This window comes from Ciconia boyciana, chromosome 8, assembly GCF_034638445.1.
Source record: "Ciconia boyciana chromosome 8, ASM3463844v1, whole genome shotgun sequence".
NCBI classification, from domain to species: Eukaryota; Metazoa; Chordata; class Aves; order Ciconiiformes; family Ciconiidae; genus Ciconia; species Ciconia boyciana.
This window is the reverse complement of record NC_132941.1, coordinates 23,961,277-24,071,762: the sequence shown is the minus strand read 5'-3', so window position 1 is coordinate 24,071,762 and position 110,486 is coordinate 23,961,277. Positions and strand designations below refer to the sequence as shown.

Below are 110,486 nucleotides of genomic sequence, written 5' to 3'. Positions count from 1 at the left end.
GATTTTTCAAAATTAACCCGTGGCTTATTCTTGGCAGGGGCCACATGCTGATAAGCTGTGACACGCGCATGGCTGGTTAACAAGATTGCCCACAGGCTCGGGGGCCGGAGAGCCACATACCGGGGATGAAGCTTTTCCTCACAGTGTTTTTGAACCATTTTCAAGGTGTATTGCAATTTAAAACATTCATCTGGAAAACATCAAGTTCTTCTTCACCAGAAGCAGCCTGGGAGCGCTCAGGTGACAACCCCCAGTGGGTTTCTGTTCCTGTCCTGCCATGTTTCCTCAGCGGCTACTAAAAGCTGGGATATTACAAGCTTTTAGCGGGACGTGAGGTATTTCAGGAGCTGCATCCTCCCTCCAAAAGCACTTTGTGGCCCTTGTTACAAACAGCTCTTTGAGGTGCTGCTGGCGGAGGAGATTTGAGGCCACGATGAATTCATCGCCAAGTTTAAGATATCTATTTTATTACCTAGCTTTCTGTGGATATTTTTCTCTTTTTATAGCCAGGTTTTCCCCCTCACAGACGCGGTGGCTTTTTGCAGGACGGGGAGCAGCGGGAGGAACCGGGACTGCGGTGAGGTGGGCTGCTGAGCCCCAGGCACAGCCCCACTCGCTTACCTCCCACCTCAGCCCCGGCGGGGCCCGCTCCGCAGTCGCAGGGTCCCCTCAGCTGCCGGCCCCGCCGCGACCTGCCCGCAGCCGCGCCGGGCGTTACTTCCGCCTAGCAACGAAACGCGGTTGCTAGGGTGAACCCGCCGCCGCGGCGTCCCGGAAGCGGTTGCGGGCGACGCGGGCGCGCTGCTGCCATAGGGCGGTGCTCGCTGCGGGGCGGGGCAAGGCGGTGAGCGCTTCCGGGTTGGGGCTCTCCCTGTCGAGCGCGGCGGAGGGAGGAGCCGCGGCGGGGCGCGGGGAGAGCAGCGGCGGGGTTCGGCCCAGCCCAGCCCAGCCCAGCCCAGCCCAGCCCAGCCCGGCCCGGCCCAGCCCAGCCCAGCCCAGCTCACCTCACCCGCCCGCCCGCCCGGGGAGCTCAGCGCCGCCGGAGCCAGGTATGAGCGCAGGGGGCAGTGGGGCCGCCGTCGCTGCGGGGCCTGGGCGGGGGCGGTCGCTTCGCTCCGCGGCGCGGCCCGGCCGCCTTCCCGGGGCCGTGCCTCCTGCGGTGGCGGAGGAGGCTCCGTGGGGCTTGTCGCTTCAGCCCTCCCCAGCGGGAGAGGGAGCGGCCGCGGTTTTCCTGGCGTGAACGGCTCCTGCCGGGCGGAGGAGCCGCGCGGGGTCGGGAGATAGACCGGCCGTCCCCGGCGGCGGGGGAGGGCAGGGGCCGGCTCTGGGGCTTGCTTAAAATCTCCCGAGAGACCCCTGAGGGAGTCTAGCTGTTGGCTGAGCTGTGCTCTGGGAGGCGCCCGGGGGGGGTCCCACCTCGCCCCGGGGCGTGGGTGAGGGGAACCGGCCTGGTGAGGGGTGCAGTGAACCCGCACCGCCTCCGTCACCGGTGGCTTTTTCCTGTGGTCTGTTATCAGCTAATGGGTCAGAAAGGCGGGATTTAGAAGGGGTGGGCGCACCTCAAGGGGTACCTATTGACAAACGTCTCTCGTGTACTGTGGTTCCGACCATCGCTGGGAGCGTGGGGCAGGGCACCGGCCAAAGAAGGAGTTGTAGGTGGCTTGGGAACTCTTTCTAAACCTGATCGTGTTCCTAGGTCGAAGGGAGACAAAGCACTATATGTAACTGTAAGCGTATTTACAATTTCTTTGCATGAAGAAGTCGTATATTCCCCCGGTATCTGGGAAACTTGTATATTTGTGCTGTTTGGCGCGGTATGAAACTTTAAGGGTTGGGGTTCATTGTCTTGTCCAAATTGCTCATGGGGTTGTTGTCTTCCCTTCCCAATCTGTTTCACTGCTGGTGACTGTCCTCTTTGACCTTTCTCAACAGTGACTTGACTTTTCAGTTCATAGAAAGTGTCGCGTACCAAGTCCAAGCTTGCGGTCAGTCATTAATACCTGCTGCCTCCTATCTCCTGACTTGATATGAGGTTTTCCACCTTCCCCCTTTCTTGTTATCGGGCTCACAGCGGCCTGGTTGAAGTCACACTGTCATGGGTGTGATCTCAGACTTGATTTTTTTTTTTTTTTATCGGTGACCTAATGCATATATGTAACCAGCTTATGCTGCCACTCCCCAAGTTCTTCAGGGCTTGCCTTTTCCTTCTCCCAGCTCCCCAGCTACTGGCTGTGATTCACCTAAATAAACCATCTTCTCTATATCCCTGGTTTAATGCTGCGTTGGTAACTTGGTCCCTGCCAGCCTGCTGGGAGAGGATGATGGGTGAACTGAGAAGCATGAGCTTTGTTCCTGTTGAGAAGCTCTTATCAAATATTAGCAGTGCTTTCCCACAGACGCATTCCAAAAAATACAAAGAGCGCATTTGAGTTATGAGCTTGGGGAGATTGCTTTCTTCAGGCTGCAAAAGCCATGGAGGATTCCTCACTGCTTGCCAGTTGCTGAAATTTTGGAAGTGTTGCCTAGGCGGTGAAACGCTACTGATAGGATAATTGGGTTTTATTACATTGGTGTTGTAGAGAGATGCACAGAGTTGTCTTCTCCATGTGAAGCTGGGCTGACACTAGAGCTCTTTGAGTCAGGGATGAGCTGGAGATGCTGGCAGTGATAAATATCAGCAAGAGTTCTTGTACAGGGAGGGTGACCGCCAGCAAGGTGTGACCAGATAAGAAAGGATCTAGAATTTAAATATCGTGGTGTGTAGAAAAACAAAAAATTCTTATTAAAAAAACCTGATGTACATAGAAAGCATGGGGGATCATGGTGCAAACTGGCCAGGCAAATCTCTCTTCTCCATATTGAAGTTCTGGCTGCCGGTGTAGTGGTACCCCGGTACAGCAGATATTGCAACCTTTTGGCAAAAATATTGCTGACTCTAATGAAATTTTAGACTATCAGCTTGATAAAATCAGTGCTTTACACTTACACCTTGCATAAGTACTTAAACTTTGTTTAGATACAAGTATTTTTTCAAATGTTGGTTGTCCTGAAATTGCTTTTTCTGAACTCAGCAAAGTGTCCAGCTGGTGCCTTTTTTATTTTTTAAGAGTTGTTGGGCTGTGAGGAAGATAAGGCACAGTGCTCTGCTTTACTGTGCAAGACTATAGCAGCATATTTTCTACTGCTGACCTGAAGTCCATGCTGGTTTAGGCCAATCTGGGCTTCTTGCTGCGTTTTTTGTGTGGAAAGCTCTTCTGTTATCCTCTGGCCACAGTGGTTGGAAACTTGCACCTAAATTTATTTGTGGCTGGTATGTACCTATCTGTGTTTGTGCCAGTGTTGCCTCTTATAAAAACAGCTCTTTTCTCCTTCTGTGCTTTCAGAAAGCACTCAACTCTTGGCTTCTTATTTTCAAACCACGCATACCAACCTTGTGGTTGCTCTTTTCCAGGTTCTCTGTCGATCTCTTCTGTGCACGTGTTTGCTTAAAGCTAATCCCTGAACGCCCCTGATGAACAGGGCACAGAATGGCAAGGGAAGTCTCTCTGGGATGCTGTGCGGTGTCGCAGGTAATTTCTTTGCACCAGTGTCCTTCATGGCTGAATCAGGCTGGTGGTTCACAGGTCACAGTGACAAGCTAATACCCTGTGTGTCTCTTCTCCTTGGATTAAAGAGCTTTCCAGTTCATAGTAGCATTTCTTGCGAAGTCTGAAGTGTATGACCGTGCCTAATTCCAGTCCGTCTATCTTACTCTTCCATAGGAGTTTTTATGCTGTTCCAGTTCTCTGTATTGACAACGATTTGACTTCCTATGCCAAAGTTGCTGATGGAAAATATTCTGGTGGGAGTGATCAAGCAGGCAGGTTCACAGAGTTCCATTGCGAGGGGAGTTATGAGCTGGGTGAGATCATAAGTGCAACCTAGTCCACAACCGCTTGCAGCCTTCCTTACAATGAGATTTCCCCCTTTTTTGTGGTTTTTAAAATAATTTTCAGCTCTTCTGAAGCAATCAGCTGCTGTGTATTTTCAGGTTAACAGATGAAATCCTGTATAATGCCTTAAAAGTGCTACCAGATGAGACCAGGAATCCATCTGGCCCAGTATCCTGCTTAGTAACCAGTAGCAGATGCCTGAAGAAGGGAGTACACAAATACAGCAGATCTAATCTGGGGAAATACTGCTTTATTTTTTCTCTCTCCAGCAGTTTATGACCTCCCTGAGCCAGGTGTTTGAATTTAGTAACCTTCATGCTTCTCTTCCATGGATTTGTCCTCTCACTTTGAACCATCTTGATACTCGCTGCCTTGCACAGAGAGACACAAAGGTGAACACTAAGTGTGTAGGCTACTTCTTACATGGTCTACACATGAGGAAGAGACAGAAAACAAGTACTGGGGGTGTAAAAAAAAAAAAGGCAAGGAACACATTCAGAACAAATTACTTCTTCACTTTCTCCATGACATTCACGATTTTAGGGAACTACTTTTTCAATTCCTGGTGGTTTTTTGGCTGGGCTGAGTTGTCCTCATCTGTTTAGACTTTCCTTTCCATGTCTCTTCTCCTTGCTCCTCATGTCATTGCCAGCTCTGCTCCAGCCTCCATGAGAGACGGATGGCAGGAGAGGCGGCACAAGCAAATGGGGGAGGTTGGCAGAGGTGCTGATCAGATCAGCAGGTGATATTTATGGTGTGGGTGCCTCTTTAGAAAACACTGTATGCTGTGGATTTGTATTTTGTTCTATATTATTGTCTGTGTAATTACAGACATTCTGCTTGTTTGTTAGTGATCAAAAACCCATGGAGCTACTGTTTTTGTGAAACACTCCGCTGTAGCCCTGGTGTCCTGTTACCCAGTGTTGGCTTGAGTTCAGTCATATTTTTTTAAGTTGAAGTTAGGGTGGTTGTTCCTGACGTGCTGCGCTTTGAATTGTATCACCCACTTGTATCATGAGATTTTACTGCAGTTCCTTAGAGTCATTGCTCTTATTTACTGATCATGTTGAATTATTCACAGTAGCAAATGTTGTCATCTTAGTACTGCCTTCTCTTGAATGGCTCAATATAGTTGAGCAGAGCAGAATCCTTTGGCAAGTCCCCTCCGCTACAAAACTGACCAGTGATGCCTTTCCTCCCCCTTCCTTATCTGTTTTCAACCAGTTATTTGCGTATGTGAAGGATTTTTCCTTTTATTGTATAGAGTTTTGTTCTCCAAAGAGCTTTGAAGGATCTTGTCACATTGTATGTTTGGTTTCTTCAATGAAGTCTATCGGCTGCCTTTTCCTTGCTCATGTGCTCTGCCTCCTGCAAAAGAAAACAAGACAGACAACAACCTCCAGCTGACTCCTGAGACATGGCTAATTATATTTTATAAATGAAGTCCTGCATCCATTTAGTCCATTCTTTAGGACAACTGTGATTTGCCTGGTGTGTCTGCCTGGTTTGTGGTTGCTCAGATGCCTCTGAATAGCGCTGTGAAAGCTGGTGCAAGTGTCTTTCAGGTACTCTGGTGCAGCTTTAGCCAAGAAACTATGTGGGGAGCTTCCCCATCCTCCTCCTGGGTGACTGTATGTAAAGTAAGGTTGTTGCTGTTGCCTTGTCTTCTGAGTGGTCCTTTGCCACCTGAAGCCTTATTTGCTTGGCTTGCTTTACTGGGGTCAAGCAGGGAGAGTGGAGGTGGCCAAGCTGTTTTACAGATTGAGTGTAAAACACAATTTTAACTTTTGGGAGACATTGTCTATTATGATTATTTAACCCAGTAATAAATCATGGGACCTTTTCCCTTTTTTTTTTAATAATAAAACCTTACTAATTTGTATTTAGGTTCCTTGTTGGACTTTTAGCCTTGCTGTACTGTCTGGATTGGCTTCTATTACTCATACAGCACAGTCAGATCACACAGTAGGGGCTCACACCAATACTCCAGCCACTGTTCCAGGTGAAGGCAAGAATTGCTGTTTCTGTCATCTGCTGCTGGGGAGAAGTTGCTCTATGCTGTTTAAGAACGTAGTCTTGGCTTTACATATTGACCTGATACTTGCGCAGTTTACACGGAGACATTTGAAGTCTCTGCTTAGTGCCATGTTTCCTGCTTGTAAGACCCCCTGGTGACAGCGTGACAGCTGCTATCATTTCTTGGGTGGCTGAGACTATATTTTTCTGGTTTAAGGTTGGAATTCTGATTTACAGGGTATTTCTTGCTGACACAGTAAACTTAGATTGCAAGAATGGTGGTGTATGCTAAAGAAAGTTTAGATCCTCTAAAAGCTTGCTTAGTCCTTGTATACTTTGAACGTCCCATTGACTTGTCTGCCCACCACTGTGTTTTGAATGAACCTGCTACATCCATATTATCACTTTAAAAACAGGCTTTTGAGTTTCTCCATCTTCTAGACATCCAGCATTTGCGTAGAAACACGCTTGTGCCTTGGTTTTGTCTTTCCATCTTATTTTACTTGTACTGTATTGATTTTTCTAGCTTCTGATTTTTACATGGCTAACTCTTGTTCCACCTGTAGGGGTTTTTGAGGAGATTAAGTTCTTATGAATTGGCTTCTTTCCCCCAAAAGCTGCATCATCCTCAGATACATGCTCCTCTGTATCTCCTGGCTTTCTCTGTTCTTCTTCTGAAGTGTCAGAGGAGCCTTCCATTTTGATTGCAAGTGCCAGTATCCGGGTGCTATTTTGGTTAATTCAGTCCTTATTCTTTTACAGGCTTCCAGTTGTCCAAAAACCTTCTTGATTCCTAATGAATCCAAGCCTGAGTGTGGGAGCAATTCTTTGAGATGCTGTCACACAACTCTTGGTCATTGCCTTCCTATTCTCAGCCTGAATTTTACTCCAGAAACTTCCCTCCATCATATGCTAGCTGTATCTTTGTGGACCACAGGCAGCAGCTCCTTCCCGACATTATTTAGTAGTGTGTTCCTGCACAAACAGGTAGTCACTGAAGATACAACCTTTGGAGTCCTGCAAAGTTCCTGGTTTTGATGAAATTATGGTAGTGGTCACCTTGACTTGCAGAGAGCTGGGACAACTGACGGCTTCAGTCTACGGTGGCAGAAGTGCCAGTGTGGAAAGCATGGTCTGCAGGATGTAAAGGAATTGCCTCAAAGGAGGTGAGTCTCCCCCTGTACTCTGCTCTTGCAAGACCACACCTGGAAGCACTGCATCCAGCTCTGGGGTCCCTGGTGCAAGAAAGACGTGGACCTGTTAGAGTGGGTCCAGAGGAGGCTGTGGAAATGGTCAGAGGGTTGGAACACCTGTGCTATAGAGAAGGGCTGAGAAAGTTGAGGTTGTACAGCCTGGAGAAGAGAAGGCTCCAGGGAGACCTTCTTGCCACCTTTCAATATATAAAGGGGGCTTATAAGAAAGATGGAGAGACACTTTTTACCAGAGCCTGCAGTGACAGGGTAAGAGGCAATGGCTTTAAACTGAAAGAGGGTAGGTTTAGATTGGACATAGGAAACTTTTTATGATGAGTGGTGAGACACTGGAAGAGGTTGCCCAGAGAACTTGTGGGTGCTCCATCACTGGAAAAGTTCAAAGTCAGGTTGAATGGGGCTTTGAGCACCCTGATCTAGTGAAAGATGTCCCTGCCCACAGCAGGTGGGTTGGACTAGGTGATCTTTACTGGTCCCTTCCAACCCAAACCATTCTGTGATTTTAGGGAGACATAAAATCTCAGACTTGTTGTGCCTGCTTCATCACTATATTCCCTTTTAAATCCTGCTGGACCTTTCTTTTTTTTTTTTATAGAGGGAGGAGTTATTTTAACTCCTTGCTAAAATACCTGTATGATTTCTGGTTCTTCAGACACTACGTACCTTTTAAAAGACCACTTATTTCTAGAAGTTGGCAAAACCAACAATGAAACATGATCAGTGTGAGATTACCACCATTTTCTCCTGGCTTTTCGTACATTATTCCTTTCCGTAAGATCTATTTAAAGCAGCTCATCTTCTGAAATGGATAGATGTCTCTTACCTGTTTGAATCTTCTGTTTTGGTTTGCTTGTCTGTGAGCAAATCTCTTCTGGATAATAACTTAATAGCCTGAAGAACTGACAGCAGTTCTGCCCTGAAGATTAGCCTGACAGTTTCTGTTTTGTGGAAGACAATTGAGTAGCTTGGATTTGCTATTCCTAGCATTTAATGCAGAAATTGTGGATATTCAGTGAGATGGGAAAACTGTTTTCCTGTCTACCTCTGCTATCCTGCTCCCCCCCCCCCTTATGATTATATTATGACATTCCTTTAGGCTGGGAAAATTGTGGCTGTTTACAAAGAAGTGAAGATTTCTTTGCAGTCCTGAATCTGCTGTAATTTTTTCTGGAGCTGTCACGTTTCTGTAGTCTTCTAAGATGAACTGGCCATACTGCGTGTGGTACATTAGAGGAGGCCACATAATTTATTAAATATCCTGAGTAGTTGCTGTCCTATATACGTGTTTTAATGTGTATCAATAAAGTTTGGTGAATTCATGCAGTTTGTGGTGATGCTAAGAAAACTCTGGAATACCTGCTTTCTATAGAGCTACTGCTTTTTTCCAACCCACAAGGAATCGCTGTACTTAAGTGCTGCAGCTAGGTTAATTAAGTTGTAGGAGAAACCTGCTTGAACTCTGTGATGCCAACCAGTCTGAAGTATGTGTTTCTTGAGGCTATTTATTTTATGTTGCAAAATATGATCACTTCCATGTTAGTGATTTGCTATGGAACTCAGTTCATAATTTAACTCATCTAATGTAGCAGAAAATCTTGTGTGCTTAGGAGGTTCAAATCTGCATGTGTGTTTTCTTAAATACTTATCTTTGTTGCACCTGTAAGTTGGGTTACGTCTTGTTTGTAGAAGTAACAAACCAAACTCGGTGTTCCTTTGCTAGCTGCTGCATGTTCACTCTTGAGTTATAAATCAGAGGGTAGATTCAGATGCGGTCATTTTTCTTCCTTCATGTTAATGGAGAGCACGCTACAGGAAAAACTGACTTGAAATAAATCTATCTGCATCTGTTTAGTCTTCCTCATAGCAAGGAGGGGCATATGAATTGAGTTATTACCACTCTTGGATAAAATTCTTTAGGGGGGTTTCTGAAGTGTAGCAGTCTCAAGCATCTCAGGCTTACTGGGTCTTCAAGCTTTCATTTCTCGTGACTCAAAATTCCTTGTAGATCTGACTTCTGCTTATTTAGATCTATTGAAAACAAATAAGAGGAAGTCCTCTAAAATACGGCTTAATATTGTTCTATTGACAGAGCCCATTCTGGCAAGTGTAGTGAAACAATTCAGCTTTTATGAAGTTTAAGTCCTGTAGCAACCCTCTTTTTGGCTAGGCTGGCTGTCCTTAGGTACCTTGTAACTGTCTTCCTTTGTAATGTGCAAGGCTAGTTTCTATGTTGTTTTTATTTCCTAGATCTTAAAAGAACAAGTTTCAATGAACAAATGAAACTTAAGAACCTGTAACATCTTATTTTAATGAAGCAGAGACCACATACTTTGTAGTTGTCTCTTTTCAAGTCCAAGTTAGACTTCAAAGGTCTCACCTTTAAGGAGGCTCATGAAGACTCATTCTTGCTGTCGCTTTCTGTCAGGGCTGCAGTAGCAGGTGGTAACACACTGGTTTGCACTGGGAGGGAGTGATTGTGGCCACACATGCATGAAGTAACTTCTTAGGTGGAAATAAATGTTTCCAAAATATGTGCTATGTGTGCAGCCACCAGGTAGTGAGGTTCTTCCACACCCTGAAAAATGTTTGCTCTGTGGTTGTCCCATTTTGCTAGCCATGGACTACCTCAGCTCGCTTAGCATCAGTGCCAGGTTAGACGGTTTGGAGGTCCTTGGGTTCTCTGGATGATTATCCTGCAACTGAGATCAGGCCTGCAGCCACTTCGGCATCTGATATTGCTTCCCAGCTGTCCTCTGTTTGGAAAGGTTTTGACAGATTTCTAATTCTGAAAAAGCTCTGTGCAGTGTTGGCAGTGCTAAGGCTTCAGTTTTACTGGTGATAGATGCAACACCAGTGATGGTAAATCATAGTTAGGCTGTGCTCCACTTCTGTGGGGAGAATATCTCTGCTGAAATTTGTTATTCAGTGGTTAAGATCCAAAACTAATACTAGGCTCCAAACCAATATGCGATCCTTTATTTTTGTCTAAATTTACTGGATACAGCACTGGTACTCAGTGTTTTTTATCACTTCTAAATGTTAGTAGTTATTGTGTGTGCCAGAGTGCCTTCACTTGTCAAGATCTATGATTGGGAGCGTGGTGTTTTGGAACCACTTGTTCTGTTCTTTCTGGTCTCCACAGAAAACCGAGTGCTTTGATGTTAAGGAGGCAATGTGATCAAAGACAGGGTTTGGGGGGTAACTTGTTGGCTGCTGTGGCAATAGCTCAGGGTTTTGGCTTGCAGCATATAGGCTGGGGGACTTGAGGGTCTTGGCATCCTCCTGGCTCGGGATGCTGCAGGGACAGGTTCGGTTGTAAGAACAGCTATTTGTGGGGTGAACATCCCATGTTCAGGTAGCCTTCTATGTTACCATCTGTTTGCAGAGACTCGAGGAGATAGAGTGTGACTTACAGGTGTCTAGTTGGGCCATATATACTTAACATCTACTGTAAGAAACCTTGTGCTCATTTGGACTTGGTGCAGTCATCTCAGTAATCCTGGTTTTGTTTGTGTGATTGAGCTAATACTCCTCTTTGGGTTTCTTGCACCAAAATAGGTTCTTCGGGGTCTCTGAAGGCCTGCAGGGCTGAGGCAGATAGTGTAGATATTCCCCAGTGGTGTCTTGAAACCAAATTCTTTAACTTTTTTTTTTCTGTGGGTAGATTCTGTTGAATGCTTGCAGCGATCCTGGACATCGAACCTCAGTTGGGTGCTGTGGTCCTTCTGTGGGCTCGTGGCTGATACTGATCCTAAGACCCAATGCAGCTGATGAATCTGAGTCATCACCATCTTTTTGGCTTGGCAAATTATTAAATGTTTGACGAAGCTGTTCACTGTGACACCTTTTGGTAAACTGGGGCTTGTCTTCACAAACTGTTCAATCAGTCTCTGCTAACATTTACAAAAGCTTGGAATAATCCCTGTGTTCTCGTTGATCCGCTGTTCTATAGCATGTTATAACTGTAGTGCGAGGTGTGTTAGAGTAGGAAATATGCTTGCTAAGGAAGTGTTCTAAAATACATTTGTGCTGAAACCCCATCTGTTCTTGAGCTCCTCTCTTACTGACTCTAACATTGAATGTAGTAATAGTTTACACCACTTGAGCAAACCAACTTTAAAACAGTATTGCAACGTTCTGATGCTAGTTTTGTGTGGTATTCAAATACGTCTCCTCTTTGACGAATTGAGATCGGGCTCCCTGTTAATAGCTTTGAGATCACTTGCAATTAAATGGAGTCAAGTCTTCCAAGGGATTTGCCCTTGGACCAGTGCTCAACACCAGTATCTGAGCTTCCCCTAACTAATAGACTTGCCTGAGGCACAGGTGGCTAAATTTAGTCTTCTAGTAAGCTTGGTATGACCTTGTGTTACAAGGACTTTTTCTACTTGTATCTATATCAAAAGGTAAAGGCTGATTTTTCTGTGGTGAATGGAGCTTTGGGGCTCAGTGATGCCGAAAAGCTTTTTGTGTTGGATCATTGGCTGACGCTTTCAGTGCCGCTGTTGGCAGCAATTAACTCCGTACCTGGATGCAGTTCAAAGGGTCTACAAGTGATCTACTGGTACAAAGCGGTCCTCACCAGTCAGTTTTAAGGCTTCAAAGAAGACAGATGCCACTTGGCGCGTGGAGCAGATTACTTGGTAGTGAACATTTCTAATTGACAGCTACACTGAAGATTAGGGATTGAAAGCGGGAGCTGAATCAAAGTGGCTTCATACAGATGCAATTTCCTAACTGTGAATGGTAATGTTTGCCTTCGAGGTTAAGGTTAAGTTTATCTGTACAAAATAGTGCTTTACTCCAGCTTCTACGAGAAGTTTTTAGAGTGTGTGAGACGGTGCACAGAGCTGGACGGTTCTGGCATCTGCTTTATTGTGTGGGTTTGCCTCTTTGTGTGAAGTGAGACTTATGTTCCGTGTTCAACTTCAGCAGCTTTTAGTTAAGGCTGCTTCTAATTAAATACATAATTCATCCTATGAGCGTAATGAAGAAGATGCCTTCAGTGTGTAATCAGGCTTCCGGAGCTCTTCTGCCATCCTCGAAAAATGCCAGACTTCTCTGAAGTTGGTAGCACGCTGCCAGCTGAATGGGAAAAGTTGTTGCTGGGAAGTCAAACAGGATTTTCAGGTGTCTGTCGTGCTTGCTTATGTTTAGGAGTGCAGTGAGTAGTGTGGTTTCTTTGGCTTGTGAAAGAAACTCTTTTGCAGGTGAGTGGGCAAACCCCTTATTGTTTGGCACGGGCACAGCTTGCCAGTTGGGACCATCAGGATTTATCTCCCTGGCATTGATTTGGTTATTGTTGGCACACTGGTCTCTTGCTTGCTACAGGTAGTTCTCATTGTTTTATTTTTTGGAGGGCTGAAATATTAATCTGACTAAGGATTAGGGTCGTTGAGTAGTATGCTGAGTGAATTTCAATAGGTGAGTGTGTGACTACATCTATTGCGTTGTACGTTTCTGGTCATTGCATCTTCAGTGGAGCTGTAAAACATATAGAGAAAGGGCAGTTGAGTTGAAGGCAGAGGAGCAGCTGCCTATCCTGGGGAGTCTAAAATGTCTGAGACTCTTAGGATTAGAAGCATTTATTTAAAAAGCAGGCAACAAACTTCTGGATCTTGTTCTAGGAGTTTGTGGAAGCTGATGGCTTAGATGCATTCAAAAAGTAATTAGACAAACCAGTGGTCAGCAGGCCCATAAAATGAATGCTGGTAGGACTGGGCAGCCATGTCCATGATAACATCTGTAATCCAGCAGTTGTGGATGCTGGAGCAGACTGCAGAAGGTTACTGGTCCCTGTAGCATCTGCAATCATCATGGATGGAGGCAGAATGCAGGAGGGCATTTCTCCTTTCAATTATTCCAACTTTATGAACCCCTTGCCTCTTCAGAATATTGGGACAGGATGGGGAGGCATTATTTCTGAAGAGCTCTGGAAGATGGCTTACGGATACTTACTGGAAGGAAAATCTCAGTGTTTCTTAGCATACTGTACACACCTACAGGTCTCCCATGCTGCACGTATTCAAAGGAGATTTGCTGTACTGTGGCTTACATGTAAAAGTGTTTCAAAGTGTGATAAATAGGAACTGAAACCAGGCAAAAAAAAATTAGAAATAAGGGATGAAGAAAGTAATTGAACATGAAGTTCTTGGTCCCTTTAAAAGGGAAAAAGTTCTTGAAATTCCGCCTTTTTGCAGAAAGTGGGAAGAGGTATTCATAATGCTTCTCTTCAGCTTTCCTACTGTGGAATCATTACCAGCAGGCAGCCAGGCATTCCTTGCAGGCGGTGATCAGCTGATAGCCCAGAACGGGGCAAGAACAGCAATGCGTGAAGCATGCACGTATTAATGTCCTGCTCTGTGCCATACTAATTATATGAAGTATATATAGTGATGATAGCAATGCTTCCCCGGTGCTGTTTTGCTTGTGTTCATGTCGTGGCTGACCAACCGTCGACTGCTTTTTTTAGTTTCTTAGCTTGCTGACCCATGCCTGCTAAAAATCTAGTTTTAATCAGAAATTGGACTATTAAACCAGTAGTCTTTTTAGCACATTTGAGGAGCTGTTGATGTAGTTTTGGATCTAAACATGAAACTTGGTGTTTCAATACCTTGCTTGGTATTGAAATGTCCTGTTGCAGAGTGTTAAAAGCTTGCAAGGCTGTGGTGGTAAGTGCTGTGCCCAAAGGGGAGTTTTTGGTCATGCCTTTCCCATGTACTGCTGCTGGTGCTTGTCAAACCTGTTCCTGAGCTGCCTGAACTCTCTAACCTGGCACAAAGCTCTCCACGTATTGTTGGGTTGGTTTTCTCTTGTTGCTATAATGAGTTAGACTTGTTCACAAATGGGTCTGTTAAGCACAGGTAGGGGAGAAATTGGCAGGAATTCCTGCTGGGGGTTGCTGCAGCTCTTTGTTTTCCATAAGGTGCAGCAACCATACTTGGGTTTTCTGTCAAAGATCTTTTTCATCCTGGTGCAAGTTCCAGACTGCAAGCAGCTTCCCAACTTTTGGGGCGTGTGTGGATTGTTGGTTGCTCCTAAACGAGGTTCACACATGGAGGAGGAGAACCATGAGGGATAACCGGAAGCTGCAAAGAAGCTAAAGTCTACAAAAACTCTTGAGGAGCAGCAGAGGCCTTGATGAATGGACATGAGTGGGCTGCTCTTGGAAAGTGTCGCCTCCTCTCTTTAGAGGGCCAGTGGTGTCACCTGAGTATGTGGCAAGCTTTCTGAATCTGTCAGGTAAGGAAAAAGGATCTCAAATATCTGCATTTAGGTTACTGGCTTGTGCTTAGGCTTGAGAAGGAGTATCAGCTGAGCAGGCTATTCTAAAAAGCATTAAATTAAGAGTCTGTTAATGATTTAGTAAACCAATGCAGTAAGTGGGGGAATGTTGAGCAAATCATCTTTGCTGTGAAGGCTGGGAGAGGTGAGTGCTGGGTTACCCTTTTCTTCAAAAGCGTAGGAAGAACTGAAGAAACTCATCTTCAGATGCAAATCAAAGGGAGCTTGCAAGAAAACTCCTTGGACTAGATGGGAAATTTTTTTTTTTAAAGTGTTATTGTATTGTAAAGTGGTATTGAAACCTGGGAGTGTGAACTTGACCGTGCCTAATAAGACAAATGCCATTTGGGACGACTTCTTTTAGACTTGACTTAGGAGGGGTTTACCTCTACTCCCAGAGGGACTGGGAGTGGAAACATTCCTTGTGCAGATGCTAGAAGAATATCAACTGTGTGACTCATAACCCATAAAGGGATCCTTGGAAAAGAAGAAAAAAATCCAAAATATGAACAAAGTGCACTGTGATAATAGTAATACTCAGCGTGTGATCCAGGTACTGTGTGTTTTGGAGGAAGATGTAAGGTGAGCAAGTGCTGTGTAGAGGCACTTAAGACAGATTGTGATCAGAGTGTTCCTTAAAGCCTCTTTCAATAAGATAGTGAGAGTTCAAAATCCCACTTCTAAATATTTATCATAACTCAGTGTTTAATCAAGGTGGATGCTCTGTTTCAGTCCTCTCTGAACTCACAGCAGCCAGACCGTTACTTGGTGCTGTTTCATTGGGTACCCTCTGCTCTTGTTTCAGGGGAGGCCAAAGGGGAAGCTCTCTTTCTTTGCTCTGCGGTAAAAAACAATAAAAAGCAGATGTTTCATGTTAAGATGTGTGCTTGTTTTTCCCAGCACCACACGCTATCTTTCTTCCAGGCTACTGTTTCTTGTACAGTATTTGCAGCTGTTGGGAGGCAGGAAAGGTTATATCATCTGGAAGTGAAAAGTAAAATACTCCTTGGGTGGGCTTTCCCAGTTTGAGTTTCAAGCTTTGGAGGCTGTATCAAACAGGTTAGGAGTGGAGGCTAATATCGAAAGGATAAAATATAGTTATCTTGGTGAGCATCCTTGGTGGGGCCGTAACACCTCTGTGCACTCAGGCTGAGATGTCATTGAACCACGTAATACCGAATGATTGCTTACCACTGGAAAAATGTAGTCTAGCTCCCTGTCAGGAATATCTCAAGTTAGTGAAAACTTTGCATAATAAAATTTTAAGTAGGCAGGACTCTGTTCTGGATGAGTCAAAAGAGTTGAAGAATTTCATTTTGTGATATTAATGTGTTGCGAGTAGACTCTATCTGATCTTGCCTGCATGTTTTCTTTAAATTTTGTAGTCTCCTTGTCTTATTTGAGGCACCGTTCTGTTCCCTTTCATCACAAAGACCGTTGGCGTCAGTTTTGAAGTCTTCAATATTTTGCTGTTAACAAAATGTAGACTTCCTGTTATACATTAGAAGTACATGCGGGTTTCAGCAGCTTGCTGGCAATATTGAACCTTTACACATGCAGAGATTGCAGTTAGGCGTGCCACTAGATAACTCAGTTTTGTTTGCTGTTCTGCTTTTGTCAAGGCAAAATTGAGATCTAGACCTGCTTGCAGCATTCTCTTGCTACATTTGAAATGTGTGGGCTACTCATGACTTAAGGGAATTGAGAGAGAAAGATGTCAAATTGTTTTTGCAAGCAGCAGTATTTTATTTTTTTTCCCTAGGTGTCAGACAATAAATACCGTTCTGAGCAGTGCCCAAGTACAGTGCCAGAATAAAAGCTGACTCTCTCTTTTTCTGCAGTTGAGCAGAATGAATGTAGATGTCAGCTTTGGGGTGTATTCAGGGAGGAGTTTGCATATTACTGAGTCCAAGCAGGAGCTTTGCTTCAAGTGCAGTTGTTAAGGCATTCAGCTTTCTGTCCAGCTCTTTTCCAGGTGTTGAATGTATTTGGTTTTGGTGAAAAGGCAGCAAAATCTACCCAACAAGGTGTGACTTTTCCCCATTTGACACTGCTACTTTCCATGTTTTGAGGGCAGACAGCCTTAGTGTGTAGTTTGGGTCCTTTCTGCTTCACTGCTGCTCTGCTGTCCACTAGGCATAGGTTTTAATATCTACTGATAATTAGCAAATAATACTGCTTATTTATTCACAGCTAGTTGGCATAGAATGCTGCTTATTTAGTCTCTGCAATCAAAGTTAGTATCTTACTCTTTCCCTTCTGACAAGAAGAGGTTATTTATATCTAGCTAACATTAAAGGGTTGGCAGTGGGTTAGGTCAGGTCAGCAAAATCAGCAGTGGTGGATGTGGGAGGACGGTCCACTTCTGCCATGAGATTCGGGGAGGATCAGATGGAGCTAACAGGAGGCGGGTTCAGAAGAAGGAGGACGTTGTTTTTCAGGCAGTTAATAGTAGACTTGTTGAACTAGCCAAAGGCTATTGTGGCTACAAAAAGTTTGGGTGAGTTCAGAGAGGAACTGGACATGCTCATGAAGAGGCTGCACTGAATGTTTCTGAACACCCAGAAGCCCAAACTGACTTGGGAAGGACTGGAAATAAAAACTACTGGAGGTGGAAGAGTGCATGGAGAAGTTATGTATGCTTACCCTCTTTCCCTTTTCCAGACATCTGCTTATGGCTGCTGTTTCAGGTTGGAGGTTAAGCTACATAGGCCGTATTCTTCGGTTCACCTCTTTGGCTCTCGGAGGACATGGCTTTAGGTGTTTAGCTACTGTCCTCTGAGCTGTGCCCGTTCATAATTTCTGTAACTGTTCAGCAATGAGAGAAGTATATGGATGGAGGTGCAGGTGATACATTCTAGCTGCTCTTGTCTAACTAACTTAAAAACGGGGACTCACTCCTTCCTTTTACTTTCATGCAACATGCAGCTTAAATTTGCTGGACTTCCTGAATTGTCATCCTCATATCTTTATTACTCCTGAAGAGCTGTTCCTTATGCATTGGCAGAATAGGAGAGGGATGTTTCATGCTACAAACTCATCTATTTAATGGTTTTAACCATTAGGCAGACCTTTCTTTGGGAGGTCGCTTGTTTGAGGTGAGGCTTTAATACATAAAGATGCTCTTGTAGTTTTCCCCCAGCCACTGAAGGTATTACCTGTGGGGTCTCTAAAAATGTTAGTGCCTCTTGAAATATTGAAACTGTCTTAATATTTTGGGGTTTGTTTTTGCTGTTTTAAGTGTTCCAGGTTTTCTTTTAATAGCTCAGGCTAAAGGTGTGTATTAGAGGAGAACAAAATACTGAGCTGTGAAATGAAACTGAAGAACATGGTGTTTACCCTGAGATAGTTTGCATGTGTTTTATCATTTAGAAAAATTATGCCCCCTAAGAGGAAAGGCAAGCCATTTTCTAGACAAGGCTTTTGAATGCTTACATATTTGACTTGGAACAGAAACTGTCTGGCAGTGTTGAGGTCTCCTGAAAAGGCTTTCCTACGCACCAGAAATGGTCTACAGAGACCTTATTTTTCCATATGGGTGTGGAACTCTTTGGCTGAAAATCTGCTCACCTGAACATACATTGATCCAGGTCTGATGGGTTGCTTTTCAAAACAGGCACTTGTTTCTGGAGAACTACACATTCTGTGCACTGCGAAGCAAAGTTCTCATTGTTTGAGCTCAACGTGAGTGCTGGAGCATCATGTTTGCTCTTGAGGTTTTGTTCCATCATCTAATCCCATTGGAAGCCATCTTATCTTTTTTATTGTACTGGATGGCGTGAAGACTTTGGAGTAGGGCAGTGTCTATTAGCTTGGAATTTTAATATTGTTCCCATGCTTTAATTTCATAACGCTATAAATGCCTCGAGCCTAAAGATGACAGGCTTTTTTAAAGTATTACCCAGAGTTTTGTGCTGCTAACTTGTAATAAAATCATAAAGAGCTGAAGTACAAAAGATCCAAAAACTGTCTGTGTACCAGCTTCCCAAGAGAACTAATGAGGAACATGTTTGTAGAGTCATCTTCCTCACTGCAGCAGAAGCGATGTCCTCCTCTGGGAGACAAAAGGTGTCTGTGGTATACCCCGAACTTTCAAGCGCTGTGCCTCAGAAAGCATGTCTCTTGGTTCAGCCTGGCACAGATTTCCCCAGCCCCCGGAGGAGATGAAAGACCTGGTTGTGTACTCTAAGGTAGCAAAAAAAGGTACTCTTCACGAGCTGCCTCCAGGGACATAAGTTTTTACTGTGAAACTGAAACAAGCTTCTCATCTGCTCCTTGCTTTGAAAAGTAATGGGGGAAAAACATCTAGTGAGGCTTAAAGCTTCTCATGTAGCCTTGTTCTCTCTCACTGGCAGCTGGAAGAGGTTTTGGGGGTCTGTGGGGCTTCTCCAGCCAATGTGATGGTGTTTATCTGAATATCGTGGCCTTTGAGGGTTGAACAGAAATGCTGCTTGTTGGCAGTGTGCTGAGACGAGGCAGATTTGTTGCAGTTATGTCGAGCGATGCAGAGGAGCATGTCTGCAATGCAGGTGTGTGGGACCCATCTGTGCCCAGCTCCACACCCCCGAATGCTTCATATCCTTCTGGTTTTGGCACTCTGTAAGGTAAATAACTCTTCTTCCTGAAGCAAGTTGCCTGGCGGGAAGCAGAGCATCCTCATCAAAGGATTCTGCCTTACGTCTGTGTGGTTGTATAAAGCCAAGGTCTATTGAGTTCAAGCTGAGATGTGTGTCTCCAAGCCTAAGGCCTAGCTAGTGCCATCAAGGAGATGTCACAAGAAATGGGTTTGGTGTCTGGAGGTACTAATTAAACACAAAAAAAGTTTCATTATCTGTCAAAAGCTAGAAAGGGTCCCTCTTGCTGTTTGTTGCTTCGGAGTGCCTCTTTCATTGTCATTGTTCTCTCCATAGTGGCTCTTTCAGCTGCCTTAGTCTTCCCTTCAAGAAGGGACATGATCCCTTTGGTTCTGCATAATGTTAGGCTTTGGGCAGTGAGGCTTCCTGGAAAAGGAAAGGAGCTCATTACCATGATAAACTAGTGCTCCAACCAGGTTGTCCACATGTTCCCACTTAGTTAACCATGCTTTTTCTTGCTGCAAGGGGTAGCTTTCTGTATCATGCCATGCTTGCAGCTAAATGAGGTTCCTGGCTTCTCGGACAGGTTTAACATGTGCTGCAGTCATGAGCTGAATCCTCTTGTTACTCTGGGCTCCTCTGTGCTGTGCTTGAGCCATCTTGCTACCAGGCTGGATTTCTGGGTAAGCCCAGCACCATCAGTGTACGGCCAGGGGAAGGATGGAATATGACCTCTGCCTTTTGAACCTCAGGTGTTCTCAAGATGCTGGTGTCCCATCCACGTGAACATGGGAGGAGTCATATTTGCTGTGCTGCAGGTCGAAAGGTCTGTTAGTAAATGTCTTGTACGAGGTGACCTGGCCTTGCCAGTAGGAAGTGGCAGAGGCTGACTGGCACAGGAGGTTTTCTCACATTACACTTTGAGTCCTCTGTAACGTGCCTGTCATTTTGTTCTTTGAGCAGAACGTGAATAATATCTAAACCCTGGTTCGAACCTGAACCTTAAGATAGTGTGAGATGATTTATTTACTTTCATTCCTAAAGTAAATCATTGTACCATGGAGTGGGTTATAAATAGTCTTCCATTTAGCTTCCTTGTTTGGAGATGCCACTTCTTAGTAGAGGTTGGTATTTATGTAAAGAAACTGAGGCAGTTTCTGGCCAATGAACCCTACTTGGAATTTTTATGCACAACTTTTGTTTTTCCTTCTAAGTTTAACGGATGTGTTCAAGGTGGCAAAAGAGCAAACTTCACCAGGTTAAAGGGTATTCAGCATTTAAATATGTGGAGTGTCATGTTAATGGGATACTCCTCTTTGCCCAAGAGTGGTGTTAGGATTCCAGTGTCAATAAATAAAGCTGCAGTCTCTCTTTTCCTGTGAATATAAGTGCTTGCATTTTCCCTTTCTTGTAGGGCTTAGTTTGGTAAGAGTTTGGCTGGTTCTTTCTTGCCTCAGCCTTTGACCTGGCCAAATAACTTGGAACAACTTTAATGTCAAGTAGAACAAAAGCTTGCCTTAAATGCTTTGCAATAAACTTAATATTAGGGGATATATTCAACTACCTAATGCCTTTTCATTTTAGATGAATGGGTGTCACTCACTGCTTGTACAGTGGAGTGGTGGCGTGTGTTCCTCATCCCGGGGGTTGGCTTCATTCAGGAGTTGGTGCTGGGTAATTGTAGACGAGGATTAATGAATGACAACTGTTGTGAGCTCGTGGAGACTTTTGAAGTCTCGTATAACACCATTGAGCAATCCTTGTAGCTTCTTGAGGACAGAAATAATGAATGACATTGAAAGGGCACGTATGTGAATTGGACTAGACTGACAACAAGCTTATGAAAGTACAGGGCAGAGGTAGACCAAATTCCTGCATGCTTCAGTCAGTGGCGTCTCTTGACAGTGTGATGATGGTGACTTCGGTCTATCTTGGACTTTATGTTGGAGAAAGCAAAAATACTCTCTGGTACAGGGTTTCCTTCTGCTGTAGTCAGGTTAAAGAGTGACCATTTTTTCCCCTGTCCGTTTATAGAACAAGCGGTTTGAGAGGTTAGTATGGACCCTTAAACTTCTACCCTTGCTGTAATAGTTAGGAAAATAAGGATAAAAGTGCTAGCTTAGGCATAGACTTGAATGCCTGTTAGGCACTGGGGAGCCTGGTTGCTTGTAGCCCATTGCGGAGCTTCATGTGTAAAGGAGTCTGATGTGGTTCTTCAGCATGTCAGAAGAACCTGTCTTCTAGATGATGGTCAGAGCTTCTTAGAACTTAAAGTTGCTTTTTAAAGCTTTAATTTTTGTTAGAACAATCCATGTGTTTTCTTCTGAAGAAAGTTAAAGGCCCAAGTTTTGAATGCAGAACAGAACAGTGTGTCTCTGGTCATCCTTTTCCAGAGTTTTCCAGAAATATTTTCATTTTGGTTCAACCTTCACATCCCTGTTACAGCACACTCCCCCTTGGAAACTGATGTTTTGGCCCTGTTCTGCTGTGTGGGCTGTGTGCTCTGGAGGGTGTTATTTAAGGGGAAAAAGGCACAAACAAAAAAACTCCTTGTGCTTCCTTCTGACCAAAGTGCCCGGAGCATCTCAAGGAGATGGAGCCAGCCCAGGGATGCTATGTCATGGGAGTTCAGGTTCGGGAACCTGTTTCCCAAGGTGGGGAACACAGTTTACCAAAAACAAAACCCCAAATTACTGAAGAGCCAGAAACATCTATATTTTAAGAAAATGGTGTCATCTTCTGAACTAAATTTGTGTTGTTGCATGGAAACCTATTAGTTTGCCCTGACATGGGGTAAGGAGAAATACTGGATTTTCCTGTAAGAAGTGGTGTTTGGCTCTGTTTCATCCACAGTATATGTGGAAGCCAGTATATTAAAGTGAAAACTGCAAACAATGCTTCCCCCTGCCCCCCCCCCCCCCCCAAAAAAAAGCAAGATTGGAAGTTGTTTGTATGAACTGTTGCATTAAGACTTTCTAAAAAATTCCCTTCTTCTTTTCCAGATTCACTACAGATATGACTGGCTGGCTGCTCTGCTGCTCCTGTGCCCCAGCACTTGCTACCCCGTGATTTCAGACAACAAACATAAGAAGTGAGTTGCAAAAGGTGTGGTGAGTATCATGTGCCTTTGATATTCTGGAGCATCTTAGCATGCAACTCAAATATTCTTTCCTAAAAAAACCCCCAAACAACCATATATAAGGGAAGACACTACAAAATCCAGTAACTTATAACCAGGATATGTGAAATAACTGTCAAGCTTGTGGAAGGATGCTTAGAGACCTGAATGAAGGTTGTTCAATTCTATTCCTTATTTCCATTTTAATATTTTTTTCCTCTCAGTTTTGTCAGCATTTTGCACCTGAAGTAACTTCTCTGGGAACTTGCATCCCTGATCTACTTTCCATGGCTTTATTTTTAGAAACATATGTGTTGAGCTGAGAAGTAGGTAGCTGTAATGCTGCTTGTCAGTGATGAATATCTCCAACAAGGAAATTGGACTCTCCCTGACTTTAATCCTACCCAAAGTGTTTCATGGTGAACTGAAGCTTCTCTAAAAGTGCTTTAACTTTGTTACTGGGAGGAGAGTTGATGTGCTCTGTGTATAAGCGTTTGTTCCAGTGTGACAAGTAAAATATGGGCTAGGTTGCCTATTCTGTTACAACTGACCTATGAAACGAGCAGAAAACACAAAACCGAAGGTGTTGGGAAAATTTTCCTTTCCAGAACAGAGAAACCAAGGGAATAACATTTGTAGGTGAGAGTGTTTGACTGACTCCAGTGTGGATAGATACCTTTATTTCATGAAACAGGCAATAGTGATGAAAGTAAACAAAGGCAAGTGTTTTGATTTGATAAAAGTGATGACCTTGAGAGCAATGCAAGTCTCTGCTTGGCAGGATTTTTTTTTTTGAGTGTACATAATGAGTACTGCAGGAGTGAAACTGGCACTAGATTTCCCTTTCTGGACTTCTGAAAATAAATATATATATATATATGTAGACAAACTATATTTCTGTTCAAACATAAGCCAGTGCAGACTAAGTGATAGTGATTACGTAGTTGGGGCATTTTGTTTGGGGCCATAATAGCGTATCATCCTTTGGGAATATTGTTTCTAGTTTCGGACAAAATGATGTGACAAAACAAATTCTTTCTAAATTATAATTTCCATTTTGCATTTTGTATATAGAAAGCTTAATGAGGTCTTGCCTTTTGGTAGTTTCAGCTGGGGGGGCAGATAGATGGACAATGGTTTCATGCTTTTGGTAGCTTCCAGCCTGGAGGAGAAATCTGTTTTCAATTTTGCTTGATACAGTATCTCGAATTATTTTGCAGTTTCATCCCCTAAAACCAATTTATCTTTTTTTTGGTGCCAGTAGTAGGAGTGCCATTAATTGTTTGAAAAGTCTTTAGTTTGAGCAATTCACACTGGTGTAGTATAGTGCTTTTAATATTTTTCTATGAGTCCAACGGAGACTGTAGTCATCTGACTATGCTTCATTTTATATTGTTTTGTCTTAAAGATAAGCCCCTGAAGTCTAAAGCTTTGTTGATGTAATATTGTGGAGGGTTTCTTTTGTAGCTGAAGTCACTAACTTGTTTTTCTTCGTCCTGCCTGTAAGATGTCTGGGATCTTGGTTACTTTTTTTTTTAATCACATCAACCTATTTCCATGGGGTTTGGTTCTGTTCAGCCACTTACACCCGAGGATGTGGATTCTTAGCACAGACTGCTAGGCAGCGTGAATGCTAAATGATACAATGAGGAGACCCATCTTGTCTTTTTTTTTTAAGACAATAGAAGTTGATAATGCATTACTGAAAATCTTTACCAATTCCAAGACACTGAAAAGTGCTGCTGTCTCAGCCATGGATCTTGCTCCCAAGCTGCCTACACTTGTATCCTGTTCCTGCCTGCTTTTATCTTTCTGTATATTTAAATTTACTATTTAAAGAAGCTCTGGTTTTCCCATTTCATGACTTCTACTTGCCCATACTCCTCTCTAAGCTAGCACCCCAACTCATGTTGTTACTCGTTCAAGGAGCATTTGTGTCTTTGTCTGTGTGTTCCCTGCCTCAGGATCCCCAAGCAGAGGTGTGCTGGCCTGACTTTTTCCCAGCTCTGGTGAAACCAGTGCCAGGTGCTTCCACTCCTGTGTTTGTGCTGTGGAAACAGGCTTTGTCCATGTGAGTGAGGAGTTAGCTCTTGACTCGGCTGTGTTGTCCTCCAGTGTGCTTGGTGAACCATGTCCAGCTTGAAGAATTTGACTTTAGGAGCAAATTTGTTTTTCCTGGATGGCATAAATGAACAAGAGCAGCAGCAGCTGCTGGTTAAATGGTTAAAATTCCTGGCTTAAACAGTTGCTCATGTGGTACATCTCTGCTCTGCTCACTAAGTGGTGTGTTGGAGTGGCTTTCTGCATAGTAGTAGATACAGTACATAGTTGTATGGGATAGACCTGGACCAGTGGTGGCTTGCACAGGAGAATACTGTACCATCTAAGTGATTGGGGTTGACTGCAGAGTGGACTTCTCCAGGTGGTGCTGGAGAAAGCTAGCTGGAATCAAAGTCTTGGAGCCTATGTCAAAAAGAGGGAAACAGCAGTGAAAGCCATAGGTGCCTCCGCTGTTCTTTGGCCGCGTATTGAGCGTGGTTCTAATGATGTGTGGTAGCTAAAATATCCTTCTGTATGCAAAGCTTTCTAGTTATATTAGTCATCCATCAGGCTTCTGGATTATTTAAGTGCTGAAGCTCTCCTCAAAGAACAGCAATATCTATTTGTAGAAAGGTACATAATGTGAAGTGCAATTCCAGTATATTAGAATTACGCTGCTTAAGACGCTTCTCGGGAATGCTGCATCTCCTGTTGTGGGACTTCATAATCTGTAAAGCCCATATCAAAAATCTGTAGTCTTACAGGGCTTCTAGTTGGTCTTAGGGTCTCGAATGGTGATGCCATTAGAGCTTGTTCTCAACTTTTGCTACAAAATCATGCCCCCTGTTTAGTGTAGCGTAGCTTCAACTGTTGGGTGTTGGTCTCCAAACACTGATAAACCCCGAGGAAAAAGGGACAGAGCCAAAAAGGTACTCAGCAGTGTTAAGGAAAAATATTCTTCCACTAGGCATGGGGGAGCCCCTAACTCAAATAGTTAATGACCAAAACATCTTCTGTAACTCTTCAACTTGTACTGACTTGATCTAAGTCTGAAAATGCCTAGAGCTGAACTGGTCCATTTTTAAGCTGTAATTCATCTGTCTCTGCTGTTTACGGAAAATCCTTAGGACAGTTGCTAGCTAGAAGGTTAATTACAGTACAGCATGATTATATTCTCATAAATTTAGAGAACTCGAATCTTCATGGCTTTTGTAGTGCATATGGGTTCACTTCATTGTATTCTAACCCAAAAATTAAATGTGGGGTTTCATGTAACATTTGAGATTCATAGACTGGCAAAACGCTTGTTCTTGCTTATGCAGTCTGGCTTTTATGTAACTCATTATTGTTGCTCAGATGTTGCAGATAGTCTGTTTCCTCTAGCAACAGCCACCAGATGTTTAGCTGAACAAGACTTAATTCTTTAAAATTGACCTGTAAGAAATGTGTGAAGGCGAACGTGGGGGTGGAACAATTGTATGTCAGCATGATTTCCATTTCCTTGCTAAAAACCCAGTGCAAGCCTTGCAGTTTCATTCAAGCAACGATGGATCCTTATTTTTTGTGGTACACTATGAGGCCTTTCCATGGCTTTTAATGTTTCCATAAATGTACTGTTGGGGGAGGGATGGGATCAAGCTGTCATATGAGAATTAGCATTACTTGGGCAATTAGCATTGTATGGGCTAAGTCTATCTGGCAGATATGCCATTGTGCTGATCCTGCTGTGGATTCTGGTTGTCAGCTAGGCTTCTTACCTACCTGTGGGTCTTCTGTGATCAACCCATGTGCTTTGCTAGACTGACTCTATTTTATATTTCCATGGGAAACCAACTCCTCTCTCGGTTTTTCAGCTGGGTGAAAAGAGTGCCCCAATGTTTTACTGGGGGACATGAGGTGAGTAGTCCTGATGGTGACTGTTAGGAGGTCCAAGCAGCTCTTATCTCTGAAGCATCCCCATTCTAGGTCTTCAGGTAGCACTGTCCTTCGAAGACTGCTCTGCATGGGAGAAGACTGTACAGGGACTGTTCTGCTGGGAGTGAATGATCTGGTACCAGGATTTTTGAGTCTGTTTTCTCCTCTGGGTGTGCAGAGACTAGATAAATCAAAGCAGAGCTGTGCCATTTCCCTTCCCTTCCCCACAAGGATATCTTGCTCCAGATCCCGTTGTGCTTCCCCTTGTTGTGCAGTTTGGACATGAAGGTGTGTGTACTGGACAGCCAAGGTGGCTGTAATGGTGGTCTCCTGGCTGGACCTTCAGTCAGTCTCTGAACAGCGTGGTTGGTGCGAGTATGATGCAGCTTCTAAGAATCTGAATGCATGAAAAGCTGCACAGATAATCTTCAAGAATAAATTTATTGATCTTTAACTGGGAGTATTGGTGACAGGTCCGTACCCAAGAAGTATGGATTGGGTAGAGAAGTATGGCTCTGCAAATGGCTTCAAGGTTTCAGAGGTCAAAGTATCTGCTGGTTTAGGTTAGAGATGCTTCTGCTGGAAATAATACTTGCCTAGTGCTGGAAATGCTTAAAGACACAGTGCGGATGCTCCCACCTTCACAATTGGGGATTTTGGTACGTTAGTCTTTGTTTTGGTGCTTTTTCAGAAATTCTAGATGCCTTCCCACAAAATTTTGACATTTCTTAAGCAGGAAGTAACTTGCATGTCCTTTTCTTCTAGTAAGAAGTGAGACTGGTACTCGAAGTAGTACCTCAAGCTCCTTCCCCTTGTGCTGATTGCATCAGGTTTGCGTTTCCAATAATTTTCAAAACTAGTGCGTGGGGATACTTACAGTAAGACCTTGCTGAAATGAGCTCATGGGCCATGTGCTAGCTGGCCACTAGCTGGGTTTTACTGTGTTTACTGGCTGTTGTCATCCTTGCACAACAAGTTGCATTTGTTTCTCCTTTATGTACATGGTAGGTAACTCCTTTTCAAATTGCTTCTAAATTATTTTGCTTACTAAATATCTGCCAGTTTTGAAATTCAGTGTTTCCTATCCTGTTTTCTCCTGGTGGCATGGGGGAGGGAGGCTCTGCTGTATCCCAGTGTTTCAAAAACATGTGAGGGTGGAAGATGTGGCTGCAGTTTCAGTGAAAGCTGTTGCTACTGCAGTTAACACAAATGAAAGCTTTTATGTTCTTGGCATTCTGTTATACAGAATGTGAAAAGAGCTACTGAAAACTACCAAACAACAGGAGAAGCAGTACTCCTTGAGTGCATGCATTTATTTTGAGGTGTTAGAAGAATCATAAATGTCCAGTTGTCAGCAAGTTCCTTAGCTGTCCATTTAATGGAACACCAGTGTGTGACAACCTGCTGCTGCTGAAAAGGATGATACCATCTACCTGTACCTTTCCTCAGGCTGTCTCTGAGGCTTTTTTTAACCTCTCAGTAGGGATTCAGCTCAGGAACCTGATAGAAAGCTGTGCAGTTCTAGAGTTAGCTCTGTAAGAGGTCAAACGAGTGCTGGAGCTGGAGAGACTTGAGGGCATTTGATGGATGGAGGAGCAGGAAGATGCCTTTTAGGGTAGCTAGATGTTAAACAGGATAAGCCATCTGATATACCAGGTATGGCTGTTGAGTAGGGGCTACTCAACTCTTCTAACCAGCTCATCTCTGTCTCCTTCAGCCCCCAGGAGACACTTAAAGCCTGGCTTTGACTCCCACTCTGTCCTTCCTTGTACCTAGGACATGGGCAGATTAGGAAGCTGGGACCAGGCAAGGTCAGGATGAGGTGTGTGGGAGCAGGGAGGTGGTGGTATGCTTGGGCACTGTTCTGATCTGCCTGGCCCGTCTGTGGGGGTACAGGGTATAAATCTCTCCCTCCTACCCAGCACCAGGCTTAGGAGTACTTGGACTCAGTGCTTCCCATTGCTTGTCTGTCCTGTGCTCCCTTGGTTGTAGCATGCCAGTGTGCTGCTGATACTGTTTGTGAAGCTGTCTTGTACCTTACGGGCAGGGTGTTGCCCTGTAGTTGAAGAGCCATGACCCTGACCTACAGCTGCCATCTCTGGGAGGCTCCTTTGGGCTGGAGTTGCCTCCATCTTTGCTTAATTTCAGTTTTTAGCCTGGCTGCTAAACTACTAAAGCTGCTCTAGTCTAGACTAATCTTGGTCTGTTACATCACTGGGGATGGGGTAGAGGAGTCTGAACCGCTCTGTGATGTGGAAGCAGTGTTTCAGACTCGTGGGGTGCTGTAGAGGACTTGTGGAACCACTTGGGGATTCACCTGAAGGTAGCCGCTAGGAAGAGCGTGGAAAGTGGATAACAAATGTTACTGGGATAAACCGATGGCTGTTTGAGAAACATTTGCCTGTTTACTTTCCTTGGGTTATGAGAAATCCGGAGGTAAATGCTTAATTGTTTCACTTCTAAGGTTTTGGAAGCTTTTCCCAACACCTTGAACCTTCTTACTGTGCTTCAGCACTTGCAGTTGATGGAATATTAAACATGTCACCATGTATCTGAGCTACTGTAAGATCAAAACCAGAAGCAGAGTACATATGGAGCTTTGACTCGCACCCAAACTCTGTGGCTGTGCTGTTGTAAATAGATCTGTGAAAGCTGTTTTTGAGCGGTGCACGGATGCTTAGTCTCGCTGATTGCTTTCCTGGAAAAAACCCACCACCAGGAAAACTAAAGCTTATTAATTGATATGATATGTATCTGATCACCACATAGATCAGGTATAAGCTGCTTTCTTATATGTATACATGAATTGGAAAAATTGTCATACAGTATAACTGACCTTTCCTTAAAACAACCAAAACCTCACCACTAACATGTACCTACCACAGTAATCCAGAAAATAATTCCTGTAAAAGACTGTAAAATCTTAATCCTTTTATTTTCTCAGCATGCATGTGTGTAAGAGAGGTCAGAGGATATGCGGGCATTGTCACCTATATTTGGTACCATTTCAGGGGAACCAAAAGAATCCAAGCAGGAATAAAGCTAACTCCGATGCAGTTGAATCGGTGATGAACAGCCCCACTAACGAGCACTGGTTTGCTGGCGGCTGTAACTCAGCTGTGCTCAGATAAACTGTGCCTGGAAGTGGCATCTTCTGTTTCCTTTCAGAAATCCTCTTTGGTGTGAGAGGTCCCAGGTTGTACTCTGCAGCATTTGCATGTGTGTCCCACGTGGAAGAAGAGCAGATAAACTTCAGATAGGGGCTGTCCTACTTGCTTCCTAGCCAGCTGACCAGGTAATGGTAAGCGATTTCTAAAGGCAAATACATGGTTGCTGTCGTCTTCTCTTCCTCAAGCAGCAGCAGAGGTTTGCAGTGTTGTAGTAAGTCACGTAGTGCAGGTAACGAAGCAAAGTCTTCTGGGGAGGTTGTGGCAGCTGTTGGACATCTGACTGGTACTTTATAGATGTGGTCAAGCAATGATCCATTACAAACAAGGGTTTGACTATATTTAAGTAGGCTGTCCCCTTTGCCATGTGCAGCTTCACCTTGTCCTGAGACACTTCCTGCAGAGGAATGACAGCCAGACCACCGTGGTTAAGAGTTTATTTTCCATTTTAATGTTGAGTCTCCAGATGCTGGGAAGTCCAATTTTTAGCATTTCCTTTAAAAGGCAGCAGATGTCAGATTGTCCTCAGTGTTCTCTCCTAAACTTTCTTCTCCATCTGAATGAGAATCAAATCAGTGTGGTTTTGTGACAAAGCAGTATTCTTCCAGTTCTTGTTCTTGCATATCAGTGCAGAAGTCACTTACATCAGAAAGGTCTTTTCTTTTTCTAGATGTCTAAGGTGGCCACGCTGAAAATGTATTGAGTTTCACTGTTTTTGGGATGCTCTCTTTGGTGAGATAATGCTGGTCCTGTGAACAAGGATGCTGGTTCGCCTCAAATGAGCTCTGGAGGCTGCAGGTTCAGGAAGAAGAGGAGATACCTCACTTGATGCAAGCCGCAGAGCACTGTTCTGCGAGCTGTGCGTACCAGAAGGCTACATAAATTCTGAAAGAAGCAGGACAAATTCATTCATCAGTCCAGCATCGTTGCAGTATTATCACTGCATGTTGTGAAACGGTCTTCAAGTCTTTAGCTCCGCTATAGATCGCTGTGTATTTCCCGTGCTCCTGTGGTCTTGGCTAGATGTTGCTACCGGCCACCTAAGATGGGATATTGTGCCAAATGCACCCTTTGTGTGTCTTGGTGTGTTTGCTCATGCTCTGATTGCACCTGCATTTTCATGGCATGAATTTCTTCTGAAAAATACCAAATGTCCTTGTGCCACCTGCCGGTTTTCACGATCTGAGAAGACTAAGCTGTAAATGGCATGAATTTTCTTTCTCATGTGGTAATTCAAAGGGATATTTTGTAGCTCAGTATGGAGCCATTTTCAGGTTTCCAACCACAAAAGATGACTTTTGAAAAGTGCCTGATGTACAGGCAAATACTGGGTGTTGTATATAGATGCTATCAAGAGGTGCTGTCTTTCCTTGTGGAAGAACTGCCTTGTAGGCTAAAGAACTGGGCTTGTTTTTCAGCTTTCTTGAGGTTATATTGTTTGCATGAAGGGGGAACAGGCACTGTAATGAAGTAATTAATCTTGAAAATATGGTTTAAAGATAGTGCCTAAAGGTGATCTGTAGTTGCGGGAGGCAAGGTTTCAGCAACGAATTCTTAGAGGCTCAGCTGTTTCTTTATTTAACTGAAGATCTGGTGGTGGGGATGGATTTGGATGGGAGATTGGTGCCTTTCAGAGGGCACAAAGACACTTGGTAGCATAAGTACTCTGACTTCTCCCATGATTAGGAGGTAAGTCTCTGCATGGGACAAAAAAACCCCCCACTTCTTGTTTTAGATCATATTATTAAAGCTAATAGGGTGGAATAAGGTGTCATTTCTCTGCTCAACAAGATTGGTGCTTGTGAAATAAATGCTAAAGCTCAATGTGAAAAAATCTGCCAGCCGTAACTAGTCTAAGGCCATGTATTGCAGGGCAAAGGAATGTTATCATCAGGATGTGCTTTCCTTGGCTACAAACGTCTGAGTACCTGTGTTGCATCTCTACTTCATTTTAAAAGATAAACTTAAGTCTTAAGTCTACATGAGTGTGAAAGGGTAGAACAAATAGCTTTCTCATCCAACTTCAGGAACCAAGGACTTGCTCTGATAGTCACTCCTTGCTTACTGTTTATTTCTTTGCTGGGTGTTGGCTTCAGTTTCTCCCTGTTGCTAATCCAAGGGAAGCCATAAGGTGTCTTCTAATCTCTTTGCACCAAACTCATCTGAGTTGCCTTAATCTTATCACAGGGACTGGTTTTGGTTCTTGAGAAATCTTTAGGCTTCCCTCTGCAGTGTCACTAATTTTTAAGTCATTATAGGATGGGGAAATACAGTAGCATGGAGCTGCACTTACTATATCTTCTTCTGTTTCTGTGTGTCCTTAAACTTTCATTTATGTGCTTGCTAGCCAGCTTCAGTTTGAAATATCTGCCAAGTGCTCACTCTCACTTGTTGAATAGCATGCAAGCTTATATGGTTACCAGTGTGTTTATTTTATATATGAAAAACAACAGCAAAGCTAGCTGGTACTGTGTCCTTTGGAAGGAAGGTTGAACCCATCAGGACATCTTAGCTGAGACATAAACACCTGTGCTTTGCCCCAGTGTCTCTTGAATGCTGATCCTGTAACAGAGGTAGTAAATGACTTCAAGAGCTGTTTAGGAAATGTGGTTTCAGTGTTTGGATAATCCAGTATCTAATAAGACCCAAGTTGTGAAGCTTTTCTTGTGGACAGGGATGAGCAACTCCTCTCTCATGTGCATTCCTTTGTGTTACACTGCATAACTGAGCTTGTGCTTCATTATTTTCCTTGGTGAAGGAACACATGTGGATCACTGTCCTCTGGCTTTATCAAATAGCTGGAGAAATTTTTAAGGTCTTTGAATTCTTTGTCAAATGGGATTGAAACATGAATGGTTTAGAAGCTTGCAAAACAAGGGTACTGGCATGTCTAAAACATGTAAATCTAATTCCTTGAGGAATGGAGCAAAATATTTCTTTTTGTTAACTGCGAGACTTTACTCTTGTTCATACTAGGTGGTATTTATAGTTTTTAATGGTATGTGCCTTGCCTTTCCTTCCTAATAGATTGCCGGACCACAAGTGGATGAAAGACTTGTTTGTTTTGGCACGCTATTCACTTTACATAGGCATGTCTCAAGTTTACAGCAAACAGAGCAGCCAGGCCGTGAACTGTGCGAAGTCCATAATGAGGAAAGGAGAGAGCTAGGAAAAGTTGTGTAAAATTACCTCTCCAAAACTGAAACATCTCTTAGCTTATTTCACCTACGAACTTGCATGCCGTTTCCTTAAGCTGACATTGCTCCGTCAAGTGCAACATGAACTTGAACGCTTGGGCCAGTGCTGCTTGTTCCTGCTGCTTGCAGCCGAACCAAAACGTGCTATAGGTGGGCATCCAGTATCCTTGTTTTGGGTGTTGAATAGCTTCAGCGGTGATCCTCTTCTGGCACTGGAGAGTCCAAATCTGGATGGAAGCAACCAAAACAGCAAGATGACCTGGAAAAAAGGTAGCTGAGGTGTCCACTTACTACCTAAGTACTGTTTCTTGATCTGAAAAATAAGTATCAGGTGGTGGGACAGTGCTGAGATGCAGATAGAGGGTTATCGGTAGCAGCAGCAGAGGTTGGCATGAATTAAATCCACTGCCATGACCTTAGCACAGTGGCATCGCCAAATACATCTGGCTTTGATAATGAAAATAAACACACTGCAGAAGCTGGATGTTGCTTTGAACTATTGTTTGCAGCTGAAAAATGGGGCTGCTTCGCATGTGCAGGGTCACTAAATGACCCCGCTGTGTGGGACTGCGTCTGGGCTCTTGGTGGGGGGACACTGTCACTGTTCACATTCAGACTGCCTTTTTGTGGAGGAGTAGGACTATTGGTTTTTTCCTTGATATGCAGGGTTTTGTGGATTGCCAGATATCCTTGCTGGCATTAACACCCTCTTGCATCTTGGGCACATTCTCCATCACCTGGCACAAAGGCGGGGTGATGTCTGGCCACCTGTATTTGTGAACGTGCATTCAGTGTAAGAGTGTGAACGAGGAAGGGATGGTGATGTCTCATAACCAGGCTGATCCTTTGCAAATTTAAATTTGTCCGATTACTGTGTACTTAAAGGGGGAAATTTGATGGGCTTGATGGTGCGTGAAGGCAAACACTGTCAGCTGGATGGGTGCAGTCAAAAGAAACCACCGGAGCTTATCTCAAGACTGTCACCATGAGAAACCGGAGAGTGTTTGTTGTAATTTCTTATGCTGCTTGTGCCGTCCCAGTGCTGGATGGTTTTACATGGGATGCCAATGTGGAGAGGTTGCCTCTCCTGATGCTGATGTAGCACATGGACCTCATCTCAGCAAGCTGTGCAGGTGACTTTTACAAAAAAACCTGCATCTTGTGAAGCACAGGTAGAAAAATGACGGGCGTGGAATGGTGCTTGCTAATAAATCTGGAAGAAGCTAAAACACCCATCCAGCACATGAAGACTTTTAAGCCACTGTCAGCTTGCTACCTTCAGATTTGAGGAAGCAAAAAAACCCACAAAACCAACTAACAACAGAAACCTTTCAAGTATTAAAATTTTTTAAAGCCATGTAGCTTGCTCTCTGGAGTATCGACAGCTTCTGCTTGGCTTTCCACTGTGGGCTGGTGATACAGGCTACTTATTTGCCATATCAAGGAAATAACTAGGCACAAAAATTTACTTTCTGTGAACAAACACGACTGTCTAACCATGTATCTTGGGATTATTATGCCTAATTGCTCTACCGAGGAAGTGCAGGTTTTTATGGAGCTTATGATGTTTGTGGAGGTGTAGCCTATCTTGCCACTTGCGGGCACAGGACGAAACCGGTAACCAAGCCTGTACCTTGCACCGAGGAGGAGGCAGCTCATAGCTGCCAGCAAAAGGAGTGACCTCTGCTTTGTTTAGAAATAAATAAAAATAATTAAATAAAAATTTAAAAAGGCAAGAGACAGGATTATTTCACAAAACTATCACAGAGCTCCTAAGCATCTTTTGGCCCTCCTGCAAGGGGGCTGCACTTCTCCAACGGGTGTTTTGCTTGGTCTGTGTATAATTCTTAGCCTACACAACTGAAAGATGCCATTTGGATCAATCTCTTCTGACAGCTGAACTGCTTCATAAGGATATGCAGTTGGGAGCTCTGAAAAAGGAGAATCTGAAATCTTAGAGAGAAAGGAAACGGTTGTTCTTTATATGCTGTAAGGATGCTACCCTGTAGGATAGGTGGGGTTTTTCTGACAGCTTGTTTTGGGTCTGTAGCACAGCTGCAGTGCTGACTTCATGGAGTTTTTATAATCCCATAATGGGAAGGGAAGACAAATCGCTGCAGCAGGTTTCAGTCTTTGAGTAACAGTGCCTTAAATATTAAGCTCTGTCAGTTTTTAACGGAAGTGAGCTATGCCAGTAAAAACCTTACCCCACAAAAAACAGTGGGGTGGGAGAGAATGAGGCAATGGCAGGGAATTGGGGTGCTGGCAGCTGCTGCCCCTTCTTGGTAGCAGCTTTGAGATTTGTTTGCTTAGGCTGAAGCAATGCATTTATTAAGCCCAAATGAGCAGGATGTATTATCCAGGAGTCTTGGTTCTTACCTTTTCAGCTACCTTGTGCTCTAACTTCTGCATGTGGTTGCAAGGCTTGTCACCCCTGTTTGACAGCAATTTGCCTCCAAATAAACAGCACGTTAAAGGCTGGAGGAGATTTCTCTCTGTGTATAGGTCTCAAGTACATAGTTTCCTCTTCGAGACATAGTTTAGTTGCAAGCAAAATATGTAGGTAGTGTCAGCTGAATTCCTGCCAAACATCTAATTATATGAAGTGACAGCATGGTCTGATCCTCTGTCCCGTGACTGCTGGAAAAGGCAGTATCTTCAAGCAAGGAGAAGGGGAAGTTCAGGCATTAAAACTAAACGACATATACATTAAATCATTAAGTATCAAGTTTTCTTGTGTTTCCTCTTAATAGACTACTTGTCTCTCCTTTTGGCATCACCATTACTATTTTTTTTTTTTGAGATGCTGGTATTCCGGCTCACTGTCTCTTACATCACTGTGTTTCCAATTTATTAACCAGCTCTTACGAGGAGTTTCTGGTGATGAGTGAGCTGGAGACAGGGGCCAAGTCAAGTCTGTTGGGCAATGGCGAGAGGCTGTGGGATGGAGCCAACTTGGCAGGGATGTCTGCTTCCACATTTTCCATGGGGTGTATGGGCTTTGCCTGCTAGTCCAGGTCTTAAAGTTTAGCTACACAGGCTGCACAGAGTATACTTGTGACTTTTACCCACCTAAACTGTTGGCTTTGGTCATGTCCCCTTATAGGTTTTTCTTTTCATCCTCTCTTTATATGAGGCTGTATGGTGGTGAAGAACAAATTGTTCAGTTTCTGTTATGCTGAATATTGCCCCACAGTAGGACGTGAAAGCATGTATTTTCTCTTACAGCCAAATTTGCTTTGGCTGCTGGTATTCATCCCTGGAGGACACACCTAAGCTGAGATAAATCTTGCCTGATTTATGGTGTGTGTTGGCACTCAGAGCCTATATCCTTGTAGCTCAGTGCCTAAATCCTTGCACTGAATTAGGTACTTGCACAACGCTCCCTTTCTGAAGGCACCTATTTCTGATGCACCTTCATAACTTCATTCTGTTTGCGTGGAAGTGTTATTTTCTCTAAGGCTTTGTTGCTTTGTGTAGTGGACACTTGGACACTGAGAGAGCCCTTACACCCCTATTTAGGTCTCAGTGCTGCGAGAGGCCATGACTAGCCTCTGTCTCCTAAGCCATCAGGTGCAAATGCTCAACAGCATCACTGTGATGTTTTACACTGACAAGACACAGCACATGCAGTCTTTTGATCTTTGCAGCTATGCTTTGGACATAATATTAATGTACATGCTAATTAATACCAAGCAGAGGGTGCACTGCTGCTTCAGACTACTAGCAAGCATCATCCTAGGTCTCTACTTAACCTGGTTTCAGGGGCTGAGATCCTGAATCTGACCAGCCATGTCTGAAGCTCTTTTTAGGAGCTGATATGAGCCTTGGCAGAGGTTTTGTGTCCTTCGGATCTGAGGCAACCAAGAAACTGTTCTGCTTATTTGTCCTCAGCTTTTTGAGGCATCCTGGGTATTGGTGGGACAGAGGAGAGGCAACCTGTTCCCATCAGGCAGTCAGAAGCCAAGTTTGGGGACCTGGAGCTCTCCTCTCAAGTTGGGGTACAGAGAGCCTACAGTTGAAGCCACTTCATTACTGTTTTGTAATGACACTGTTTTGATGGATACTGGGTGGCACTCAACATGAATGTGTTCTTCCACAGGGGAAATAGGAACCTGATGAGTGCTTGTGTTAATCTTGATGCGTGGCCAAATGCTTCTTAGAACCTCTTTGAATTAGTCAGGGCTGCTTGTTGGCTTGAGATGGGTTTCTCTAATGCAGCTTCTACCTACCCTTTGCTATCAAGGGGTCTTCAGTTTTCTTTGACCCTGTCTGTTCAAGTTCATGAGGACTTTTCTTCTAGTAAGAGGCTTTTACGCTGCCCCCCACACACACCGTGAAAGCTGTGTTGGCTCTGAACTTGATACTTGTATTCCCTTCTGAAAGCAGAAAAAAGCACTTCATGGTTTGGATAGTGCAAAGGGATTTTTTTTTTGTTTAACCGCCAAATTTACTGGTCTTTTCAAGCTTTCTGAGCCTGTCTGCAATTCATTCTCCAGGCTTCTTTTCCTTGCCAGGCTGTGCACAGATAAAACAGTCATAGACTATTGAGGTGCATGTGTGTTAAATTATGCTATAAATCTGCAAAAGTGATGTTGCTTCCAGTGATCCAAGCCTGCTCCAGAGCCCAAGCTGTAGTGGTGGTCTTGTCAAGGGCTTTGCTTGTCATTGATACCAGTAACTGCAGACTACATCCATCAACCACCATGGAAGCACCTGAATCTGCCTGATGTGGGTTATTCCTTGAAGATGCATGTGGCTGTCTAGAAGTAATCTCTTCTCTGGTAGGCTTTGCCTCTTTCTTCTTCAAATCCATCACCTGAAAGGCAGGGGGTGGTGTAAGAATATCTGAGGCTCTCTTTTTGCTGTTAAGCAACCTGGTATTTTAAGATGAAAAAATACAGGTATATGTGATGCCTGGATATCAGAGAAGAGAACATCTGCAGGGTGCTTATCCTGCCCTGGGTCTGTTGCAGACCCTTTGCTACTGCCAGGTTTTTTCTCATTTCCTCTGTAGCATCCTCAGATACCTATTTCTGCTGGAACCTGATCTTACATGGCCTTATGCAGCCTATTTTTGCAAGCAGAGATGGTATCCTAAGCGTCACGCTTTTTGCCAGTCTTTAAGAAGCCTTTCAAATACTGGATTTTAAAGCTGGGGTTGGTTACTGTAATATCAAGAGGTAGATCTTAAAAACTTTGTCAATGTGATGGTTCCCTCCCAGGGCAGCAGCACAGCAGGGGCTGCGTGACTTCTGGGGCTGCTGAGGATGCAGCATTGGGGCTGGTGGTGTGCAGACAGCTATGTGTGGGCTGAACACCTGCATTGTTTGGAGGTGCTTGCTGTTGACAAATGGGGATTTGGCATTCTGTCAGGCTTTTATGCAGAGGGATGTGTGTCTGACTTCTGCAGCAAGCCTCAGAAGATAGAGGGGAGCTGATCTGGCAGTTGTGCTTCAGTCTTTTCTTTTCTCTTCCCAGCCTAAAAAAATTAAAATATGCAGAGCTCAGGCTTCATTAGGGGATTTTCTAATTTTATTTAAGCGTTCAACTGTTCATTTAGCTGTTCCAGCATAATGCAACTCTTCATAAAGAGCACTAACCCTCTTTTTCTGGCAGATTATGGTCTGTAGTGCTTTGTTAAACATATAGGATTATGTGTACATGGCTGCTGGCATATGTTTGGCTTGAACTCGAGTGGGGAAGAGAGGTCAATAAATCTAGCTTGCATTGCACAAACCATTTCCCTGAAAAATGGCCTATTTTTTGTTTTGACTCTCTTTGTGTGGAAGAACTAAATTACTTTTTCCCTCCCTATCATTGCTGGCTTTCATGCTGAGCTTGTGTAGAGGGTATTGAGAACAAAGTTCGGGAATGAGCTTACAGAATGGGTGCTTGAATTGCTCTTGGTGAAACAATCAATTGAGACTTATTTGGAAAAGTAACTTGCCAACACATTTAGTTGAGGATTATACAATTAATGTGTTTTAGCAGGTTCACAAGGTCTTTGAGGAAAAGACTTCATGGAAGTTCACTTCCCTAGGATGGAAAATGGTATGAGTGAGTTTGGGTTCACCCCTTTCTGTAAAAACTGTGTAATTGTAGGATGTTAACTTGACAGTCCTGTGCATTCATGAGTAACAAATGAGTGTAGTGATCCACAGTTGTCCGTCCTTCTCCCTTCCCAGCAATTTAGACTTAAATACTGTTTGTATGCCTCATCTTGTAAGGCATTTTTTCCGCCTGTGAAGCACTGAACAAAACTAACTGCACAAGCTGAAGATTAAATTGTTGGGTCAAATGATTCAACAGAAGCAACTCATAATGTTTAAAAGGCATCTGTAGTCTTCAAAGTTGGAAAGAACCTCCCGAGTGTGGGACATCTGAAGTGACGTGCACCTGCTTGCCATAGTCTGCAGCCAGGTTTGTCGATGCTGTTGCCAGCTGTAAACTGCAGCAGAGAAATTTGACCTACTTTTTCAGTTTTTCTGCTGTTTTGCGCAACATTGAGAGCACTGAAACCAGGTCAGTCTGGTGCTGTTTGGGTAAGCACAGATAAATGCTGATCTCCTCTGTGTGGAGGTGCTACTGGGATACAGGCAGGTAGTTGAAATACACTCCCATAATAGGAAGCTTATTGGGGGAGTATCTCCTGGTAGAAGACCCTCTAGGTAACCAGAAAGCTGTTGAGTGGGAGAGAAAAAGGCAAAAAAAGTATATTTCTCATGGCTGAGTGGAGAGAGCATTCAGCCTCTGCATCCTCCCTTCCTACTAGCTTGCGTAGATAGCCAAGCATCAGAGCAGGATCCTCTTCCAGGTCGGACCAAGATAGGATATTTTGTTATCTGTTGATTTTTCTCCTTAGGAACAGAGCAGATTTCATAACTCTTCTATTTTCTTGCTAGTAGAACAGCAGCTTTACCAGAAGTGAGTAATGGGGTGACTTTGGAAAAAGAAATTTTTGTTGGGGCCAGTTGGAAAGTAGCATTGGGCAGAAGCAGGACAAGAAGTGGAATGTCATGGAAGGGAAGAGATGATGTGGTGGGATGAGAAGGCATGAAGGGACCTGAAGCCAATGGACATGTGTGTCCACGTAGAAGAGAGCAAAGCTGCAAGTGAAAGGTTTGCTAATCACGTTTTAATATAGGAAGAGCATTGACACCTAGGAAGCTGTTAATGTATGCAGTGAAGCAGAGGACGCAAAGCCAGCTTGTTCCTCTAAACTTAAGGGTGTAAGCTAGTAAAATGAGTTGTCAGATGCTGAGAACGTGAGTGAACACATCACATGTTGTGGTTTCAAAATATTCCTCATTACCTGCATCCAGGCTGTTGCACCTTTTCCAGAGGGTGAAGCATTTGTCCCAATCTGTGGCAAAGCAAGCAAAGTTTTCTGCTGCTGAAAGCTCTACGTTTTACAGAGAATGAGGGTAGAAGCTGGTGATCTTATATTGGTATGCTTATAACATGTCAGTTGAGAGCCCGGGGGATTTTATAGTCTTTGAAGTCATGTGGGATGTAGCAGATCTTGTCTGGAAAGCAATCCCCAGATCAATAAACTTACCAAAAGTATTACACAGGCACCTGGGGTGGATGTTGGAAAATACAGTGAGAAGGCATGTGCCTTGTCCTAAAGCAACGATCTTGGAGTTGCTTTAAGAAATTGAGTTCCTGTTTCTGTAGATAGCGGGATGAGATCACCCATCTCAAAAGAAAAGGGGACTTTCTTGAAGGTCTCTTCTTAAAAGAAGGAAAAAGGAATTGTAGGGCTGAACTACTACTGCTTGTTAGGGTGGTGATCCATCTGCCAAGTATTTGCAGTTTGATTTCTAGCACGTTTTGACTCCTTCATGAATCAGAAATGCACACAGACCTGGATCAGGTCTGCTTGATTCGACTTGAAGAAAGGGGCATTAATTTGCAATTTGTTTGGACAGATTTTCTGAAATTGTGCCACAAACCAAGACTTTGACAGCTCTTGTTCTTATCTTGGAAGGGTCTCCAGAGTATCTCAAGTAGGTCAAAGAAATTTTCGGTGCAAGGGAAGTAAGCTTTTCTTTTGAAGGGTGGGAATAAAGATTGCTCTGGCTTCTTCACACTAGTCTCTTGTTTGTGTTGTCCTTTACTACTGCTGCTTTCAAACTGAAGGACTTAACTGAGAAAACTGGATGTCTGTGAGCAATGTCTCTGTGCTGTAACAAGTGCTCAGTAAGCGATAAACCTTCCTTCATGCTGGACTGTGCTATGGATCACAAGGTGAACAGCAGCTGCCTTCAGTGCTGCCTAGAAGCTGGTTTGTAGCTTTAGCGCTGCAGTTTTATTGATGGAGGTGAGGTTGTGATTTAGATATTGGGTCCTAAGTGTTTTAAGTGTGTAGGATACAAGGTTGGTTTTTTTTATTTAGCTATCTGTGCTTTAATTTCCTTTCAAGCCTGTATCTTCCATTAAATAACTGTTCCTGTGTCTCCAACTATATTGTAGTGAAACAAATACTGGAATTGAACTGAGTCACCATTAGGGAAATATCATCTTTGTTTAAATGCAAGTAACTTTCAAGAGCAATTTTGCTGAGTGGGTGGAAAGGTAAGAAGAAAAATCGTTATGAAAAAGTTTGAATTGTGGCAGGAAATAGTCCTGGTGTTCTGAGTAGTCTTTAAATATTAATGTGACTGAATTCAAATTACAGTCTAGTCTTCATTCTTCTGCCACTCCTCTTCCAAAGCCAAGTGCTTTGTTAGTCCTCAAAAGCCATATTTGATGCCATATTTACTACAGTTGTTTTTAGCATGTAGTAACAATAGTGAAAGATCTTTGTGCAATTTGGTGTACCGACACCTGGGACCTGTTCATAGGGTTGGCCATAATAAAGAGGTTATCAAATGCTTGGTTCACTCATTCGTTGCTGATCCAAATTCCTGTTTGCAGGAGGTTTTCAGCTGAGAGAGGGGATGTTTAGTGTTTGCAGACTGTCAGGCATGACCTTTCCATCCTTCTCCCTGGGGAACCCTTATACAGATGGGGAACGGGGGAAGGATGGAGGCGTAGTAGCTTATAACCGTTAACATCTTATTTCACTAGCCAGAAAATGTGTGGTGGAGCTCTGTACTTAGTCTGCCTGAGACGAATGGAGTTGCTTGTCCCATCTGAGATGCAGTGAGCAAGATGGTGTAAGTGTCAAACCAAGCAGTATATTTCTGATGTCAGATATGAAACTTGGCACACGGGGCTTGAACCTAGTTCAGACTTTAATCTGGAGGAGGGAGAAGCTGTATCGAGGCTTAGGAGGGCTTATGCTCACAAGAGGCTTGAGCAGCACTTAGAGGAATGATGTACTTGCATCGTCAAGCACTGATAGAGCACTGCCTGCCCTGCAACTGCTGAAGATCAAGGCCAACTCATATCAACCATTTGAAACATGTTAAATTGTGCACCTTTACCTTTTGGTGGCTTTCAGCCCCATTTTATCATAGCTGGTAAAACGCTTATCTGTAACGATGCTGTCTTGTGCTGGCAGGTAGCCAAACAACTTTGAAAAGGTCTGCACCTAGATATCAGGTTCTGCTGCAGAACAACCTTGCTATCTGGATCCATCTACTCTGCAGGTCGAAAGCTGGTAGTACTTCATGGCAGAAGGAAGGCTAAACAGCTTCTGGCATCACGCAGGAAAACGTTGTAGTGTGTTCTTAAACAGCCTGTCTCTTCCCAGTCCACCTCATGTTCATCAGGGTTGTTTAGAAACCCCTTCTGGTGGTTTTAGCTTATATTGACTTTTCCTATGCGCTCCACTGGCCAGTTACATACTGTTAGCTGTTACATAAGTTACATACTGTTAGCTTAATGAGCAAGGAAAAAACCCCAACTGTTTGCAACTTTATAAAAAACTGTATAATTCCTCCTTCTTGTGTTGTAATCAGTCCCCATCATGCAGATTTTGCCCTTTCTTTCAGGGTTTTTAGCCCCTCCTCCATGTAGTCCTTCATAGTAGTATCTCAGTCTACAGAGCTGTGCTGGCCTTCATGTATCACACAATGCTGTGCATTTTTTCCAAGCGTAAACTGGGCAGGATTTGTGCTCTTGGTAGAGACTTCTTTCTGTTACCCTTTTGTGAGGTCTGTAGCTGTTGCTCATGGATTATCCAACACTGAAAATAATTACTTTGGTCTCCAGGGGAAACAAATCCTCCTCTCTGGCTCTGGTGGGATCAAGTGTGTTTTCCAAAGTTCTACTTTTTTTGTTCATAGAATTCCTCTGTTCTGCTTATCTTTCTTAGTGATCCAGCCCTAGAAGCACTCCATCATCATCCTCACATTTGATTTCTGTTCAGCAATATACTTCCTTAGTTTCAATGACTCCTTTTTTTGTTGTCTGTTTTGAAGCAAGTCTCTCCTCCCAGGACAGGCTGGGGTGGGGTCCAATCAAAGTGCTTTTCTGATACCTGGTAGAGCACCGTTGTTGCTTCTGCAAGCTGGTTTCACAAAGCAAATACAACTGTGCTTGTGTCTATGCAAACAGCTTTGAGAAGCAGTGCTAACTCACCTCCTCAAAATGAACGTTGCAGCTGGAAGTATGTTGGGATGTCTATGATGAAAAACCAGTTCATCCTGTTTGCCTGTAACGGATACTTCCTGCTTATCCATATTCAGTTTTAAGTATTAAATCTTGAATTAATTTGAGGTACAAGTAAAGCTTGGTAATACTAAATATTGAATTTCTTGTGTGTGAACATTTCCAACTCTTCTGTCTTTAGCTAGGCCAGTGGTGCTTAATCATGAATGGCGTTTCACGCATTACTTAGTACCATGCTGGGAGCTTGATGCTGCAGCTTCTGGGTTAGTATGGCCAAACTGGTAGTATGGCTGTGATACAGTGCTTCTCAGATGACCTGATGATTTTCAGACCTCCTGGGTTTGCTGCAAACATGCTGTATGACGTTTTCTGCAGAGGTCCACCTTTGTGCAGAGTGACAATGAGAATTCATCTGCTTTTCACTCTAGAAGAGGGCTGCTGAATCACAGGCTAGATGAAATATCCTGTGGGTTGTAACCTGTGCAACCTGAGCTAGGTTCTAAGCATTAGCATAAACTGTTAAAGATGGGTGGTTTTGTGGGATTGTTATGTTGCATGAAGCATCCATTCACGTATATGGATGTTTCTTTACTATATTGTTAGTTCCTCAAGGTCTTCCTAATGCACTGTGGACGGACACAGCATCCTTCCTATGAAGATGGAGTCTGTTTAGAATCCTGCAAACTCCCTGTCTGATATAGAAGCCTGCAATAATATATGAACAAAAGCAGTGGAAAGTAATTGCAAAGTCATGTTAAAGTTGTGCATTCTCTGTATTTAATCTTTACTTTTTTTGTGGAAGTATTTAAAAAAAAAATCTAGTGAAGAAGCTCAGGCTGGGGGGAACTGTTCCCTCTTTTGTGTAAACACACAGAACTGCAAATGGAAATGAACAGAAAAGGTCAGAATTGTGCTAAAGACTAGTTCAATATTCAGAAACTGGAATTTCCATCTGGTAGCTACCTGCATTTTCTGGATCTAGTGTGAATGACTTCTGCTTTGTATACAGATGCCTTAGATCAAAACAAGTTTCCAGAAATAAAAGTATGCCACAGTTGAAGGCTGGGGAAAGCATACTCATATTTCAAAAGGGCTAATGCTTTTGTTCCGTGCCACTGGTTTGTGGATGGGTAATACTTCTCATCTTTTATTTTTGGATAACTGGAAGTAGGTAGGTTAGCTTCATCTCATGTAACAAACAGAAGAAACCCTTGCTAAATCCTCTACAAATGTATTGCTACAGGAGGACTGAGCCAATTGCCTTAGTAACTTTTGAACCCTCATAAATATGGTGGTGTTTCTGGGTGTATATGATAGTGTTTGGTTGCTGATGTCCTTCCACATTGACTTTTGTTTAGGTGGTTTCATTTAGCACTTTTCTGCTGACTTTGGAGGTATTTGCTAACTTCCATGCAAACATTGAAACTTCTGCGTGTGGATGCCTACAGCTGTAGTAGGACACAAACCTTGTTTCTAAAATTATTCAGGGGCTCTTCCATTCACATCTGGAAAATCGTGGATGCAATAGTGTCCCCTAAAGGACTACAATCCAGTACGTATAGGACCTGGGATGTGGGGGATAGCTCCAGGTATGTTTATTCTAGTTCTCGCTTAAGAACTGCACCACAAGCATCTCCAGTGTCCACATCTGTGGCCTAATACCGGCTCCTGATGCAGCATCTGTACAGACAAAGCATGCTGCAACCTTTCCTTCGTTCTGCTGATTGCTTGGGAAATGAGGGGAAGCTCACCCACCACTACTGGTACCTCTGGACTGTCCCATCAGGCCGCAATGGTCTGTTGCTACAGAGGCATCAGTTTCATGTCTGAGTGGTAGAAATTTCTTCTGACCACAGTGGGGCCGAGTTGAATCATTTGGCTGCACTAACAATCCAGTGTGAGCTCACGTCCTAGGAAAGGTCTCATGGTGAGATGTCAATCTTCCCTGCGCTCCCTGGACTGCACCCGTGGAGCAGGACCTCCTGGGTCTGTACAGCTCCTGCCTGTCTTTTTTAGGCTGGTCCATGGGCACAGAGGAACCACTTGGCCTGCATGGGTTGAGAAGCAGCTATTTTTTGTCCTCTTCTGACAGAGTTAGCAGACTGCTCATGAGATGCATCAGTGTACTGTCTGGAGTATTGCAGAGTTGCCTGCCCTTGGGGTTATGGTGGTGACAAGTTTGGACACGTGGGAGGAAGGTGTACTTCAGTTTCTCTGGGAGAACTGTCAGGCTTTCATTTGCTAGTCATGAATGCAGGCTGCTGGAGAAGATCTTGGCCCTTGAGTCCCTCACCTAATTCTACTAGAACGTCTGTTTTTTCCTAAACATAAATTTTTTTGGCAACTAAATCATGTTAGTAACATGAACTGTATGTTGATACAGCTTTCAGGAAATTTCTAGCTATTTTTAAATAATAAAGCTTGCTTTGGCTACTGATTTTGGTCATCTTTGTAAGACAACAGTTTCAACTAGCAAATATATCTGAGGTTAACTTCAAAAGATGTAAAATTAAGGAGAATTTGACTTCCTAAGTGCTTCAATATTTTCTTCTCTTGGCACCTTTCATTTGCCACTTTTTTTTGTCTGGCTTTTGTTTAATACTTTATAGATATATGAAGTGAGAAGAAAATGAACTTTACACTTCACAGTTGCTTTAAAGATGGGATGTCATCTCCATGCAGTTTCCACCTGATGTGCTGATGTGACTGAAATTGCTTTTGTTAGCATGTGCGGCGTGAGTCCTGGTAACTCCAGGAGCAAGCATTGGATGGGCAGCACTTATATCTCTTTGTGACATTGGGGCTTTTTGTCACAAAATTGTTAAGAAAATGGTAAAGTTCCTGTATAGCTGTTAATTTACTTGAGGCCGGGAAAGTTCTGGACATTGGTCCTGTTGTACATTTCTTGCTTGCTGTTTTAAAATAATGATTTTTATTTCATATATCCTTTTTCTTTTCCACAGGTAAGAAACCAAAAGCAACCTGCCTTTACTGAGTTCTCAAGAACATAATCAACCCCTTGGTACATTATCAAGATGCATTAGGAAACTGGATACAGTGCCAAAGGAACTCCATGCGTTTCCATGACTCTCTTGGACCCTGACTCAGACACTTTTGGATATATATTTCTATTCTAAGGAGAAGAGTGAGAGCTCCAGTTCCTTTCTGCCAGTTTGCTGGCAGAGATATTTCACTAAGATCATGGACCATCCTAATAGGGAAAAGGATGAAAGGCAACGGACAACGAAAGGAATGCCGGGAAGGAGCGGGCACAGTTCTCGACCAAGCTCATCAGTGTCTTCTGGCGTTCTTATGGTGGGACCCAACTTCAGAGTGGGCAAGAAGATTGGGTGTGGGAACTTTGGAGAACTCAGACTAGGTAAGAAGTAACCATTTTAGTGGCCTGTGTTATCCAGATTAGCGTTTCACCACTGGAATATAAATACATAAAAACTTACCCTGGCTTGAGAAATGCGTGTGCTTGTCTTGTTTCCCAAGTGTTGAGCTGCCTTACCTGAAGCTTCTGACTCAGAAGATGTAACTGTTAGCATTATTTTTATTTGCATAAAGTCAAAGTGAATACACTGGAGAGGCCAAAGATGCAAATTTTGAACAATCCCAACAATGAAGACTGTTCTCAGCACTGAATGTCTTGCCTAAGGTGAAAAAATCTTAACTGCCTGGATTGCTAAATCTTGCTCTCAATTTCTTGTTCATAAACTAGGGCGCCCTATTAAAGTAATGGGTGAGACTCTTTCCCAGCACTTGGCCATGTCTTCTCTATTCCATGGCCCTCACTAACCTCAGTTGCCCTAGTTTCAGCCCTGTCACCCACTCCCTGATCTGTCCCATGTGTTTGACTCACTGGCTGGCAAAGAGTGGGGTGTGCCGACTGGCCATCTGGTTGCTGCCTTTCAGCTGCTGAACTGGCCCAGCAGCCTGTGATTTTTTTTTTGTGGTCTGTTGGTCTTCTAACCATATGTCTTGCAGCTGGTCACCTAAACAGATGGCTATGCTAATGCATTTTTTGTTTAGGATGACTTAAGAGCCCACTGCACTGCAAACAATGGTGGTTTTTTAAATGAGGTGGGGGAAGCAGCTAGTGTTTTTAATTACATGCCCCTGAGCTCCCACTACATGGTTTTGGGGTAGTTGCTGTAGATCAGAAGCAGCACCTTGTGATGGTCTTGATCCTGACTTATTTAAAACAGTTGCATTTCTCCTCTTCTGCTGAATGAATTGGATTGCTGTGGTAGTGAACTTGAGGGTGCTCAATACAAGTTGGCTGACATAAATAGCATTTGCCCAAAATTTGGTATGTATTTAGAATTGAAATTAAAATAATTTGTGCATCAGGCACAAGGGATGATAAGTAAATCAATCAGGAAATCACTTCAGGTAACCAAAGGGTTATAACACATAACTACTGATAGTATCTCTGTAGATTTATGCTCAGAATCTAAGTAATCTTAGATTAATCTATGTAATCTTCCATTCTAAAATTTGGTTATTGCATCTATATGATGTGCCACTTCTCCACAGTGTGAAGATTAACCAGCTTTCTTATGATCTGTCTCAGTAAACAGGTAGTTTGGTTTCAGCATGACATCAGAGAAGTTTTATTGATTTGCAGGAACAGAGATAATGCTCCAAAGGTGGAGAGAAACCAAGGGCAGGGACAAAAACTCCTACCTTCATAAATGTGAGCACATGAGCATAATTGGCAGCTGAAGATAAGTTTGGATCCTTACATTAACATAACATGAATAGCTGTATTGAATTTTCAAAGTAACTGTCCCCCCTTCCCCGCCCCCCGAACAGCAAATGTCATGGTAGCAGGATCCCCATGGAGATGTTGAATTGCTTTTGTAATCCAAGCTCTGCTTTGAGGTTCAGCAGCTGTAGTGGATCCCTCCAGGTAGATGGCTCTTGGCATTCATTCAGCTGGTGCCCAAATGTTGATCTGGTTTCCATGGTGGTTCTTTTTCATGTTTCTTAAAATTTTAGCAGTATTGGATTTCTGAGTAATGTATTGTTTCAAAGCACAGATGCTACACAAGAGATTTCACTTCTGAAAAAGTCAGTTTACAGAGAAATTCAGTTTTAACTACTGAAAAAGCAACACCTGTTAATTGAGTGGCTCTGTTTTTCAGTACACTGGTAAATGTTTTGCTAATACTGGTTAACTAAGTACCATGCTGTATTTGGACAATGGGCCATATGGACTGCTGACAGCAATTAGATGTAAGGTCCTTACAGAAGTTGTATTACTTTTTTTTTAAATGCTGTTGCTTTTTGCCAGTCACTATAGCTTTAAGAACTCCTGTTTGCTCAAATGTCAGGTATTTCTATTGCACAGATGCGATGCTAATTATCACTGAATTGTGCTGGGGGGAAGGAGAAGCAGTGCATCAAATATGAGCAAACAAGTCTCTGAACAGTTTTGTCCTGCAAAAATGAATAGCGTGCCCTCTGCTTTTTGGCTTTTTTTACATGGTTTTGGAGAAGTTAAGCACCAGTGAATGCTTTTAGTAACACAGGAAGAAGAAAGTCACACACTGATAAACAAGGGGAGAATATATTTTTCCAATTCCCCAAAGAATTTCTTTTTCAGATGTTGTATTTTCATTCTAAGCTGCTCTTGTATCACGCTCAAGTGCCAGACAGAGGACTGATTGTTCAGGGAGGAAATGGCATGTATGTACAGAAACTGTTTTCTGCAAATATCAAGCTCGCTGCTTAGGGTTGATCTTCCTTGCTGCAAATACAGATAGCCCTGGGGATTTTTTTTTTTTTTTGAAGCATGTGGGAGCAGCACAGTTGGATTCCAGCCCACAGATGAGCTGAAATGGGAAGATGAATGCAAAACTCAGTGTCTGGCCCAGAGTAATAAGATGAAATGGAGTTGACTGCATGCTCTTTCTTCAGACAGGCTGCAGATTAGGTGGTCTGTAAGAGCTTTGGTTTCCAAAACGGCTCAACCTACTAGCAGGGGTACGGTGCCAGCAAAGAGCAGGGGATATTGCTTGCTGTTCCTGGGCTGGACTCTGCATGCTTATGGGGATTCATTGCCTTTTGTGCAATGCCAAGCCCTGTTGTGCAGCTCCTGGTTGACTGCCAAGCTAATTCTTGTGCTGCCTTGGGAGCTGGAGCACGCCTGAAGTTTTATAATGCAACTTCTGCCATTACGAGGTCCTGCATTTCCACCCTAAGCTGATAGGAGAAGTGGTATTATGTAAAACAGCCTGAGAACAGGCTCACTGGGCTGTAAAATCATGTGATGTCAGTAGGTGCTCACTGCTCAGGAAAAATGGGATTTAACATGTTAAAATCTAGTGCTGTGATAAGCCACAGCTGTAAACTTCACCATAGAAAAAGATATTGCCAGCTGAGCCTACAAACTGCTTCCTTATATTGACTCATGGACTTACCCAGTGGGTATTTCTTGTATTTACCTGAAATCCTGAACCATGAGCCATATTAGGGATAAATAAGCCTCTTCAAATGCCTCATTTTTCCCAGTGTTTGGCACCCTTATTTAGTAATGCAATTAAATAGGTACTAATGTAAAATTATTCCAGTTTTGGTAGGTTAGAGGGTTTTCTAAAATAAGCATTAAGTTCTGGATAGACCAGGGGCTTATTTTAATGCAGAGCTGTAAAAAAAAAAAAATGATAATAGCATCTGATATTGAGGTTGGTTTTGTCTCTTCATCCCAAATAACAAAATCATGTTGTGAATATAGGGCTAGAATAATGCTAGGTATGGAGAACATGGGTAAGAGTAGATCTGGTGTAGGATCCACACTAGGACCTGTTACTCGGAGGCACGTGCTCTACAAGGGACAGCGAATCTGGCACTATAAAATCAATGTGAACTCATGTTTCAGCTGCCCATGGGATCTGGTCTCTCTGCAGATGCCATGCTGGATGGGGTGAACTCCTCTTGGTCTTTAGGATGCTGGGTTGGATGTTTGCTCCATTACTCAGCCCTGATCTGTCATCAGAATGTATTGTCCAAATAGGAATAAGCTAGAAGAAAGGGTCAAAGCATTTCTGATACATGTAATTCATGAGAGGTTTGTACTTGTGGCCCTCAACTTTGACCTGTAGGAATGGTGCACATGAGAGATTGATCACTTAGGGCTCTTCAACTGGTCTACAATCTGTCCGTATATTCAACGCATCTTACTGCCAGGGCTTGAGAAATCCACCCTGTTAAGTTTCCCATGTGAATGCCAGTGACTTAATGCATCACTTCTCATTTAGAATATGTAGTTTATAATTGTCAGTGGAACTACCCAAAACTGTGGCATGAACTTAATCACTGCTCCATCAAAAGCTTTGTCTGAACTTGAAAGGCTTTTGTTAGCACAGTTATATCATCTCAGCTGTATTACGGATCTTTTGTCTTACTGAGATAAGATGCAGCTTCTATTCATGGCTTATTTTAATGTGCAGATTCACTTTCTCCTGTGAGCAGTACTGCCTTTACTCTTCCATTTTAATACCAGTGCTGCCTTGTTAGAAGGAGGAAGAAAAAGCCATTACACCTTGGACAGTGTGACAGCAAAACTGAGGAGTAGATCTCAGCCTGGAGCAAGCCAAAGAGGAGATTTTGGGGATTTGCTTTGCCATCGTAGCTGGCAAAGCAAGCATCTCGTGCTGCAGCTTTAGGAAGGGTTTGGAGTTCAGAAGCTGGACCCATTTGCATCCCCTCATGTTCAGAGTCTCCCCATAGTGCGTTCTGTGAAGGGGACGAACTGGAGGATTAATTAGTTCATTTACCTTTGGCTGCTGGCCTGACATCTCAGGCTAGTGTTTTGCTAATCCCAGTTTAACAGGAATTTCATTACCAAAATTATCTTCTGTTTAGTCCTCAGCCGTATGAACTAGATCATAATAGGCTGGATTATGTCTCCACAAATGTGGAGGGTGTTGGCAATGTCCCTGTCTGCCTTGAAACGAGCTTGGAAGAGCACTGTTTCCCCAATATCATTATCCTATGTGAGTGGGAGAGCACAAGTGTTGCTAGAAGGTCTGTGGGTCATCACTCCCTGTGTGGACGTATACCCCTGCACATTGAGCACCAAACCTACCTTGAAATGGTGCATCTCCAAGATTGTGATGGAAGTCATGGGATCTGTAGGGGGTGGCATTCCCATGCCTCCCTCCTTGGGTTTTTTGCTGTTTAAAGCATCTAACTCTCATGTATTTGGGCTGGAGCTTCCTTTAGTCTGGCTCAGTGTCCTCAAACTGAGCATCTTGATAGGAGTTCAATCCCTATCAAGAGGAGGGGAGAAGAAAATGTCAGTGGACAAGCTACAGCTGGAGCTGCTGATATGACTCATTTGCTGGTAGCTAATATGGAGCAGATAATTTAAGTGTATTCAGGCTGCCTTCTCTTAATGTCCTTGCATGTTCTCCCCCCACCAGCTGTCAGATAGCATCAGGCTGGAGCCCTCGCCTGTCTCAAAGGGTGAAGCAGTTTATCCTGCCACCTCCTTTTCCACTGATTTGGCCTTCCAGCTCTTTCAGCGCTTTGAAGCCACTTTCCAATGTCTGAGTGTTCCTGATGCGACTGCAAAACCTACTTTCTACCCTTCATTTCCAGCCTGGACATAATAGCTTTTAATAAAAGATCTAAAGAAGTAGACTCAAACAACCCTGTGTTGCAAGGGTTAATGCTGGAGCTCACCTTACACATCTGCTTGCATGAAACACTTCCTCTAAGGATATTTAACCTCCCATTTAAATGTCTGCCCTGTGTTAAACAGCATTGCCAGTTACCATAACAGGTTGGAGCTTTCCATACATTTTTTTTGGCTTCCCAATGAATGTTAAAGCAATCTGCTTGGTGCAGGACCTGGACTGGGACTGCCTGATCTGAAATTTGGAGGCCAGAACTACACTGACAGTATAGCAGGAATGGTATCAAAAGAAGTTGAATGCAGAAAATATGAAGCTGTTATAAAGTTAAAAAAAAAAGGGAGTATTTCCCCTGATAAATATTTCAGGATTTAAAGATGACTGTTTGTCTTCTCTCATGTTCATAGTGTCTTTGATTTTACTGAGTCTTCCAGTGCTATTGCTGCATGCAAAGAGTATCTGTATACAACAGATGACATGGCATGTTTTTTAATGGTGTCCTGTAGATATGCTAGAGCTGCCCAAACTCCTACCTACACCTCTGAAGTATGTCACTCCCCGTCCTGGACTTTCTCAATTGATGTTCTAAGCATCACTATCTATTACAGGAATTGGAAAATAAATGTGTAATAGAGCTGGGCAAAGCTGATGCTACAAATAAGCACTGATAACTTCCAGTGTAGATTGCTACTGAATTTTGGAGTTACAGTCAGTCAATGAAAGCATGACTTGTGCTGTAGCAGTGCTAGCAATGATGAGCAAAGAAGGTCAATGCTTCCCTGTATAAAACCGTGGGGAGCTTTTTGCAGTGGAGGCTGCCCTCCTCAAAGGATATGGTGGAACTAGAGGAGGTCAGAAAGGTAGCAGAGATGTCAAGATGGTGGGACAGATCAGGTGCAAGGACTGCCTGAGCATCCTTCCCCAGTGATATCTCTTCCAGGAGAGTTTGCTGTCAATCATGAGCAATGTGGAGAAGGTGAAGGGGGAGTGATTGCTCAAATTACTTAGCAGAGGAACTGGAGGACGTTGAATGATATGGTAACTGACAGCTTCAGAACACACAGAGAGATGCTCCTTGACACATGTAGTTGTGCATCTCTGTCACAGATCGCTAAGGAGGCCAAGGGCTTGTTCAAACACCAGACAGGTTCCTGGAAGAAAAATTCACCTCCAGCTACAGCACACACGGGTACCAACTCTGGCTTAGAGCCGTGGACCTGCAATATACTGGTAGCTGGCTGCATGCTTGCCTGGTTCTACTCGTCCTAGGTTCTTGCCCTTTGTGCTTGCCAGAGCTAGTATCAGACTAGACACTGCTCCGTGTTTTGGGGTTCTGGGAATGGGTTTTGTTCTTTTAGTGTATTTTTTAATATAGAATCATAAAATTGTTTAGGTTGGAAAAGACCTTTAAGATCATCAAGGCCACTACTAAACCACATCTACATGTCTTAAATACCTTCAGGGATGGTGACTCAACCACTTCCCTGGGCAGCCTGTTCCAATGCTTGACAACCTTTTCAGTGAAGAAATTTTTCCTAATATCCAATCTAAACCTCCCCTGGTGCAACTTGAGGCTATTTCCTCTTGTCCTATCGCTTGTTACTTGGAAGAAGAGGCTGACCCCTACCTCGCAACAACCTCCTTTCAGGTAGTTGTAGAGAGCGATAAGGTCTCCCCTCAGCCTCCTTTTCTCCAGGCTAAAAACCCCAGTTCCCTCAGCCGCTGCTCATAAGACTTCTGCTCTAGACTCTTCGCCAGCTTTGTTGCCCTTCTCTGGACACGTTCCAGCACCTCAATGTCTTCCTTGTAGTGAGGGGCCCAAAACTGAACACAGTATTCAAGGTGTGGCCTCAGAAGTGCTGAGTACAGGGGGACAATCCCGCTGGACTAGTGTGGCCTAGTCCTGCTGGCCACACTATTTCTTATACAAGGCAGGATGTTATTGGCCTTCTTGGCCACCTGGGCACACTGCTGGCTCATATTCAGCCAGCTGTCAACCAACACTCCCAGGTCCTTTTCCACTGGGCAGCTTTCCAGCCACTCTTCCCCAAGCCTGTAGCGTTGCATGGGGTTGCGACCCACGTGCAGGACCCGGTGCTGAGCCTTGTTGAATCTCATACAATTGGCCTTGGCCCATTGATCCAGCCTGTCCAGGTCCCTCCGCAGAGCCTTCCTACCCTCAAGCAGATCAACACAACTTGGTGTTGTCTGCAAACTTACTGAGGGTGCACTCGATCCCCTCATCCAGATCGTTGGTAAAGATAAAGAGAACTGGCCCCAACACAGAGCCCTGGGGAACACCACTTGTGACTGGCCACCAACTGGATTCAGCTCCATTCACCACAACTGTCTGGGCTCAGCCATCCAGCCTGTTTTTTACCCAGCGAAGCGTACGCCCATCCAAGCCATGAGCAGCCAGTTTCTCCAGGAGAATGCTGTGGGAAATGGTGTCAAAGGCTTTACTAAAGTCTAGGTAGACAACATCCACAGCCTTTCCCTCATCCACTTGTCATAGAAGGTGATCAGGTTGGTCAAGCAGGATCTGCCTTTCATAAACCCATGCTGACTGGGCCTGATAGCCCTGTTGTCCTGTACATGCTGTGTGATGGCACTCACAATGATCTGCTCCATAACCTTCCCCGGCACCGAGGTCAGGCTGACAGGCCTGTAGTTCCCTGGATCCTCTTTCTGGCCCTTCTTGTAGATGTGCATCACATTCACTAACCTCCAGTCAACTGGGACCTCCCTGGTTAGTCAGAACTGCTGATAAAGGATTGAAAGTGGCTTGGTGAGCACTTCTGCCAGCTCCCTCAGTACCCTTGGGTGGACCCCATCTGGCCCCATAGACTTGTGTGTGTCTAAGTGGTGTAACCAGTCGCTAACCATTTCCCCTTGGATTATAGGGGCTTCATTCTGCTCCCCGTCCCTGTCTTCCAGCTCAGGGGGCTGGGTACCCAGAGAACAATTGGCCTTACTATTAAAGACTGAAGCAAAGAAGGCGTTAAGTACCGCGGCCTTTTCCTCATCCTTTGTCACTGTGTTTCCCCCCACGTCCAATAAAGGATGGAGGTTCTCCTTAGCCCTCCTTTTGTTGCTAATGTATTTATAGAAACATTTTTTATTGTCTTTTATGGCAGTAGCCTTTTACGGGAGTAGCTAGATTAAGTTCTAGTTGGGCTTTGGCCCTTCTAATTTTCTCCCTGCATAACCTCACAATATCTTTGTAGTCCTCCTGAGTTGCTTGCCCCTTCTTCCAAAGGTCATAAACTCTCCTGTTTTTCCTGAGTTCCAGCCAAAGCTCTCTGTTCAGCCAGGCCAGTCTTCCTCCCCACCGGCTCGTCTTTTGGCACATGGGGACAGCCTGCTCCTCTGCCTTTAAGATTTCCTTCTTGAAGACCGTCCAGCCTTCCTGGACTCCTTTGCCCTTCAGGACTGTCTCCCAAGGGACTCTGTCAACCAGTCTCCTAAAGAGGCCAAAGTCTGCCCTCCAACATCATTGGTACCATATTGCAACAGAGAGTTACTAGATTACAAGGATTGTCTTTGTGCCGCTAGCATACAGAAGGCGTTTTATACACGCTGCCTGCCCATTCGTAGAAGAAGAAATAAAAGCTGTGTGTTGGTACAAAGGTTATTTTCATATGCCTCCTTGCAGTAGTCGCTTTGATGTGTAGCACGATTAAGCTAGTGAAACTCCCTATAGATCATAGGATAAAATTGTTAAGTGTCCAGCAGATTCAAGACATTTCTAAAAGAAATGATGCTCTGACTCTTCATTTTTTGTTCCTCAGACTTTTTTGGCATGATGTGGATAATAAAACCTAATGTGTCTGGGATACCTCCTCTAAACGCTTGCATCGAACATAAGTGCTACCATAAAACATGATTACCTTATGATGAATGGCAGATAGTGTTTTCCTGCCCTGGTGAACTGCTGCAACTTACTGTTTTGAGGCTTACACTTTGTTAAAGGCATGAACTTCAGCAGGGAATTGAGAAAAGACAGCTCTTTGCCATCAGTGACACTCTTCTGCGTTGTCTCTCTAGCTGGAAGTGTTGAGTGTGGAACTAAAAGATTTTTTTCTTTTTCCTTCACAGGTAAAAATCTCTACACCAATGAATATGTAGCGATCAAACTGGTAAGTAGAAGCTTCAGGTGTTCTTAAATGACTTGTACCTAGTGTTAAAAATTCAGGCAAAAAGCAAATTTCTTACTTTGGGCTTAATGCTGCTCTCACCCTCAGCTAGAATAACTTACTTAAACTAAGATAAATTCTTGAGAACACTAAAGACGACGAAAGAAACCATCTCTCAACCTGCTGAACTTTTTGGTACATAAACGGTCTGTAGCTGTCCTATACCAGTGAGAGCCTTGTTCCTCTTTCCAAGCTGGCTGCCAGGTCCCAGAGAACGGCACTGATTGCGGGTTTGCCACCTCTTCCCACTCCCTGGGTTGAGCCTTTCTGTTCAGGACTCCATCGATTCTCCAGACCTTTATCTCTCTCTAGATGGGCATTTGGTTAGGAGCGTAGCACTGTGCAGCCTGCTGCTCCACATTTTTGGAGTCAAGAGGCAGGAAAGGGGGTGTTTCAATGGTTAAAATCCCTTGGAGGAGAACAGCACAACTCAGTGTGGTACGATGCTGAGAGACTGCAGATGCAACAGGCAAAACAAGATCTAATTCAGCGAAGGTCAGTCTTTCCTCTGGCTGATTTGGGTGGCCGAGGATATATAGTGACAGCATCTTCAGAATTATTTTTTCCTTTTACATCATAGGATGGTAAAAATGAATCAAACTGGTTCACCAAAGCATTGCAGGAGTTGCGTTAAAAAACCCAAACACCAACAGCAGCAAACTTCAGAACTTGTGAAAACAGTTTCGTTCACAGTTCTCTTCTCATCCAGTATTAAAAGCCTCAGTACCAGTTATCAAGTTATTTTTTGCCCTGCAGTCAATATAGCCCTCCCCAGGTGCATGCAATGACAGCAAGTGGTCCAGGTAAAAAGTCTTTTTCTGAAGACTGCTTCAGGGCATGAAGGGACTGTGGTCAATGGTGGTTTGAAGTAGGAGTCTAGGGGATGGGGAAACTCTCTAACTCGTAGCTCTGCCAGATTTATAAAATCATAGCCCAGTAGTTAGTGTTTATGCCTTAACTTTTATTATCTGTAAACTAAGACTTTCATTAGTCTCTTGGGGTTTTCAAATTTGATGTCTTCATCTGATGTGCTCTTTTCTCGTCCGTATGCTCTTTAATCACAGATCCAAACCCTAGAATCTGAAGTTAAAGTTGTAATGCTAATTTAATATTAGCAGCAAACATGCCTGTTTGCCCAGCCGATGTTGTCTGGCAAAATTACAGGAGTCATTCAGATTGCAGAAGATCAAGATGGACTTGGTGCATTAATTCTGATCATGTTCAACTGCCACAGATTTTATATCTCTAGCATTCTCCTTACATGATGCATAGTAGATGAAAAATAATTAGGGCTTTGCAGGAGGGACTTGTTTTCAAGCCTGTTGGCAAATGCCAGAAGATACTCCCTAAAATAAATAAATAAATAAATACCTGTAGTGAAGCTTAGGATGTCCTTGGTATGGATCCACATCAGGAAGGAAGACTGGTGCTTGTTGAGTAGCTCGCTTTTTAGGCAAATCTGACAATAGAAAATGCACTGTGTACACAGAGAAGATGTTTTATTGAACTAATAATGCTTCTAATTTGCTTTCAAAGATAATCCCACAAAGTTATAGCATTGGAAGGCATAAGGAAGTAATAATACAAGAAAAACACAGCTGTATTAGTCCAAAGGATGGTTGTTTCTCTTAAAACAGTGCCTGCAGTGACACCTCCCAGTAACCTGAAACCTTTGAATAGCCATATGGCAGAGCTGAATGGCATTACCTTTATTGCTACCTTCATCTTACCTATTTTTTCCAGTAGCATTCTCCCCCCCCCCCCCCCCGAGTGTTAAAGCAGTTACTCTGCAACACAGTCCAGTTTTATTTGCCTTGTTGTGATTCATGCTTAAAAATCTCTGGTCCTTCACATTTGAAGGACTGGAATTGCCATCCGGTGGCCATCCAGGCATTCGCATACCTGCTCCGTTTTTGAGAAGATTAATGAGGGAACAGTAGAACAGATGGGGTTTTTTTAGTCTCCTAATCTTAGACCATATTCCCCAGGAGTAAGAATTACTCAGCCTCCTCAGCAGCAAATATGCTTCTCTTACATGTGTACTTAACTGTAATTTTCTTTATCCTTCGAATAATTTGCAGACTAGTGGTAGAGTAACTGCTTTCAGTGTGCTTGAAGGCAACATTTTCTTTTATCTGCATTGCTGGACCAAGTCAAAACTCGGCTCCAAGTCCTTCTAGCTGTGTGAGATCGTCTTCTGCAACTGCAACCCTGCTGTCTCAGCTATTCGTGCCTCCTGTCATGATGTTAAAGCTGTAAAATTAGAGAATTGTGTGATGAATGCCAAAGAGCTGATCAGAAAGTGCTGTGAAATTCAGTGCTAATGTCTCATGGTTTCTCTTTGAGGGTGAGGATTGTGCTGCATCTCGAAAAATTGCTGGTGGTGGAGAATAGTGCCTGTGTTCTGACTTGTGTGGTGTCACCATATAGTTCCTCATCCTGCTCTTCAGCTGAACATTATTTGGTTAAGGGCATCTAGTTCACAGAGGAGTTTGTCTTCTGAAATGCCTTACCTGTATTTACTGGTTTAATCTTCTGAGGGTTTTTAATGCTGAATTGCACATAGTAGGAATTTCCTCCCTGCATGAAACCAGCCCATTAACATACAGATGTAGTCTGAGCACAGGTACAAAGCTGTACCCTCTCGTAGTGATCATGATGCCGTTGGTTCGAGTTGTAGATTTTGTACATTAGGCAGTAGCAATTCAGTTATTTTCGCTACAAATGCAACATCTGCCAGCATCCTTAAGCCCTTGGCCTACAGGACAACTATCTGTGCTGGTATGATCTTCTCGGAAGCTGCCACGACTCTGGCAAGCATCCAGAGCTCAGGCTCCAGCGGCTCCTGATGCAGAAGTGGCTTGGGCTTACTTTTCCTGATTTTGTCATGAGCAGCCTCGCATCCTGATACATTAATCCTTCTACCTTTATCCAAATAGTTTATTTGGATAAATAGACTATTCACTGAACAGGCTGAGTTTCTGTTGCCCTAAATCCCTTTGCTGTGCGGGTGTCTATAGACTCTCCCTCAAGCCACCATCAACAATTATCTTAATGTAAATGCAATTTATATAACAAACTTGTTTTTGCATTGCTTGATATTTGCCTTCAGTAGAGGTTCAGTTTTGCCTCCAGAATATTTTTCACTGTTGTTTTCTAAGTATTTGGTCATATTTGACTTCTGAAGCTTTTAATCATCAGAAAGTTGAGAAGCAACCAGGAGCATTTTTTCCCCTTGCTGGCAAATGGAGGGGCTGACTTGAGCTGGTGATGAACAGCTTGGCTGGAAGTCGAATTGCCTGAATTCCTGTACAAAAACCGTTCTTCTGACTTAAAAAGAAGTCTTTAACATGGAGTTCACACCAAATGTGGACATTAGTCTTACAGTACAGACCACAGGTGAAACAAGACGAAGTGGATCAGCTAAAGCCTTCGTGTCCTCCCATGCAGACAGAAGAGTTATTCCACTATGTTGAAGATGTTGGCTCAAACTCTTACCTATGTCTAAGATACTCTTGCTCTGACTCATAGGAGCTGATGTGAAACACAAAGGACTTTTTTTGTGTTGGTCTTAGGGGGGTCCTTTATAGGCAAACTTCTAGATGATGAGTTCATCAAATAGAGGGCTATTTAACAGGTTTTTCTAATTCAGACTAATTTTGGTGCTGGGCTACGAATTTTACGTAGTTTTGAGCATGGAGCATTTCTTTTCTCAAAAGCAAGGAAATAAGAAACATGCAAACAAAAATTGAGGCCAGTATTAACTTCCATTTCAAAGATGTCTGGGCAGTAGGTGAATCCACATTACTGTTTATCCCAAGTGCACAGTTTATTGAAAATGTAATTACTCAAGTCTCTTAATCCTCTCCATGTTAACTTTATATTTTTAGAAGCTTTGTAATCTTGCATGTTAATGCCTTTATGGATCATAGGCATTAAGTTTTATGCATAAAGTGCAGATGAGTAACAGTTGAGAAATGTAATGTTTTGGGTGTGTTGCAGACTTATCCTTTTTTTTAATTCTGTGTATAAAAACAGAATACTCTTGAGTGCTTTGAGATGTTTGACTGACACCTGCTACTGGAGGGGGAGACTTCTTCCTGTGTTTTTACCAGGTATCTGACTGTGCTGTAGCGCTTGCTGCAAGCAAGATTGTAGTTGTATACAACTGTGGTCTGACTTAAAACACAGATGTATGACTCAACATTTTTCAAAAATATAGGCTAGTGACCAACAAAAATACTGTGGACAACCACAGTCCACAAACTGAACTTGGGACTTGATCTTTTGCAGCTTTGACTTTCCTCCTGCCAGTGTCCAGGGTCATTCTTTAAGGACCAGGAACTTTGTTGAACGATTCTTGAATTTCACTGCCACAAATGAGCTTTGTATTTAAATGAGGAAGTTATTTCTCCTTCAGAGTGCATATTGCAAGTCTCACTGCTTTTTGTTCTCTTCTTATTTAAATGACGTCCAATGGTGAAGTCTGTTGTTAGACTTTCAGTCTAGGGTGTTTTATCTTGAAACTTGAAGCATTATGTATAGTCACAAATCTTCAAGTATAGGATAGAACTTTTTTCAGTCAAACTGATTTTAACCAAATTTTTTTTTCTGTTTCAGGAACCAATAAAATCACGTGCACCACAGCTTCATTTAGAATACAGGTTTTATAAACAACTTGGAAGTGTGGGTAAGTAAACCTACCTTAAGTTTATAGAAAGTTTGTGATTTCTTTATTAAATCGAACATCGCCATCATATTTGTTGTGTAACTCTGACTTGAACGTACTGATCTGGGCAAATTATTTTAGCCTCACACAAGTTTTGGAAGAGATTTGGTCAGAATAACATCATAATGATACTGGGTAATTATGCGGACCTAGAAACTCAAGTTAGTGAGGATTGACTGATATGGGAAATACCCATGTAAGTGTGTTTGTAAAACATAGGAACCTTTGATGGAGGGAAAGTTATTTATGCATAGAATGACAGATTTCAAAAAGGTGACGTAAAGTCTTAAAATCTAGGAAATTCTGTAAGAAGCATAGAGCTTTTCTAATAAAAACCTGAAATACTGTTTTCATTGATATTTACTAAATCATGAGTGTCCAAAAGCCCATGAGCTCAGTATCCTCTGTGTGACAGCAGTCTACCAAATATGAGAAGAATATCACAGGATAAGCCAAAGGTGGTTTGTTGGTTTTTTTTTATTTTTTCTGGCAAGCTCTCTGATTTCCCTAATATAGGGCGTTGAGCTTGTGTCTAATAGTGTTTGGATTTTTCTTCCCTGAATTTATGGTTGCTTTTTAAACCTATATAGACTTTTAGCATGTGCTGTTTCCCATGCCAAGGATTTCCACAGCCTTGACTACCCACTGCATGAGGAAGTCTCTCTGAAGCAAAGGCCTTCTCTGCTCCTTCTGTGCCTTGGTCACATATTGGCCTTGGGTCTTAGCAAGTTTCCTACATTACTGTAATTTTTTTACACTTTCTTCTGATTTTATTTTTCCTGTTTTCCCTGGATGGACCTAGCTTCCATTTGCAGAGGATGTGCTCTCACATTACCAAGTTGAACAGAATGAAAGATATATCTGCTCTGAGCTCATAATATGCAGTGCCTGAGCAGTCGTCTTGCATTTTTTCTTTCTCCTTGTTTGAATTAATTTTTCTAATCAGTTTCCTTAATTTTGTGTAGCACATCCTCTGGAGATTGTGTGCTATTGCACTCTACATTTTATGGCTTCTTTGCTCCTTATAGGATGCAAAATCTGGGATGTGGGAACCAAGTAAGTTGTCACTATTGGAAACACTAAATTTTTTTTTTTTTTTTTTAAACAGGACTTGTCTACTGAAATAAGGTGCTATTTTCTATGTATTTTGTATTTTGGTGGTAGCATCTGGTACTGTTCACAAAACTCCTGATAGGATAATGTCGTCACTTAGTTCCAGTTAGCTGTGCTTTTGAGACTTAGGGCATTTCTGCTGAAGCCTGCGTAGTAAATAAATCAAATGTAGGTTCACAGAATAAGTGAGGCACTTAATTCTGCTCTTCACTCCCTACTTAAGTTCTGTTGATGCTTGCCGTCTCTCTGATACCCTGGCGCATGTGTCTCATGACACATGAATGAATCCAAATCTGCTTTTTCTACATCTGTCAGCTTTCCACCACTCTTTAAAGATATTACTGAGGAATTTTAAAACTGACCACATGTTGGGGGCTTGGTTTTATTTTGGTTAGATTAAGTATTTTTAATGGGTTTTCTCCTGTTCCTAATTAATCTAAACTTTTCATCCTACAACACTTACTCACCCACGCAGAGCATTTCTGCCCTATCTGATGCTGTGCACTCTAATGGAAGTATTTCTGAGTATGCTGCCATCAGACATGGAGATCTTGCCTTCAAGATCTCTCTTCCCTTCATTCTAAGGGGGGTGCTGACTGTCATCTCAAGCCTTTTTGCCAGTATTTGTCAAGAGACTGTTGAGAAGCCTTATGAACAACATGACTTTTATTTCTATTTCTATGTGGTCCCACAAGCATCGCAACTCCAGCTCTGTTAATCTCTTGAATACCATTAGAAGCTCTTATGCTAGAGTTTTGCTAAAACAACTGGAAACAGGCCAGGAGCTCCGGTGGAGGATGAGCGCCACATGTCTGGTCTCTCCATGAAACTTGGAAGCTGAACAAAATAAGTTGTGTTGGAGTCAGACTGCCGGGACCAGGGAGCCTTAACTTGGTGTCTGCAACGCCACACTGAGAATTAGGGGAAGACCATCTGTCTGTAAAAACAGATTGGTGCTAAATATGTGCCGACTTTGGGGAAATAGATGGGTCTGTTCTCAGTGATGTTGTTAATGCCAGGCTCCTGTTAATGGTCCTTGCTTAAAACCTTCAACTGCTCAAACAGACAGCCTTGAACTTCCAGTAAGCAGGACTGTTACTTGAAATTATGGTGGACTCGCCAAATGAAGACTAGAAGTGTCCAAACCCACGGTGTGTATGACTCAGAGGAGAACAGTAGTGTTACATGTGACATACTGTTCAATAAATTAGCCAATTAATCTTGCCAAATAACGCGTCTGACTGTGAACCTCCCACCGTTAGCCTAAAAAGTAAGACTAGTAAAAGCATTGCTGTGATGCCGCAGTAGCAGCGTGGTCCTCTTGTTAATGCAACTGCTGTGTTCAACTGCATGTACAACCAGATGGTCTCAGTGAGCAGTGTCTCTGAGAAGTCAAAATTGTCATCACCTGCAGCATTTGGAGAAAAATGGTCTTTTTCCTAATGAGAAGAATTTTAATGGTGATTTCCTTTTTCCTGGATGTTCAGAATAAACATTTTTAAAGTATATTACTCTTGGATACTAATCATAGGAAAACTTAGGTTGGAAGGGACCAGCTTACCATGGATCAAGTAGGAACCTTCTTGTAGGATGTCTTTGTGTGTGTTGAAAAAGGTTTTTCATCTCTGATATGTGACTGGCTGTGTCCACGTGAAGTTGGGACTAGGACGCTAGCGTAGCCAAGCCTGAAGGGAAGTGTTTTGTGGCAGTTGGCCTTCCATGAGAATGGTCTTGGATCCTAAAGACTACAGAAAGCTTGGTCATGACTTGCTTGCAATGTACCAGATCTAGAAGCGCAACCTCCAAACTCAGGAGCTTAAAGGTTTTGTGCATCAAACCCCCTGCAGAAGCCCAACCAGTGTTGTTGAGACATGAAGTGCTTGATCAGGCTGGTAGGACAAGTGCTACTTTTGGAGAGAAATCTGCAGCTAGCTCTGTAATACTGACTTTGGAGTCTGGTCATGCAGTATATTGCACAGAATACTTTTGGGGGGTTTTTGCCCAAAAATTTTAGAATAATTCTATAGTTCAATGCTCGAAGGATGTATGCCTGTATCGGTTACCTGCTTCACTTGTTGCCATCATCAAAAACTAGTGAAATTTGTCTTTTTTTTTTTTAAGCTATTCAGTCTAGTTTTCCATTTTCCTTGGTGTAGTTAAACAGAGTAGCAAATAACCCAATAATCCATGGCTCTGTCAGAAGTTAATTCCTGGGATCGGCTTCCGTTTGAGATGTTTCCGTGTGAACGGAGGAAGCAGCGCAGGTGTGTGATAGTTGCCTCTTCTGTTTGCAGCTACTCTGTGGCGTCCTGTGCCACATGCTCCATCAGCATCAATGTTTAAAGACTTTCTGACGAGGCACCGAAGTTGCATCTGTTACCTTCCATCAGCACCAGCTTCTTCGTCTGCCACGTGACTCAGATGAAGATCACTAGTCAGCTTGGATTAGCTGAGGAGAAGACTGGATTTCTTGTGTCTCATACATCTTAAGGCATATTTCACACTAGGTTAAGATATACTGGAGCAGTGAAAAGTTTGATAAAGGGATCTAAACTGTATGAATGTAGCTCTTTTTGGTGCTTCTCAGAATAGCTCAATACTGGTGGATATATCAAATGTATTCAGAATTAGCTAACAGAGATAGTCCTGGGTCAGCAGTAACCAACTAACAGACATCTCTGATCTGCTTCTGCAGGTAATTGATGCTATCTCTGATGTTTCAATGCTTCCCTGTAGTAAGAGAAACTAATAGCTCCCCCATAATTTCCTACCTTGCCCCTCTAAATGGAGGGATGTTTGCTTATAGAAATGGGTTTTCATGATTTTTCCTTGAACTTTTCTACACCCCCCCCCCAAAAGAAGAGGCAAGAGCCTGCTGCACGGTGACCATCTGCTGGTTTCTTCTGTCTCACTGTAGAATTAAATATTTAATAACCTAAAATAGCATATGACTGCTTTAACTTAATGTAGGCAGTGAAACAAAAAAAAGCAAACTGCAGGCACAGAGTCAAAGACCTGATGGTCAGTCCGTAGGGTGTCTCAGGAAAGGATGAGACTACCTTTTAGGTAGTCTGGGATACGATCCGTTTACTGACCAAGATAATTGGAGTAGTTTCAACAATCTCGGTGCAAACTAGTTGTGTTAATCTGTCATCAATCCTGTAAGATGCCGGTGTCATGCTGAACTGTTTCATGGTTGCCCTTTGTCGTAAAATGCATGTGAGCATGCACAAACATCCTGACATAGAAGATTCATCCTGGCCTGGGCTATTCCCATGATCTCGCTTTACTGGTGGTGGCACAGTCAGTCCTGAATTTTTTTCTTGCTGGATAGTACCTACCTGTGTCTGAACATGAACAGCACAGCTAGGCACAAGAAGTCCAAGTGTGATGGGTATTCCCCAAAATTAGGCTCTTGCTCTATGACCTTCTTTGAGGACTGGCTGTTCCAGGTGTTCACCTCCTCCTCAGGACTGGTTCCTCGGCTGCTGGGCTTCCCCTTGCTCTGAGGCTTCATATAGCTACTTAAATCTGCTGCTTCCATACCTCGAGGACAAGAGGAGCTCCCCCTCCGACTTGACGGGATGCTTTTACATCTCCTAGGGCTGCCAGAAGCAGTTCAAGTCTCCAGCATGTTTCCAGTGTTGGATTAGTCACTTGAGCATGTCATTTGTCCCCTGTGCTTGAAGTTTGTGGAGTAAAGGCCTGGCTTCTTATAATTCATAAAAAATCTTGAATAATCAGACCCTACAGCTTGCAGGATGACAAGTGGAGGAGCTCCATCCCCACTGCTGGCTGACGTTTGAATTTCTGGTTCCCCATAACTATTGGGGTGGGGAAGCTGGTGTTGGCAGAGCAAAACTGAGTTACTTTGACCATGGTCAAGCAGACTCAGCTCCTAGCTCCTAAGATGGTTGCATTTCCTGGACAGTGTACCAAAAGGCAAAGCTTTTGCTTTGCTCAAGTTGCCCCCTACTCATCCCGCAGCATCCCAGGACCCTCCTACTTGGTTTGGGGTGAATAAAGCAGTTCACACATTGCAGGAGCCCTGCCAGGCCTGTTGGGCCACCTTCAGCAGCTGGGTCCTGCTGGTGGCACGCTAAGGTCTTAGCGATTGTATTGGCTTTGTCTTGTGGGCTCTTTTTGCTTATTGACCTGGTTTGAGGACCTTCAGCAGGAATGGTCTTTTTTTTTTAAGGCTGATTCCAGATTCTCACCTTTCCCTCAAGTTAAAGTCTCCTACAGACTTCACAGGGGAAACATGTCTTCCAAAGTTTTAATTGGAAACTCATGTTTTATCAGCAAGCAGTGCCCGTATTTCCCAGTCTCCGTTTCTTGCTCTTCAGCAGCCTTTGGCTTGAGCTGCTCTTTCCCGTGCGTAGTGTGGACATACAGGAGTACATGGCTATGCTTTTATCTCTGCCTATCCCATCATTTGGATTTTTGGCTGCAATCTGCCACAGCTCCTACAAGTCCTTTTGCATATGCTGGTATTTTCAACCAGCTAGTTTGAGTTGCACATGGAGATAGATACCGGCCTCTCCTGTTGACTAACTGCTCTGATCAGGATCTGGGCTGGCAATGGGGGTTGTGTGCAGTGCTGCTCGAGCCTGTAGTGTGAGAGGTGGATCCTACTGCTCTCAGCTCTAGTAGAAAACACTTTAAATGGGTTTTAAATTTGTGAAGCCTTTTAAACTTAAGACACTGCTATGTTTCCTGCTGTAGGAACCTCTGTATCCTTACTCAGTGCCATAAGCGCATCTCTCGTCTGCTAAGTGTTTAATATCCCTTTGCCAAAGGGAAGCTGAAGACGCTGTTCATGAACACTTCCAGAAAGCTGTTGTGTTCCAGGGAAGAGAAGCGTAACAAAGCTGTCTGCACGCTGGGGCTCTGGGCTGCCCTGTCTCTTGGGCGCGGCAGCAGAGCCCACAGAGCTGCTCCACATCACTTAATGTGCTGCAGGAGGATGGCTGGATGCTGCACACACCTGCCTGTGCAGCCACAAAGCTGATGCCTCTCCTCATCCAGCTGCTGTCATATCCAGTGGAGCTCACGTATCCGTGTCTGCAGAGCCTCCCAATTAAAATGGAAGCCAAATGCTGAGACTTTAAGACAAGCTTTGTCCGAAAGCTTTTTTTTCCTCTCTAGCTATGCTGGTTGGAGGGGAAAAAAAAAGACTTCTTTCTTTCTGTAAGCCTTGCTTTGCTGAGAAGTTGAGGCAAACATGTCTGCTGCGTTGATGTATACTTGCAAAGCTTTATTTTTTTTCCCAAAGTATGTTTGTCTCCTGAACTCTAAGCCTTTTCTCAAGGACAAAGACCCTACTGTTGCATGGCCATTACTGTATCACTCTGAGCCCAGTTCCTCTCTCTCAGGATGTGACCATGGCTGAAAAACATCTCCACGCAATCAGGAAATTGCTCTTTAATCTTATGCTTCCACGCAAATAGTTTCACTGTGGTCCTGGGAAGTATTGACTTTCCAGCAGTGACCAGTAGGTGTATAGGAATGATTGGGGTTTTTTTGTTACTACATTTCAAAGCATCTCTGGCATCTCTCCCCTGCGGTTTTTAACGCCATACGTAATGCCTTCCCTATAAGCTTTGCCTTTGGAAGGTAAAATGGAGTACTGCTTATTGTCAGGTTTCTTTTGGCTGCGCTGAGCTGATGATCGAGTTCCTGCATAGTGACAGCTTCTGCCTGTGCACATAGTGTGAAGAAGTCATGCATTTTTGGTTCAGTAGTAGTTTATTTTTATATCAGCTGGTAGATGAGTCACACCTTCCCCCACTCCTTTGCAATCCCACCTTGGCACATGTGATTCATAGCAGTCCGGTGTCAACATGCATTGAGTTTCATGCAATAGCTCTGTAGCCAGCACTCATCCCCAGGATGGGTAGGTGACATTGGCAAGTGGATGTTAAATGTAATGAGCCTTTATGGTGTCGTGGTGGAAAGCAGAAGACTCTGATATGCTGGAGAATCCCAGAAAACCGAAAAGATCTCTGCTCTCCCCAGCCCACGCAACAGATGAATCACAGTGTATGAGCCGAATATACTGAGTCAGGGAGGGGTATGTCGTTACATATAGAATATAGATGGATTCTGTGGTTTTGTTTTAATTCTTGCTCTGTAAACAAGTTCACCTCTAATGAAGTATGGAGTCTGTGTGTTTACTTTTGGACCTCTTTCTGTTGCACAACTCACTGGAGCGAAGCAGTCTGTTTACTTGTCAGGAAGTAGGACCAAGGAAAATGAAGGTGGTATAAATAACTGAGCATTTTACATAGTCTAGTCAATATTTGCATATATGTTTTTCAATGTAGCTGAGCTGTCTGCTACTCCATACTGCGTATTAAGTTAGCTTTTCAGGATTGCCTACATTGAGCACATTTTTATCATTCTGCTCTTGCTTTACTCATGACCTGCTGCACACTTTGTATGTACTGGTGTCCTTTCTGAAGAAATTCTTTCCATGCCACTTGCACAATGCTGTCATTCATGTAGCAATTAGGTAGGGGTCATTTCGGTAAGACTTGTTAAACGGATGGATGTAAACAAGTCACCGTGGTGGAGCATGCTGCCAATACCAGCTATTTCACAGGGAACTCCCTGTGCACAATGTTTTTCCCCAAGAGAGCTAGAGTAATTCGAGGCCACGTAAGTCAGGGTTAACGCAAGATGTCTACAACCCTGTTTAATTAAGGAGTGCAAACATACGCATTAGCTGTTGCTGTGGTCACTTTAATCTTCAGAAATCCCACTTGTATTTGCCACCTTGGAAACACTGCCGTGGCCGGGAGTTGAGCCAGCAGAAGATCACCCCACAGCAAGGTGCTGTTTTGGGGCATGAGGTGCTGGGTGAGGATTGCCCCTCTGCACCCCAAGTGGATTTGTGCTGGCATGGAGCAACACGTGGCCATTGCCTGAAGCACGTTTGTGTCCTGCTTCATTGTATGGAAAGGTTTGTTCACAACTGTCACGCTACAACACTCTGGATGAGCACTGCAGCCTCCTCCTTTGAAATATTTGGAAATATTTTAGAATGTAAGTGTTCAGTTACTATAAGAATTTAATAAGTGACTTATTAATCTGTGCAAGATGATACAAAACTGACATCCATTTGTACAGAAAGCAGCTTGCACCTTTGAGTCACATCTCGTGTTTAATAATTTTCCTACTTCAGATCCCTGCGATAGACCCTAGTGCTTATTTTAAGCTGTTGGGCTAATTTTCTAACAGCAGGGAAAAACTCTTCTACCTTCATTCTCAAATCTTGAAAAGAAACATGCCGTTGAAGATAGGTTTCAGATGCCTCAGCAAGGAGCGTGGTTTCATTACTCTGAAAATGGCTTTTTTGAAACAAAAAGTGCAACTTGTGGAGGTCCATCACACTTAGCTGCACCCTTCAAGAATGGTGATCAGCAGCTTCGTTATAAAGTCAGGGTAGTCCAACAAACTTTTGAACTTGAGGAATCTCTGACTTCAGAGCTTTGGAATTGCAAAATAAAACGTAGTGGAATACTGTAGCACGCCCAGTTAAAGCGTGCCTGCTTTCAAAGCTGGCTTGCTGTTGATCTCTGGGGAATAATATTTTGCTATCTAAAAATACTTGTTTTTTTTTTAATGTGGCAGTTCCCTTGTTAGGAAGGGCTTCCCGAATGTGCACATTTCAGCATCTCTTTTAACATCAGAAATTTTTACTTCCTTGGGCTAAATTTAGGCTTTCTGAATTGGATGCTATCAGATGCTTTTAAAGCAAGGCCATTAATATTTGAATATGAGATTAGGGCAGTTTCCTTTTTATATTTCAAAAAGTCCTCATGCATCTCTTACTCTTCCGGTATTCATTGCAGTAATCACAAATCAAAATCCACCAACACTGGGCAGCGTGTGGAGGGGAATGGCAGGATGCTGGGAAGCTGAAAAAAAATGCCTTTCCTGCAGACACTTTTCCTTGAAGCCTGACATGCCCTGTAATGGTGGTCATAAACCTGTAGCAGTCGGACTCATCTGAGTCATCCCAGGTGCCTCGTTGGGTTCTTCTGATAGACAGCAGCGTCTGCTATGAGTGGGTTGTATGATGTGCCACTGGCCCAGCTGCTGTAGGGATCCAGCTGGGCTTGAGGAGAGGGATGGACCATTTAATCATGAAGGTCTCTCTCCTGCTTCTGGTCCTTTCTAGCAAACCCTGAGCTGAAGTATCTTGTGCTTGCTAGCAGCCCAGGTTGCACCTGGGACTTTGAGTGCCTGAGCCGTTTGAGTGAGGAAGTTAAAATACTGAAGGTTTGAAGATAACATTTGGAATTCAGATTTGGGATGTATATGTTGAATAGAAAACCCAGTTTGACGATTAGGGCCACAATAATTAATAAGGATGCAGCAACTGCTTAGCCTTGCTGTTCTGCTTGTCCCCCTTTGCTAGCCCTTCTATGAAAATTTTTCAAGCTGTCAGGATGCTGCACATAGAAACTAACTGAGGTCTAGAGCTATAAAAGTAAATTAATTTTCTGGATAGCTGATGTGTCTGGTGTTGAGTACTGCCTTGATTCAAACAAAGCTGATTCCCTTTTTGAAGGTGGGTGCCTGATTTAGTGGGATCCCTTTCACATGTTTGTGCTTCCTAAGCACCAGAAGCATCCTATGCATGCTGAAGGTTTTAAGGCGCTCTAAACCTTAAAGAGAGAAACGTTTGAGCTGTGCCAGGGAGGTTTGACGCAAATGAAGTTCTGGTACGTAGGACTACCCGCCTCCCAAACCAGCTATTAAATGGGTTTTGAGTTTGCATTTCTGAGCTGTGCCCTGCCTGCTATTCAGAAACCTCCTCCCATCTCTAAAAGATAAGCCATAGACTCTGCCCCTGAATCTGTAATGGAACCAGCTATGCCAGAAGAACTTTTGTGCAAGCTCTGCCCTGGGTGGAGACTTGCAGTTTTGTAACAAATTTTCTGTCTGAAAGTGGCACAGTTTTTTCCTTCAGAACTCTGTTCCTACCTGCTTGTACTCAGCTGTCTTAAGGTGAAACAAAGAGATGATATCTGAAGGTAGTATCTTATTTAGCATCTCTGAACTACTGTTTTGCAGTAGTTCTATTCCCCTGTAATAGGGGATGGGAGGTTTTCCTTCAGGCTGGAAGGACCGTGTGGGTAACACTTTCCTGCCAATCTCTTGACTTGTTGTGGAGAGCTTACATGTGTTTGACTCTCAGCATCCATCACTTACTGGTTTGATGCTATTGCAGGAGCAAATGCCCATCTCGTGGCTTTTTAATCAGTGCTCCTGTTGGGTCCTGCACTGATGCTAAAGCAGCTTTGATGGCAGCACAAAGCATTCCTGCTATCAAGCTGCCCTCCCAGTAGGACCAGCATGAGTGTTTGTGGGGCTGAGCTGCACCCATGGCTTTGCAAGCAGGTCTCAGCACAGCTGGAGGATGGCACAGAGGGTTGTGTTGCCAGAATTGCTGCCCGGATTGTCCCACCATGGTCTGGCATGCAGAAGCTGGCCAGCTTCAGCTGCCCAAGCATCATCTCAGTCCTGAGCACCCAAAGCAGGGGCTGCTACCCTTGTGTCTGATACCATTGTCTGCTTTATCCATCTAAATTGGACCAGTCTGATCTGTCATCCAAGACCCAAATGCCATTGGATCAATGGTGAATACCGCCCATATATGCCAGTTTTGCCTTATGTCGCTGTGCCGTCCTGGCTAGAACAACTCCTGGTCACTGCATAGAGATGTGGGTTGCAGCTGAGCTGTAATTCAAGCTCTCAAATTCCTTCTGCATTACCATCATGGCAGTTTCACCCTATTTTGTAGCCAGCGGGCACACCGTAAGCTTAAAGTATCACTTAACTTGCGCTATAGATTTTTGGTGTGTGGATGGGGAGGAAGTAGGGAGCCAGTAAGAGCTCTGCTTCCAGCTGACAGTCTCCAATGGAGATGAGCTGATGAAGGGCAGGTGCCACCTGGGACTTGGTGTGATCAAATCAAAATGTTTCTCTGGACAGCAGAGGCACGATTCAGCAGAAGTCTTTTATTGTTGCTGCTTTCTTAGCATTTTTCATCTGCCAAGAAGTAGCCTCTTCCTTGGCAGTGCTTCTGGAGTTAGATTTGTGTGCTGCTGAGCACTCTCTTGCAACCGAGAAGTTCTGTTGTTGATTTTTCTTAAGCTTCTTGTAGATTATACCTGTAATGTAATTAATATGGATAACTTGTTGTCAAAGGAAAAAAATGCAGTCACAGAGCATACCCTTAGTCATCTCAGCTTCTCTGTTATCTGGTTAAAACATAGAAGCCAAAACCTGCTACTTACTGCCCGTTCAGCAGCCAGAGCTGACCCAATGCAAGAACTGCACAGCCAGGGAAAACTGAACAGGAAACAATTTCTCTTTGGTATTAATCAGCAGAACCGAGTTGGTCATCACAGGTGTGATCTCGCTTTGCACTGACTGGCAAAACTCACCAGGTGCGGTGACCTGCAGCGTAGCAGGAGCAGGAGGCCATGTCTTTCTTGCTAGATCCATCACACAGAAGCCATGATCCCAGCTGCAAAGGCTGCCGATAGTGCCTGGCTGGTTGAACAGCGTGGAGCCAATGTGTGGAGCGACGTACGCCTTCAAACTGTGAAGCTGAGCTTGGAGGTAGAAAAGCAGCCTGGGGAGCTGTTTCACGATGTGGCTGTATTTTAATTACACGAGCTTTTTGGGCAAATCCCATTGCCTTCGGCAGGGTGCTGTAACCCCTCACTTAACCCTCAAGATGTTAAAAAAACTGCAGCACTGCAGCTTCTCACACCTTTCAGCAAAAACACAGGCTCTGCTGAGTGCACAAAGAAACCCAGAAAGCAAAGCAGGAATAATTACAAGAAATTAAACCTTTTGATATTTTCTTCCACACTTGTCCTTGTATTGCAGGTATGTGGGACAATGTAGATAATTAAGCTAGAACTTAAGCTAGAACTTTTTGGGGTAGTTTAAAATAACTCTTCTAAAATTATATACTGTTTTGATCCTTCTCTTAAGGTGTTGTTTTATGTGCCAGCTGCCCTCGTCACTGGAACGAGAGATTGTTGCAAAGGGTATATTGACATAAAATCTAACAGTATGTGGAGATTTGAGTGCAGTCATTTCCCTTGAGGCCTAGAAATGTGAATTCAGTCTCCCAAAACTTGCCAAAACCCCAATTTATTGTGTTATGCTTTATTCTTTTGTCTTTGTCAAGAATTGAAACAATTTCACTTGACTGTAGTTTACTCACTACAGCTAAAAAACTGCCTGTGAATGGGTGTTTCTGGGTAAATTTCCCAGATTTTGCAAGTCTTCCTGCAGCTTAGCCTTTCCAACTAGGGCTGATTCTCCCCCCAGTCTTTTTTTATTTTTATTAATACAAATGTGAATGTCCTCTTGATACCCTCTCTGAAAGTGCTTCTTTCTTTGTGTATGTGAAGAGCTGTTTAACAGAGTCAAGCCATGATATCAGGCAACCAGCTTGTACAACTCAAGGAAAATGAAATGCCACCCCGTTTTAATAACACAATGATGGTGAAAATTGTTTTTCTGCAACTGAAGTAAAAACCAAATCATTTGGATTTTTACCAGCAGCAAGAACAAATATGTTCTTCCTTCTGTCCTTCTCATGTCTGTTTTTCTTCTGTTCCTTTTCCCATACCTTTTTTTTGTAGATTCAAATACTAACAAGCTACTCAAAACACAGCAGGGATTCAATACATCCTGCATATCCTGAGAAGATGCACAAAATATGCTGGGTTTCTGGAGTGAAGCTGGAGTCTTGGAGTCTGTGTGGAAGCCACGCTTTACTCGCAAACTCATTGGAGATGAGAGTAGCTCTGTCTACTCACGGCTTGTACACAACTGTTGTACCGTTGTGTGCTGAGTGTCATCTCGTCCCATTAAAAGCTTGGCTTGCTCTGCGGTCATCAGGGGAGAAGGTATTGATCCAGTGCGTGACATTCTCCCTTGCTTTATTTCCAAGTACCTCTTGGGTTCAGAGAGTATTTGAGCTGTGCCTCTTCCACATCCAAGGGCAGGGGAAGTGCCTTGCTCTGCCTCTCCTCCCTCTCAGCAGCAGCTCTGCACCTTTCTTGCCCGCTGTTGGGCTTAAGCAGAAAGTCCTGCCGCAGCTACTCCTGCTGGGCAGCAATGCTGGAGCATTTAGCATTTGCTAGAAGGGAGACGATTCATTGCCTGATGATTCAAAGCAGGAAAAAGATGTTGTGAAAAGCTGGCAATGGAGAGCCGAGTGTCTGGCAGCAGTTAGAGCAAACAGAGCAGGAGGGTGTTCGGGAGGAACATGAATAAGAGGAGCTCATAATGATGCTGTAAAAGGGCTGCTGAGATGCCATCTGGAATAGGGCAAACAGTTATGGAGGAGATACCTAGAATAAATGGGGCTGGGAGCAGAGGAAGCCAGCACAACGGCAGTCGAGGTTTAAGGGGGTGGCTACCGCAGCAGCCCTCTCTGCTGCTTTCCTTTCTGGGCTTTGGGCAAGTGAGAGGAACAACTGCGACTGGTTCTTGCTAAGCGATGCTCTGCTGAGTGCCCCTTCTCCCAGAGGAGCCAAAGCTGACGGTGACCCAGCCGCCTCCCAGGCAGCATCATGGGGAAGCAGGCAGGAGATGGTGGGATGCTGCGAGATGCTCTGGGCAGGTCCAGTTGCTCTTCACCCTGTTCAGATGAGTGAGAGAGAACTAAAGGTGAATCATGGGCTCTGAAACCAGAGTATCAAAGCTCAGGAGAGCAAGGAAATTATCCAGGAGCTTTACAGTCATAAGGTGGGCTGAAAACACTCGTGATTTCCAAGCAGGTTGGTCATCTCTGTGATCTCCACCAGAGCAGTGGCAAGGGAGCTGCCGCAGTGCCTACACATCCTCTGACTGCAGTCACCGCTGAGTCACAGCAGTGCTCTAGCCCCACTTCTGTACGTTGATGTTTTTGTGTGTGTGTTGGATCAGCTTACTACTTTTAGGTTTTTCCTTAATCTGATGCCAGTTCAAGGTTTATAAAGTCTTGGAGCAATTGGCAAGATTGTGGCGGACCCTGTACCATCACCCCCTTTTCTACCTGCAACGCAGCTGCAAGTGAGTTGGTGCTAGAGTCAGAAATTGCATTTTCTGCTTGTTTTCCTTTGCATTTAAACTGCTGGGTGTTTTCTTATAACAAACAAGAGAAAATATTCTCAATTGCCCAAAATCTCTGTCCTTCCCCAAGCTCCTTCAGTTACGGTTGAAGGTGAAGGGCTGGCACTGAAAAGCTTTTGCAGTCCTGCTTTGAAATAAGACATCTCTGAAACATATGCAATCAAATATTTGAAAGACCTTTAGGCTAACTTTATTCCAAGTAACAAGCCTATCTTAACTTTTCTCCCCTCTTCCTATTTTTGAAGCAGATTACTCAGAAACCTGAAGGTCAGAACGAGACTTTGTAATTCCAGCTCATAGGCATAACCCGTTAACCAACGTATTCAGATAGATTTAAACCCACTATCATGGACCATGTTTTAAGAGGTTAAAAGATGAGATCTTGGCCCAGTCCACACTGATAGCAAAGCTTCTGTTTCAGCCAGGATTTTATTCTGATTTGAAAATTAAGAGAAGGGTAGATCCTCATTAGTGTAATCAGCTTAAATGGGTAGACTACTCTAAAGCAATTTGCTTAATTTGTTTGGAACATGTTTAATTTTAGCTATAGATGTTCAGCTCTCGCACAGTTGCTATTTATGCTGTTTATCGTGTAATTTTGTATTCTGTGATTTGTAAAAATAAACTTTCTGCTCTGAATGAGAATTTTGTGACAATCTACGTCCCATTCATCAGTGCTGCTTTAAAATTGCGCACAACTTTTTGTGCACTAATGCTGCTGTCATGTCTCTGCATCCATTTCTATGAAGAATAGTTCTTGCTGCTCACATAGAGTGTGTTTTTGCATTAAGCATCAGCTGTTCATTTGATGTTGGATTGCTGCCCTCTTTGGGTATCTAATTTGGGGTTCCTCAGGAGTGTCTCCCCTCTGCAATAGACCTCAGCTTTGAAGTCTGCATGAAGAGAGGTTATGAAATTCTTCTGTAATTCTTCTTGAAATTGAAGACATCAGCTTCTCTTTATTTGGCCACACCACATCTAAGGGCAGTGGAAACCAATTTCCCATGGGAGCAAAAAAAATTGGTGATTCAGAAACTACCAGTATCATTCACTTTTCACAAGTTGTGGTTGTCTCCTGGCGATTTGATGTATGGGGACTTGGCTTTTGCGCCTCCACTGATGTAGGTGCCACATGGAGCTTCCTGCACTTGCTACCTCGTCTCTTCTTGGTTGTGTTTTGGGCTGCTTGTTGTTGCACAAGGTTTATTCATAGCCTCTCATGATGCTCATATACAGAGCATCAGTACATATTCTGTGCCGCAGCAGATGGTTTCCACTTTCCGTGCCTTCCACGCAGGGCAGAAGCTGCAAAATCAGATTTCCCTTGGGCATAACCTTTGATTGGCATGTCTCTGCCAGTCGCCATTTCATAACCAGTCCTGGAAATAGCTTTGGACTGTCTGTATGACTTGTATGTCTGATGCCTGGACTAACATGGCTTGTTGGAGTATACTGGATGTCTGACAAGTTATTAGGGCCATTAGTCATGCTATAAAGCATGTGGCAGCAAGACAGCACTACTTGAATCAGCCAGGATGCTTGATCTTGAGATGGAAATTTCCTGAAAGGTGTAGTTCCCTGGTGTTAATCCAGCTCAAAAGAAGCTCTCTCCAAGAGCAGTGATCCCGCTGTTTGTTACTGTTCCCGTTCTTGCATTCAAGCTTTTTTGGGGGTTGATCCAACTTCTTCCTTGGCCACGTGAGCGCAGGGAGGCAGTGGGACACGTGAGGGTGGGGTGAGGATGGGACAGTCCCTTTTGGTGGCAGCCTGCAGGAGCAGTTAGGGTTTTAGCATCTCAGGAAACCCAAGGCCAGAGTCGTGTGGCTGCACAGAGTGCGGTGGAAGCAAAGTCTGAATTTTTGGCTTTGATGTCTGCATTTGCTCTCATTCCAGCCACGATACTTTAATCTCCGAAATGCTTTGCTAGGTTTTCGCTGTGCTCAGCTTGAATTTTTTCCAAGACATTGCACTGCTGAAATAGCAGAATTTGCCTGTGGATTCCAGTGCAGTGATCAGTCTGTGTTTATTGGGGTGATAAACTTTCCACAAGAGCAAGGGTGGAGCAGGGCCTTTTACGTACAGTCAAGCCAAATCACTCAGCAGCAAGACTGAAGCCATTAAGCAAATTCGGATGATTTCTGCTTGCAGCAACGTCCACTGTAATAGGCTGCTTTTTCTCCAAAGGAGAACTTGCATGTGTCATGCCTGGATTTTCTTGCCTTAATATGTTGGTCGTGTTTAATGCCATGGAGAAATTCCTTGTTTAGATGTTATTTTGTACATTAATTGCATTAAACTGATCATGGTTTATATTTCAAGTGTTGAGTTGTACCTCCGAATCCTCAAGAGGAGACCTCTGCTCTGCCTGGGGCTTTTCATCCTGCACTCTTTGAATCCAGAACTGCTCATCTAGGACAGACTTTCACAGCACCATGGCTTTGACCATTTCAGTCCCCTGCCGACGCAATTGCTCGCCATTAAAAACCTCAAGTTCGATTGCCCAGACAAAAGATAATTTTTCCTCAATCAATCTCTTTTGTTGGCAACGTCCTTCTTAAGTATTTACAGATCTACTGGTGATATTTGTGGAGTTCCTGTGGTTCACCAATGGACTCAGTGGGACCTGGAGACTTATTGCTGAAATAGAGCCAAGCTACATCCTGAATTATGCAGATGGGCTGTGATTAAATAAAATTTTATGCACATTTTCTTAGGTTGCCCCTTTTTACTGTTCATAAGAATAATGGGTCCAGAGATGCCTGTATCTCAAGTTTTCAGAGAAGCACCCTGAAATCATCTAGCCTCATCTGCCTGCTTGGATCCTGCAGGCATCAAGCCTTAATATTTGCATCAAGCTTACAACTTCTCTTTGGAGCTTCGCCCCTTCCTAAAACGATGCTAAATGTTGACTTGTGTTGGAGTGAGCTGATGGTGCATTACCCTGTGTCCCTCCTAATTTTATTTCAGTAACCGGTGTGGAGCTGAGGAGCCCTGGCTTGGGCTAGGACGCTCTGAAGGGCTTGTCAGTGATGCTCCTTTGGGTCTAGCATGTGTGAGTGATGCAGCCTGGGTCTGGAAATGAGGTGTATGTTACAGGATTTTTATTCTAGCAAAGCCAAGAGGTAAGCTCTTGACTGCAGAGCTGGCAGCATTGCTGCTGACAACCCTCAGAGAAAAATCGAACCCTAAAAATATGCCTGAAACTAATAATGTCTTCTGTAGGCTGGCACTTAGGATGCTTTTTTTAATGTTCTTTGCTACAGCTTCACCTTGCAGGAGCTCCCACCTAGAGCAGAGCCTTCCTGAGGTTTAAAGCTGAGAATGGTACTCCACAAGCTCATGGGGTACTCTTGGCTCATAAGGCTTTGAGTGGGTAAAAGCTAACTCAAGGGGTTAGGACCCCAAAGAGCGCTAAATAGTTGTGTTGTTTCCTTTCCTACATGAAATCCCCATCTTTTGAGTCTTGCTGCAATTTATCTTCCTGGTTCTTATGTCCAGTAGGAATTTAATTTTAATTGCAATTCTCTCTCTTTACCAAGTAAGGCTGTAAGTTTACTCCTTTCCTCTTGCTCTGGGAATGGGATTCTTCACCTTCCTTAAGAGCCTTTCTGCAATTTTATTCTCCCATATACCTTAATTAGCATACTCCTAATCTGAGTGGTTTCCTTCCTGAGTTGCAATTTTCAAGACTGTTATCCCAATGTAGAAATTGTGGTAGAAGTACTCACTGTATATATATCTTGAATTTATAATGGTCTCAGTTTTAAAGTTTCCATAGAATATTCTGTTATTCTCTTCTATTATTCTCTATTATTCTTCTATTATTCTTTAAAAAGTAGATATGATAATCTTGGTATTAGAGGTAATGTAGGTAAGTCCTCATCAGATTTTACTGAAAACTCAACAGCTCACCATTAGTTACTTCAAGAGCTATTGCAATTATTCAAGCCTTCAGCACTAAGCTGATGGCATTAAATTATCATTCATGTTGGTTTGGGGATACTTGAAAATGTTTTGGAGCTGCCTGGGTCACATCCTACCATTGTTTGGCTTTCTGAATTGCTTCTGCATCAAACCATCCTGTTTTCTTAGAGGACTTAATTGCTATTAATGCTTCTTAAAACATGAAGCTCTCTTAGGAGCAGTAGCCTCCCAAGACCAGGTTGGGTAAATGTATTACATAGGACATAAAACTCCGGTTAGACTGGGAATTCCTGCAATACTCTGTAATATCTCATTAATGCATCCTGATGACTGATACCTAATATGGTTCACCAAGCATGTGAGTTAACGAGATTAAAACCATCCTACAGTAATCTTTGTCAAGCTGCATTGTGTTGTTTTTGAGTAATATATGGGAGCATAAATTCTGTAATATTTAAGCTTTAGTAATCTCAGCGCCACATTTGTTGTGTTGCTGGCAAGTTGATGAATGCCGTTGGGCAGATTAATGAGGCTTTCCTAAATCTGTAGTTGGACATAAAGTTATTATGTTGCTGATATGCTCCAGCCTTAGTCTTTCCCTGTTTTATTGCCTTGACCTGTGCTGGGCTAGGCTGCCTGAGCATGGAGCAGATACAAAACCATGCAGTTATACACGCAATTTAATTCTGGTGTCTGACAGTTAGTGAGGTTTTTTTTCTACCTTTAATATTGTTCTCTTATGTAAATATAGGTGTGTATATGCATTTACTTAAAACATGCCATAAAGTTTATAAACACTGTCCTTTGAGGTCCCATGCTACATAATTTACAGACCTCTGTGTGACTTTGTGAAAACAGACTGCGTATATAGTAGCACTCCCTGTACTGAGCCTTTACACTGAAGAGCAGGACGTCATACCTTCGTGTATTCAAGCAGAGATGTTTTGACATAGGACAAAACCCCATATTTCAAAACAAAAACCCTTCCATTGTGTTTTGGAACTGCTTATGAGATGTAGAGTGGAAATATATTTTTTTTAAAAAGTGTTATACAGTTTGATACTGATGCTGGGATGCTGAGCACCTGTGCTAGATGCCGATTAGAAAAATTTGCAGTTAGCCCTGCACTGAATTCCTCCCTGTATGGGCTGGTCTGATTTTTCTTTTTGACTAAAAGGTAATTCAAGGAGCTCTGTGTAGCTCAGTGAGTGTTCAGACACTGCGGCTGGTTTTTTCTCTTTTCTTCTGGTGCCTTTCAGAAAGCTAATCCACGCAAAAAGCCACTGTCAGCTGAGTATAAATATTGCCTACTCTTGCTGAGAAATCTCTTGCTGAGTTGTTAGGTGGGAAGGGTAGGCTCTGGCTCCTACCAGTTGGGTGTCGAGAGTTTTGTGTGTGACTTGCAGCAAAATGGTTTGCTCATATGCGTAATGACTATAATTGCTTATTTTTACATGGTGATGGGTCAAACTTTAAATCTTTGCTCTTTTTTAAAGGAAAACATTTTTTTTTTCCTTTCTTATGAGTATAATAAGAGTAAACTTTGTGTAAGGTTGTGCTGAAAAATGACAGCTGTGTATTATCTTGGTTGAAAAAGCAGCCCTTTTTTGGACATGCCTCATTTTCTGCAAGGGCTATTATCTTCCTAACTGCTCGGATGAGTGCCAGCCCACATTTGGGGTTGTAATCTGCCTGGTGTTTAGTGCAACATAGGGAACCCCATGTTTTGTTGCCTAAGTCCAAGTGTTTAAGCTGCCAAAGCTAGACGCTTTCATGTGGTCTTGTTACTGCTTTGACATCCATTTGTCTGTTCAAGGGTGTAGCTGAGCAAAGCCTGCACTGATTTGGCCTTCAGTTCATTCACAGTGCATGCTGAAACTTATTTGCTTGCTGAGCAAGATCAAACAGAAAGGACACTCGAGAGGTAAAAATAAAGGCTCTGCCCAGTGAAAGGTTTACATGCAGGAGGAAGGGTATTAACGTTGTCCCGTTGACTGATTTCAATTCTTTTCATATTCTTCCAGCTGAAGGGCTTCCCCAGGTGTATTACTTCGGACCGTGTGGAAAGTACAATGCCATGGTACTAGAGCTGCTTGGTCCTAGCTTGGAAGATTTATTTGACCTCTGTGATAGGACGTTCACTTTGAAGACGGTATTAATGATAGCCATCCAGCTGGTGAGTAACAGTAAGCAGGGCTCTGCCCGGCAGCCTCCACGGTGCCGACTCGTGTTTATGTCAGTCCTGGGTTAGCTGAAGGATGGGGTTGGTACAGTGCGAGGTTCAGGGGTGTATGTTGGTTGGAGAGAGAATCTCCTTCCATCATAGAATCACAGAATAGTTTGGGTTGGAAGGGACCTTCAAAGATCTAGTCCAACCCCCCTGCCATGGGCAGGGACATCTTTCACTAGATCAGGTTGCTCAAAGCGCTGTCCAACCTGACCTTGAACACTTCCAATGATGGGGCATCCTAACTTCTCTGGGCAACCTCTTCCAGTGTCTCACCACCCTCATCATGAAGAATTTCTTCTTTATGTCCAACCTAAACCTACCCTCTTTCAGTTTAAAAATGTTGCCCCTTGTCCTGTCCCTACAGGCCTTGGTAAAAAGTCTCTCTCCATCTTTCTTATAAAAGAAAGCTTCTCAGGTTTGAGAAAAACTTTTGCTTATGAAGGGAAGGTGAAATTATGCTTATGAGCAAACTTGCTCCTTGCGTAGCAGAACCAGTGAAGCTGGATTCCTATGGACTTGCGTCCTGTGTCCCCTACGCGCCCCTGCCCCAGCATCTACTCCAGCTCCTTCCCTCTGTTTGAACATCCCCCAGAACATCTCATTTCTTACCTGCTCCCTGGGACACAGGGAGCACAGGACACTCCCACACTCCTACCAGTTTTACTGGTTTGGTGCTACCAGGCTGCTCATAGACTGAAACCTCTCAGAGTGATGGGAGCTGAGCTCTCCTTAGCCAAAATACTAGCATTTGCGGTCTCTGCCTTGGTCAAATTTGGCCAAAATTGGCCAATGGGTTTAAATGACTAACAGTTGGAAAATAATAGATCTATGGGCAGCATCACAGAGCCCCTAATTTGCCTGAAAAGGAAATGAAACCAAGCTGAAAGTGGTAGCTTGGACTTGTGTTTGCGTTAAAAGTGGACAACGTGAAAACTGAACGTACTAAACGTGGTGAGTGAACTTCCACAAGTTGGTAGGGCCAATCAGTTATCATTTTAGTTTGGCTTTCTGGTTTTCAACCTGTGGTCTGCGGATACCTAAGTGGCACGGCAGAGGTGGGACTGTATATTCACGTTGACAGATCTGTGGATAGAAGTGTCAAAGGGAAGAGAAGATGGTAAGGGAGTGAAGAACACAATCCTTTCTAAATAAACTGAAGTTTTCCACAGCGGAATCTCAAATGGAAAATTGAGGTCACAGATGCAGAAGTTTGAACAGTGCCTGTCTGGTACTGGGTTCCTGAAGTTGTCCTCCTGCAGCTGAGTGGTCTAGTTTTGTTGGCTTTGAGTGGTCCTTCATCAGTGGAAAACCACTTTATAGTATTGTTTTTGGTTAAAACAAGTGGCATCAGATGGCAAAGCCTTGGATATAGCTTATATGACCTTTTGGTTGTAAAGATGTAAAATGTAAAGATGTAAATTCATTCCCATGAGACCGCTGGGGAAATCAAGATTGTCACAGCAGTGTCCGTCTGCCTTTTGCCAAGACTGAGGGTTGCAGGTTAGCTCTATACTTGGAGGGTCTTCACTGGCATCATCTGCTGATCTTGTGACCTTAACCAGCCTGCCAACTCACTGGTACCAGTTTGAAAAACAGATGCTTAGGGTGATGCAGGGGGACACCAAAAAGCAGTTGCAAATGGAAGAGTTGATGTTCTCCGAAAGGAGAAGGCAGTGCTGCTCCTTTTTCCATGGGAGATGTTTTAGGACCTTTCCAGTCTTCTCAGGCAGATTACATGAGTTACCAGCTTGGAGCGTATGCATTAAAGGAGACAGATTTAGCATCTTCAGATATGCCCCATCTCCTTCCCTGGGAGGTTTCCTGGGAGAAGGGCTCAGCTGGTCCTCGGAGACATGTTTTCTGAAGGGGCTGGCACTTACTGCTCAACTGGAATGAAAACCCTTTGCTCCAGCCACAGGCTTTGGGGGAAATTGTCTTGGATTTACCCTAGTTCCTACACTAAATCAGTGAAGTCACTGTGTCATGCTCCAGTGTCAGAGACACATCAGAGAATGAAAGTTGAACTGCCAAATTCAACGGGTTCACCTCCATAAATTATGTTTTGCTCTTGCTTTCAACCAGCCAAGCCTGCTTAAGCTGCTGTAATTCTAACCACAAGCATGAGGAGACATAAGACTTCACTGCCGGAATCCAGTGCATTGCATGAGCAATGTTTCTCTCCTCTGATGCTTGACAGGCCTGTTCACAAAGCCTAATGTCCAGGGAGTCTTGCAAAAATGTGAATGTCCTGGTACCATCCAGACAGCAGAGAGGAGCACCCTGCCCTGCTGTATGGAGTGAGGGACAACTCAGCATGTTGCAGAAAACTGCTGCTCCGGTTCGGTTCTCACCAAAATATCATCAAATTATTGGGCTTTTGTAGCCCAGGAAGACCACCCAAAGGTAAAGCAGCGCTACTTGTTTGGGAAGTCCCTCTGCAGCTTGGGGCTTGGGGAGCTCCCAGGAGATGACCCCGATGCTGGGAGTCACCTTTGCATTGCCTCTTCTGCCTTGACCCCCTCTGGAGACGGACAAAGGAGAGATCTGCCATGGATGTTTTTGCACATGTTGGAGCAGCAACACTGGAAGCAAGGGTGCCGCGAGCTAGTGGGATATTAAGTGTCCACCTCTTTGTGCCCTAGATCTTTCTCCCCTCACTTGCATGTAATGATCCGCATGTCTTTAGGAGCGTCCAGTCCCTTCTCTGCTGTTTGCGTGGTTCCTTCCCCTTGCCTGCCACAGGCTCAACCCGACAGCAGCCAGCTGCTGCTTTCAAGGTCCCATTTAGTTGCCTTCTCCCCTTTCTCCCTCCTTAAGCCTGACCGCTGCTGCAGCACATCTCCAACACATATACATGTATGCTGCATGCTAAAACTAGGCAGGAACTTTGAATGCGGTGTGGTGGCACTTGATCTCCTTTTTTTGTGTGCAGTGGTCAATTTTTAATCAGAGGCATCCCTGAAAGATGTCGCTTTTAATAAGCGTACATGCTTGGCTGATCTTACTTAGCTTGACAGGTAGCAGTATCTCAGGACTGGGGTGGATCCTTTAACTCTACAGAGGTTAGAAGAAAGAAGAGCCCTCTAGGAGAAACAAATATATCATAATTGTTTTACGGAGTGTTGCTTGTGATTATGGGAGAATCTAAATGTGGTTTTACATCAGGAAGACTCTCCTGGCTGAGGGAGATAGAGACTGGATGATAATGAGTCTTCAAGGAAGAAGGAGAACCCATTTTGGAGTCTTTTCAGATGAGATGACACAGTAGGAAGGGCTGCCTCGGCAGGGGGATGAGCCACACAGCCCTCAGGTTTGTCACTAGGCTTGCATGTTCTTCTGGTAAGCATGAGTTGTTTTCAGAGCTGTGGCAGCAGCTTATCAAGCACAGCTTGAGTCGAATCAGAAGTGCTCTTACTCTAATGCACTTTCATACCTCTCAGTGAAAACCTGTGTTGAAGGAGTTCTCTGCTTTTCCATCCCCGATGGAAATTTTCCAGCTCTGTTACTCCTGTAACTTGTGCGTCTCTGATGCTTCACGTTGCTCTGCTAGGAGCATCAAACTGGAACTGCTACCTCCATCCTCCATGTGCAGCTGAATAGATCGAGTGGTTGACGTTCCTGAACAAAGCAAAGCTTGGCAATTAAAAACGTTTTCACTAGCATGAGTCCCTAAAGCCCATAAATCTGAAGTCACCTTAGGGCTTTGCGGAGCTGACTCATTGTTTGGGCTGGGGGAGAATGTTTTGTGTTCTGGCTTCAATTTTTCACTCTTGGCCAGATCCAACATGTGCAATGCTCATTGAAAACTCAGTTTTGTCAGGAGTAAATGTTATTTTCACTCTTGCTTTAAGTGCTTGCTGTCAGAGACAAAGCCTGTTGTGCCAGGCACTGTGCAAATACTTCTGGCTGCGATCTGGACCAGGTCATAGTGAAGTTTTTTACTCGTGACCATCAAAATCGTCTTGCATGAGAGACACCAAAAGAGCCTTTAAACAGTAGGAATTTTTAATCTGCTGATCTGATCTGTATTCAAGCAGGTGTTGTGTGGAAGAAGGGCTCGGATTTATCAGGAGGGCCTAGAGATAGGATTGCCAGAGAGATCAGATCTTTAAGAGATAGCTTTTTGGGGAAAGAGGGTTTGTTACGCTTGCTTCCATGACAGGAGAAAGGAAAATAAAAGCATGGGTTCCTTTGGCATCTGATTAAATGTCACAAATATCTTCTCATTTCTTAGTCACAGCGCAGGGGTCCTGCTGTGTGCCAGGGGATGCTCTCCCTCCCAGGGGTTTCTCCGACATCTGAAATGGAGATTTGTGGCTCCGAAGATGGACTCGGCCAGCCATGGCCATGAAAATCCTGCTTTAATTCACAAGCAGAGTCTCCCATCCACCCCTAGTGTTCCTGTGCCCTATGATAAAATGCCATACATAGTCTGTTCTTATTACTGTGAAAGTAACAGAGCAGATGTTAACACTGCTTCACAGTCACTGTTTTTCCAGTGTAAAGGCAATTCCAAAAGTTAGTCCTAGCTCCTTGCAGTGGTTTCTCTGTCCATCGAAGAATTAATGCACAGACATTAGAGCCTGTAGTTCAAACACAAAAGGAGTGGGCACCGTGTCTCTGCATCCAGCACATGTCTGGAGTGGGAGCTCCACTCCTCTTCTTCAGCTCTGCAATGGGTCTGAGTCAGGGCAAGGGGACGCTGCACCAGCGCTGCTCATTTCTTTTTGGGCAGCAAGCCTGGAAGGGCAGTGCAGCACAGATAGTCACCGGCTCCCCGTCACTAGTAGCCACAAGCAGGGTGAGTGTCTTGTCAGGGTGAATAAAGCATGGAGGCTACTCCCGGAAACATCTTTCTGACTTGGAGAGTGTCTTTCAGCCGTCGTTGGCTGCTTGCAGCTCTCTGGCAGCACATCATGAAGCATCCAGGCAGGTGGAAGTAAAGAAAAAGGAATATGAAAGACCCAACAGCATCTGTGTGTGTGTGCTGGAAACAAAAAAAGCAGGTAAAAAAGTATCTTCAAGTGCTGCTGGAGTGTATCCAGTTCATCTGACGTCTCAGCTGTCCAGGTTGTTATCCTGGCCAATGCGACTTGCTGTGAGATTTTAAGGAACAAAAAAAATACACTTTTTTCAGGTTGTATAATCGCTGTTGGCCATTTCAACAACTGAGCTTCTCTGACAGCAGAAACAAATCAAATGAGCCGGTCAGTCTCTGTTTGAAAGCTCGTTATGTGTGGAGAGGCAAGGAAACGCTTTGTTCCAGTTTTAAGGGTAGCATCTTAATTTGAATTGCCTCCCGACATACCTTTTTGTCTTCCAGCCTGCTGCTGTGTCCTGTAGGTGATTCAAAGGGTGAAGAATGGCTGAAGTGCAGAGCATCTGCTCTGTTCTGCATCATCCTATAATTGATTAGAAATAATGGCTATTATCCATGAAACCCATTTTCTCAGCGCATTGAAATAAATCACTACTTAGAGGGGAGGGGAACGGCAACACGTGCTGTTACCTTCTTTGAAGAGCCTTTGAGCAAGTCCTATTTTTTAAGACTGATTCACCTGCAGTCAATTTTTTTCCTGTCTCCAGCCCTCCCTATGCAGCATTTTATATTTTATAATGAGCACTGCCCCCTCCTGCCTGTTGCTTCTTTCCAAGTGGTGGAAATGCAGCAAGTTTTCCTTAAAATTAAGGTATCTAATAAACCTCTGGGAGCAAGATGGAGTGATCACATGCACGTGGAGCTTTCAGCCAGGTGTGGATCCAAGATCTGTAAAGAAAAAGATCTGTGTTTGCCAGCTGAGGATGTGTCTGGATTCAGAGCAAGAAACCAAAGAGTAGTCGGGGTCTATCAGCCCAATGGCCCTCATCGTTGAGGCAAGCGGGTCAGTTGGAAGGACCGATGTGGGGTTACTGCTGCCTGGGCAGCTGCTTAGCTGGGGGATCAGCAGGCTTGGTGATCCAGAGTGGCGTACACTCCAGCCTGCCCCGTGCAGAAGGTGCGGAGCTGTCCTGCCAGTATTGACCCAGTGCAGAACTGCTTGGGAACCAGTGACTCCCCACAGGGAGCTCCCTGGTTCCCTGTGGGGGTGACCAGCTGGTGGCTCTCACCTTAAATGTTCACCAAATCTGATAGCATCAGGCCGTGAGGTCCACTGCAGCAGTGCGGCAGTGACCTCTGCAGACTGACACTCGTTAGTGCAAAATTTGGAGTGTGCGAGTGCAATGGTTTTGTAGTGTTGCAAGCCTGCATGCAGACGGGTAGATGGCCTTTCCAAAGAAGCATCTTGCTTAACAAAGCCACCATGTGTGCAGGGCAGCCGTGGATCAAGACAGCCATAAGTGGGAATTCACATGTTTTCTTTTAAAACCTAAAAAAGAAATTAAAAGGTAATAAATTAAATGAAATTGTGAATTATTTCCAATTGGAATCATCTATTAAGTTAGGAACCCAAAGGAGATCTGCTTGCTGACCTATTCGAACTTCATCTGCAATATATTTAGTTTCAAAAGCAATATTAATGATGAGCATCTGAATAAGGTGCATTGTTAGAGGAGAAATGGCCCTCCATCACCTTGGAAGTGGGGTTCCTGCCCTTTTACCTTCCCTTCTCAGTCATACTGCCAGAACAAAGTTAGTCAAAAGCTGAAAAATATTCCAGCTATTTTGAGTTGATAACTGATTATATTAATTATTATTTTAGTCAGTGTTGAGGATCATAAGGCTTCTGCCTGCCCAAAAAATCCCCCTCCATGAAGAATCTGGTGTGTCTAAGACAACATATGGGTCGAGGGAGGAAGGTGGTAAGACAGAGCAACAAGGAAGGCTGTGGGCAAGGGAAGAGCTCCTGGTAACTGGTTTCGTATGTTTAAAATCAATACAAAAAGGCTGCTGCAATTCCCTGTGGCATCCTTCCAAGAGCTATGACCTGTTGGTAACGTTTCAGAAACAGACATTGCAGTTTCTATTGGGATAAAGTCAGGGAGCACAGTACGGTAGCCGGAGAAAGGGGATGACAAATTCCTCTTCCAACTCTTCATCAGAGGACGCAACCCAGCTCCAATTGTAACTTCTGCCGCGGTTCTCTCCATCTGTTGTGGCATTTCTCGTAGAGTAGCTGAAATCTGAGATAGCACCAAGCAGAGGCTCGGCAATGGGCTATCAAAACCTTGCTGCCTCGTTAGCCGGGAGAGCGCGGTAGCTGGTCTGCTTGCAAATAACATTTGCCTTGTCGTTTTGCAGATATCACGAATGGAGTACGTGCATTCGAAGAACCTCATCTACCGAGATGTCAAGCCAGAAAACTTCCTTATTGGCCGGCAAGGCAACAAGAAAGAGCACGTCATTCACATCATAGACTTTGGATTGGCGAAGGAGTACATTGACCCGGAAACCAAAAAACACATACCTTACAGGGAACACAAGAGCTTAACTGGAACAGCAAGATACATGTCCATCAACACTCATCTTGGCAAAGGTCTGTGTGGTTGGTGGGAGCTTGCAGTGCAGAGTCTTGTAGACCTCCGATGGTAGCTTGGCTTACGGCGCTCTCATGCCCTTCGAGCTATTTGTAAACCACTCGATGCTGTGATGCTGTTTACAGTTGTGAGGCTGTTTTTTTCTTCCCCTTTTGAGAAATTGAGACAGCTGAAATGTTGGAAGCCTCATAATTATAGTTTTTATTAGGAACTAAATAGCTGGTACCAACCCTGCACTCATAAAAGGCCAGTAGGTGAGTAGTAATTGCCGCACTAAATGATGACCAAATAGATTTTTATAGCACAGCTCTGTACTGATACCTTCCAGTTCCAGGTGTTAGAATTGGATGTTCCCTGACCTAATAATTGGTTGGGGAAAATTAACATTTTAACTAATTTTAAACTTGGCTTCCATCTCCTCACCTTACTGCCTTCTTTCATACCAGAAGATTACATTTCTGTGGCTGAAAGGCAAAAAAACTTATTAAATGTTTATATTCACTTAAACTCATAAGAGCAGTAAGACAATGGAATATTATTTGAGTAGCCTCCCAGCTATGAGATCAAGGCATTGCTGGCTTTCACATCTCCTGGAGAGCTTTGGGGAGTAAGGAGGGATGAACCCAACTTCTAATTTTGGAAAACCTGGTGAAGAGTCAGGAAGGGATGGAGGAATGAGAAGCTGCAGTGGCAACACACTCGGGAACTGCTGGTGCCAGGGATGTGCTCTGCAGGTGGATGTGGAAAGAAGATCTGCTTGTGTTTTAAGTACACCACGTGCCTTCTTTAGGACCCTTTTCCCTGCAGGTTTTGCAGCTAATGCCACAGATCATGCAGGGGAAGAGGTGCTTCTGGGTGGGTGTGTTTGAGGAGGGGAAGGTTGACTGCCAGCCACGTGGGGGGCTGACTCTGCCCAGAGGTTTTTCATGGGGCTGATGCTTTGCTGGTGAGGCCAGCCCAGGTGGAGTCAGTCCCTTCACATTTCAGGACTGAACAAAATAAAGGAGTCTGATAGCAATTTTTTTGAAAGACGACTGCACTCAACCATCTTCCCAAGAAGTTCATCTGCATTGTTGCACTAAATTACCCAGGACATCCTCTTTTTTTTTTTCCTTTTTACAGCTGTATCAGGGTAACCTGCAGGAACTGTCATCTCAATTCCCTTCTGCTGAGTGTTCTCACCCCCAGCATCTTTTGAGGGTTAAATTTGCTGCTGCTTTTGAAGGAGAATCATGCTGGGCAAAGTGCTGCCTTTTTCTCCTCTTGCAGATGATGCAGCATCAGGGACAGCTCACGTGCAGTTTGTCATGGCGTGTGGGCTGCATGACTAGATCTGCTCCAGATTGCGGCTTTGGAGCACATTATCTGCCTGCCAGTGGAGATTTGGAGGAGAGGAGGTTGCATCAAATTGGTCTGCAAGCTCAATGAACCCAAGTCTGCATGATGCAGCCCAGCACAGAGGCTGTCCCATGCTGGTGCACTCCAAATTTGTCGTTCTGTCTTGTATCCTCGTTTGGGTTTTTTGATACGTTTTGGTAGATTATTTTAAGGATGCTTTTTCCTTTGGCTTGAGGGCCCCTTTTTTCCGCCCTCATTTATAATCATAACATCTGCATGGCAACAGCAGCAAGTGTTTCACAAGGAAAAGCAGTGCTAGAAGGAGCTGTTTTTGATCTGCTCTGATGTGACGAGCTGCAGAAACAATTGAGAAAGGGTTGGCACTGTACAACATGGTAGTTTCCTGCAGCTGGTTGCAAGCGTCCCCTGCCTGTTCCTGTGTAGTTCAGAGGAAATAATGTAATCCAGCACCACATGGCAGTTGCACCATCGGCACTGGCAGTCCAGAGAACTGGGTAACTGCTTTATTCCTCTGTGATTAATATCTCCACATCTTATCCATTCTACCTAAGGCTACACAGTATGTCTTACAGCTCCTGTGTTACCTCATGCCTTCTAGCTGATCTTTTCTTTATGTATTTTATGGGTTTTTGTAACAGGTTCTAGGTATTTTTGCACAAGGGCTGAGCTTCAGACAGCAAGTGAACTTCCCTGGGATAACTTTATCTCGGAAATACATGTGGCTACTAATCAGATCTCAGATCCATTTCCACAGCTGCAGCAATAATTTGTCATCTTTTCTGTTCCAGAGCAAAGTCGTCGAGATGACTTGGAAGCCCTTGGCCATATGTTTATGTATTTCCTCCGAGGCAGTCTGCCCTGGCAAGGATTGAAGGTAGGTTTGAGTTTTAGGTTTTGCCCTTTGAAACTTTGTCTGGTCTGTGCCCAAATGAGAATCTGGTGGGGAAACATTTGCAAAATCCAGCCAGAAACACTGTCCTGTTCTTTGTGTCCTTGAAGGTTAATGACAAAGGCGTTAGCTTTACCTACAGGAAAGATTTTAAGATAGAAATATGTTACCTGCCACTTCAAATTACCATTAGCCTAGCTGTATGGGTACAGCTCTGGAGAGAAGAATCAGCAGAGGCAGATGAGCGGCTGGGACAGGGATGGCAATGAGAAAACTGTTGAGCTGTTGGAGCAGCTTTGCTGTACCATGAAGCTGCCCCGAGCTGGAGTGAGACTGGGACACAGTGGTTGTTTATGAAATTCCAGTTACGGCACACAATACCCCAGCTGCATCTGTGAAATGTGTTTATAAAGGGAGCAGTTTGATGGTTTTAGATGTACAGATGGACTTCAGCTTGAAAAACTGACTTCTGGCAGAAGTATTGAGCTTGGCTTCCCTCCAGAGACACTGGACACTCAGTGCTTAGAAGTTTATGAAATGTCATGTACAATGTGGAGGGCTGCAAGCAATTGGGTTACAGCAACTGCAGCTAACATCCGTCAGCTGAACTAACTAGTAGTAAGTTACTTGCTGGCTCTGAAAGTGTTGGTAGTTGCATCTTCACTTCTCCATCACTTTCCTGATGATTAAGCTACTGTGTTCAGCTTTGGAATTGCAGTGAATGAAGGGATCAAATTTGATCAGGTTAGGAGAAGGTTTATTAATGAAGACAATAACTCCTGTTAGACCTGTTAGTACTGTTGGAAAAAGGACACAAGCTTTTGGACTCTCAAGCTGCTCAGCAGAGCGCTGCTATGGTCAGTGGCAGTGGCTTACATGATAGACCTTTGTCACCATCTGTCCAGGGTTAGTCTCAGCTTAGCCTTATCAGACATGTGCCAGAAATATTGGCAACTCATAAAAGCAAAGAAAGGGTTTTTCAAGCATGAAGGTGATTCTGAAAGAAATCAGAATCTCTCCAACTTTAAGTTCACACCTCTGTAAGTGTGTGCTATTCCATTACAAATTTTGTTTCTGGCTTAGTTGTACTCATCTGCTTTAAATTAATCCTGTAAATTGTTCAAAAATAATTCCAGGTTTAGACAAGACTCTACAAAATTTCCTCAGTTCATTGCTGAACTTGATAAGAATTAGTTGACTGCTTCTTGAAGTCCTGTATTTTTTCAGCTCCAGAACAAACACAGACTCTTGAGCTTCTTCTAGAATATGGTATCTTCACTCTACTAGGTTTCCTCAGCTTACACTTTTGGTCTCTATTGTCAGAGCTAAAGTCTTGAGAGAACATCTTACGGTGCTAATTATGCTGCTGGCAGGTCTCATTGGCATATTTTGAAATGGAGGCAATAAAACCTGTTCTTAGGGTGCCGACTGGAGCAGAGTTCTCTGCTTCAGGAGAGATTTAGGTGGGAAATCTAACTGAAAATTGTTTCATTTTCTTGATGACAAACTGTTTAATCGGTGCTATCTAAGTGATAAACACTTTGGGGGTGAAAGGAGAGGTAGCATGGGATTTGGGAGAGATGTGAACGGATGTAAACTAGTTATCTGTGTGGTGGCATTCTATTATACACAGTAAAAACCCGACATGCCCAAAATGCAGTTGCAATTTATCTACTTTTACAGTTGTTTATGAAGGTCTTGAGGTTGCCAATGGCTCTAAAGCCTAGGACTGATGTGCAATCACAGTATATGCAGCTTTATTTTCTTGTCCCATGAAAGCTTCCCTGTACAGTGCTCAGGACTGGGCTGGTAAGAAATTAGCCACATAAGATACTAACAAGTGTCCTTCCTTACAAGTACTGAATATGTTTTGAGTGTGTCCTTGGATATTCTTTGCTGATAGGACGCAAAATGTATAGCGAGAATTACAACAGGGTAAGATAGTATTCCTACTAGTGTAGTCTAGGATGCAATTCAGTTACAAGTAACATCTTCTGATACCACCCAGAATCAGTGTTAAATACCTTGTTTTTCTTCCCATACAACATGTCATTTATCACATGGTTGAACTCTTTCTCCACAACTGTTTTGTCTTTGTGCGCTACAGGCTGACACCTTGAAAGAGAGGTATCAGAAGATTGGGGACACAAAGAGAAACACTCCGGTTGAAGTTCTCTGTGAGAACTTTCCAGGTAAAGCCCTGATGGGACCATTTGAGTGCAGCTGGAGGTGGACATACCTTGTTAAAAATGATGGTTCTGAGCTCCTCTGGCAGAAAGTATTTGGATGATGTGTATCCATTATGTTTCTCAAGCTGGCAGACAACTGGAGCTGCTGCTATAAATTAGCAGGGCCTGAGGGGTTGTGGCTGTGGCTTAAAATGAGCATAACTCTTCTCATCAAGGAGGCTGGACAATGTTCAAGTGCCATGTGTTCCTGCTTTGCTTCTTGGCTTCCCTCCAAAAGAGGGCCTTGTATTTTCCATCTCTCAAGTGACCATGTTGGATCTACTGAGTTAATTCTTTTCCAAATGGAAGGTTTTACAGGTGTTAAAATTGTAGTTGGCCAGCTTAGAAGATGGGATGATGTGTCTGTCCTTGAATTCCACCTTCTGACAGCAGTTTTAAGGAGACTGTTACTAAAGATGTGCTTCTAGCCAAGCCCAACACCTTTTCTCCAGTTAAACAAAAGTCCACCTTGGAGCTAGGAAAGCAGAGTACAAAGTTAAAGCCCTCCCCAGGTATGCTGTGGCCTTCACAGGGTGGGATTTTTTGGTGTTTTTTGAAATCCTGACACCAGGGAGAGCACCCAGGTCCCCACAATCAGCCCCATTCCTGTAGGAGCCGTTGTCGTCATATGGCTCTTTCCCAGTGTGAGGAGCAGCAAGCCTGGAAGGGGATTGTTGTTCTCTCAAGTCATGCTAATTCCCCAGACGTATTTGCATCCAAAATCCACCCAGTTCCAAGCAGAACAGCTTCAGGTTGGCTGTTCTGCTTGGAACTGGGTGGATTTTGGATGCAAATAGTCCAATACTCATTCCTCAGAGCTGGGTCACACCTGCAGGTCTGGGCTGAAGTGAGATGAGAGGACTTATTTCTATTCCTTACTCGTCTGAAACCTGTTGGTCCTCCACCTTTCAGCAATACTTGCAGGAAGAGATTACCTTTCTTCTCCTTTTTTTCCTCTTTTACCTCCATGTGACATGCAAGCTGCAAGCCACAGGCAGAGTTAAGTATCAATAAGCAATGCTGTTCTTATTTTTGTTAGCTAAAGGCAAAAACCATGCTGGTGTATCAGTTGTACTGCAGTGCACAGTCTCATGCCTTGTACTGAGCTCTGCTCAAACGTCCTACCTTGGCTTAGGCGTGAGCCAAGAGAGAGCTGGGAAGGGGCAGGACATGAGTTACCAGGGCTCAGTTCTCTGTGCATGCAAAGTACGACCCAGATGCAGGAAAGCAATTAATTAGCTTAACACCAAACACTGTTCTGTGTGCACCAGGTAAATTAACGCTGGAGCCTCCCCTTTGAAGTCTTGTTGTGAATATTCAAGGCTATGACTGATGTAATAACGTTGGGCAGCACAGTGCTCTGGGCAGCCAGACCCTACTTGTTGCTGGAGCTCAGGGGTGCCACGGGGTGCCCACCAACATCTCCTGCTTTCCTTCCCCAGATGAAATTGCTATTGCTATTTTAAACATCTGTTTTGGCTCAGTGTTCAGTTGGCAGGTTCAGTGAGTTGGCATTTATTGTACAGTGTGTTTTAGTGTTTGTTTTTTATACAAATGTATAGAATCAAACTAGCTGTGGAACTCAGATTTGAGGTAGAGCAGCAGCTCTCTGGAGCAGAGGTGGGACTTCCATCTTTGCTTGAGAAGTGTTTGAATTGATTTGCATTGTGGACTATTACTAAAAACCACTACTTTTATAGGAAAAGCCAGAGGTAGCACCGGTAGCCCAGACAGTTCTCTCACAGCATGATGCTCAATGCTAAAACACAGACCTTGGTTTATAACAACTCATTCAGAAGATTCAGAATAAAAGCAGACTATTATTAGACTTTGGGCAGGGCAGGAAGGCTCTGGAAAGCTGAGTGAGATTCATGTAGCAATAAAAGATTGTTGAGTAGGTCACTGAGGGTGAAGACTTGTTGGATATCCTCAGCTTCTTTCAATCCGCATGGCTCAGCTGAACTTAGCGGAGCCTGGACAACTCATGTCACTGGTGATCAGGCCCTCAGCCCAACTTTAATCACCAACTTTGAGCCTAGTGCCATGGGAAAGCCTAGTTGGAGTTAATTGAAAAGCATATTTCCAGTGTGTGCGTCAGCTCTGAGAGGCTGTGAGTGATGGAGCTCATGTGTGAGCAGAACTGACGCTGCTGCTTTTTCCCCCTTTTCCAACAGAGGAGATGGCCACGTACCTCCGTTATGTTCGGCGATTAGACTTCTTTGAGAGACCAGACTACGATTATTTACGAACCATCTTCACAGAGCTATTTGAAAAGAAAGGCTACACCTTTGACTATGCCTATGACTGGGTCGGCAGGCCAATTGTAAGTTGTCCCTGCAAAATGCAGTGCCTTGCCTTCCATGTGCTGCTTCCCCACCACCTGGATCTTTGTTCCTGGTAACCCCAATTAATGCCAGTGAGCTTAGGATCAAATCTTTCATATCTGTTCTCTAGATAATATGGGCTTAATATAGTGAGATCTCCTGATGTTGTGTTCAGGGGGTTCTTGAAGTTTCCCTTAGGGGCAGAAGGCCCCTTCCCACCCCTTTGGGCTTGCCCTGGTGGGGCATTCAAACCTGATTTTCCCACTTGTGGCAATGAACATGACTAGACTTAATTTTGTCTAGTCTAGCACAGGATTTGAGATCAATATCTAAAGACATCCATCTTAAAGCAGGAGAGCATACTTGCTATCTCAGCACTGAATGGTGGAAGACCTCTATAATGGTCGAGTTCTGATCGAGACATATGGGAGATCTAGGCAGGGCTCTGATAGATGCCCAGTGAATAGTAACAGCAAACCATTTCTGAGCTCAGAAGATCTTGGGGCTTACCCTACTCTGGAGGCTGAACCAGCTCTTTATAGCATATGGCAAGGAAATGTGGGAGTAACCAAGCTCCATTTGGCAGTTCCATGACACCAGATGGACCATAATAGTGATCTCATTGCGTCGCTTCTATTGTCAAAAGCCATTTATACTCACGAAGACCTTGGCCAAAAGATGTGTCATGGGGAAATCTGATAGAAGAGTCTAAAGCTCTTCCACTGGCTGCCTGTTGCTTGTGTTTTGTGTCGTTCTGCTGATAGCCTTCTTGCTAATGGCCAGTCACCATACACCAGCAATGGCAAAGGCATCTGTAAATTAATTGTCACTGGTGCCAGATCAAATGCCTTCAGTGCTAAACTTGGTACCGTTGCTGGTGATTTACCATCCCCACTATATTTAGCACTACCAATGTTTACTGTGCCCAAAACAGTTCATCTTCATAAGAAATCATTCCCTTTGTGAATCATGATTTCTCTCCTCATTTTTGTTTAATTACAAAGGCAATTGATAAAAAGCCCCTTGTAAGACAAGCATGCTATTGCTGACAACTGCAGTGGTTGCTATGGAGATTTTGATGTTGTGAGCAGGGATTATGACTTTCATGAGAATCAAGCAGATGAAGCTTTAATTTTTTTAACATGTCCTTTTTCTATTCAAGTGTGGTTTTTAAAAGTGGCAAGACAATGAGATGAGGAAAACAAGTCTGTATATTTTCAGTTGTAATAATCCTATGCAAGACACATTAGGTGTGATCTGACGATGATACAGATACCTAACTATATCTTTTTAATCCATTTTTATACAAGATGCTTGTCAGTGGTGTCCAGCATCAAATCACATGTCCATCAAATCACAGGGATTTTATAGCCCTGGCTGTAATTTTCCTTGGTTATTATCAGTACCTTTGGGTAGTGTTTTGATGTTTTCCTACTTCTACACAATGGGAGCCAGCCTGACAAGTTAGGTTTGTGCATGCATGTGTTGAGAGAGAGAAGCATCTTCAGCATTGGCGTCAACCTAATGAACGCCTTGTTTTCCAGCCTACTCCAGTGGGATCCGTTCACGTAGATTCTGGGACGTCTGCAGTAACAAGAGACAGCCACGTCCATAGGGATCGACCATCGCAGCAGGCCCTTCGCAATCAGGTGCGTTGCTCACAACTGCTTCAGGAGTGCCGCATGGTTCATCACCTTTCTGAATTCCCCTTGGACTGGGGAAGCAGAAACCATATGCCATTAGAGGTGGCTGGGGCTGATTCTTGCCTTGGTCATGGCAAGCACTATTCCTGCTTAACTTAGAGATTGTGATTTGAGTAGAATTTTGTCAAAGCGAAGGTTGCTGAAATACTGTATTGACCAGTGGAATTCCTCGGGATCGTGAACCAAGTGGAGTACAATTTGGAATGGGTCATTTTTCTGTAGTTTGTGGGTAAGCTGTTTAACTCAACTATCCAGCATGGTCAGACTATCTGACCTACCTGGCCAACCATGTTCTTTTGGGTGCTTTTACTCATAGCACATGGACCATGGGGTAGACCAACTGCTGTGGCAATGGCAGTCTGTCCCCAGGTGCCCTCTTCCCATGGACCGTGCAGCTGCAATAAGGATGTACGTGTCCCGTGTATGTGCAATATATCCTTCACAGGGTGTCCAGTTCACAGCGTGAGTGTTGCAGAGCATAAAGGACTGCCAGGGTAGGGTCCCTTGGGGAGGCTGGGCATCATGGTCCAGATGAACTGGACCCATTTTTTCCTTTCTAGCTGTAATACTTTGTTGGTGTTGAGAGTTTGGATTTTCTATATTAACAGAACTGATCAGAAGTTCAGTAGATCTCCAACTGCTGGCTCCTAGCTAGAGCTGTTGGTGCTCTTACTTCCCAGTGAGTGGTTCTGGGCTTGCTCTGCTCCTCTAACCGCTGTGTGCCATTCTAGCTTCTTGTCTGCCGTCTCTGCTCCCACTCAGCTTGTGCAAACTGGGGTTCATGGGTGCAGAATCGAGTGTGAGATGTAATAACCTGTCTGGGCTCAGCTTTCCTTGTTACATGCAGCTGGGCTCTGAATGGTAGAGCCACTAATGTAGACTAGAATACATCTAAAGCCATCAGCTACAATCAAGATGAATACCCCTTATTAGAAGTGTTGCTTGTAGGAAGCTGGATTGTTTGAAGCACGTGTGCAGTACTGTATTTATGCATGCTGATTAGTGTGGACTGGTTTGTGAGTACTAGTAAAATAATCTGCTTTAATATATTGCCTGATTAATGCATTAACCCCTCTTTTTTGGGTGGCAGTCTCTAGTCGTCCACTTTGACAACAGACCTTCACGCTGTGTACGTATGAGGCATCTTGTTTCCTTTAACAGAAAATGACACCTGGCTTCATTTTCAAGCATGTTAGTTCACAAATTACAGTACGGAGTCCAAAAAAATCTGCCCTATTCCTAAAATATTTTGCAGGCAGCCTTCAGTCCTTGTTCTTCTGAGCCTATCAAATAGTCTTGATGCTGTATTGCATGGCACCTTTTGTCATTTTTTTTAATCTAACCATTACTTAGGATGCTGAATTATTTAATATTCCCAATAGGCAGGGAAAATCAGTTTCTTCTTGCCAAAACATAAACAACTCTTTTCCAAGGGATGTTCCTTTTAAGTGTTGAGCAAATGATTTCTCTAAAGGAAAAAGTAGAAAAAATAAATATCTAGAGCAGTGAATTGGAGGCATGGGTCAAGTGACTGCCTTGATCTCCAGATTTAACTGCCTTATTTTTGTTCCCAGGTATAATAACTGCATTTGGTTTCCCAGTAAAGACACTGATGAGAGAGTGATCTCCTTTTTGTAGCCTTTTCCTCTAGGAAGTGCAGATACTTACTATCTATCAAAAATGGGTGAGCCCTGCCCCCTCTGTCTTTAGATGCCAGTCTTGTCTTGCAGTTTGTTAGCTGGCAGGAAGGTGATGAGTGTTAATGGGAACTGGATGCTCTCAAATTTCATGGGCATCACTTCCTCAGTGTCACTGCTTGGGTTGCATTTTGAGCGGCTCAGCTCAAACCTACCTCTGAACCAGTTTATCACGTACTTGGCTGTAGAGCTAAAAGAAAAATCCGGCTCTTGCAGCTTCTAGAGCCTTTCCTAGAAGCTGCTTCCAGGCTCCTAGGCAGAAGGGTGCTTCTCCTAATGTTGATGTAGCATAGTACTACTTCATTGCTGGGGCTAGCCAAGCGACCTGATGGCATAGTGCTTTGGAAGAAGCAGCACTCAAAGTCTGTCTTCTACTAGCTTTTAAAACCTGCATTTAAATTCTCCAGTTCATAATCTTGTGACTTGCAGCCATTAAAAAATATTCCAAGGGAAGTGCTTCTCCTTTGAATGTCACCAAGTACAAAAAGTGTAAGCAGCGCTCAGGCTGATGGGAAGAACATGTAATAAGAAGGTTTAATAGGACAAGCCCGGACAAGACCACCTCTAGGGAAATACTACCTATGAACTGGATTTGGTGAGTGCTTGGAAGGAGGAACAGCACTGTGGGTCGCTCCAGGAGGAAGTCAGATGTCATGTGCAAAGGGGACAATAGTGAATGTTTCATAAAATGCCAGGAGACTTCTTCTTTTGTTCTGCTTCCCTTTGCATGTGCTCCTGTTCTAGTTGAGTGACCATTTACTAGTTAATGTTGAAGTTTATTCAAAGGTTTCTGGAGTCTTTCTCCTGTGTGGAGCTGCTTGCAGCCTTTTTTTCCTTTCTTTTTTTCTTTTCTGTTTTTTTACAGTGGCACTGAGCCCTGTGGCTTCTCTCTTGCTCAGACCAGGGCTTGGGCTCATCATCCGTGGCTGCAGGGAGTAACACAAAGTAGTGCTGGGGAAACACAGGGCCTGCGCACCTCTCTCTGGTTAGCTCCTTCAGCTTCACTGCTGATAACCTGGTGTTTATTCGCTTGAGCCTCTTGTTTCCTGGCCAGGTCCATGGTGTCTCTGTTCAGCATCCCTCGTGCCAGGTGCGTGTGCGCTGAGGGGACTCTGCTGCTCTGCCCTCTCTTCTTTCAAATTTGTGCTTCAGCTTTGAAACATTTGCTTAAATTTTGTATATGGTGTCCAGGGAGACACCTTTTAAATGTGTCCCGTTGGTCACTTCAGGCTTGACTATGTCCTCTGCGGTTGGCCTGAGGCCAACTCAGATCTACTTATTTGTCCTACGCTTCCCAGTCTTAGGAATTGTTCCTCCAGCTGGTCAGTTGGGTTTAGGTGCACTGAGATCCTCCTGGGTCTTAGGTGAATGCTGGATGTGTTGTCATCAAAGCTGGGTGACTTGTAAGAAGCTTCACATGCAAGTGCAAAGTGGTTCTTCTAATAAAACAAATAAATTCTAATAATTTAGTTGCCTAGAGTTTGCATCTTTTGGGGATGAAGAAGAAACTGTTAGCGAACGTTTCTTATCTACTTTTCTGCAGAAAACCAAAAAACCACCAACCCTCTCTCCAGTCAAGCAGGTGTGGTGGGTGTTTCCTTCTACACTGTACAGGTGAATCAGCATGTGGAACTGGCTTTTGGTGAAATAAAATGTGGCTTTGTTTTATGTTGCAAATTTGAGTTTAAAAATATGTATTTTAGGGAGGTAAAGCTTGTGTATCCAATCTTGCTGCCATGCCAAGTGCTCTGGTGTGTGTGACCTAACAGATATAGTTAAACATACTGTCAGTGTGTTTATTTCTGTGCTGAAACCCATGGAAATGAAGCCGTGTAAAGAAATAACTTCCTGAATAGATCTGAGCTTTCTCTTTGTTTAGCAGCTAGAAGAAATCCACTCCTGCAGTGGATTACTGCAGACACCGCTGAAGTAACGTATGAGGTGCACTTGGTAAAGAGAAATTTTAGCCCAGCTAAGAGTTTAAATGCCTTGCTTTTTGCAAAGAAACTAACTCACTAACAAACACCCTTTTATTTCTTCTCCTCGTTCACCTTTTGCCCTCTCTTCTGTTTCTCTTGTGCTTCTGAACATGTGAGCAGGCATCATCAGATCGCCGAGGGGAGTGGGAGATCCAGCCAAGCCGGCAGACAAATACCTCGTACTTGACGTCTCATTTGGCTGCGGATCGGCATGGAGGATCAGTACAGGTACCTCTTCCTCCTGATATGTATGGCCTTGATGCGAGAATTTGTGTTAAATCCCCTGAATTCTCCTCAAATTGCAGTAATATTGTGGTCAGGAAAGCGATTTCACAGGCCAGTTTGGTCCTGTTTTGTACGTAATGCTCAAGCCATGGTTTTGTGGGACCCAAGCTGTGATGGCCAACATTGTTGGTGTTACCGTTTCAATGAAGCTTTTCCTCTGAGAGCTATTTTGAACTCAGATTTGTCAAACTGAACACAGAAAGGAGTGTATATTAGCAGGTTTGGTCTATAAAGCACCCCTTTATCCCCATCTTGGGGATGCTCTTAGGTAGCAAGAAGCAGCTGAAATAGGGTTTGTTGCATATAAACCCCACAAATGTTAGGAAAATAGTCGAGCTGTTCCAGTTCAGGCTTGATAGACGAGGTTCTGGTTGAACTCCTGCTGCCTAATGGAAATCTAGGGGTGTCAGACTGGAGAAATGCACAGGGGATGGCTGGTGCGAGGAGGCTGTACAGCCACTTCTCCCTCCAGATGGAGGGGAGACAGGCTGTGGTGACCACAGGGTGTGGTGACCCTGTTCTCTTGCTCCTCAGCGCATTTGCATTTTAGTTTTGGATCCAGTGGCAGACCAGCACCAGCACAAGTGTAAAGGCATGGTGGCTGCAAGTCGGATTTTTGGGTGATTGCACTGTGGAAGGTGGATGAGCAGGGGATGCACGACAGTGCCAGACAGCATTAAAGGTGGCACTACAGCTAAGTTTTTTAGTTCCTGAAAAGACCACTTCTGTTTATGAAACCATACCTGCCTCTGGTTGTCACTCAGGCTCACTAAGGGAGTTTCTTGCACTACTGCCAAAGTAAGATGGCTGGACATGCTAGAGAGAAGATGCAGGAGTCATTCAAGCAAGCAAGAACTGTCTAATATTGCTGGCGAGGTGAACTCTTTGGCGGAGGTTTGCCTGTGAGAGCTGGCTCTACCGCCAGACACAACACTTTGAAAATTGGCTCTGGTGAAATGGGAATTAGTGCCTGGAGTGGGACAGAGCTGAACTGAGGAGATGGGAAGTGCAGGGTGCCCCTAAGTGAAATGCAGATTAGGTTGACATTTTTACTTATTCCTGATACTTGGTTGGATTCAATAATTTTTTGGCTTGATTAGCCATGTTCCTTTTTTCATTTAAAGATATTTTTCTGAGTAGCAGAGAAATTGGAAGATAAGGAGGAACTAATGTTTGTATAGCTTTGATCTCAGATGTGAACAGACTGGAAAAGTGTTCAAGGTCAGGTTGGATGGGGCTTTGAGCATCCTGATCTAGTGAAAGGTGTCCCTGCCCATGGCAGGGGTGTTGAACTAGATGATCTGTAAAGGTCCTTTCCGACACAAACCATTCTGTGATTCTACGAATTCAGCACTCAGTAAGTACAGAGTAGGTGTTTTTATTCTTTTTTTTTTATGTAAGGGGAATAGTTTCCTTGTGCAAAGGCAGCATGAGCTGTGTCTGCCCATGAACAGTGCTCTGCCAGAGTAGCTACAGCAATAAGGCAGTGCTAGTCTGAATTTGACTGGGAGGGTTGCCTACCTGAGCAGTTTATAAGCCTGTATGTGTCACCATAAGCATTAAAATTCTGCTTATTTGCAGCCAAGAACAGGAAATCTTCTGCTGTGCATGGCTGCTGGGCTGCAGATGCTTAAATTGTTTCTCAACAGATGCCCCAGCTCATGCTGAACCCTTGGGAGGTCAGTAGCTTCAAGTGGCCGTTTCCTTTAAGGCAATGGTTGAATTTGCCACATCAAAATGAAGTGGCGGCACGTAAAAAAAGAAGAGGAAAATCAAAGCCTTTTGTAAAATTAAATTTAGCAAGTAGCTGGAGAAAGTGTGGGAAGATTACTGGGAATAGCACGATTAAGTGATAGTGTTTTGCAAAGTTGTGTGGGAAGCGTGGGGGTCTGGAGAACCTGGGTGGGCCTACAGTAAGATGAGTCTGGGAAGGGGGGTGTGAAGAGAACCCACCGAGGGGTTGTCACTTGAGGAGAGCTCTGAAAACCACATGAGCTGAGTCCTGACCTGTCTTGGCAGTGACTGGCCACAGGACTTGATCTGCAGAAACAGCCATTGCTGGTAGAACTTAAGTGTTCAAAATGAACATGGACAGATGCACTTAATAGTGAGGTGACATCTGCTTCAATGGCTTCCTTCCCTTCACCTCAGGTGGTTAGGTCATCCAGAGCCACCAGCAATACTAGGTAGCACCTTGACCCCTCCCATGGGAGATGCCTTTTACCTTGTAGAAAGGTGAAGAGGTGGAGCGGGAGGGGAACCACGCATTGTTACAGCTCTGGACCCAGGAGCAGCTCCAGGTGTTCACAGCAACACGCAGAAGCCTGTCCTAATTTCCAGATGGAGTGCAGAAGGGCCGGCCAAACTTCAGTCCCATACAGGCTTCTTTGGCAGTTGTTGTGGCAACAGAGCAATGATAAATTATCCAGAAAATTATGTGCTCTCCTGGCAAATGCAGAGCTGCTGGCAGCTGGGGATCTGAATGGTCATCCCTATAATGGAAATACTGAAGTAAGCCATGTCAGCTGTGAAGCAAAAAGAGATGAGAGACTGTATCAATAGCTTTTGGGTGAGGACGTAATTCCAGAAACTGGCTGTGTAAGGAGTGAGACTGGTGGCTCACGTGACTTTTTCCACGGTACTGGCAGGCAACAGGACTGAGTTGCTCACCTGTAAAGGTGTCAGGAGAAAACAGTCAACATAATACAGTTTGTGTGTGTATATAGGGCTGTCAATTAGGCTTCACACTAGTGGCTACACCTCCCAAAGTGGTGTAGCCTCCCAAAGACACAAGACCTGTGCTGGCCACAAGAGTGTGAATTAGTGAACACAAACGCAGTCCCCTGCCTGCTGTTCTGCTTGGGATGAAACAGCTGGTCTCTCCAAACCAGGCACATGATTCAAAGGCATCCAAGGAATCTGACAGCCTGCTAAGAGGGTGCAAAGAGACAGGAGCAAACAGAAGTTATTCTGCAGATTTCCCATTCCCACAGCATCCCTTATCCAGGCAGGTGGAGACGTGTCACATGCAAGGGGGCTTCATTAACGGGGTGTTCATTTGTGTTTCAGGTGGTTAGCTCAACCAACGGGGAGCTGAACGTGGACGACCCAACAGGAGCACACTCCAATGCACCAATAACAGCGCAGGCAGAGGTGGAGGTGGTGGAGGAAGCTAAGTACGTTTGCTTTACAAACAGGCTTTCCACTGGTGTGGTCATTAATCCTCCTCCTGGGAAACGAGTGGGGATGTTTACCCATGGTGAAGTACTTGATGCTCATGTCCCATGCCCTTTTCCTTGCATATTGCTGCTTTTGTGCATGGTGCCTTCAGTGCTGCTGCTGCTGCTGCTGCTGCTTTTTTACACTTGTCATGGCTGGAGAACGTAACTCTTACTCAGAGCATGTATTGCAAGATAGACAGTAGCACAAATACCAAAATAATGTGAATTGATTTCAGGAATCCCAGTGAGCATCCCCTGTTCCAAAAGGAGAACATGCTGTACTCTTGTGCTGAGAGTGTAGGAGTAGCATGAGCACAGCTCAGTGAAGAGATTGTTGGTCTGAAAGTTAACACTTTATTTCTGGCTGCAAGAAGTGGATGCCAGGTATCCAGAACAGTCCTAAAGTAACTCTTGCAGGGACGGGTAGTTCTTTCTGTGAATTCTCTTGGTCCAGCCCAACAGAAGCTGAGAAAAAACAGAAGCAGCCCTCCTGCTTGTGGGGAAGAGCGTGCTCCCTCTGAGCTGACCTCTCCTCTGTAGCTTGTGGTCAAGTGAGAACTGATGTACAAAGTTGCTGCTTTGACCATTTTGGCCTCCTTTGCACACGTGCTGCATCTGGCACCATCATGTCACCTTTTGCATGATCCTCAACATGGGACCTTCTTGCTGCCCCTGAACTAGACCAGGACCCTAGCAGGTCACGGTGTAATCCTGGTACTCCCTGTGTGAGGGGTGAATAGGCCCCAGGGCTGCCTTTGAACTGGTCAGTGCTGTGACATTGCCCAACTGCCTGGTTGTAATTTGAGTGGATGACACTGGTGTCACTTATCCCACGTTGTTTGTCTCAGCCTTTGTGGGAACTTCTGTGCTGGTTGTCCTGAAGGTCTTCTGCTGTCTATTCCTCTGTGCCTCGTGAAGCACTTGTGTGTGATCTTGCTTGCTGGTAGCTGACCTGGGTGTGATCCTGGTAGCAACGTGCCCAAGCAACAGATACCCTTTCTCCTCCCAGCCAAAGGAGGGAGCCTTGGTTTTGGTGCAGGCTCCTCAAAGTACGGTGGGGTGGGGAAATCTTGAGGTGCAACTTGTGGATTGGGCAATATTCCTCTTAGATATGGGTAGTGTGGCCTGCAGAGACCACCAGTTTGGCATCACAGGCTCTGTCTTAGTCAGACTGAAGTGGGTGTCTCCCCTGGGCATAGGGCTTGGGGTTGCCCCTAGAAAGGATGGGGCAAATTGCCACCCTTAACAGTTCTCGATACAACAACCCAATGCAAGGAAGAGCCAGCTTTTAAGATGGGACCGCCTTTAGCCTGTTTCTGCAGCGCCTTGTTCAGTGAGGCCAGGGTCCAGACCCCACACCGTACAGGGGAGATGTCAGGACAGGTGAAAAGGAGTGTGTAAGGGCTGTGCTGCCCAAGCCGTGTCTCGCGATGTGTGGAACTGTTCTGTCTCCCTCCAGCCCTTGTTTGTGTGGTCCCAAATTGGTTTTGGAGGTTCTGGGAAGCAGAGCATGGGCTGCTTTGCACTGACAGGTTTGGGGTATCTTGTAATTCCCAAGTGCAGTCTGCTTCATTCCTCTTGCCACAGGGAGGGCTGGCTTCATCTTCCCTTGCATCTGTGATCATAAGTCTCCTCAGATATATGCGGAGGGCAAAGGACTTTTGGATTCTGCTCTGCAGTAAAGCAGGCCAAAAAGAGCTAGAAGGAGCTGGAGCTGGGCGTCTGTGTTTCAAGACGAGATGCAATAGCAGAAAGGTCTTTCTCTGGCACTCCGGCAGGCAGAGGAGCTGTGCAAATGCTTCTGCTTTGGGGTACGCTAGAGATAAGCTCCTGATCCTGGCCATGGGTTTCACTGAAGGGCAGGTCCCAGGCGCAGATCCATGATCTGGCCATTCTGCCACTGGAGCTGCAGGGGACAAGCAGATTCCTCTCCTGGTGGCCCTGAGCCCCTTTCTGATCCCAGCCCCAGATAAGAACCTCATGGGCCTGGTGCCTTCATGGAAAACAGGGGTGTTTGGCAGAGGCCTCAAGACCCTGGAAAACGTGGCAGTTCTCAGCGGCGCCATGGCAAGGGCAGAGGTGGTATGAGGGCTGGGGGTGGGCCGCGGGCAGGTATGGTGTGTGTCTGCCAGTCTGCACTGCATGTTTGCATGGCTGCAGTGACATGCTTTCATCCCACCTCTGTAAACTAATTGCTCTTTCTTCCTTTCTGTGTTTTTTCTCTACACTCTCTGTAGCTGCCTGAAAATGCTCAACTTGTGGTGAGTCCCTCTCTCCAGTCCACATGCAAGGGGGAGCGGACCAGACTAGACTGGGGTTGGCAAAATCAAACCGACCAAACCCTAAAATGGCACAAAGTCAAAGCCAACCCAGAGCTGTTTTGATTTTAGGACTGTGCTGAGGACCACATGCAATATTGGGGAGGGTGTGGGCTATGCCCAAGCGGCCGCATTAGGCCGAGCAATTTGGCTGATCTCTGAACTGATGGATGCAAAAGATGGATTTTAATCCTTTTCTATTCAGCTTACCATCTCCCTCAAACGGTTACGTCTGTGAGCAGATGATGTCTAATGGAGTTGGGCAGAGTCGGGACCAGGCTTGCCAAGGGTCTTGCAGGAATTCCTCATGCAGATGGTTACAAAGGGAAAACCCTGCACTGGGTATCGAGGGGAGGGGGCCAGTTGCTTCCACGGAGAGTTTCCTCTGAAGAAGCATGGGCCAGGGCCTGTACCGTTAGAGAGGATGGGAAGACGTGGTCATGGAGTCCTCATTAGTGACAGAGCCCCAGCTAGATCCCCTGCTTGGAGAGGGTGGGTGGGAGATGGCTCCTTTCCAGAAACCCTGCATCTGCCAGCTGAGGGTGCAGGTGAACTGGCTTCTCCAGGAAAGAAGGGGTGGAGGGGTTGGGATTAGCATTGGTCCAAGCCCAGCTCAGGCATATGTATGGTTTTATCAGGGTTTTGAAGTCGCAGCTGTGTTGTCCCGGTCTCAAGGTGTCCATGGAGGTGTTCCCTCCCTCCCTTGCCCCTTGGGGAATCCACATACCCAGTAAGCGGAGGACCAAGCAGAGACTCAGATGAGGAGTTTGTAGGTCCTAGGGAGAGCTGATGGGTGGGAATCACTATGGAGCGAGGTGACAAAGCCCATGTGTGGTGAGGAATGTCCTTGTTGGATGGGAGACTGACCGCCTCTGCCCTGCTCTCCATAGGCATTGCCTCCAATACCTCTGGCATCTCTGGCTTCTCTGTATGTCATAGTCTGGGGCTGTTCTCTTGGGCATTGTCTGCATGCAGAGAGATCATGTTCTGTAATTGTCAGCCTGCCTTATTCTTTTATTTTGGTGTTTTGCCTCTGCCTGTCTGAACTGCCAGGACTTCCTTTCCTGAACCCTTCCCTGGACCTCTGAGTAACAGCCTAAAAAGACAGTCACAAGGAAGAATAGCCAGAAGTCAGTCAGCTCCCTTTGTTCAGTGCCCAAGGAAACGAGTGCTGCTCAGCCCTCTTCTTCCCTTACCCACTGCATGCGAAATCATAACTTGTGCATTTTCCATCCTCTCTCCCCATAACATCCCCCCCTTACTCACCATTGCCCAAGTCATGAAGGAAGGGGGCTGCTGTGAGAGAGAAGTACTGCAACAGGTTAAAGCAGGAGAGAGTGGCAGATGGCCTGGGACAATAAAATGCAAGACCAGTCCTGGGGTGGTGGGGTGAGAGTACCAGCCACGTGCTGGTGCCTGGGTGGGGTGTTGGTTCAGACTGTGCGCTGCAAATGCCAGGCTAGGTGGGTAGTGATGGAGTCGTCACAGTTCGCTCTAAGCCCGTGTTCCTGCAAGGACAAGTGTTTCGCATTTTCTCTTGGCTGACCTCCAGACTGCGCCTGTTTAGGAACCTAAAGACAAATTGTGGATGTTAAACTTCCCCTGGCCATTAGTCCGTGCAGGCCAGAGGAACATGTGGTGGGAGGTGGCCCTCCTCTTGCTGTGGCTGTTTGAGCTCTCCATGTTGTAGGGGATTTCAGTCCCCCCAGCAGATGATCTGTGCTGGCAGGCTTGGCTCACAGGGGGCTAGTGGTCACCCATCACTTTTGCACCCTGTAGTAAGGCTCATGCATCCAGGGGCAAGCACCTTCTGGGGTGTGAGTGAGAACAAATCTGTTCCTCCAGCTCTGAGAGGATAGAATTGTAATAGCAACATTTCAGAGCCACAAAGGACCCAATGGAAAATAATTTGGAGAAATTGTTAGTGTTTTTGAATGCTTTTTGTCTGGCTGTTGGTAAAAGATGCTTGTAGGGAAAAATGGTCTTTGCATACTCACATCTGCTCTTGCTGCTTAGCCAGGCATCCCTTCCACCAGCCTGAAAAAGTAGTCTTTCAGCATCACCCGGGCTTCTCTGGAGATGGCTGTAACAGCAGGAGAAAGACACGTAGCTCAGGGGCAGAACTTGCACAGAACAAACACCTTTCTTTTGTGCAGAGGATTCCTGACAGTGGGCTGAGGATAGAAAGGTAGATACACCTTAAATGCCAAGTAATTCTGTAGGAAACCAGCAGGACTAGAAATTCTAACCTGGGTGACTGTTTTCAGTGTATCCCACAAGTGAAACCACCACTCTTCACTCACCACGGTTCAGCTGTGATGGGCGTTTTTCTCCCCACCTCAGCCTCCACTATCCATCCTCCTTGCTTCCCCTAATCCCTGGGCACCATGCACCTCCCTTGCATTGGATGGGGGACGAAGCAGGGGTTCTGCATATCGGCACTGAATCATTTATCCAAGGTGGAAGCTCTGGTTATTGTGAAAGGTTCAGTAAAGAAACCTGGTCCCTGAGCCAAGATCTCTTTGGAACTTGTCTTTTTAGTGAATGGTGGTGAAAACCGTGTGTCTTGTAGCTGGGAAGAGCAGCCAGGGCTCGCCATCCCAGTCCGCTTCCTCCAGGGTTTGGACAGAGGGAGCGGAGCATCTGGATCTTTGTTTTACTGCTTTCCCAGATGGCTCCTTGTATTCCTGCCCCAGTCAAGCCTCAGGAGGGAGACAAGTGCAGCTCCCAGTGCTCAGGGGCTGCACCCCTCTGTTGCCTGCAGCCTTTGGGCTGCGGGACCCCCCAGCATGTGGCCACTTGCCTTTGCTGGTCTACCAGTCCAGGCTGGTGGTGTCAACCATCCACCAGCATCTGCCGACCTTGTCAACCGTCCCACAGGATGGCAGGTCTGTCTGGGCCTCAGGCCAGGTGCACGGAGGTGCTGTTGCATGCAGCTGAGCGGAGGGAAGCCCGGGGTGGCAGGGGACCTTCCTGGGGTGCTGGGCGCGGGGCTAACTTGCCTTGTCCTTTGTGCCCCAGGTGCTGCTGCTTCTTTAAGAGGAAACGGAAGAAGACAGCTCAGCGTCACAAGTGACCAGTGCCTCCTGGGCCTTGCAGGAACCACCGCACCTGCAGCTCCTGCCCTGTCTCACTGGAAGGGGCTTCTCTTTAGGGGGGAGGAGGAGGCATAGGAGGAAGAGAGGAAAAAAAAAAAAGTGACATTTTAAACCAAAAAGAGAAGAAAACGTTCCAAAACAAACCACTCTGGGGTGGATCTGCTGAATGGTCTCCCTCGTTCACTCCAAGCCTGAAGCTCCTTTTGGGACCAGGACTGTGGCTGGCTCAGGTCTTGGTCGCCCTGGGAGGGGGGCTGGCTGGCTGACCCTCCTTCCCATTGTTTACGGCAAAGGCATCGTTCACGCAAACCTGAGGACTGTGCTTAGTTCCTGCTCACTTTCCTCCCCTCCCTCCCTTGCACTTTCTGCTCCTCCGTCCTCCTCCCTCCTTAATTAAGTGAAGAAATACCGTAGGTGTTGAGAGGGCAGGAGGATGTGGTGCGGGCAGGAGAGTTGTGTGGGAGAAGGGCCTGACTGCTGCAGCAGTAAGAGACAGGTTCCCTTTTTGACTCCTTGGGAACAGTTACACTGTAATGTGCAAGCTGTGAGAAATTTGCAATCTACTGTTCCAGTTAGGTCTTTTTTCCGGCTCCCTTGACACCTCCCTCCTCTGACCGTAACAGAGCAATGTGGATTGTTTTAAAGAAGCTGACGTTGTTGCACTTTTTATTACTTTTAGCATTTACAGATGCACATTGTATCTGTGGATCTCTGCGTGGCCACGCCGTGCCAGCGCAGACAGATATTCAGCTGGGAAGACGGTGCGGTGCAAAGATTGCCCTCAAGTGGGGATGTTGATGACATCCGCATGACCCTTGTGCCCGTCTGGGGTTCCCCATGGCCTCCTTAGGCCATGCGCTGAGAAAAGCATACTTGAATTTTCAGTCACCCTTTCTAG

At 44.3% G+C, this 110,486-nt stretch overlaps 1 protein-coding gene across 6 annotated transcripts; it reads left to right on the top strand.

Moving 5' to 3' along the window:
- The first annotated feature begins 934 nt into the window (after nt 1-934).
- On the top strand, nt 935-110,240 carry CSNK1G1 (casein kinase 1 gamma 1). 6 transcript variants are annotated; one of them, XM_072869270.1, is made up of 15 exons: nt 937-1,049; nt 3,452-3,569; nt 22,020-22,108; nt 45,980-46,395; nt 55,763-55,803; nt 60,481-60,550; nt 80,806-80,957; nt 88,252-88,486; nt 90,635-90,720; nt 92,843-92,927; nt 95,138-95,286; nt 96,832-96,936; nt 100,787-100,894; nt 104,021-104,127; nt 109,512-110,240. In XM_072869270.1, exons 4-15 carry the CDS (start codon nt 46,218-46,220, stop codon nt 109,564-109,566), a joined length of 1,371 nt encoding a protein of 456 aa, XP_072725371.1. In that variant the 5' UTR covers nt 937-1,049; nt 3,452-3,569; nt 22,020-22,108; nt 45,980-46,217; the 3' UTR covers nt 109,567-110,240. The 6 variants fall into 6 exon arrangements, with proteins under 6 accessions (XP_072725372.1, XP_072725370.1, XP_072725367.1 ...); XM_072869268.1 differs by having other exon boundaries at nt 22,020-22,122; XM_072869267.1 differs by having other exon boundaries at nt 22,020-22,127.
- Nucleotides 110,241-110,486: the final 246 nt, after the last annotated feature.

Bases quoted from the DNA above. Each gene is read 5' to 3' on its own strand.
- CSNK1G1 (XM_072869271.1), top strand. From the start codon at position 46,218: ATGGACCATCCTAATAGGGAAAAGGATGAAAGGCAACGGACAACGAAA. The intron at 92,928-95,137 runs GTAAAGCCCTGA...CTTTTCCAACAG, and splicing joins TCTCTGTGAGAACTTTCCAG to AGGAGATGGCCACGTACCTC. The intron at 104,128-109,511 runs GTACGTTTGCTT...TTTGTGCCCCAG, and splicing joins GAGGTGGTGGAGGAAGCTAA to GTGCTGCTGCTTCTTTAAGA.